At 37.2% G+C, this 144,179-nt stretch overlaps 11 protein-coding genes across 18 annotated transcripts in view; 3 read left to right on the forward strand and 8 right to left on the reverse strand.

Moving 5' to 3' along the window:
• Window positions 1-28,662: 28,662 nt before the first annotated feature.
• LOC104239361 (kunitz trypsin inhibitor 5) lies at window positions 28,663-29,687 on the reverse strand. Its single transcript, XM_009793983.2, has one exon. The coding sequence runs from the start codon at window positions 29,611-29,613 to the stop codon at window positions 28,981-28,983; it is 633 nt and encodes a 210-aa protein (XP_009792285.1). The 5' UTR covers window positions 29,614-29,687; the 3' UTR covers window positions 28,663-28,980.
• A 1,636-nt stretch (window positions 29,688-31,323) lies between these two features.
• Window positions 31,324-33,398, reverse strand: LOC104239362 (pentatricopeptide repeat-containing protein At2g22410, mitochondrial-like). Its single transcript, XM_009793984.2, has 2 exons — window positions 33,351-33,398; window positions 31,324-33,198 (listed from the first exon to the last, which is right to left on the reverse strand). The coding sequence occupies exon 2, from the start codon at window positions 32,862-32,864 to the stop codon at window positions 31,689-31,691; it is 1,176 nt and encodes a 391-aa protein (XP_009792286.1). The 5' UTR covers window positions 32,865-33,198; window positions 33,351-33,398; the 3' UTR covers window positions 31,324-31,688.
• Window positions 33,399-33,633: 235 nt separating this feature from the next.
• LOC104239363 (CDT1-like protein a, chloroplastic) lies at window positions 33,634-39,383 on the reverse strand. 3 transcript variants are annotated; one of them, XM_009793987.2, is made up of 9 exons: window positions 39,176-39,383; window positions 38,325-38,578; window positions 38,123-38,242; window positions 37,293-37,518; window positions 36,127-36,792; window positions 35,607-35,802; window positions 35,421-35,511; window positions 34,104-34,173; window positions 33,634-33,933 (listed from the first exon to the last, which is right to left on the reverse strand). In XM_009793987.2, the coding sequence occupies exons 2-8, from the start codon at window positions 38,552-38,554 to the stop codon at window positions 34,119-34,121; spliced, it is 1,584 nt and encodes a 527-aa protein (XP_009792289.1). In that variant the 5' UTR covers window positions 38,555-38,578; window positions 39,176-39,383; the 3' UTR covers window positions 33,634-33,933; window positions 34,104-34,118. The 3 variants fall into 3 exon arrangements, with proteins under 3 accessions (XP_009792289.1, XP_009792287.1, XP_009792288.1); XM_009793985.2 differs by having other exon boundaries at window positions 35,607-35,808; window positions 39,176-39,379; XM_009793986.2 differs by having other exon boundaries at window positions 35,607-35,808; window positions 36,127-36,789; window positions 39,176-39,373.
• A 19,209-nt stretch (window positions 39,384-58,592) lies between these two features.
• LOC138888300 (uncharacterized) lies at window positions 58,593-60,496 on the forward strand. The gene is made up of 3 exons (XM_070170146.1): window positions 58,593-58,706; window positions 58,825-59,051; window positions 59,560-60,496. The coding sequence occupies exons 1-3, from the start codon at window positions 58,593-58,595 to the stop codon at window positions 60,494-60,496; spliced, it is 1,278 nt and encodes a 425-aa protein (XP_070026247.1).
• A 7,493-nt stretch (window positions 60,497-67,989) lies between these two features.
• LOC104239364 (uncharacterized) lies at window positions 67,990-75,772 on the forward strand. 4 transcript variants are annotated; one of them, XM_009793988.2, is made up of 13 exons: window positions 67,990-68,343; window positions 68,846-68,897; window positions 69,242-69,514; window positions 69,615-69,689; window positions 69,772-69,830; window positions 69,946-70,081; window positions 70,267-70,363; window positions 70,451-70,517; window positions 71,595-71,693; window positions 72,056-72,145; window positions 73,538-73,692; window positions 74,495-74,596; window positions 75,108-75,772. In XM_009793988.2, exons 3-13 carry the CDS (start codon window positions 69,262-69,264, stop codon window positions 75,247-75,249), a joined length of 1,275 nt encoding a protein of 424 aa, XP_009792290.1. In that variant the 5' UTR covers window positions 67,990-68,343; window positions 68,846-68,897; window positions 69,242-69,261; the 3' UTR covers window positions 75,250-75,772. The 4 variants fall into 4 exon arrangements, with proteins under 4 accessions (XP_009792290.1, XP_009792292.1, XP_009792293.1 ...); XM_009793990.2 differs by having other exon boundaries at window positions 68,006-68,152; XM_009793991.2 differs by having other exon boundaries at window positions 68,039-68,152; window positions 69,231-69,514.
• Window positions 75,773-76,856: 1,084 nt separating this feature from the next.
• On the reverse strand, window positions 76,857-87,324 carry LOC104239365 (asparagine--tRNA ligase, chloroplastic/mitochondrial). Its single transcript, XM_009793992.2, has 15 exons — window positions 86,828-87,324; window positions 86,650-86,718; window positions 85,037-85,147; window positions 84,542-84,646; window positions 83,310-83,447; window positions 82,760-82,840; window positions 81,033-81,110; window positions 80,815-80,883; window positions 80,623-80,697; window positions 80,445-80,528; window positions 80,245-80,331; window positions 80,050-80,145; window positions 79,894-79,968; window positions 77,433-77,559; window positions 76,857-77,167 (listed from the first exon to the last, which is right to left on the reverse strand). Exons 1-15 carry the CDS (start codon window positions 87,227-87,229, stop codon window positions 77,052-77,054), a joined length of 1,713 nt encoding a protein of 570 aa, XP_009792294.1. The 5' UTR covers window positions 87,230-87,324; the 3' UTR covers window positions 76,857-77,051.
• Window positions 87,325-88,812: 1,488 nt separating this feature from the next.
• On the forward strand, window positions 88,813-92,025 carry LOC104239366 (uncharacterized). Its single transcript, XM_009793993.2, has 3 exons — window positions 88,813-89,839; window positions 90,759-90,925; window positions 91,566-92,025. Exons 1-3 carry the CDS (start codon window positions 88,859-88,861, stop codon window positions 91,771-91,773), a joined length of 1,356 nt encoding a protein of 451 aa, XP_009792295.1. The 5' UTR covers window positions 88,813-88,858; the 3' UTR covers window positions 91,774-92,025.
• A 422-nt stretch (window positions 92,026-92,447) lies between these two features.
• LOC104239368 (NDR1/HIN1-like protein 6) lies at window positions 92,448-93,476 on the reverse strand. Its single transcript, XM_009793995.2, has one exon. The coding sequence runs from the start codon at window positions 93,386-93,388 to the stop codon at window positions 92,600-92,602; it is 789 nt and encodes a 262-aa protein (XP_009792297.1). The 5' UTR covers window positions 93,389-93,476; the 3' UTR covers window positions 92,448-92,599.
• A 672-nt stretch (window positions 93,477-94,148) lies between these two features.
• Window positions 94,149-98,503, reverse strand: LOC104239369 (uncharacterized). Its single transcript, XM_009793996.2, has 7 exons — window positions 98,398-98,503; window positions 96,744-96,866; window positions 95,774-96,112; window positions 95,635-95,681; window positions 95,346-95,408; window positions 94,662-94,794; window positions 94,149-94,463 (listed from the first exon to the last, which is right to left on the reverse strand). The coding sequence occupies exons 2-7, from the start codon at window positions 96,847-96,849 to the stop codon at window positions 94,432-94,434; spliced, it is 720 nt and encodes a 239-aa protein (XP_009792298.1). The 5' UTR covers window positions 96,850-96,866; window positions 98,398-98,503; the 3' UTR covers window positions 94,149-94,431.
• Window positions 98,504-99,705: 1,202 nt separating this feature from the next.
• Window positions 99,706-106,037, reverse strand: LOC104239370 (phytochrome-associated serine/threonine-protein phosphatase 3). The gene is made up of 10 exons (XM_009793997.2): window positions 105,681-106,037; window positions 103,437-103,583; window positions 103,268-103,335; window positions 102,695-102,752; window positions 101,905-102,015; window positions 101,773-101,823; window positions 101,200-101,343; window positions 101,032-101,127; window positions 100,876-100,947; window positions 99,706-100,180 (listed from the first exon to the last, which is right to left on the reverse strand). Exons 1-10 carry the CDS (start codon window positions 105,759-105,761, stop codon window positions 100,097-100,099), a joined length of 912 nt encoding a protein of 303 aa, XP_009792299.1. The 5' UTR covers window positions 105,762-106,037; the 3' UTR covers window positions 99,706-100,096.
• A 33,093-nt stretch (window positions 106,038-139,130) lies between these two features.
• LOC104218303 (beta-galactosidase 10) overlaps window positions 139,131-144,179 on the reverse strand; it is a 10,931-nt gene continuing 5,882 nt past the window's right edge. For 2 of the 3 annotated variants that reach the window (XM_070171146.1, XM_009768759.2), the window contains exons 13-19: window positions 144,130-144,179; window positions 143,853-143,962; window positions 143,007-143,114; window positions 140,986-141,096; window positions 140,665-140,876; window positions 139,851-140,187; window positions 139,131-139,640 (exon numbers count right to left, since the gene is read on the reverse strand). The exon at window positions 144,130-144,179 is cut by the window's right edge and continues 60 nt beyond it. In XM_070171146.1, coding sequence (XP_070027247.1) covers window positions 139,530-139,640; window positions 139,851-140,187; window positions 140,665-140,876; window positions 140,986-141,096; window positions 143,007-143,114; window positions 143,853-143,962; window positions 144,130-144,179 — 1,039 coding nt within the window. In that variant the 3' untranslated portion in view covers window positions 139,131-139,529. The remainder of the gene's footprint in view (window positions 139,641-139,850; window positions 140,188-140,664; window positions 140,877-140,985; window positions 141,097-143,006; window positions 143,115-143,852; window positions 143,963-144,129) is intronic. The other variant, XM_009768767.2, reaches the window with a different exon arrangement.

The raw sequence follows: 144,179 nt of genomic DNA on the forward strand, positions 1-144,179 counted from the left end.
GAGCTCCTGGATGGGATTTTTCAAGTGCCAGCACTTCTCTGTATCATGCCCTGGAGTACCACAACAATATGCACAGCTTAAGGAGTAATCCAAATTCTTTGGAGGAGGGTTTGGCAATTTTGACTCAATTGGCCTCAGCATATCCAACTGCCTCAATCTCTGGAATAAACTGGTATAAGACTCCCCCAACTTCTTCTGCTACAACCTCTCATTTATGAATACTAGTTTGGGCCGGAAACCTGGACCGGCATGGTTTCTGTAGGCTCGTGGGGTGTGTAAGCATTTTGTGGAGCTGGGTAGGTGTTTTGTGGGGCCAAGGCATGCCATTATGAGAATGAAGGAGGTTGAGTATATGACTGGGCGTGGTGGACAAAAATTTGAGGGTCCGGTGATGGTAAGTAATGTTGGGGTATATTATATGAGGTTTAGGTGTAGGTCTGGTGATGGGGTCGAGGCTGGGTATAGTGGTGTGATGGGCCCCTCGGTCCAAACCATGATCCTGAATCAACTGTTGCCACATCTTCTTTCTTCTTCTTTCCGATCACTCCTCCAGTACCATTCTTAATGGCTTGGGTAGTTGCTTTGATGGCCGAGTAGCTCTTGATTTTGCTTGATTTAAGCCCTTCTTCAACCATGCCACCCATCTTCACTACCTCGTTGAAATACTTGCCTATGGTCGATATCAAATGGCCAAAGTAAGTAGGCTCTAGAGCCTACAGAAAGTACTCCACCATTTCGTTCTCCTCCATCGGGGGGTTAAATCTTGCCGCTTGTTCTCTCTAGCGAAAATCATATTCCTTGAAACTTTCACTGGGCTTCTTCTCAATCTTAGTCAGAGACAAATGATCTGGAACAATCTCGATGTTGTATTGGAAATGACGAGCGAATGCTTAGGCCATATCATCCCAGGTATACCATTTGTTGTGATCCTGATGAGTGTACCACTCCAATACCGTGCCACTCGGACTTTGGCTAAAGTGTGCCATCAACAGCTCATCTTTCCCACCGGCTCCTCTCATTTTACTATAGAATCCCCTCAAGTGGGCCACCGGGTCTCCATGCCCGTCATATAGGTCGAATTTAGGCATCTTAAATCCCACGGGCAACTGAACATCGGGAAATAGACACAAATCTTTATAGGCTACGCTCACTTGGCCTCCCAATCCTTGTATGTTTCTGAATGATTATTCCAAGCTTCTTACCTTCCTGAATGAACATCTCCTCCTTCTCTGGGTTTTTAGGTGGTTTCTCAGTCTCAACAAGGAGGTCAAAACAAGGAGTGTAGGAGTAATGATCTGGGGCCTTGAAAGTAGGCTCCGGGGGATAGTATTGATTATTTTGGGTCTAGAATAATGGCTCACTGGAAGATCGATGGAGTGTAGATGGCGGTGGTGCTACAAAAACAGGGATGGCTGGTGGAAGGGGGTACGGGATTGGTTTGGCTGGTGGTGCTTGTGTGGTCTGGGAAGTGGTGCTTTGATAGTGGTAGTAATGGGGAAAGCCTGGTACATGTTGCGGAGATGAATCAATAGTGGGAAGTTCTTGGAATTGAGCTAGTGGTGGAATGAAAGCAGGGTTGGCGGGGTATGATGGCGGGGGATGCCCTTTCATCCATGCCTGGTACATCTCTACCATTTGGTGTTTCAACTTATGTAACTCCTCTTTCATATTAACATCAGACTCTTCTCCCTCCCTTGACGGATCAATAACACTTGCATCCAGCTCTTGGCCAACCATGATCAACTTGTTTTTAGACCTGGTGTTGTACGGGTGGGTTGCCAGAATGCGAACAAACTAACCACTTGCCTTTACTTGATGACAACAAGCAAACATTGTTAGCGATTAAGAGCTTAGCATATACGCGACCGCATGTTGGGGATGCAATGCACCTAAGCAGTTAACCATTTCTATTATGCATTTGAATGGCTGCTTGCATCATCCCGGCTTTCACTAATTTTCATTTTGCAATTTCTTTCTCTCCTTCCTTTCATTCCTATTTTTCTTTGATTTATTCTTGTCTCTATTCTTTTATTCTCTCATTTTCCTCTATTGTTTTGTCATTATTTCTTTTCCCGCAATTTTCTTGTTTTCTCTCCTCTTTTCCTTTCTATTTCATGGTTATGATCGAATCCTATGGGGATTGCCTACGTATCATGACGCCGCATAAATCAAACCAACCGTAGTTCTGGGAACATGTACAAAATAAAATAAAATAAAATAAAAACATTTTTGGGGTTTTCAAATTTTCATAGCATAAAATAAACAAACACCTTGATTACTCCGACTTCCCCTACAAATTTAAACATAAAAAATGACAGACTCGATGAGTGGACCAACAAACTTCAAAAGAAAACTAAAAATACAGACTCAAAAATGAACTAACAGACTCAAAAATGAACTAACAAAATACAGACTCGAACAAACAAAGCCAAGAATACATAAGTGCCTCAACTACTGCTCCAGTTGGCCTTGCTGTGGGCCTTTGTGCCATATCTTCTTGGAGGCGAAACAAGTCATCCATGATCTATCGGACAAAAATCATAACTGAAGTGAAGAACATGGACCTGGTCATGTCTTCACATTTGTTGCACTTCTTCACAATGTAGTCCGCAATTCTCCTAACCCTCTCCCTGATGATACCCTTCTCTTGTAGCAACCATCCAATCTGCTGAGATCTGGCATCCAAAACTTGTTCGGCTGTATGATTTTGCTCTTGAAGCTGCTGCATGTCTTTTTCTAACTGCGACATTAGGGCATAGTAGTGTTCTCTTTCTGCTTTGAAATCTCTTGCCTGCATAGACATTTCGTTTTCAAGGATAGTGATCTTTTTCTTCAACCCCATGATTCCATTGTCATATTTTCCTTTTAACTGTTGAACCAAGCGTGCTCGTTCCTCCGCATTCTTGGCCAATTTTGTTTGAGCCTTTGCCAGTACGCTCTTGGTCTTTTTAAGATCAAAACCATATTCACCCACTTTCCATCTAAGGTTATCTATAAATTTTTCATCTTTTGCACTTTTGGCGGGATTCTCGGCTGCTATTTTCATTTCCCGAATTTGGGCTCGGAGGGCGTCATTTTCTTTGGCTAACTTTTTCTTTTCACCCTCATCTGCGGCAACTTGCAAGCCATTCTCAAACTGAAGATCCCTAATTTGTTTTTCCAATTTGCCTATTGTGGCTCTGTACTCATTCTCCTTGGCCAACCAAGCCCACTATTCCTGCGATACTTCAACAAATTTCTGGATGTGAGGCCTTTTGGTTGGTCTTTCAGTTTCGGCCCTTACGGTGTTCTTCTTTCTATACCATGCAAGATAGGCTGGTGAGACCTTGCCTCTAGATAGGTCACGCACTCGAGTGTTGGCTGTCAAATACTGGCACTCATTCCAAATATGAAGAACTATTTCTTCATGAAATTGGCCGTCGGAGTTGACTTCGACCGCATAAACACTAAGATCTTCATCTGGGTGCGTCACCTGGCATCTTCCCAACTGTCTCATCACCCGGTATAGAGCGTAAGGCTATATACCTCTAAGACCAATTAGGAGGAGGTAAGGACCAGTGGCAGACATATATACAATTTCTTCAACAGGAAGCCAACCTAGTGTCCACTCTACTTGGCCTGCAGTGATGGAGCGAAGGCAGGATACCTAATCTCCAAACCCTTATAACAATTTGAACCCTGAGATCCTTGTGTCGAACTCTTCGATGCAGCTTTTTTCTGTGGATCCATAAGTCATATATTGAGCGCGGTGACACAGATGCTCAATCATCCACATTTGTAATAGCAAATTGCACACCTCGAAAAAGTCTACCCTAGCTTTACAAGTTGTGAAAGATCGGTATATCTCAGACACTATCATAGGGGCGAGGGTGCTCTTGGCATTGGTAATCAAGACATTGACGACTCCAGCTACCCGTAGATCGATATTCCCATCCTTCCGGAGAAACACCACCAATCCTAAGAAAGCTATCATGAAAGCGAAGCGCCTATGCTCATCCCATTTTGCTCGGTTCCCTTTGCTAAAAGTCCTACTTTCCGGGTTGTCAAATCCTCCTACATGCCCGTACCTCTAGTATATGAAGCGTAGAGTGGAAAAACCAATTGCCAAATCTGCGTATTGGACCCCTACTTATTTTTAGCAAATCCAGGAACTTGTGAGGGGTAACAGCCCTTGGAGCGATCAGGTACTTATGCCTTAGACCTTCAGTACTTCCCATATAAGTCGTTATCTCTTCCAAGGTGGGTGTGAGTTCAAAATCTGAGAAATGTAGGATGTTGTGAGCTGGGTCCCAAAATATTACAAGTGCCCTTATTATGTCTTCTCTATGCCTGATCTTTATCAATCCGGTGAGCCCTCCCAAATAAAGGTTGACCACATCTCGTACTTCTTTACCCAAATCTTCCCACCACATGAGTAGATCCAACAGAATCTTGGACATGACCTTCATTGGTAAATTTTGACTCATGCTCATTCTGCACATTTAGATTAAGGCGATTGGTTAAAGACAAAGTGAATCTTATTTGAAAACTGACAAAAGGCTTTTTTTGCAAAAAAATAAAATAAATCAGGGCTACTTTTGCGAATACGGCCTTTCATCACTTCCAAATGGAAGTTCTTAGGGCTGTGTTCGCTAATGGCCAAAACAAAGAAACCGTCAGTGGCTATTTTTGCAAAGCAGCCTTCCGGCGTCCCACTGGGACATTCAGCTATTTAGATAAAATAGCACCACCCACTTATTTACGACAAGAATGATGACACTTCATATGTTTTTTTTCAAAAAGCGGGGCTGGACCCGATGAGGATTGCCTACGTATCCCACGTCCGGGGAGAATCAAACCCGCATAGTTCGGCCAGTTTTAACATGAAAAGGAAAAAAAATTACTTTGGACTAACTCCTCTCTTTTCAAGAAACTCTTTTTTTTCAAGGAATCTCTTTCTTCTCTTTTTTTTCAAAAATTTCGACAGAGTTTCGGGACATTTTGGGCACCATTTTTGGGAAACGGGTGAAATCCTCTCTCATACCTCAAACTCAATTTTTTCTTTTGATTTTCCTCACTTAATCTAGAAGTCGGTCAACATGCAATCCGAAACAAATTAAATGCACAGGTAGCACATAAAAATGCATCAGGTTGGTCTTTTATTTTAGGGTACGCCTGTCCTAGACGGACCCAACCGCTTTGTTGAGTCCCCAAAGTCAAATGCATATGATGCAAATAAACGTTCATACTAGGGATCTGACATGAGGCTGAGTTATTCTAGGTTTAAAATCTGGGTATATTATTCAAGACCTGGCTTACCCAAGCGGACAACTCGAGCCGAAGGAGGTGATAACTAAGGATTTTGACGCATTTTATACTCCTTCTTGCTTATGCTTTGATTAGAAATTCACACAAAATAGCCCCAAAAGGCTCACAAGTTGTGCTTAATTGCAGGTTTGCTCAACAAAGTGACAAATGTCAAAGATCAGCTCAAAAGGAGTGAAACTTGCACAAGTGCCAAAGACAAGACAAGCTCAGGCAAAACAGGCCCAGTGTGGTCGCACACCACTTTGTACGGTCCGCACTAGGAGATTTAGAGAGCATGATTTCCAGGCTAAGAGGCAGTGCGGCCGCACTAGGTTTTATGCGGTCCACACTGAAGGCAATGCAGCTGCACTACCATTTTGTGCGGTCCGCAGAGCTGATAATCAGAGAAGTGTCAAGTTGGAGCTTTCAAGCCAAGATGGTTTGCAGTCCATTTTGTGCAGACCGCACTAGAAGCCTCCGCGACCGCAGTCCATTCTATGCAGTCCGCGGAGCCCGAGTTCAGAGAACTAGATCTTCAAGTTCAGAGCCCTAGTGCGGCCGCACACCATTTTGTGCGGTCCGTACTAACCCCGCAGGGGAATTTTTTTCCAGATTTTTCAGCTTAGTATAAATAGATTCTTTTTCCATTTTTAGGGCATCAGATAGTTTTTAGAAGCAGCTGCGCTCGTGGGAATGACTGTTGTAGCCATTTTGAGCAATTTTATCTACTTTGCAACATTTAATCTTTATTTTTATCTTAGTAATTAATTAATATGAGTTTATCTTCATCTATTTCTTATTTTTCTTTTTTGAATATGAGTAGCTAGACCTCATAGCTAGGGTTGTGGTTCAACCCTAGTGTGGGTAATTGATGGGTCTTGTATTTTAGGGTTAAATTGACTATGGGTGTTTGATATTTGGGTCAATTTCATGGTTAATTTCTGAATTAGTGGTTGCAAACACTAGTTTGTGTTTAGTTGACTAGGGCTCTTCTTGAAAAAGAGAGCCTAAGTCTCTGAAATTGATCCAACAAGGAATTAGGGCGTACTCAAGAGATTGATAGCTCCAATTAAAGGGTTAAACCTTGAGAGGGTAATACCCGACTTGAACCCTAAGTTACTTGTGTAAATGTGCATACCCAGTTGATTTTGAGAAAGTTAATTGGGCAAAATCACTTGAACCACCGAGAGGTGTAGAGTGGGTAAAGTAGTGCAACGGTTATATAATACTACCCAATCATGTCAATTGTGCCTTAGACTCAAGTACCCGTCAATTAACCACCTAGGCGGATGTCACTACCCTAGTTCCCTTTAAACCATTTGAATTACCCTTTTAGCTTATCTCTTAGCTTAATCTAGTTGCAATTATAATTTGTAGTTTGATAAAAATAGAATTATAAAGAAAACCCCCAAAATGATTAGAAGTGTAATTTGAAACACTTATGCAATCCTAAGCTAAATAGACACTCAATTTCAATTCTAGCTCTTTGTGGATATCGATCCCGACCCAAAATCGGGTAAAAGCTGCCCCGACCCTCTCTCGCTACATAATTAGTAGTGCGGAGTAGACCGCGATCACTTTTTGTCGCTGTTGCCGGGGATCTAATAGTTTTGGCTATCTATTTAGTTAGTTTTGATTATTGTTCTTCTTTGTTTCTAATTTGTTTAAGCCACTACTCAGGTACCAAAATGGCAGCGAACAATGCTAATGACCCTCTTGGAAATGTGATTGCAGGGGAGGAGGTAGATGATGTAGGAGAAGATGACGTTCCTCTTGTACCTCAAGGACAACATAGAGGCCACAATGCCAATGCTAATCTGAATGGTGATATTCCAGACCCTCCTCTGCCACCTCCAAGAGTGGCTCCCAGAGTGCTTCCGAACCAGGGCTATGCGAGTGCTATTGTCCCACCCCGAATACGGGCGGGCAATTTTCAAATAACCAACGTGATGTTGACCTTACTTGAGCAGCGTAGGTATTTCATGGGCGCTGCGGATCAAAATACCTACAAACATCTCAAGGGGTTCGTGGATACATGTTGGGGGAGCAAGCAAACGAATGTGTCCGAGGATGCTCTTAGGTTGAGGCCTTTCCCATTCTCACTTCAGGGGAAGGCATTATTTTGGCTAGAGAGACTCCCCAACCATTCTATCACAACTTGGAATGAGTTGGCGGATAAGTTCATTGCTAAATTTTTCTCGTCGGGGCATATGGCGGCATTGCGTGATGAGATATTGGCTTTCAAGTAAGAGCCCACGGAACCTTTGCATGAGATTTGGGAGAGGTATAGAATGATGGTGAAAGAATTACCCAACAATGATATGACCGAGTCTATGGTCCAACAAACTTTCTACCGGGGCATCAATACAACAAATCAATGCATAGTGAACCAACTTGCCGGGGGAAACTTTATGAAGTTGTCGTATGATAAGGCATGTGATGTACTTAATGAGATGGCTAACACTTCTTCTGCATGGCAAAGTAGAGCCAATGTGCCTCAAGGTGACCGTACGGTTATTCATTTGCATAAGGAATTACATGACCATGGGAAAGCTATAGCGGAGTTGACAACTACTATGAATCAATTGGCTAAGACACAGTTGCAACAATTTCAAAATCTTCGCCAAGTGAATGCCATGGAGGGTGTTAATATGCTTGTCAACAAGAGAAGGCAAAGAAGGCAAAGAAGGTAACAAAATCAAGGGAATCCTGAGCAATTTGATGATGGATGTGATGGGTTTCAAAATGATGGATATGATGACCAAAGTGAAGAGGTTCAATATGTAAACAACTATCAAGGCCAACAGGGAAACTCTTCCAACCAACAACAGTGAAGACCTCAAAGCAATTAGGGCAATCAACACAAAACAGTGGCAATTGGGGCAATCAACAACAAAACAGTGGTAATTGGGGGAACAACAACCAAAACAACAACAGGGGCAATCAGAACAACAATCCAGGCAACCAAGGAAATTGGAATGGTAATAACAACAATTGGGGTGGCAACAATAATCAAGTAGGATGGAACAATAGAAACCAAGAAAATCGGGGGCAAAGCTTTCAAAGGCCCCCAATGTACCAACAACCGAACAATCCACCCCCATTTCCATCTAAAGGTCTTAGTTCTTCGGGTAATGATATGGGTAGAATTTAAATGATGTTCGAGCAGATGATGAAGAAGAATGAGGATTTTGATGCACAGTTAGCTTCTCACAATACGTTTATCCGAAACTTGGAGGTGCAATTAGGCCAAATCTCTCAGTAATTGAATACTCGCCCGAAGGGTGCTCTACCAAGTGATATGGTAGTGAACCCGAAGGGTGGGAACAATTATGTTATGGCGGTTACAACAAGAAGTGGGAGAGGCGGTGATGTGAATGCCTATAAGCAAATGCAAGTCATGGATGATGATGTTGAGTTGCAAGATGACAAAGTCTCTTTGGTAGTTGAAGATGTGGTTGATGAAAATGTGAACAATGAAGAGAGGATTGATATTCAAGAAGTCGAGGTGGAAACTCAAAATAATGTGAATCCGTCTAGGGAACACATAATTGACATGCCGGAACCGGTTGTGCCAAAAGCCAAGGCTCCTTTGCCAAGGCCACCTCCACCTTATCCTCTAAGGCTCGCGAAGCAGAAGAATGATAATCATTTTAAAAAGTTCATTAATATGATGAAGAGCTTGTCCATTAATGTGCCTTTGGTGGAGGCTCTTGAACAAATGTCGGGCTATGCGAAGTTTATGAAAGACATGGTCACAAAGAAGCGTTCTATGGATTTTGAAACTATAAAGATGACTCATCAAGTTAGTGCTATAGTGCACTCAATGGCCCCAAAGCTTGAAGATCCCGGTGCTTTCACCATTCCTTGCACCATTGGGAGTACGGATTTTGCCAAGGCTCTATGTGATTTGGGATCTAGTATCAGCTTGATGCCTTACTCAGTTTTTAAAACCTTGGGTATTGGGAAACCTAGACCGACTTCCATGAGGTTACAAATGGCGGATAGATCGATGAAGAGACCATTGGGTATTATTGATGATGTGCTTGTCCGGGTGGACAAACTTATCTTTCCAGCTGACTTTGTGATCTTGGATTGCGAGGTGGACTATGAGGTTCCTATCATATTGGGTAGACCTTTCCTAGCTACGGGGAAGGCATTAGTAGATGTGGAAGCATGGGAACTCACCTTCCGAGTGGGAGATGAAAATGTTGTCTTTCATGTGTGTAAGTCTATGAAGGAGCCCAATAGTACCGAGGTGTGCTCATTTGTTGACCTTATCACAGCAGTGATAATTGATGACACTAGTGCCATAATCAATATGGAGGACCCATTGGAGGTTTTTTTGTTGAATCTTGATGTCAATGAGGATGCAAGCCGAGTGGAGTGCGTGAATGATTTACATGGAATGGGCTCTTATTCTTATGAGCCTAGGAAATTGTCTTTGGATCTCGAGAATAGAAAGACTCCACCAACCAAACCTTCAATTGAGGAGCCTCCGGTGTTGGAGTTGAAACCACTTCCTCCACACCTCAGGTATGAGTTCTTAGGCTCAAATTCTACTTTGTCAGTTATTCTTTCTTCTTACCTTACTAACATGCAGGTTGATGCCACATTTGCGGTGCTTCAAAAGCGGAAAAAGGCAATGGATGGACTTTAGCTGATATTCGGGGAATAAGCCCTGCATTTTGTATGCACAAGATTATTCTAGAAGATAATGCAAAGTTGTCCTTGGAGCACCAAAAGAGGCTAAACGAGGCAATGCAAGAGGTTGTAAAAAAGGAGGTGATCAAGTGGTTGGATGTCGGGGTTGTGTAACCCATCTTTGATAGCTCTTGGACTTCGTCGTTGCAATGTGTACCAAAGAAGGGTGGCATGATTGTGGTGACAAATTCTAAAAATGAGTTGATTCTGACAAGAACCATCATAGGTTGGAGGGTATGCATGGACTACCGCAAGTTGAATAAAGTGACCCGCAAGGATCACTTTCCTTTGCCAATTCTAGATCAGATGCTAGACTGACTTGCTAGGCGTGCCTTCTATTGCTTCTTGGATGGGTATTCTGGGTACAACCAAAGCTTGATTGCTCCGGAAGATCAGGAAAAGACCACATTCACTTGTCCGTATGACACATTTGCTTTCTCTAGGATGCCTTTTGGGTTGTGTAATGCACCGGCTACATTTCAGCGGTGCATGATGGCCATTTTCACCGATATGGTGGAAGACATTTTGGAGGTGTTCATGGACGATTTTCACCGGCCACGTTCGCTGGAAGACGATTTCAGCAGTGTTCAAGAACCGATATGGTGGAAGACATTTGATGAATGCTTGAAGAATCTTGATAGGGTGTTGGCCCATTGTGAAAAAAACCAATCTTGTCCTCAATTGGGAGAAATGCCACTTTATGGTGAAAGAAGGAATCATTCTCGGGCATAAAATTTCGAAGCATGGCATTGAGTTGGATAAAGCAAAGATAGATGTGATTTCAAGGCTCCCTCCCCCTACATCCTTCAAGGGAGTCCGAAGTTTTCTTGGGCATGCGGGGTTCTACCGGAGATTCATCAAAGACTTTTCAAAGGTAGTGAACCCCTTGTGCAGGATGTTGGAAAAAGATGCTAAGTTCGTATTTGATGACAAGTGTATGCAAGCCTTTGAACTTATCAAGCATAAGTTGACCACCACTCCTATCATTACCGCGCCTAATTAGAGTTTGCCCTTTAAGATCATGTGTGATGCTAGAGATGTTGTGGTTAGGGAAGTTTTGGGTCAACGAGTGAACAATATGTTTCATTCGGTATACTATGCGAGCAAGACAATGAATGATGCTCAAGTGAACTACATGGTGACCGAGAAGGAACTTTTGGATATTGTGTTTGCTATGGAAAAATTTCGGCCGTATCTTATGGGTGCTAAGGTTAATGTTCATACCGACCATGCTTCTCTCCGGTACTTGATGACTAAGAAGGACTCCAAAGCTAGACTGATGCGATGGGTCTTATTACTTCAAGAGTTTGATTTGGAGATTGTGGACTGGAAAGGTAGTGAGAACCAAGTGGTGGACCACTTTGTCCCGCTTGGAGGAGGAGGGCAGGCCTTGTGATGGCCTAGAGATCAATGATGTATTTACCGACAAACAGCTCCTTTCGGTGTCGATGAATGATATGTCATGGTTTGCCGATGTTGCTAATTTCATGTTGCTAATTTCCTTGTGACTGGTATAATCTCGTGTAAGCTCTCTTCTAACCAAAGGAAGAAGCTCAAGCGGGATAGTTTGGATTTCTATTGGGATGAGTCGTACTTGTTCAAGATTTGCACAGATGGTATGATCCGAAGGTGTGTCCCGGAGGAAGAGCAATTGAGTATTTTAGAGGCTTGTCATTCCTCTCCCTATGGTGGTCATCATGGAGGGGTGAGGACGGCTTCTAAAGTTCTTAGTTGTGGGTTTTATTGGCCAACTTTGTTCAAAGATGCGGATGACTTTGTGAAGAGATGCGACGAATGCCAAAGAGCGGGTGCAATTTCAAAGAAAGATGATATGTCTCTCAATACCATCATTGAGGTTGATATTTTTGATGTATGGGGCATTGATTTCATGGGCCCATTTGTTAGCTCTTGTGGGAACAATTACATCCTTGTGGCGGTGGACTATGTTTCAAAGTGGGTTGAAGTCGTGGCTTTGACCAATAATGAGGCTCGGAGTGTTGTTTCATTTCTCAAAAAAAGCATTTTTACAAGGTTTGGTACTCCTCGTACTATCATAAGTGATGGGGGGTCTCATTTTTGCAATAGAGCTTTCGACATGTTGCTTTCTAAGTACGGTGTCAATCACAAAGTTTCTACCCCCTATCATCCTCAAGCAAGTGGTCAAGTGGAAGTCTCCAACAAGGAAATCAAAAGTATATTGTCAAAGACGGTCAATGCTAATAGGACTGATTGGTCGAAGAAGTTGGATGACGCTCTATGGGCTTATAGGACGGCTTTCAATATGTCGATTGGTATGTCTCCGTATCGGTTGGTGTTTGGGAAAGCTTGCCATCTACAGGTTGAGTTAGAGCACAAGGCCATGTGAGCTTTGAGGAAGCTAAATCTTGAGTGGGATGTTGTAGCCAATCTTCATGTGGAGTAGCTCAATGAACTTGATGAATTCTGATTCCATGCCTACTCTAGTTCGTCCTTGTATAAGGACAAGATGAAGTACCTTCATGATAAATATGCTCGTGGAAAGGAGTTCAAAGTAGGTGATTTGGTTCTCTTGCTCAACTGTCGGTTACGTCTGTTTCCCGAAAAGCTTAAATCAAAATGGAGTGGACCTTTTGAAGTGGTGTGTGTGATCCCGTTTGGTGCTCTTGATTTAAAGAACAAAAATGGTGAAGTTTTCAGAGTTAATGGGCACCGGGTAAAGCATTATCTTGGAAAAATTGATGACAGCCACGTGGTGGCACTTCTTTATTTCAAATGATGTAATGGTAACTTGCGTCGTACCGCGACGTTAAATCAGGCGCTTCTTGGGAGGCAACCCATGTGTTTTTCTTCTTGTTTTCCTTGATTTTCTTTGTAATATAGGATTGATTTTTGAGCTAACTGGTTGTAAGATATTACAGGGTTGTGTTGATGCAGTGTAAGACATAGTGGAAAAATGCAAAGGTCTCTGAAGTTGCCAGTGCGGCCGCACTACATTCTGTGCGGACCGCACTGGTGTGGGTAAAATGCAGCCTCTCTAAAGTTTGCCATTGAGGCTGCACTACATTTTGTGCGGTCCGCAGTGGACCTCTGCGGCCGTAGTCCATTTTGTGCGGACTGCAAAGCAGTGCGTCCTCAAGCTTTGAAACTAATGTTCAGTACAGACCGCGGTCCATTTTGTGCAGTCTGCACTGGGGTAGGTGAGTTGGGCCCCAGGGCTTTTCTATAAATAGTCCCTGAGGCCCTCCTGTTCAAACTTTTCGACCCTCTAATTCTCAGACATCTAAAAAACACTATTCATCATAATTTCTGCTCGTAAATAGCTGCTAAAGTTCTCTTATCATTTGTAAATCTCATAGCTGGTAACTTTTCTTCTTTTAATTACTTTAATTTCGTTATTTCCATTTACTTTTTTATTTTCCTTATTTTTATTTTCTTCTTCCCGTAGTTTCTTCAAATTGTTTAGGCTATGGTAGTTAAATTCTTGATTAATGTATATTTAGGTAGTTAATTACATTGGGTAAACATGTAGGGATACTACTTAGGTGAACAATTAGACTTAAAATCAAAATTTATGAAACCCTAAGTTGTGTTGCTTCTGGGCACTCAGTGCGGACCGCAGTCGATTCTGTGTGGTCCGCGGTGCCCTTGTGTGATCCGCGGTGCCATTTTATGTGGACCGCATTGATGAAAGACCTGAATGTTGAACCTTAGGGAATGCGGCCGCACTACATTTTGTGTGGACCGCGTTGCCCCAGTGCGGCCACACTACCATTTTGTGCGATCCGCACTGCCTAGATATAGAGGATGGGTAGTCTGATCCCTATCCTTGTGCGGACCGCATGGCCATTTTGTGCGGTCCTCACTGACCCTTGTGCGGCCGCACTACATTTTGTGTAGCCCGCACTGGGCTATTTTCTGCAACATGTCTGCAACATTTTGATTCTGTTCTGCAACATGTTTTTAACTGAGGCTACTGATACTAACAAGTTCACTTGATTGTGTTTGCAAACAATGGTTAAACAACGAGGCAAAGGATCTAAACAACTCGGCAGAGGTGAATCTTCCCGGGGAGGGAAACAGAAAATAGTTAAACTCACTCCCCAAGCTAGGCAAAACATCAAAAACATGATAAAGGCCATAAAAGCTGCTGACAGAGCCATTGACATGTCGGGGAGTGAGTACGAGACCTCCCGGGAGATCTCTTCGGACTCAATCCTAGAATACATCCCTTATCCGGAAAGGCATACACTGAGCGGCACTCTTCCCACTTCCCCCGCTGCCCAAGCATCAATGAATATTTCTTCTGGGTCGTCTGAAGGCTCAGCAGCAGGTAGTGGGGATGAATACTCCACCTCTCCCACAGCTTCATTATCTGGAGAGGGTGCCGTAAGAGATAAGTAGGAAATAGGGGGGAGAGGAAGAAATAGGAGAAGGAGGTGAACCGCAAGTGGGGGCATTGCTAGAACTAGAAAGCGGGAGGTTTGGCAAGATAGATTCGTGAGTGAGGTGGCTTACCATAAATTTCGGGAGTGGTGGCCGGTGAGAAAGTTGATCCTAGAGCGGAGTTTCATTGATAGAGACTTGTTACCTCACAACCCCAACGTTAGGAGGCAGTTTAGGATGAGAGTTGGATAGGAGCATTTTTTGGATGACTATGTGGACGCCAACGAACACTTGGTCAAAGAATTCTACTACAACGTAGCTCACATCAAAAAGGGCTCCAAAGTGATAAAGGTTTGGAATCTGAAAGTGTTATTCGACGGAAAGTCGATAAATGAATACCTTGGCTTCAATGAGGAGACGAGACCCTGTACATGGTGAAGATGGAAATAAGCGAGATGGTCCGTCCATGGTTGGCACAATACCTGGTAATCCCAGGTACCACCCCAGACTGGTTGACTACTAGAGTTAAGATCTTAAAAAGGAGTTTGAACTTTGAGGCACGGGAGACCTTTGTATGTAGCCGGTTTGATCCCACGGCACATGATAACTCTCTTCCTCTCCATCGGGAAGTGTTAGTGGCTTCTATAATGGCAGGGTATCCCATCAACGTGGAGAATGTGATGACGCGGATTATTACAATTGTGGGCGCGGAGTATGACAGAAACTATCCATTCTCCAATTTCCTCACAATGTATTTCTGGTACTTGAAAGTGTACAAGAGGCCTTTCCACATCAAAGTCAAAGCGAAGGCCCCCTTCTCTTGGTATAGCATGTAGGGGGATGACAACCCCAAGAGCAAGAACTTTAAAGGTATTGCTACTGCTCCAACTGGCCAGTCTGAAGAGCTAGTTATGGTAGTGGCTCCTGCTGAGCCTACCTCCACTTCCACAGACATCCCTCGCGGTCCTTCCACATCCACAACCATTCTTGCTGGCCCATCCACCTCAGTAGGCCCAGAGATTCCATCTTCCCGGGCACATCCTATTATTACTCACCGACTGAGCCAGGCGCTTCTTAGTATAAACAATTGGATGCAGACTGCCTCATCCAAGTTGTTCATACCCACTACCGTGGTTGAGGCTCAGTTGGAACCTCCAGCCCCACAGGTTCCCCAGTCAATCGAGGATGCTCTTAGAGAGATTTTAGACAATCAGAAGAAAATCCTCGACACTCAGGTAGTGCTCTCAAAGGCAGTTGATTCACATAGCAAGGCTCTCAAGGAGCTTGCTCGGGAGCACAAGAAGCTGAGAAAGACACGGGCCTCCAGAGTCCGTGAAGGAGCTGAGAGTATATGTAGACAGACTGAAGGCGGATCACCTGCCTTTAGATTTATTGCTCCAGGACCCAGCCCCAGCAGTTCATCCAGAAGTAACAGAGGACTCCTAAGAGGAAGAGGATGATACCTTGAGTTGATGATGCAGTCATCCAGCTAGCTGACCCATAGGAGACCTCTTCCAGTCAGCCACAGGGTGCACTACCTACAGAGCCTGTCCAGGTCCAGGCCTAGGTCCCAGTAGCAGAGCAGCAGGCCACAGGGGACCAGTTTGAGGTCCCCGAGCACATAGAGGACCCAGGGACCACACATGACCCTATGCAGACAGACAGGCCATATGGAGTTTCTTATATCATTTTTCCTATTATCTTTTTGGTGCTTTATTTAGACTAGTTGGCATTGGGGATAATGTCAGCTTTCATTTGATCGGGTAGGCCCTACCTATTATTCATTCGGATGATTGTACATATATTTGATACATTTTTATGCTTTCATGATTTTTCATCTTTGGTCTGTATATAATTTTGACATTTCGTTACATTTATCGTACTTTTATTTTACTTTGGGTCTGTATATAAAGTTATGTTTCATTGTACATATTCATCACATCTATTGTATATTCAAATCCCCTTTTGTATATATTCATTATATTTTCCGCAAATTTTTCATTCTTAGCTTCTTGTTTGTGATTCGTAGCTTCTTGTTTTCAAAGTTTGCAATAAGCCTTGGGTTTTCTTAATGCCACGGTTCTTTCCAAAGGTGGAGTATTGTGTGAACCGGGTGGCTCTTCCCAATGATGGATGGTGTGACAACCTTCTTAAGGGTTTGAGTCAGTTTTTCTTTTTGTTTTTAGTAGTTAGTAGTTAAGGGTACCTCAAGCAAAGCTTCACTTGGGCCTAGCACATTTGCCTTTGATCTCATGGTCAAAAACAAATTATTGTGTTTAGGATGGTGAAAGTCGTGACCTTAAGACTCTTATGTTGACCGATAATCATCAAGTGGTTTTTCGGGACCATTGTGTACTCAAATCGTATCTAAGATCGTTGTGGGCCCCCGACTCTATGTCTTTAGCAATCCCTTAGCTTGTGCGGTGAGTAATTGAATTGCAAGTCCAAGTCCCGAGCCATTGGTCTAGAACTTGCCCTGAATATTTGTTGAGGCGAAATCCTAAGTAAATTTTGACTTGAGACATGATTATAGGCTCTCCTTGATCCAAATGATAGTTTGAACAATTCCATAGCCTACCAATGATAAGATCCCTAGTCAACCCTCTTGAGCCTTGGACCTTTTTATCTTTCAAGAATCATGATACAAGCCTATACCCGTTCAAAAAGATACCTTCTCTTGGCACCCGATCTTTTCTTTAACACATGGCAAAGGTATAAGTTTGGATTGCAACAAAGTGGTAAAAAGGCACAAAAATGAAGAAAAAGAAAGGCAATGAAAAAAAGAAAGAAAAGCAAAAATACAAAAAGAATGTCCAATGTGAAAAAGAATAAAAAGGATTCAAGAAAAGCAAGAATGAAAGGTGTGGAAAGTTGAAAAAGGAGACAAGGTTTGAAATGCATAAGAAAGAGTGACAGTGTGTCTCTCTAACCCCTTAGAAAGAAGTGAAATGACTCAAAGAGTCAAGTGAATGTGTGCCAAATGAATCAAAGAAGTGCTTAAGGGAAGATGAAACCTACTTAGACCAAAACATCCCTACCTTGAACCAAAAGCCTTCACAATGTTTTCACAAAGCCCCTATATGATCTTGAGTTGAATGAAGCTTACGTTAGTGGATACTCACATAAGGGGTAAGCATATAGTACTTAGAGCCGGACTTGTGAATTTTTCTTGAGAGATATGAGTGAATTTCCGCGTGCCACTATTCTAAAAGTGAGGTTTGCTTAGGGAGAGTTGAGGATGTGTGAGTTTGGGTTCCACAATGACCAAAGTAATTGAAAGAGTTCTTTGATGTGTTGAGTCAACCCTTGATGCTCTTGTGTCGCACTTAACCCATGGTGTTTCAATGAGTAAATATTGTTAATGTTCATTTGTATTGAGGGCAATTGTTAGTCCCAATTGATGCTAGTTGAGGTTGCTTTAGGATAGCTGAAAACTTCTTGGATTTTCCCTTAAGGGGTAGGTCTTATTTTGTTTGCTTGAGGACAAGCAAAAGCTTAAGTTTGGGGGAGTTGATAACTAGGGATTTTGACACATTTTATACTCCTTTTTGCTTATGCTTTGATTAGAAATTCACACAAAATAGTCCCGAAAGGCTCACAAGTTGTGCTTGATTGCAGGTTTGCTCAACAAAGTGACAAAATGTCAAAGATCAGCTCCAAAGGAGTGAAACTTGCACAAGTGCCAAAGACAAGACAAGCTCAGGCAAAACAGGCCCAGTGCAGCTGCACGCCACTTTGTGCGGTCCGCACTAGGAGATTTAGAGAGCATGATTTCCAGGCTAAGAGGCAGTGCGGTCCGCATTGAAGGCAATGCGGCTGCACTACCATTTTGTGCGGTCCGCAGAACTGAGAATCAGAGAAGTGTCAAGTTGGAGCTTTCAAGCCAATGCGGTCCGTAGTCCATTTTGTGCGGACCGTACTAGAAGCCTCCATGGCCGCAGTCCATTCTGTGCGGTCTGTGGAGCCCGAGTTCAGAGAACTAGATCTTCAAGTTCAGAGCCCTAGTGTGGCCGCACACCATTTTGTACGATCCGCACTAACCCCGCAAGGGCATTTTTATCCAGATTTTTCAACTTAGTATAAATAGATTCTTTTTCCATTTTTAGGGCATCAGATAGTTTTTAGAAGCAGTTGCGCTCATGGGAACGACTCTTGTAGCAATTTTGGGCAATTTTATCTACTTTGCAACATTGAATCTTTTTTTGTATCTTAGTAATTAATTAATATGAGTTTATCTTCATCTATTTCTTGTTTTTCTTCTTTGACTATGAGTAGCTAGACCCCATAGACAGGGTTGTGGCTCAACCCTATTATGGGTAATTGATGGGTCTTGTATTTTAGGGTTAAATTGACTATGAGTGTTTGATATTTGGGTCAATTTCATGGTTAATTTTTGAATTAGTGGTTGCAAACACTAGTTTGTGTTTAGTTGACTAGGGCTCTTCTTGAGAAAGAGAGCCTAAGTCTCTGAAATTGATCCAACAAGGAATTGGGGCGTACTCAAGAGATTGATAACCCCAATTAAAGGGTTAAACCTCGAGAGAGTAATACCCGACTTGAACCCTAAGTTGCTTGTGTAAATTTGCATACCCAGTTGTTCTTGAGAAAGTCAATTGGGCAAAATCACTTGAACCACCGAGAGGTGTAGAATGGGTAAAGTAGTGCAACAGTTATATCATACTCCCAAATCATGCCAATTGTGCCTTAGACTCAAGTACCTGTCAATTGACCACCTAGGCGGATGTCACTACCCTAGTTCCCTTTAAACCATTTGGATTACCCTTTTACTTATCTCCTAGCTTAATCTAGTTGCAATTATAATTTGTAGTTTGATAAAAGTAGAATTATAAAGAAAACCCCCAAAAATGATTAGAAGTGTAATTTGGAACACTTATGCAATCCTAAGCTAAATAGACACTCAATTCCAATTCTAGCTCTCTGTGGATATCGATCTCGACCCAAAATCGGGTAAAAGTTTCTCCGACCCTCTCTCGCTACATAATTAGTAGTGCGGAGTAGGCCGCGATCAGGGGGCCAGCGTACCGGTAACCAAAAGATCATCCGGCTTTTCAACTTGTCTAAACCTCGTTCTAAATTGGGATATGACACTAACAGAAAGAAGTCACGCTAGTGTGCACTCCTCAGAAGATAGAAGATAGAGGTTTCGTAACAGTTTATATACAGTTCGGACAATATCAAAGCGATAAAAAGCAACATTTAGCACATTAGGCCCAAACATATAAATAAAATCAAATAATAAATAAAACCAAATATAACAATTATTCTAAGCTCGAATTCTTGAACCCTGAACCAGAGATTCTGGGTTCGATCCCCAGCAGAGTCTCCAAAGCTATCACACCTCCTGTTTCCTACACCCCCCGAAAAGGGTATAAGGGAGTTTTTCCAATTAAAGTAACGGTCAAGACGAGATTATTTTATTTAGAAATCAGAGTTGCCACTTGGGATAATTTATGGTGTCCCAAGTCACTGGTTAAATCCTGAATCGAGGAAAGATTGACTCTATTTTACAGTCCGCAAAATACAGAAAATCCGGGTAAGGAATTCTGTTAATCCAGAAGAAGGTGTTAGGCATTCCCGGGTTCCGTGGTTTTAGCACGGTCGCTCAACTGTTAATATTGGCCGATTTATTTGATTTTTATAACATTCTTGAAACCTATGTGCATTTTTTATTCCTTTTAAAACGCTTTTAGAAATCCACGATTGTCATACAATTAATTATTGATTACACGTTTGCAAATCATGTCACGGGAATCGTACTCACAATCCACATCTTGTTTATTTTATTAAAATTAAATTGTGGCCGGGTCACATAAATGTACCCTCGGATTTTAGTAGTTAAGCGTCACAACTACGTCATGGGAATCGTACTCGTAGTTGTAATAATTTAATTGTGTGCCTAAAGCAAACTACAAGATTCATTTTTTAATATCTAAGTTACAATATTTGTGAGGGTCATAAGTGATTCAATTAGGATGGCACACCTCACTTTATCTAAAGAAAACAAACGTGACTATTAAGGTCCTTGTTTAATCTAAACCAAAATTCATTCTACATTCAAGGATTGTGACTGTGCATCGAGAAGAATTAATGGGCTCGAATACTTTGAGGAGGGTCGAACCAGCCACAGACCAACTGATAAACTCATGAACACGCATTGGGCTGGGCTTGAAGTTGAGCCCATCTCTCAGAACGAAAGCCAAATACGCTTAGCATTGAGGTCTGGCCAGATACAGGTCCAGCGAAACACTGGACTTCACATTACAAACTAGTTCCTTAAACATAAAATGCAAGGAAATGAAGAAGGGGTGGGGGTGAATATTCTTGGGTCTGAAATTGAGCCCAACATGGCAAAACAAAATAGAGGCACAATCCAGAAACCAACAATACATAAATCATCATGCAACTACTTTGGATTTCCAGCAGGTCTAATACATCAAAATAAAACTACCAGAGGCATTCATTTCTGAACCTCACAACTTCTTTATACATCACATTTACTTACATGTAGGCTCAGTGTTTATTTAACAAGAGTTTGAGCCATTGAAGAACAATAAACTAGTAAATAAAGATTAAACAAGACTTGTCCTACGAAATAGCAAACAGAATTAACCTAAACTATTAAAATCGTAATCCTCCATAAAGCTTCCAGCTCTTCCCACACATGAGTAATATTGATTTCAGCTTCTAACTCTCATGGATCTGATCATGTTGAGATTAGATCTACCAAGAGCCATGCTACACACATGCTGACTACTGGCTAACACACAAAACTCAGCCCATGAAGCAAAGTATTAGGCGTGAATGATCAATAAAGTAGTGTACATATAACTCAGGCCCAACAGATATCAAATAATGCATTTGAAACACAATAAAGCATGTTTTTAAGCATAAGAAACATAGAATTAACAGAGATATACATCTTATTACTCAAACAGCATTTCTAGCATTCATGTTAGATCAAGATTACTTTCGATTTGGAATAAGTCCATGGTGTGTACCTTGATGCCTGAAATTTTGCTCCAAAATACCAAATACAAAACAGAAAATTCAGCAGTAGAGAGAAAGGCAGCAATAACCAATAAACTGCTTCAGTATCAAGTCAAAAAGAGCTCCAAAAACTCGGAGATACCAAGCAGGATTGTTCAGTTTTTTTTCAACTGGAAGAAAAAGAAGAGCCTACCATTTGAGATTTCTTTGAAAGATTTTTAGGGTCTGTCTTTCGTGTGTAGAGAGTAAGGATAGTGCCTTATTTATCCCCAAAATCTGTTGTGTGCCTACCAAGCCAAGGAATAAGAATTTTTCCAAAATACCCCTCACAAAGCATCTTTTTCTAATAGCAATTGGACAGCTGGCCAATTCTAATTGGCTTCAGCAGCTTGTACTGGCAGAATAACACCCACTGTCCATGCCACAGAACATTCTAGATACCTTATCCCATTTCTAAATTTCCAAATTACCCCCCTTAAGTTTTTTATTGTTCCATTAACCCCTCCTAAGTTTTTTTATTCACAAATCAAGTCTAACGCATTCAAGCAAAAAAACAAATCGAAATACAGATTGAACAAACAAAAATCATTAAGCCTTTGGACCTTTTAAGCAAACCTTAAATATATTTAACCAAAAACCAATTCAGAAAATAGAAACACTCACATCTAAAACCCAACGAATCTCAAACGAAAATTGTTCAAACTTATTGAAGCTATCTATTGGGATGAAAGACTTAACAGAAATTTAATGACATAAAATTACTCTAAACTAAAACATGCAAACTAAGTAAGGAAACAAATATGAAAGGAAAAATTAATCAGGGAACGAACAGAAATCACAAAGGAACAAATCCAGATTCAGAAGATTTTCCATCAATTAATCCTGAATTAAATTAAAAACAAAATTAAACTTCTAACAATTTTAGAAAAGAGAGAAGAAGATACCTTCTGAAAACGGAAAACTCTAGACTTCGGATGCATTCTGTCCAGTCAAAGGCAAATTGACTGGGTCTTGACAAATCCGAAATGAGTCGAAACTCACATTAATCAATGGCTCTTGACAAAAACCATTAACAATGTTAGTTTTGACTCAAAGCATGCTAAAATTACCCGAAAATTTGAGAAAAAGGGAGCTTGATGTTTCAGACCACTTTTAGATCTAAAACCCAAGTAATTTAAGGGTGTTTTGGGGGAACTCAACAAGGGATTTGGGTTTAGGAGAGTGGGGAGTTTATAGGGTGCGAATTTGGGTGGGTTTGGAGACCTAGGTTTTTTGGGCATGAATCTCGGATTTGAAATTTGAGATTTTTGGTAAAGATTTGAAAGAAACTAATGGGAGATTTGGAATGAGGAGGTGAGAAAGATTCTGGGGTGTAAATTTGGGGTGGATTGGAGCGCCGGAACCGCCGTGAGGCGATTCCCGGCGGGTGGTTGATGGCAGAGCGACAGAGAGAAACCTAGGGCGGCTAGGGTTTGGGCTTGAGAGAGATAAGAATGAAATGGGGGGTTCCGAAGTGGGGGTGATTTCGGACATATATATATTAAACGAGCAATTAGTTTTGAGCCGTTGGATTATCAAAATCCAACGGTTGTGATCAAATCATTACAAAACGGGGGCATTTGGCATGGGGGAAACCTGGACCGGGTATTTTGGTGACTGGGCTTGGGTTTGGGGCGGGTTTGGGGCAAAAATGTTTGGGCTTCAGCACTTTGACCCAATAAAGTTAAAACAACCCCCCCCCCCTCTTTCCAATTCTCTTTTATTTCCCTTTTTTCCTTTTTATTTTTAAAAATCCTAAATTAATCTAAGTTGTAAAATCAAACTAATTATCAAATTATGAAATTTATAAAACTTAATTGATCCTAAATTAAAAAAGAGAAGAACTGTTGATCTAGAATTAAAAGCTAAAAAAAATGTAAAAGTAAGCCAATTTTTGTGATTTGCAATTTAATAAAGCAACTAATTTACTAATTATCCTTAAAAATGTAAAAATGAAACCTAAATGCAATGCATGGAATTTTTAGCATTTTCATAATTTTAACAGGAATAAACATGCACAGAAATGCAAACAATTAGCACAAATTCCCATAAAATCCTATAAGATTGTAAAAAAATGGAAAAAAATTGTTTTCTTGTATTTTATGGGAGTGACTCCTATAGGGAAAAAATTACGTGGTCACAATCTCTTGTGGGATCCCTATCATATTGAGATGGGACCAAGCAAAACAATCTATATTAGCTGTAAGAAATTGAATGAGTTTTTTCCTGAGCTAGGGAGTTAACCCCGTGCTCAGGTATACCTTTCAATCGAGCATATGTTCGATCAGCACGAACTGCTCCAGCTCTTTGACCATAGATTTGGTGGCATAAAAATCATCGAGAGCTATAAAGGATCGAGGAACCCCGTAATCGTCGTCTTCGTCAATCCCTTGCTTGTCCGATTGGGTCAAGGCTGGCATCGATGATTGCTATTTGGCTTCCTGTTTCGCTCTTGAACCTGAGTCCTTTTTCGATAAGAGTATTGATATTGGAATTACTTCATCGACGGCAAACATCTCCTTTGCGGAGGGTTGCTCCCCATAAACCGTCTTTATCCCTTTTGGTGTTGGAAATTTTAATACTTGGTGAAGGGTCGAGGGCACAAACCTCATGTTGTGGATCCACGGTCTCCCGAACAGGGTATTGTATCTCATGTCCCCCTTGATTACATAAAACTTGGTCCTCTGGGTGGTACCAGCTATGTTTACCGGCAACGTTATTTTTTCCTTAGTGGTTTCGCAAGCCATGTTGAATTTGTTTAGCACTCGGGTCGCAGGTACGATCTGATTCTGTAGGCCGAGTTGTTCTACGACCCTCGAATGAATGTTGTTGGACGAGCTACCTGGATCAATTGGCACACATTTAACTCGAGTTTTATTCATAAGTACAGAAATTACCAGTGCATCATCATGGGGTTGCAAGATTCCTTCTGTATCCTCGTCGTTGAAAGATAGAGTCCCTTCTGGTAGGTAATCTCGACTCTATTTTTCCCTTGTAATTGATACTTTGGTGCGTTTTATCATCAGACCTTGAGGAACATCGACCCCTCCGATGATCATATGGATGACATGCTGGGGTTCGTCTTGTTCATTTTATTTATTGGAGTCTCTGTTTATGAAATGATTCTTAGCTCGGTCACTTAGAAATTCTCGAAGGTGACCGTTGTTGAACAAGCGGGCTACTTCTTCCCTCAATTGTCAACAATCCTCCGTCCTGTGGCCATGTGTGCCATGATATTTACATATTTGATTGAGATCCCTTTGTGTTGGATCAGTTTGCAAAGGTCGGGGCCACTTGGCTTCTTTGATGCGCCCGATAGCCGATACGATGGCAACCGCATCAACATTAAAGTTATACACTGACAATCGTGGTGCCTCTTGGGGTCCAATAGGTCTTTCGAAGCCGTTCTTGCTCATGAGTCCTCAATAGCTTTGACCTAGATCATTTCTCCTTTCATTTCGTGCAGAATTTCGCCCAGATCCGTTGCTCATACGATCTCCATTATACGGTCGATATCGATCTCTGTTCGACCTTGGTTCTTAGTCAATATCTCTCTTGATTCTATCGACAGGTCTGATAGGATAAACGAATCCAGAAGGAGCCCCAAGTTTATCGTCCTCAACCCTCATCTTTGATTGATATCGATTATATACATCGGCCCAAGTAACAGCTGGGTATTCTATCAAGTTCTACTTCAATTGATATGAAGCCACTAAGCTTCGAACGTTGATCCCTTGAGTGAAAGCTTGAACGGCCCAATCAGCAGTGACCGGTAGCAAGTCCATCCATTCCATTTGGAATCGAGACACGAATTCTATAAGCATTTCATTGTCCTTCTGCCTTACCTTGAAATGTTTTGACCTTGATGGACCCGGCGTGTGCCTTTACGAAAGAATCTGCAAGCATAGCAAATGAGTCAATAGAATTAGGTAGTAAATTATGGTACCATATCATAGCTCTCTTTGACAGGGTCTCCCCGAAATTCTTTAGCAAGATGGGTTCGATCTCGTCATCCTCTAGATCATTCCCTTTGATAGCACACGTGTAAGAGGTGACGTGCTCGTTCGGATCAGTCATTCCATTATACTTAGGAATCTCGGGCATGTAGAACTTCTTGGGGATTAGCTTCGCAGCCGTTCTCGGGGGAGGGGGGAAGGTTTTTGTATGAACTTTTTGGAATCTAGTCCTTTCAATATTGGTGGTTCCCCCGGGATTTGATCGACCCTAGAGTTACAAGTTTCCACCTTCTTGTCGTTTGCCTCGATCTTCTTTTTCCCTGACTCAATTCGCTTCGTCAGTTCTTCGAGCATCTTTATGATTGCTGGGTTGATCTCCGACTCTTTCTTGCTCGATTTTCTTGAAACTGATTCGACCATGTGTACAACTTCCTGGGATGGCTCAAGCTCAACCCTGCTAGGGGTATGATTCTAGTTTTGGAGCTGGGCTATTGCTGCCCGCTGAGACTGCAACATTTCGAAGATCACCTGCAGGCTTATCCTACCATCTTCACCGACACATGCGCTTTGAGCGGCTGATCAAGCATACCCACAGATGGTGCCTTCGGGATCGACGGCCAAAGTCCCGTTGATGGTTATATGTGAACTGACGTCCACTGGATCCGCAGCCGAAAATTCATCGAGGCCAATACTGGTACATCGTTCCCTGCTACTATGTTATCATTTTCGTCGTGGCGGCCGAAATCATTGTCAATGTGTAGAGGTGCTGACTTAGAGTTTGATATTTTTTAGTCCTGTAATCAAAGACACTTCAAAGAACAAGTGTAAAATAGTGTGTGTCATGAAAGTTTGTACCAGGTAATCACCATTATTCGTAGCCCCACGGTGAGCGCCAAACTGTTTACCCTAAAATCGGATAACAGTTGAATTTATACGCGGTTTTAAGGATACGTAATATAACTTGGTACAAATTAAGAAGAATAATTAATATTGAAATTGATCATAAAAGAATAAATGCAAACCACACAAATTAAATAGCCTTGGCCCTCGAGTTCAGTCACCCTTGAACTAAAAGATGTTTCAACTGACTTATGAACAGAATTACAAGATAGTGAAAGCTAGAAAATGATAGTATATTGCTTTGTATTGCATAGAAATGATGAATATTACAAGTAATCAGACCCCCTTTATATAGTAAGGGAGTCCTACTCTTGGTACAGTTCTATATGAGGTAAGAAATCTCATGATTAGCTAATTAATAGGCCTCTTCTTAATACGTGTCGGGATTTTCACCGTGATCCTCGCCCAATTACGGATATTTCAGCTTTCCGTTATTTGGCTCGGTAGGTTTTCTTCGATCTTGCTCGATCTCGAGCTTGATCGGCCTCCGGGTCACGAGCTCGACAATCTATCTTTGCACCATGGTTCGATATAACACGAGAACGAACTTTGACCTATCATATTTCGATCTCGATTAGTCATACAAAGGGCAAGCCCGATTTTGACCGTGTACATATACCATCATAGACATGTTGCTTCGAAGCTTCGGCAACAAATTCATGTAGAATTCCATTGATTTCTACCCAACTACAACCAGGTTTTTTCTTGATTCTTTGATCTCTCATCATCTTCACAATCGTGGAAGCATCTTCCAACATATTACCAGAGCTATACAAATTCCAAAGAAGTACATACACCCCGTCATCATGAGGTTCTAGTTCAAGTGCTTTCTCTGCAGCCATTTCAGCTAATTCCAAATTTCTATTCGCGACACAAGCAGTCAAAAGTGATCTCCATATGACAGCATCAGGTTTCATTGGCATTTGATGAATCAATCTCACTGCTTCATCTATATGACCTGCTCGACCAAGGAGGTCCACCATACATCCATAATGCTCTATCTTAGTTGCACAACTACTGTCCTACTTCAATCTGTTGAATAATTCTTTCCCCTCGTTAACTAATCCAGCATGGCTGCAAGCAGAGAGAACGGAAACATCTCATCAAAAACCTCAAGGCATTTGTTCCTTTTCCATCATGAAGTGCCAAACCTAAAACTATGCTAGTCCACGTGAAAGCATGCATCCTTTTTTATCATTCCTCTAAAAATCTTTGTAGCAAAATCAAGATTCCCACTTTTACCGTACATATCAATCAGCGCATTGTTCGCACCAACATGGATAGCAAAACCGGCTACCTTGTTAACACACCCATGAATACTAGACTTCCCAAAATCCAGAGCTCCAATATCAGCACAGCAACTATATTGTGATTGTGGTCGGGCTGTCATCACCTCCATTCCTCATTCTCTTAAACAGTTCCAACGCCCTAACTGGTTCTTTGCCACGTACACACCCCACAATCATCACAGTCCACGAGATGGCATTCTTGTGGGACATTTCCTCAAACAACTTCCAAGCAGACCCAATTGCCCCGGAAACTACGACCATTGAGCAAACTAGTCCAAGTAGCAATGTCCTTAACGTGCATACTGTCGAATACACGTAGAGCCAAGTGGATTCTCTCTGTTCGACTATACATATCGATCAGTAAAATTGGATTTTCTTATTAAATCTTCTTTTTTTAGATTAAGATATCATCTGGCCAGTATATTTAAGAAGGAATGCGTTGTTTCTGTGGTTCTTTCTTTCCACTCCTAGCTTAGCTACTAATATAGTTCCAACTAATATGTATAGCTTATAGAGATATCTCTTAGCTTAGCTACTAACTAAAATATAGTCCCAACTAATATGTATAGCTTATAGAGATCATATCTCTTACATTGCGATCAATTTTTGCCAAGTCTGCATGGATGCTTGTAGTTGTTTCAATACGGTTTTGTTTTCGTGTGATTTTAGGTTCACTTTGTGCCCTTTTAACATTATCATGTCAAGCGACCTAATCGCATTTTATCCTTGATCTGTACTGTTACTTGCACCTTTTGTTGGATGTGATGATCATTCAAAAACTTTCCTTTTTTCTCCAAGTTTGTTCGTGAAAACAGCAGTTACTTTAAGAACCCCCCACCCCACCAAAAATCCCCATTCCACACCTAAAAAGAAAAAGGAAATTTAGAAAATGCTGGTGATACTACATAGAAATCTAAAATACATGCCGATTAACACGGCAATTTAGCGTTTCAAACAGTAAGATGAACGAGATATGATGATAATTGTGTGATGGTGCTGTTAAGTGTTAGTACTATTTTTGTTTCATGTGTTACTGTTATATCTTCGCTTATAAGGGATCGGAGTAAGAAATGCGCAGAAAGAACGCTCTTTGCATGGGAAATAATAGACGACATTAATTCACAATACAAGGTGTAGTACATTCAGCATAACCAACAAATGCAAATAGATCAAATATCAATAATGTCTAAGGCCTGACGAATCGAGCCTATAAGCCAAGAAACAAACATTCATCAAAAGAGTACACGACATGAAATGCACACTTGTTTTTTTTAATTACTTTTGAAGCTCATGCTTCTCTTATTAGATGAAATACATATTTCTTGAGTTTGGAAGCTCATGCTTCTCTTATTACTAGTAGTTCATTTCAGCAAATCAGAAATATTCGAATAAATGCAAATTATTAAGCGACTAGTTTGTTACTTCATTTTTCTTCTTCAATCCTTGACGACTTGAGCCTTCTTAAACATAACCTTAAATGGGACATCACTTAAAGCCAAACGTCTAATTCCATCCTGAATGAAGATGCCAACATCTTTGCAAATGACCTTGCAGAAATTGCATACTGTAGGACAATATACCAGCTTATAATCACGTTCAAATTTCTCAATCTTGAACCAGTTACTTATAGTTTCCCTACCAGGATTTCCTTCATTTCCACCAATCGTGATAAAGTATTTCCCTGTCGTTTCATCAAAGTCATCTAGCTTCCACAGGGTTGTCTGAACACAGATTGAGGCAGCAGAGAACTTGATGTTTAAATCAGTGGATTCGCGAATCACGCCTTTTTTTGGATTAACGGGTGTAAAGGTCAAAGGAAGGCCATTTTTGATCTCTTGTTGTTCTTGGACAACAGCGTCAAGTGGACAAGATTCATTGCCGGTACTATCTAGGGTGAGTCCACCACCTCGTCCACGGACCACTGGCAAGATGTAGTAATCGATGCCTGTCCGGAGTTTCTTTCCAGCAATGTCGACTACTGCTGGAGGAGCTTCGGCAGCTGAGGAGAGGAAAGAGTTAAAAGAGATGGTAAAGATGAGGAAGGGGAGGAAAAGTTGATTGGTCTTCATTTTGAGCTGTGTTTGGTATATATGTGAAGTTAATGTAGTGTTAGCAAATGGATTTAAGGCTTTTGGGGTTTTTATAGCTGTGGCCTGTGGGAATTCAAGAAAATGCACATGGCCACCGGATTAAATAATTGTGAAGGCCGGGAGATATGATCTCAAAGAAAATTCGTTTTCTTTTTGGGTGGTGTTTGACTCACATAATTCAAGAATTTCTAATTCTAGATCGCTCTCACCGGTCTACTCTAATTGATTTTTTTGTCTTTTTGTTGTGATTCACAATATATAATTTTTTCACATATTTAGGAAGAATTAACTTTTTTTTTTCAAAGTTGCCCTTAGAATAAAGAGCCTAGGAGTAATTATTATATTTCCAATGAACAAAGTAAGGTTAATATGGTCAAACTTATTATTAATTAATGTTAAAAAGTGAATTTATTAATATATGTGAAAACAACCAAAAAAATTAATTAAAATAGATCGGGGGAGTATTAGCTTACTACTTCGGACGGAGAAATTTTACTATGTGAGTCACATAACCAACATTACTTATATGAGTCTAGTTCATTTCTTGACAGGTGGACTCATATTCCTAGATTGTTTTTACTTCATTTTATTGAACTAATTTACGGCTACTCTAATCTGAGAAAAATCGACACCGCAAGCTTAGAGGATAAACTGGAAGTTGGTGAATAACGCGTTAAGATTTTTAAAATATAACTTTGACTAAGTTTCTTGGTGAAATTACAAGTTTTATTATTTAAACTGTGATCAACTAATGAGAACTTTTTAATTGAATATTACCAGTTTACATTTCTAATTTTCTACTTTCTCTCACCTATCATATAAAATATTTATCAATATTCTCTTTGGTTGAATAGCTCAAGATACGATATGTTAAATTTTGCAGATATATAGATTTCTCGTGCCTTTAATTTTTACTTGGATCCTAAAATGAAATATTATCAATAAAAAAGTTTTTTTTATGAAACAGTATATCTAATAATATAATGAAAGAGATCTTTTCTTATTTTATTTTTTTTATTGTCCATCATTTAAGCCTCTAATTAGGGAAAAGAATAGACTTAAATATTGCCTTTTTTAGTTTATGCTTTAAAATAAGTAAGTAGGGGATATGAGTCCACTTATCAAAAAAAATGAATTAGACTCACATAAGTAATATTGGTTATGTGACTCACATAGTAATCAGACGAATTGATAAGAAATTGAGAAAATGATGAGCATGTATAACGCATTAAACAATGCGCTTTAGTCGCTTCTATTTTGCTTTGCGGCATGTTACAAGTTTGTGGTTGCCAAATCGTTCAAGACTTCAAGTACTTTTCCTCTATCTTCATTTTACTTATAATATGCAGTACCGTGTGATATTATTTTCCCTTCAAAAGGTCAAACTTAATAATGGTCAACATTATTTATTGTAGTTACATGCTGATCCCTAGTCTGCGCAAAGGTGAACATATTCTACTTATTGACAATATTTTATTGAGGTTAGATCATAAATTAGCTAAGCAAGAAAATAAAATGTGGATAGTTTGGATAAGATGATCTGGATGCACCTCACATGATGTGTCAATCAACATCTCTAAACTTGTGATTAGGGGCTGCTGTGGACTCTAATCTTCCTTTTCCAGCTAACCCAAACACACACAAAAAAAAAAAAAAAAAAACAATGATCAGAATCTACTCCTGCCAAGATTATAACACAAAAGGAGAACTTACTATTCCAGATCGAGGATACTAATCCAAAAATGCAATGTTGAATAGATGAATAACAACACAAGTGCAATAGTGCACAGATGCATTTGCACATAGTCAAAGATAATTAACCGAGGAGCACTTCCTGCATTGCGTTTATCTACCACCAATTAAGTAGTGTCTTCCATAGTTAAAAGAACTAGGACTGGAATCTTTTCTAGGACTCTTTGTCCTAGTCCCAAATATCACCCCTAAATCCAGGGCAGAAAATTTTATAGCTGCCAAAACACTACATTTCTGCAGTAATAGTAAAAAGATCCACGTTTGATTGCTTTAAAATTGTATCTAGTACCCTGTATATACCATCATAGACACGTTGCTTCGGCAACAAATTCATGTAGAATTCCATTTATTTCAACCCAACTACAACCAGGTTTTTTCTTGATTCTTTGATCTCTCATCATCTTCACTGTCCTGGAAGCATCTTCCAACATATTACCAGAGCTATACAAATTCCAAAGAAGTACATACACCCCGTCATCATGAGGTTCTAATTCAAGCGCTTTTTCTGCAGCCATTTCAGCTAATTCCAAATTTCTATTCGCGACACAAGCAGTCAAAAGTGATCTCCATATGACAGCATCAGGTTTCATTGGCATTTGATGAATCAATCTCACTGCTTCATCTATATGACCCGCTCGACCAAGGAGGTCCACCATACATCCATAATGCTCTATCTTAGTTGCACAACTACTGTCATTCTTCAATCTGTTGAATAATTCTTTCCCCTCGTTAACTAATCCAGCATGGCTACAAGCAGATAGAACAGAAAGATACGTAATCTCATTTGTAGTTATTCCAGATTCCAACATCTCATAAAAAGCCTCAAGTGCATTTCTTCCTCTACCATGAAGTGCCAAACCTAAAATTATGCTAGTCCACGTGAAAGCATCCTTTTTTATCATTCCCCTAAAAAGCTTCGTAGCTAAATCAAGATTCCCACTTTTAGCGTACATATCAATCAGTGCATTATTTACACCAATGTCGACAGCAAAACCAGCTACTTTATTTACATACCCATGAATCGATGTCCCAAGGTCCAGAGCTCCGATGTCAGCACAACCAGATAGCACAGCAACTATTGTGATTGTGGTCGGGCTGTCATCACCTTCCTTCCTCATTCTCTTAAACAGTTCCAACGCCCTAACCGGTTCTTTGCCACGTACACATCCCACAATCATGATAGTCCATGAGATGGCATTCCTGTGAGACATTTCCTCAAACAACTTCCAAGCAGACTCAATTGCCCCGGAAATTACAAACCCATTGAGCAAACTAGTCCAACTAGCAACATCCTTAACGTGCATACTATCGAATACATGCTGAGCCAAGTGGATTCTCTCTGTTCGGCTATACATATCGATCAGAGCATTACCCACAATGGGTTCAGGTCGACTAAGAAATTTATAGACCATAGCGTGCACTGTTTTGCCATTAATCAGGTCTTGCGTGCGAGCACAAGCTGAGAGAGCTGCAACCATGGAATGGGAATCAGGTTTAAGAGAAGTTGAAACCAGTAAACGGGTGAATAGAGAGAAGGCTTTAGTAGGTTGTTGTAATTGCAAATGAAGAGACAGAAGACAAGTCCAGGAGACAATATCAGGTTGGGGAATTTGATCGAACACCTTGTGGGCAGCAAATGGTTTGTTCAGCTTGGCATATGCATTGAGCAATTTGCACGCAAAAGATTGATGAGATTGCACAAAGACACCACAGGTGATGGATTGAGCGTGAATTTGCTTAATCAAATGCTCATGGCTTACGCATTTGTCAAGTAGACGTTTCAGGGTTGTAGCTGTCGCTGCCAGTATCTCACTGTTTTGGATGACATGAAAACTCATTAGAATTCAAATAGTCCTAATAGAAAAAGAAAAAAAAAAGATTTACAAGGCAGAGAGTTCTCTGAATTTACTTGGAAAAAAATTAATCACAACAATAAATTGTTAAAGAAAAGTGATTGTGAGTACCAAACAGTAATAATACAAGTGACACTGAAACCAAGGAAATTGGATAGTTTTTACTCTTTAACTTCCAAAAGTTGTAGATTTCTTAAGTTTCAGGTGTCTCATAATTTTTTATGCGTTCCCTCCCAGAAATATACAGAATCCTAAAAACATTTGATTCGTTTTCACAAATATTAGTGATGAATGAAGTATATGCGAGTGTTAAAGGAAATACATGTAAATGTAGGGAAGGAGGGAGAGGAATAGTAATGACTAGTAGGGGAGGAAATGCCAACACCAAGGTAAATGCCAGTTAAATATCCGATCAACTGCATAAGCAAATAAATACTCCATCAATCAATTAGGTGAGTTATTCAAACGGATTACAACTGCAATGCAATTTTTGCGCCAACAAGCTGCTCAGACTTCATTTACACTAATCTACTTCAGAACAAATTACAAGGCTATAGCATGCCTTCACTACATTTTTGGACAACAACCGCCTGTCCCAAATACTCCATAAATGCACCAAGTTCTTGTATACGATGCGCAAGGACCAGACTGAGTTTGTGAGTTACTATCTTGAGCATCTCCAACAACATGCGCCCTGGAAAAGAGCAATAAATATCAGAAGCTCACAGAGAAGAGGGTACACAGAGCCTTAACGGCACATTTCAAAAACATGTAAGGTCAGGATATTGTCCCCTTATATTTTTAAGTGAGTTTAACCATGTATTTTTCTTTTTAAGAGTACATGTGCAAGAAAAGGACACTTACCTTGTACAAAATCGATCATACACCTATAACCCTTTCGCAGACAGAGCTCAAGTCAGGAACTTTCTTGATACTGCATCCAAAAAGAGTATTAAACACATTAATAACTTCAAACCATAAATAACCAAACCTAGTACAGGCAAAACTTAATAAGAAACAGAAAACAACCAACCATATACTCTTCATCAAAAGAAGCCACGCAAATTGACATTATTGTCCAAAAGTTTTTTGCAACCATATTCTCTATGCCATAACAAGTCATTCAAATGAACATTCTCTAAAGGTTATGGGTTTAAAGCCATTCTAATGATGGCTTACATGACAACCAAGAAGTGTTAAAACCCAAGCCATAAAAATGAGATTTATAGAATATTCTTAATGATTTTGTCATTGTTGAAATAATGATTAGGAATCTCAACAAGTAGGAAATTTTCCTTATTTCATCTCAAACATAAGGAGCCCATCTGTACATTGTTAACCAACCACTTCACTTAGAGCAATTCTCTCTTTCTCTATTCGTAGTAAGCAATAACTAAAAAGGTTTGTGTAAAACAGGTGTCAAGAAACAGCAGTGAGTATGCCGGTACCCCAAGCCAATAGAGCAAACTAAGCATTGGCAAGTTATATTCACCTTTATCACCTAAGTTGCTCCGACATGGCAGTTTAGGTGTCGCACCCGTGTCGACACGACACTAGTGTGGGTGTGGGTATGGGATCCATACCGGATCTGGTCATACGTTTGGGTACTCTGACCACGATGAACAGAAAAATTCTAGACGAGATAACTAGAGTGAATTTGAAGAAAATAGAATAGCCTATCTAGGAAATCACTGCTTTACTTATATACAACTTGAGAATAAAAAATAAATCCACACTTTACAAGCCATACGTAAGTATTCCACAAAATTTCTCATAATTTTGAGATATTTCCATATTTCTATTTTTTTGAATTATTTTTAGCCGGAACCCAACACCTGTATCCATACTAGGATCCGTATCCTCAAATCTTAGAATTTACATCTCGAAGGATCCGACGTCTAGATCCCACCCGTGTCCGAGCAACTTAGTTTATCACTATCAGATGCAAAAATGTTGACATAGCCTTTAAGAATCAAATTTCAAGTATATAAAATGGATAAAGGTTTTAAAGGAAACAGTCCGAGTCCACAAGTCACCTACATAGCAGTGGATAATAGATTAAGGGAAGATGCCTTTGGAGACTGAGCCTGTGACCTCTAACACAGAACAGATCCTACCACACCATGCTCTCACATAGTAAACCAAACCAACATTCAGTATAATGTTTTACATGACAGATACCTGTACAAAAGGTCTCCAGTGGGGGCAGACTTCTTGCATAGCCACTCTGGAACTAGTCTCTCAAGATGTTCTATCTGCCCTTCCACATCAGCTACATTAAGACAAAATGGCTTTAGATCTATCAAAAAGTTGTAAAACATGAACCAGCAAAAGTAAGAAAAGAAAGGATATAGCTTTTGAGCATACTGTTCTCATCAATATCATAGTCATTCACTATGATCTTGTGAACAAGTTCCACTTTAGTCATTGAACGACAGCCAACAGACTGGAAAATGCGGTGAATTAGACGAACAAGATCGGATAAACCAAGAGATTCCTTCCGGGCCGCAGTCAAATGACTTTGATAATTCTTCTCTTCCTTGCTAAAGGAGCAACGCCTTTCCTGAACCTACCAGAAGATTCACAATCAATTTCATGGTAAATCATATTAACAAAGCAAGTCAAACTATAGAGCAATAGTCCAAGTTGCCTTTAGCTCTGAACATGCTTAGTAGACAGAAAGCAATCCAACCACACACTTGGATAACTGCAAGTTTAACAATAAATTATCATTGTGTGAAAAATCATTTATCCACCATGTAATAGTGTTTTCACTTGTCATTTTGTATTTCACTTCCAAATGAGCTTATTCACATTGATAACAGAAACAGCTCTATGGCTTCTAGTTGTAAAATCATCTAAGAACTTGCCCAGGTAATAATGGTACCTCATGAGGGTATACATCAGCATTAACTTGATCTTCCTTTGAAATCGACTTCCTTTCCATTATAAGGGCATTATCTGCATCTTCATGATGCTCTATACTGCCAGAACTCAAATCTGAAGACATTTCTTCACCACCCAAGGTGGAGAAATCCAATGACCTTTTGACAATTAGATTGGAAACAAGAGAGTTTTGGCCTGTCATACTCTTGTACTTATCTTCGGTAATTGGCACCGATCTCTTTGGTGTGGGCTGAGCAGGTGTTTCAAGCGTTACTTCACTTTCAGACAGGAGCTTCATAGGAGTTCTTTCATTTGCAAACAAACTACAACCTGGTAGAGTTTGGCTCTCTTCAACATTGTTCAGGTTGATGGAGGATTTGGGTGACTTAGGAGATCTCCTTTTAGAATCAAGTTCCTCATTCAATGTACATTCAGATACACAAGGTAAGCATGCCGGCGAAGGTACTGAGAGATGATCTATCTTTGCTTCTGTAGAAACAGCCTGCCGAGAAAAGCGTGAACTGAAGGATGGACAGAGATGGGATGATGATAACAATTCAGACTCAAGTGGACTTGGTAAATCCATAGGCAACCGGTCTGCATCGCTAGTGAGGCAGCTTTGGTTAAACGGATCTGGAAGTATGGCTTCGGGTATGTCACAATCCTGCTTTACAGTTAGCAAAATGAAAATCTCTGAGTGTATATATGACAGAAATAACTTAGTTAGACAAATAAAGATGCATAAGCAGTGTTTTGACCTCCAAATAGCGGATATCACACATTCTAAGCTTCAAATAGCAATTTATAGAACAAAATTACTTCAAGAAAAGAGTTAATAGGTTACAACAAGAAATCTAATGCACAAAATTATAATACAGTATTCGGGGTTAAGATGATTTTATCAGAAAAGGAAGTTATGTTATTGCAAGAAATATTCTTGAACAATTAGCTCTTTCTGGTCATGCTATAGCAATTTTTGTTTCATGCATTAGAGGAGGAAAGGTCTATGCACGGAAAAATAAATTAAAAAAACAAAGAGGGTATCTTTCAATTAGATATTTCTGTTTACTGAAGCATCAGATTCTGTATATCCAATTCTACTTGTATAAAGACCAGTTTGAAGAATTCCTCCGAAGCTGTTAAATACCAAACTTTAAGGATTATTACCTGAGCATGTTTATGGAGAAAATCCACAAGCCTGGATGCAAAAAGATTACTGAGGGTCATAAACATTGAGTGTTCTTTGTGATCTTCGACAGCATCTAAATGCAAGGTAATTTTAACATCTGGCTTCATGCACATGGTCTTCTCATCGTGCACAAGTAATTTATCTATCTGAATGGCTTCAGGAACTATATATTTTATCTGTGCGAGATGCCTGTGTGAAAATTTTCTGACAAAAGAAAATAGAGGATTAAACACTTAATTGCTGAACCATGGTCCAACTAAGGACTGAAAATGAAAATGATACTACTCTACGCTTGTATGATACATTTTGTGGCTGCAGTTGGTCAACAGTAGAATACTAGTGAACTAAAACTGATAGAGTAAACAAAGTCATAATACTTCAGTTTATACAAACTCTTCTTACACATGGTAGAGTTTAAGTACAACAACAACAACGAACCCAGTGCATTCCCATAAATGGGGTCTGGGGAGGTTAGTGTGTACGCAGACCTTACCCCTACCTTATAAAGATAGGGAGGTTGTTTCCTATAGACCCTCGACTCAAGGCACGGTGGAGATAAGGCAACAAGTAGCAAACAGTAGTAACCACAATACATTAAGGTAACGTGCATGAATGATACAACATGTAATAGTAAAGAATCATGAATAAGATCACACAAAAATAGTCCTAGTACTACTGGTAAGCCTAGGAGGAACACACTACTAATTGTCAACAAAGAAGAGAACAGATATAAAAGAAAATTCGGACTGACAAGATAGTTAAGAAAAAAGAGTAATGAGATAGATGAGATCGGCAACCACCCAGCTACCTTCCTGTAAGTACTTCGACTTGACTGGACACGTTCTTAAAAGTAGGTGACCTTTTTCGCAGACCGAGCAACCTCAAGGAACAAAGCATACGATCAAAGAACTCTGACAATTTTCTGTATCTGAAGACCAATACATACTCACTGTTAGAGTTAGACACAATTACATGGATAATGGAATAATCTAGTTTAATGAGGAACAGACCTTTCAGGAAGCTCAGCAATGTGTATTTCATGTTTAGTGTGTGATTGCTCATTCTTTTTCTCTGGTGTCCAAGATGAAAAATCTGTTCCAATAGAGTTGCCTACAGCGATCCCCCTCTTCTGCAAAGGTAAAGGAGATAGCACACTTGACTTCTCTGCCTCGAGCAGACAGCTTTGATTTTTCACATCCAAAACTCCTTCTTTGGTTACTTCATGGTCTGTTTTCTCCATGTTTTAATATAAAGCAGTACAAACCTGGAAGAAGAAAGCTCGCATTAGAAGAACAATTTAATAGGACAAAAATAATTCAATAAAATAATATAGGAGCCTGGAGCCTTAAGATATTGCAAGGACGTCAAACAAAACAATTACTACAAGGAAAGATGGATGCATCCACTTAACTGAACTAATAACAGAACATAATTAAAAGAAACGTTCAGTAAGGAAATTGATTGTCCAAAGACCAACTCCTGCAATAAAATATGAAAGCCTACTGATGACTAATTTTATTTGGAGGACTACCTACATGAAGCTGAGAGGCTCCTTCGCATGGACGGAATAAAGTATAATTCAAATCACAATTTACTTTAACAAGATTGAAAGAAAAACAACAAAAACAACCATAATTAGGAAGCAAAAGAGTAGATGTCAGCTACAATTTCATAAATTTCCAATTACAACCACAATTTCACATCACTTGACTAGTATTCCCAGGAATACAACCAATTGATCTTCGAATAGGCAAGTAAAACACGTTTGCTGTAAACTGTATTGTCCAGTAATCACCAAAAAGAAAATTAACCTAAAACGTTCCGAGTATAGTTTAAATGTAAGAAATGGAAAAAATGTTACCTTTAAATCTACCTTCAGAAATTTGAACTCACTCTTTCAGCAATTGATTTTGAAGAATAGTAAAGCGATAAGAACAAACAACAATCAATTGGAAACCCTAGTCAAAAATTTCCGTTGTAAGAGGAGGGAAAGAGCTGTTGGATCTTCATTCAAAAATCCATTGGTCGGAGAGTTTGCCTTTTTCAAAAGCTTTGGGCCACAAGGCCCAGATCACGCTAGCTTCTGGCAGATGGGCCTTCCCATGTACAGGTTTGGGAAGTGCTATCCAACAGCTTTTTTCCTTTGTTTGAAATGTTTACCTACATGTACTACATTAAAAATTTATTTACCCTCACTGTTTATAATTTAATTTAATTGAAATCCTTGATTATAGCCTTTGAATATTTTCTTTTTCTTTTTTCTCTTCATAGAATTAAATAATAGATTTGATGTCGTCGCTTATCACCGTCGAACCAGTCGTTATCCATTGCCCCGCCAGTCATTGGAAGCCATCAAAAGCTTCGAAACTATGATTTTGAATTTAATTTTTTTAATTATTATTTATTTTGATTGGGTATTGTTGCGAACTATCGAGAATATTCTTTGGAACTTATATCTCAATTTTGAAGGTGCTTGGTGAAAATTAGAATTAATTTTGGATGAATTTTCAAATTGAAACTCAATGATGAAGAAGAAGTATTAAAGTTGTATTATAATTATATGTAAATTATATTTAAGTTGTGTTCCGTTGTGATTATTTTTTTATTTGAATGTTGTATGAAAGTTGCAAAATCGTTGTATAATGTATGAATCTTTGTATGAAATTTGTATTTAAGTTATAAATACTTTCTTTTTAGATAAGGTTGTTGATATATATCAAAATTATATTGAGAGATTAAGTTTTGATTGGAATTTCAGAGAAGAAGAACACACCACATACAAATATATACAATCATATACAAAATACATACAAATTAAAAGATACATTTGTATAAAATTTATATGAAAATTGTATTTAAGTTGTATGACATGTAGTTATTACATTTAACTGAGTAAAAATAATGTATTAAAATTGTAAATAAGAGTATATATAGGTGATATACTATATGATTAGTTGTATAAAATTTATTTTTAGTTTATATGTTGTTGTAAATGTATCAACTTAGTCTGATTTTGATGATGTCTATCGTCACTGATTGAATTGCTTTGGTTTGGCGTAACTTTATGGTTCAAGCTATTAAAACGATTTTATAAGATTTGGCTCTCAATTAAGTTTTGAACTATGTTACGTCACTGTGGTTCGACATTATTGGAATTGTTATACTACAGTTAAGGCACTATTGGGAAGAAGAGAGGAGATGAGAGAAAAAAGAATAATGGTGTAATTGAATCTCGTAATTCAAGTCATTAATAATGGATTGTATATGGTGAGGAGCGACAAAGAATAGGGAAAAAGAAGAACAAAGAAAAAAGAAAAAGGGTATAATTAAATCCCCTAAGTTAAGATATTAATAATTAATTATATATAATTTATAAACAATTCTTATTTAGGACGTATACTGCTTAAATTTAAAATAATTTTGATAAGTAAATTTCAAATATTGTATAAGAACGAAAAAAATTGTTTTGGTTTCAAGACCGTATCGTGGCCCGTGGACCCGTCTGAAGCAGAGTCCTCTCATCTCCGGATTTGTGTTAGTTTGGCTCTCTTAAACGAAACAAAAATTTCCTTTTCTTTTTTTGTCAAACAAATGAGTATCTTGACGGATTTTCAAAAAACTTCAACAAAAGAGAAGGCAATTTTAGAAAATATTTTGAATTTTCTTTTTCTCAAAAGCAGATTCCACGTAAACTTTTGCGCTACTTGAAAAAAAAAAAAAAAAAAAACATTTTTGTCAATTGTCCTATGTGGTCCTCTTTATCCTTAATGATTTCATTAATAAATCGGCTCACCCCAAGAATGGGAATGAACCAATGTAAGTTTTTGCTTCTTTTAGGTACACGTTTGATTGTTATGTTATATATCAGTAGCCATTATTATAAATCTACAACGTAGTTCAATTGTCAAAGTGTTGTCTCCTTGATATTATTTTATGATTGGCCTTTTTAATTAAACAACACCGGTATCAATCATCATACATAAATATGTCTTTATGGACAAATTATTAAAGGCGTAACAAATCATTCGAAACAAACTGAGGCTATTGTATTTACGAAGTATTAATTCATACCTCTAATATTGTTTTATCCTGGAAATTGCGAAGAAGACTGTATAAGTGAAACAAGATTTAGCATTTCTTTTTGGTAGGGTGGGCTAATCGAATCGAAAAATCGTATCAAATTGAAAAGTCAAATCAAACCGATTAAAAAACCCGACTATATTTGGTTTGGTTTGATTTGGTTTGGTATTGAGTAAAAAAATTCGAACTAAACCAACATATAAATATATAATTTTTATATATAATTTTAAGATTTTATATAGAATTTTCTTTAAAAATGTCTAGAAATATTTGAGATTCTCTTATGTGATATAATATGTAATAGAATATGAAGAGCTCCATATTTATTAACCTTAAATAATGGGTTGTATGATCACTTTCTTATCAAGTGTTATTGAAATACGTCAATCTCTTTGTTATTCCATATTCATATGTCAAGATCTATTAAATTTTTATATCTTTTTCGAATTTGAAGTGATTATTATTATTTAGGTATCGTTTGAATTGATTTGGTATTGAGTACAAACCAATATTTGATTTTGATAAAAACCGAAATAACCCGGTCCATATACACCCCTACTTTTTGGGATCGGAAAATTCCTAATACATAGCGATTTCTGTTTTAGTGATAAACATATATTTAGCCACTCTATTTGAGAATTGAGCAACTTGCGTAAATCTTAACTAATTACGAGTCAAACTAACCCAATTCGCATGGCGCATAACCTATTAAGAGAAAAATATTTTCTACCAATAATTTTTCTATTGGCATGGATCAAACCGAGTTCTCGTTCTCGGTTAAAAATAAAACAATTCTATCCATCTCATCCTAGGTCCCTAATACAACTAGCTAGATCTAAGATTTTGCTACATTGCTTATTGCCCACGTTATATAATCAAATCAATCAACTTACAAAAATCTGAATCATGACATCAAAGAAGGGGTAGTATCATTTTCTATCTATTTTTTATTTTATTTTTTTGAATCAATCCCACATATCGAACACGGCCTTCTTTTCAGAAATATTGTAGTGTCCCTTCAAATCTTTATTGATAGTGGCAAACTCATAAGGGCCCACCTAACAAATCACAGTGGGTCCCTAGCCGTCCAGTCTCCATATTCCTTCCACGTATACCCATACACGTGGCGAGACACCAGCATGACGTAAGCAACGTAGACAAAGAGACTTTTAACCAGAGACGTTGATTGGTTCGTAAAAAAAAGATCTACTTTACTAGATTACATAATTGCAAAGAATATGTTTTGAGTTATTTATCTTATATTTCTTAAATGAGAACCCAATTTATTATGAACAATTATTTACTGTTACGTATAATTTTATAATGTAATTTTTCTTCTTATAATAGTATCTTACACTCCATAAAAGATACAGTATGATAATAGAATCTATAGAACAAAGTTCTAATAATGGAGAAGGGAAGGTGAACTGGAACACGTGTCAACAGATCAAAAAGGCAGCTTGGCTTAGACAGCACGTGACGTTGCCTTTTATGGGCAAATAGAGAAACGGTTGTTACTTTCCGCTGCCGCCCCTGCCTCACATGATATTTCTTCATATCTGTCTCTGCATTTATATTATCACAGTCAAACCATGACACGTAGCTGCTGTTTTTTATTTTTTATTTTTATGTAATGTGAGGTTTGCATCGTACCCTTTTTTCAGTCCATTTCAAACTTCCAATTCATTGAAATTCTGTATTCATCATTAGATATTTATATTCACCTTAATTTGAACTCTTTTCTTTTCTATAGATACAGAAATTTTGTGTAAGATCCAAAATTGAAAGAATTTGTCGTGTATAAATGACGTTATTGTAAGGGAAGGGGAAATTTGGGAAAAAATACTACATGGAATATCGAATCTCGACTATATGATAGATAGAGGCGGAGTCACAGTATCGGCAATGGGTTCGATCGTATCCAATAGCTTTGGTGCACTAAGTTTCCATTATGCGTGGAGTTCAGGGAAGGACCAGACCTCAAGAGTTTATCGTATGCGGTCTTACCCAATATATGAAGAAAAAACAGATAGTGTATTATTATTAGAAATTAAAGTGATACATGCACGTACTTGTTAAGATTGATATACAATTTGTTGTTCAGTTTGTAGTGATACCACCAGGTCACAACTTGACACATGTATTGATTAGTTGCTTGGTTGATACATTGAACAACCATGACTAAAAGTTTGGACCACATAAGAATACAATAATTTCTTCTCTTATTATTTTTCGCATTTTCTTGACCAACATGAAGATGATTATGGTCTTATGAATCTAAAAGCTAGAGTTGGAAGAACAAAATGTTTAAAATAAAGGACCACCTCTTCCTCACATGATGATATTTCTAAATTCGTCTTTGCATTTAGTCATTACAACAGCCGACCCATGACACGTAGCGACTGCATTTTATGTTAGGTTTCCTACCTTCCCTTTTCTCTGTCCATTTCAATTTTTTCCATTCATTGAATTCTCAATCATTAGATATTTAGGAGTCGTTTCACTTAAAATTAAACTCCTTTCTCTCTATAGAACATTTGTTTTGTTTATAGGGATCTAGAATTGAGATAAATTAAGGAATTTTACCTCTGATAACAAAGGTTAACATCTTAATTATTTTAAATAAATATCATTTAAAAAAATATATTTTGTAGATATTTTTTAATATTTATAGTAAAATATCTAATTTTAGTTACCTCCTACCCCTAAGCCACTAAATACGTTATTCAGTTACACTCTTTTCTTTCTCTCTCTATTTTGATACATGTCATTCTCTTCCTCATTCCTTAAAAACACAACTGAGGGCTTCGTCAGAAGCAACTTGATTCTCTATTACGAAGGGCTCCCTTATTGGATTTCGTGAAAATTTCTCTTACAAAGGGCACTGACGGAGGGCACTTGATTCATGTAAATTTTTGGCGGGGCTGTTACAAAGAGCTTGTCATTAAGGGATATTGGCTAGAAAAATGTGATGTACCAAATAACAAATTGCAGCATGAGTAATCCATAAAACCAGACACATGCATCACTATCCTTTGAGAGAGTATAGCCAATTTATCAAAATGCCTGTTATTCTGCTTTTTCTTATTGATTTTCTGTTACGAAGGCCAATTGGGTTTCCTAAAATACGAAGGGCACTTGATTGAATACGAAGGGCATTTTTGGTGAGATTAAGGGTTTTTACACAACGGTGGATTCGCCGGAAATTAGGGTTTGTTCTTGAACAAAGACGACGGGGTTTGGGGCTGAGCAACTTGATTTTCTGTTAATATATTTCAATATATTTTCATGTATCCATTGTCTTTTTTTTCATTGTAATTCAATGTATCTCGTTGTATTCCATGTATTTCATTATATCCACTGTCTTTTTTTTCATTGTATTTCAATGTATCCCGTTGTATTCTATGTATTTCATTATATTCATTGTCTCGCTATATGCCATGAATGTATTCATATGTTTTTTTTTAATTAATATAATTTATGTATTCAGATGTATTATATCATTTCTCTGAAGATTGATATGTTTTTGGTGTATTTTTTGGTTGAAAATCTTTTTTTATAACTGAAAATACAAAATTTGTGTGTTATAATTGAGTTTGTTGAGTTATATTAGGAGTATATTATGTTAATTGATTCACTTTCTGTTTTAAAACAGTGTAATCCCATATTTCACGCCGTGAATACAGTCGAATACAATAATCTGTCCAGTTGTAATCTCATGTTTCACTCCATGAATACAGTCGAATACAATAACTGATTAGTTGTACTTCCCTAATTCACGCCTATTTTTGCTACTGTATTCATGAATGCAATAGCTTAAATACATCAAATACATCTTATAACCACAGAAAAGGTATTTATAATCCGTAATATAGCAAATAGTATTTATAAATGGCTAACTACTACTAAAAGATAGTGATTTATGAAAATTTCTCATAAATTAAAGTTTGCTCATGCAACACTCATATAGAATGAACTTACAATAACATAGTAATCTATTTTTTTTTTTCAGAAAAATTCACACGATTTTATGAATAACTCAAATCATAATAAATCACATGCATAATTCTGATAGTCGAGATACGCATAATTTGATCCAGACGTGAACACCATTGTTATTATATATAACTATTTCATAATTGTTGTTCGATTTGTAGTGTGAACGAACTACAAACTAAAGGTGACAACTTCGGACATGTATTGCAGTACTGATTCATTACTTAAAAAAACAAGCTATCGAAAATTTTGTAGCTAAACAAAAAAATTTGCCACTAATTTTATATAGCGACAATTAGCGAAAGATTTTCAAGAAACTCTATTAGTTACGAGCGATTTTGCGACAGGTTAGTGACGAAGTTCATAACTAATTTCAGTTTTTCGAGTGATTATTGCTTGATCATTGAACAACTATAATTAAAAGTTTGGACTAACAAAAGAGTTCCACTATTGTTCTTCTCCTTTAATGAAGCTGCATGAAATGATTAGTCTATGAATCTAAAAGAAGAGTTGGAAGTCAAAAATAAAATAACTAGGTGACCAAAAAAATTGACATTATTGCCCGAAAGAAAGGACAATCTACCTTCATATAGTTTAGAAATAATGGACGGCGTAGCCTTTTAGAGTTGTTGATTGGTCATGCCTCCGTCATAAATTCATGCACTGGCTCATTGTTACCTTCTCAGGCTAGCGTAAGATTACAAAGTCTTCTAAGGTTTTTCTTGTTCTATTCTTTGTTTTCATTTTTGTTCTCGCTTGTACTAAAATATTAAGTTGTATTCGAAGTTGCATTATCAATAAGAGTTGTGGTGGAAAATATACAATACCTTTATTTTTTTCGAGAAGTTATGGATTCGAGTACTAAGAATAAAGAAAGCAAGAAGCGTTTATACCTTAAATGAGCACTATGCAATACGAATTTAGATTAATCGGGGCCAATAAATTGCGAAAATCATATTTATAAAAGAAATATTGCATCACTAAAAACATCATGCATGGCCTATATATTCCGTTTGTTGTGGCAATTGTAGGTTTTATATTATATAATTAATGAGCACGTTTTGTCTTCTTACTAAAAGAAGTATACTTGTTATTATTTAATTAATGCGCCATGACGAGATGTTCACTCTACATCTTGTTTAATTTTTCCTTTTTCCTTTTATATTATTCTCAAGGGGAGTGTACAATAAAAGCAAAAAAGCAATTCCGAATTGGACACTCTTAAAATCGCTATGAAGGTATGAATGGACGTTTTAGCCCAGAAGTGAATAAATTGCCAATGATTACTTGTTAGATAAACTACTAAGTAAAGCGAGGGACATTATGCGATCATAATCGGATCCAGGATTTTAACTTTATGGGTTCAAATTTACAATTTTACCATAACTCATCGATCTAATTTAATGGGTTCAAAATTTATTATTTGTATATATTTAATAATTTTTGAGCAAAAATATAGGATATGAGCAAAAGCCACTGGATCGATACGCCTCTGTATGCGGTACTCTAGCCTATTCTTTATCATTGCATTATTTGATACTTTTTCAGATATACCAACTAGCAAAGGATAATCGAACTGACCAAAAAAATTACTTGCCACATGTTTGCCAATTCAATAAATATATAATCGTGTGTTTTACATGCACTATTATTATTTAACCATAAATTTAATACATGTTTTATCTCTATTTTATCACTTCATTTGATATAGATATTGTGTTCTGTGTGAGTAATTTTTTTTCTTCAAATTGCACGGCGTAAATTACTATAGAATCTAGAGTAATTTGCTGAAGTAGATATACATGGCAAACTAACGTGCACTCCACCATTCACACGTGGTTTATACATATATATGGTCCATCTACATGGTTTTTCTAACTACTTTATTTATGTTTAAGATCAATCCTTTGCTCGTGTAACTATAGATGTACAAACAATCACACCATTCTCAAATCACTTTATGCTTTAGAATTCTTTGCTCGTATAACCAAAGATCCCTATTAGATTTCACTATGATCAATATTCTAACTAATGGGACCTGAAAACTATAATATTGGCCCCTTGGAAGTCAGAGCCTGTGCAATACCAAGTTAAATATTGTAATGTACTTGTCATTTTACTGTCATCAATAAAAGTGATAACAATAACAATTGTTTTGGTGATAGTTAAATGATTGACTAATCCATAGTTTAAGACTTTAAGAGGACCTTAAAGGGTCAATTTGCAGTTTAATCTAGTACCAAGAATATAAAACCAAACTCTACCAATTAGGTTTCAACTATGGCAAATTGCTGACCTTTTTCATTATATAGAATGTTAAGAAAATACTACATTGACAATGACCATGTCTAAGAAATATTCAATATTAAAAGATATTGGAATCCGACGGTTTAATTATTACTACTATTTCACGAGATATCCAACAAAAACGAAAGAATATATATATTTTCATTTAAATATTTGTTTCTGTAAGTTTAGTTTGTAGGTAATACAAGAAGCTTCAATATTAAATTTACGACAAAGGGCCAAATATATCCCTGGACTATAAGAAAATGTTTAAATATACTTTTCGTTATATTTTGGGTTTAAATATACCCCTTGTCGTAATATTATTCGTGTAAATATACCCTTCTTCTGTTAAGTTTGTCCAAGGTGGACATCTAATCCTACGTGGCACTGACAATTGATGAAGTGGATGCCACGTGGCATGTCACCTGATCAATGCCCCTAATCTATATATAAAAAACTAAAATTTGAAATATTTTTTATGGAAGCGATAATGGTGGCATATAGTAGTGTAGAGGAAGAAAATTTTAGTGGTACAAAAAAAAATAGAAGGGAGGGGTAAAATGGGTAAAATAGGGGTACTGAGGTGGCAAGCTATGTGACATCTACCTCATCAAATATCAGCGTCACGTAAGATGTGATGTCCATATTGTACAAACTTAACAGAAGAGGACATATTTGAACCAATAGTATTACGACAAAGGTATATTTAGATGGTGTTTGGATTGGCTTATAAAAAGTAGCTTTTAAGTTAAAAGCCAAAAGGCATAAGTTGATAATACCCAACTTTTGGCTTTTTGCTTATTTTCGTACTTTCTATGCCTAAAAATAGTGCTTTTAAGCACTTTTTATAATTGTCAAACATCACACAAATTAAAAAAAGTATTTAAAAGCCAATAAACACTTAAAATAAAACAATCCAAACACCAGTATAACGAATAGTATATTAAAACCTTTTCTAATAGTACATAGGTATATTTGGCATTTTCCGTTTAATTTAATCATCTTCTGTAGAGATATAATATAAGTTTGGTGAAACTGTCCTCGGATTTTTCTTTAAAATAATACGCGTTTTGATTACGCTTTGGGTTGTAACACATGATTAATAAAATTGATGGAGTAAGAACAACTCCTCTTTCGACTTTATGTTTTGTTTTTCTTCGGGAATAACTATGTCGTTGCGGCAAGGGTTATAGATAGGATTATTTAATTTATTACTCCAGGACTCGCGTGAAGAAAAGAAAGGACAACATTTGGATGAGCGCAATAAAAAGTTTATTTTGGTTAAAAGAAATAAAAGGATTATTTTTCAGATTATAAAACATCAGTATTCGACAAGACATTTTTTATTTATTTATTGTATCTTTTTATTTTACCCTATGCATACCAGAGAGACGCCTCTTTTACAATATGATTTGATACTCTTAAACCAGGCCAAGAGGCAAAAGAGATATGCAATAATAAAAGAACTATTAAACCAAAATAACATATTCCTGTCCACCTACCAGCGGCTGCCAATGCAGACATTAGCACCAGTCTTTCTTACTTTGCCCATACCAATTTCAAGAACTTAGATTCATCGTGCCATTTCACTGTAGACGCTCATTTTCTAAGCAGGATAAGTGTTAAAATAATATATATTGATATTGTAAAAAAAGAAAATTGCACTATCATATTATCTTTATCTATTGCAGTCGGTAATTTATTTTATTTTAAAAATTATAAAATTTTATTTTATAAAAGAATTTCATGTAATTTTTTTAATAATAACCTCACTATATAAAAATTATTTATACTTCCGATGTATTGAAGTTAAAATATCAGAGTCACTAGCTTTGATGTGAATACAATTTATTGTGTATATGTATATACACTCACATTTTTCAAAATTTCTCACGTACTTAAAACATATAGTTCCATAATGCTAGATAAGTCCCTTTTCAAGCGGGACTAACCTAGAATTAATATGAGTATTAAGTTAATTTGTCGTGGACCCATTGTTTTCAACTTTAACCTTAAATATATGTGTAAAAATTCACTAGACTTGATATATATCAAGAGAACTAACTCTTATTATACATGTCACTGCATGTAGCAGTCCAACAGAGTACGTAGTGGGTGCACTGATTATCTCAATCTTGTCACAATTCGAAACCACACTTTGCCTCTTAAATATGCTCCAAACTCATTGATTTAAATATGTGAAAGTCAGTTGTCGTAAATTTATACTCATGTAAACTCAAAGGAGAGTCAACTAACTTGATGCATTCCATAATCCATTTGATTATTTCATATGTAAATATACGCGTTAAATTGTGCACCTTTGTACGATGTTTATTTAGTGCTCTAACTCGTCTACAAGAATATCGTAGCTAATACACATTAACAAGCTTCAAGGATTTATTTGTTATTGTCATGAAAATATTATTGTAGATGTCCGTTTATTACTCGATGTAGATAATCTTTCTGAAGAAGATTATCCATTTAGTACTCCGTTGAAGTTTATCTCAAAAGAGCTGATGCAAGTAGGTTGTAAGTAACTCGGTGAAATGACTTGCAGCAGTTTCTGGCAGGTTGCGAGCAGCTCATGCAGACAGCTTACAAGCAGCTCAAGAAAAGTCTCGCAGCTGCTTCCTGAAAAAACCTTGCAGGTGCTTCCTTTCTTTTATAAATAGAGGAGATTTCAGTTCATTATAAACATCAGTTTGAAGTTGAATAATATATCAATCTCTCTCTATACTTGTCTTCGGTTTATGTACTTTACAGTCTTTATTTTATAACACGTTATCAGTACGAGACTCTACCATCTCGAGCAAATACTTTGAAAGTATCAAAGGTACGAACTTTTTTTCTTCTAAATAATGTCAATCTTTTATAGCCCAGGATATATCGGGCAAAAGTTACATGTCTTGGATAACATTGTTTAGATCCAATTTAAACTCCAGCAGAGTTTGCAAGAAATATATAACCACCGACAATGACAATATTTCCTAAGTCTTGTTATAACTTAACTTCATGGTTCACTTGATCTCTAGTTGAGTACAATCACCAGAAGTGGTTATGTCTTGTAAATAAATTTATTTAACCACTATAAGATGTGGTTTATGCCTATGACCACCAGAAGTGGTAATTTAGGCTTGCTATGGTTTCAATTGAAGATAAATTGGAGAAAATCCTCTATATTATATGCATACCTCGATTTGCTCCTGAAATAGTAAATATCTTAAAAGAAGTTCGAAGCATCAAAATTTGATGTGATTATACACGTTCAGATAATCATGTTCCATCACTGAAGGATGAGAACTTTCGATGAATATTGATCTATTCTCTGAAATGAATGTGGTAATATTAATAATGTTTATAAATATGAATGTGCTCTTGATTGTGCAGATTTTATAACTCGCCTTCAGAAGTGGTAACACAATTAAGAGAAGATATCCTCAAAATCTCATACTTCAAATTTTACTCCTGAGGTAGTAAACAATTGAAATTTCCTCCTTGAGCAGAAAAATATTATGAAGTGGTGTCTTCTTGTGCTTAAACAAAATAATTAGCTATTCAAAGCTATGTATAAAGCACATTCAAATGATTAGGTTTCATTCCCCGAAGTGAATAAAGAAATACCACAACTCACCTTCTAAAGGGGCGGAACAACAAAGGATATATCTATCATAAAGTTTATAGTAGAAATACTGAAATTCTTAATTTTCATCATTTATGAATTTAGAATTGTTTTATATTATTTATTTGATTATGATTTTCTCTCATGATACTAGAAGTGTCTGAGCAATATTTGATAGTACAAAATGTATTAAAAACTGATGATGAGCTAACTATTTGTCTAGAAGACATATGACACCAGTAGTGTTCGAATAATATTAGATTGTGGTTAATAAATGAAGGCTCTCGAAGAGCTTATATACAAATATGTCATTCATGTTATATGATTATGGCAAAAACATATATTGTAGTAAACCCGATGTTTAGTAATACAAATAGATATCATATTGAGACTATAAATGATTAAAAGATTGAGAATCTTCATGTGTCCACAATCATAGGTGGTAAAATAATATGCATCTAAGAAATTACCCGTCTTATTCTTCAATTTGTACTACATCATGTATAATAGTAAAATCAGAAATTTGCTAATGCAAAAGTAGTTACAGTAAACCTGAAGCAAAAGTTCATGCCATTGTAAATTAGAAGTTTAGTGAAAGATAGCACATGTCATGGTAAACTTCAAATTTTCAAGTGCAAATAAGTTATCAGTCAATATAACTGGTATTGCCATCCCAGTTTAAATATGATGAGCTAATTGAGAACTCAGATAAGCATATACTGAAGAACTCGAAGATTCTTCAAGAATTCTCTTGTGTTGCTTGTTCTCATAATAAATTGATTATACCAGTTAAAATTGAGACTAAGTGTTGATACCCAATTTTTCCTATATATTTTTAATATATGTATATACTTTCAAAATAGCATTATGCATATATAAGCACGCATAAGCGTTTTTATAATTTTTTATATTTTTAAAGGCTTCAAATTGATTTATTTCTCCCCTTTTTACGCATAAAATTTTCAATAATTATTCTTTAAATTATTTTTGCAGTGATTTAGCCATATAAATTCTATATTTATGCTAAAATATTGTTGAAATATTTTTAGTGCATTTTTATAATTGTATTTATATTTTTTAAATAAATTTGCGTATATTTGCAATACTAGCCCTATTAAAGCATAATTACGTTTTTAATACATAAAATAGTCTTTTATATTTTAAAAATATTAAACAACTATTTTAAATAATTTTAATACATGAAATTATTTTTTCAGAAATCATTTAATTTCTTATAAATTATATAGTGTTAAAATGGCTATTTAAAATCAAGCCTAATTCCATTTTAATTTCAGCCCCAATAGGCCCAAACCACTGCCTACCCGACCAATCCCGGCCAAATCCTGGCCGTCGATTGTTTTGATCAACGGCCCAGATTTTCCCTTTCCTAATTAAACTAGCCTATATCCCTCCCCCCCCAAACCTAATTCATTTCGCCACCAACCCCACTGCCCTAAAATCCTCTTTGCTCTCAAACACTCTCAACCCTAATCCTAATCTCCAAATGCCGACCTCCATCTATGGCCATCTTCGGTGACCTTTCACCCCCTTTCAAGCCTCCAATGGCTTCTCTCGTGTCATCCCTACCATCTCTAAGGCCCTCAAGGGACCAGGGCCATGTCTCGCCTGTTCCTGGCCGTTCTAGTGTGATTTCGAGTGAAATCGTTCTATATTAGCTACGATCTAAGAGTTTTTCAGTATGTTTCTTCATCTCTGTATGGTTCTCTTCGAAACCTTAATTTCGTTTCTAAAACTCCTAGATCTGTACAGATCTAAGACGATTTGAGTTTGTTCCTTGTGTGTTTTACAATAGCCTTGAGTTTCTTTACAAGAATCGTATGATTTCAAGTGATTTTTCATCTTTTTCTAAAATTAGGGTTTCCGGAATTTCTTTTAAAACTTTGTTTAATGATTTTTTGTGTTTAAACTTCTGTTTTTCACATATCTTGACTGATTCTATGAGTCTACTACAATCTTAACTCGCCTGTGTTGAAAGCCCTAATTTTTTTAGGGGTTCTTCGTTGGGTTTCTGAGTATTAGCATATCTGATTGGTTCTCGCTTTGACTTCTTGTGATTTCTCGTAACTGTCTTGCCTTAATATGCATCTACTGAGTTTCTTAGTCTAAGGTTTCACTGATTCTATGTGCCTGTGTTCATCTTGACTATTCACATCAAGACCTGTATCTTTCTCACTGAATCAGTATTGTTTAACTTTTGTTTTGTTAAAGTTATATATCGATTCCTGACTATCCATGTCTTACCTTATTTATATGTTAAACATGCTGACTCTTTTCATGACTTTCTATTTGATTGAGCCATTGAATATTCTGAATTCCTTATTTCTTAGGTTGATTTGAACACTTTCCCTTAAACTTTCGATTCTTACCTTTCTATTCGATTTGATTGATTTGCTTCCCTTAATTAATTTTTCTTTACCTTGTCTGCATTATTATTTGATTCTTATTGATTATTTCCCTAATTAGAACTTTATGTACCTAGACCTAATTACATGTTCTATACTTGCACTGTTTGACGTCTTTCCTTATTTGTTATACTCCAGCTATGTATGATTTCTTTCCTTACTTGTTACCTGCTCTTTACCGTTTGAACTAATTCTCTTAATAAAGGAAAAACTTGGACTGATTTTACTTTAATTGATTCCGAGATTCTCCAATCACTGAACAATTTGATTCTTACCTTATTTACCTAGCTTTCAAACTACTATTTATATGCTTTCTTCTACTCGCATCAGACAGAACATTGAGTTCACAAAAAAGCACACTTACACGTTAAAAGTTATCTTTCTCTTCTGCTATTTGTGATACTTGCTGATCCAGCCGGCTGAAAGCCAAGGCTAGACATTGGAACTTTATTTGCTTCATATTCTCCACCTTTCTTCAATTGGTATGTCTCTAATTAAGTTTTGAGATTCAAACCCTATGTGTTTTCATTCTTGCACTAGTTCATCAGTTATGAGTTCAATTTCCTGCCTACTTCTTTACTCAGCATGTTTAAAATCTTCCTATTCAATGTATTCTTTACATTCTGCACTCTTTCTTGCTTACTTCCTTGCCTAACATGTCTAAATTTCTGTCCTGTTTAATGTATGCACTCTGGCCTGTTTATTTCTTTGCCTAGCATGACCAATCTGTTAAAGTCCCCAAGGTCCTAAGTGTTGTATGCAATTTGTGAGTATATGTTTCCTTTATTCCTATCCATGTACCCTAATGTGATTCTTATGTGCCACCATTCTCATATGAGATCTGTTTTTTAAGTGTTCCTTTCCTGAGTTTGAATGTCTCTTATGACCAACCAATTGTCTGCTATTTTAGTACTCTTCTCAAACTGTCTTTTACCACTAAGTTGTTCCTGTTTCTGAAAAAACCTTTCTACTTCTGAAGCCATCCTTGTACTATTTTCAAAACAAAACTATGTCAAGCACTCTCCACTGCTCCTAGAAAATTTAGGTCTTGCCCCTCTGGCATGTGTACTGCCTTGAGATCCATGAGATTTTTCTGAACTCTGGCATGTCAGAGCTGGCCTTTCCACACTGCACTTAAATCAGTTATTGTTGAGAAAGGGTCTAGGTGTGAGCACTACCCTGGATCCTTGAGGTCCTTAGGGAACTTTGACACACCTAGACATGATATTGTCTATGGAACTTTAGTATTGAGGCTATCGGAGGCTTGGGAAGTCATTTGGGCCTGCTTCAGGCTTCCTATAGTTAACTTCTTCTTTTTCTTCTTTATTTGTTTATGTAATTTATTTTAGTTGGTTTGTAATAATTATTTGTAAATAACATTGGGGTGATTAGTGAAAATGGTGGGTAGCTATATCTGTTGGGTAATTTGGGTAGAGACCATGCCTATAGGATTGTATTAATGCACTTGCTATATTTAATTTCACAACATTAGAGATCATGTCTGTAGGATTTAAATGGATTCAATAATAGAAACCATGTCTATAGGTTCAAAATCAACTTCATAATTAGATATCATGCCTAGAGAATGTAAAGTGATTGAGTTCAATTCTGCTACTGCATGTATTTACATTTGTCTCACTAAAATCATGTCTATAAGTTCTAACATCAGCTCTTAATAATTAGATACCATGCCTATAGGAATAAAAATCAGAAATCCTGCCTATAGAGCCTAAAATCAATTTAGTTAAACAAATCAGTCTAATTCATGTTAGTTCCTTTTGAATTGGCTTAAATCAACTGTATGTTTCTTTGAATGAATTTTCGAACACTGCCTTAATCTACTATCACTAGAAAGCATGCCTATAGGATCTCAAATATCCGTTTTAAAATTGTTCATTGTTTTACTACATCAATATAGATACCATGCTCTTAGTACATCATTGTTCTGCGTTTAGGCAAGCCTATAGGACGATTTAAATTCTGCAACTCTGAAACTGTGTTTTGCTACTTAAAATTGTCCAGATTTAATAGAGTTAAATCAGTAGGCGAGTTAAATAGGATCTCTCGCACATTGTCCTAATTCAACACTGTATAACCCCTGCTCATCTAGATGTCATGTTCTAGGATTTTCTCTCTAAGTACATGAATGTTGTTTGAAGACGTGCACTTACTTGTTATATTTGAGGAGGCAACTGTGAGCCTATAACTTGTTTCTTTAAATGCAGTCCTAACTATTCTTGATTGGCACCTAGAATTTTATCCTTTTAAAACCTTAGGAAAGTCTAGAACTGTCCAAAGAATAGGGGTCCTAAAATACCTCCAGATAGGGCTGTGCATTTGGATCGGATATCCGAAATCCGATCCGATCCACTCTATTTCGGATTTTCGAATTTCAAATTTCGGATTTTCGGATTGGATACGGATTGTGTTTTATGAAATTTCGGATTTTCGGATTGGATTCGGATTGGTATGATTTTAATCCGATCCGATCCGATATCCGAAATTATATGTACCTATATAAATACACACTAAAATTTTAGGGTTATGCTTATTCATTTTTCACACACCCCCTCACTCACTTAGATTTTTCCGCCTCTCTTGCACCTCTCTTCTCTTCAGTGAAGACTAAAAGAGTCTCAATGACTCAAACTTCCGATTTTACTTTGATTTTATGTCTCTTTCTTCCGCCTCTCTTCTCTTCTCTTCTGTCTTTTATGTCTATTTCATGTTCTATTCTTCAACTTTTGATTTTATTTTGATTTTTTTGTTTGTTTTGGTAGATGGAAGATGAGATAGAGACACCGAATGAACTTTAAATTGTTGAAAAATTTTGTGACAATCCGATCCGACAATCCGAAAAATTATCCGATCCAAAGTTTAAAATCCGATCCAATCCAATGTTAATTCGGATCGGATTCGGATTGCCCTTTTCAGAATCCGAAATCCGAAATCCGAATTCGAAATATGCTAAATCCGATCCAATCCGATCCGTGCATAGCCCTACCTCCAGAGCCACGAGGAAGGGACGGGTAGTGCACGCATATGACATTGGCAAGGTTGCTAGAATGCTTTAGGCTATGACCAAGGGGAGGACTTGGGTAGAAAGGGATATGATGACTACGCGCTAATGTCACGTGTAGCCCCTCATTGAGGAGGGTTTACCGGGCATTGCGTGGGGTGATCTTGTAGGCTAACCAACCTAGGACCCCTCCTTCCCAAATTCTTTTTGCTTAAACTTTACTTTTCTATATGAACACAGTTTGTTCAAGTATTTCCTATGTCTCATTATTTGAGTCATGTAATGTCCAAAAACCTACTCTTATTTGCAATTATGTGTTTAAACTATTTATTTGTTAAAGGACTAATTCATAAGTATATGTTTGGTCGGGACCCATTATTGTGGACCAAGAGAGGTGCCTAACACCTTCCCCTCAAGGTTATTTCGAGCCCTTACCCTAAATCTCTGGTAATACAAACCAGTCTGAGAGTTAATTACTCTAGGTGCCCTAATGCACCATAATCCGTTAGGTGGCGACTCTTCAAATACCCAAATCCCAAAAGGAAACGAGTTATTACCCTCATGAACGTCGGAACCCGGACTTTCTCTGCAAAGGGAAAAAAGGGGGTGCGACACTAAGGCCTTTGAATTACGGATTATACAAAAGGTGAGTATAGGCTCATTTACCTATCATGTGAACCACTTAGATGCATATATGAGATAGTTGCGCGTGTGTTTATTGTCAGCTTGCAGTTTGGCATTTGAAATTGCTTTTATCAATTAAGAGCATAATTTTCAAATTATGCAATCAAGATAGTTCATTTTGATAATGTCGGTTTATATTCAAGTTAGTTTAACATTGAATACCTCCTATTAATGGCTAAACTATTGCTTATGAGAACAAAGTTTCCTGTGTTGGTCTAAGATTTCTAAAAGTGCATACAACAGCATTTGTATGCATTAGACCAAAATATATGATAAGTCCTCCCCTCGCAATTGGTTTAGGATCAGAAACCAAATATTTTTAGTATCTAATAACTTTTGATGTATGGTATATGAGTAATTTCTCTACCACAATGCACAAAGATACACTTTCCGAAAAAGATTGGAGATATATGTTAGTTTTCTAATATTTGGGGAATGTAATAAGTAGCTGAAAAATGTCTACATGAATCGAATTACTATTTGTATGATCCTCAATCAGAAGATAATTTAAGTCAAATGCCAGAAGCATTTGCTGATCCAAAATTAAATATCAGATTTCAGCTGCAAATGCTCATATTAAAATTAAAGTCCCTAAATGATAAAGCTTACTGTACGTATGAAGCATAGTAAACCGATCGGTTCCAAAGGTAACAATCCTTAAAAAATTATAGGAGCAAATGATCAACATGATCATCATGAGGAGGAAATGAGCTCTGGAAGATCTCACGACATAAATGTTTCATAAAACTCTAGAAGAAGTTCAGGTACCTGAAAATAAAGAAAGTGATGAAATCTCAACAAGTTATGTCATTTGGGAAACTATATAAAATGATCATCGATGATATATTTGATACAATATACTGCACAATATTGTAAAATATTGTGAGGATCATACTAGTAGTCCAGACACCTGAAGATGTCATGCCATTTAAAAGCAAGTCATAACCGATATAGCTCATTTGATTAAATATATATAAAGATCCCTGAAGGATCTAAAATGCTTGAAGCTTATAATTCAAACTCTCGAAAAATGTACTCGATCGAATTACAAAGATTTTTGTACAGTTCAAATCAATCTGGACACATGTGGTATAATCACCTCAGTAAATTTTTGCTGAAAGAAGGTTACATATATGGTGTCATTTGTCCATATGTTTTAATAAAGAAAATGGCATCAGAATTTCATATACTTGCTGTTTATGTTGATGACATAAATCTTGTTGCAACTCCAGAAGAGCTCCAAAAGGCAATTGAATATTTTAAGAAAGAATTTGAGATGAAAGTTCTTGAAAAGACAAAACTTTATCTTGATTTGTAAATTGAACATTTAGCAGACGGGATCTTTATCCATCAATCTGCCTATACAGTAAGGGTCTTAAAATGCTTTTATATGGACAAAGCGCACTGGCGCATTGAGTATACCAATAGTTGTTCGATCATTTGAAGTGAATAATGATACGTTCCGACCTCCAGAAGAGGATGAAGAACTCCTTGGTCCTGAAATGCCCTATCTCTATGAAATTGATGCACTTGTGTATCTTGCTAAAGTTATATGGCCTGATGTAGCATTTTCTGTTAATTTACTAGCAAGCATAGTTCTTCTCGTACACAGAGACATTGAAACAAGGTTAAGCATATATTGCGATATTTAAAGGGAAGTCTTGATATGGGTTTGTTCTATGTTAACAAAGGTAGTGCAAATCTTGTTGGTTGTACATATGCAGGTTATTTATCTAATCTCCATAAAGCTCAATCTCAAATCGGATATGTGTTTACATGTGGAGGTACTGTCATATCATGGCGCTCCACAAAGCAATTTATTATCGCTAATTCTTCCTCGGAGGGTTGCGGGGGGTGGGTCTGGAGGTAGGGAGGAGGTTAGGGGGTGTGCTGGGAGGCAAGGGAGGTAAAGGGAACAAGGGTGTTTATCGGTTGCGAATTGGGTCATGGAACGTAGGTACATTGACAGGTAAATATATAGAGTTAACGAAGATCCTCCAGAAGAGAAGGGTCAATATAGCGTGTGTTCAGGAGACAAGGTGGGCAGGGTCGAATGCGAGGGACACAGACGGGTATAAACTTTGGTACTCAGGAACCCAGAAGGGTAAGAATGGAGTGGGTATTTTGGTGGATAGGGAACTTAGAGAGTTTGTGTTTAAGGTTAGACGAGTGAATGATAGGTTGATGATTATTAAGTTGGTGTTATGTAAGTGCACCCTAAACGTCGTTAGCGCCTATGCGCCTTATGCGGGCCTAGATGAGGAGGTTAAACAATGCTTTTGGGAAGGGTTAGATGAGATTGTCCGTCAGGTACCACATGCTGAGAAGTTATTTATAAGAGGAGATTTCAATGGTCAAATTGGGTCAATCGCAGGTGGGTATGACGAAGTGCATGGAGGCTTCGGTTTCGGGGAGAGAAATGGAGGAGGAACCTCGTTACTGGACTTTGCTAAGGCTTTAGGGTTGGTGATTGTGAACTCTAGCTTTCCGAAAAGGGAGAAGCATTTGGTTACTTTTCAGAACGCGGTGGCACAAACTCAAATTGACTATGTCCTCTTTAGGAGGTGTGACAGAGGGTTGTGCAAGGATTGCAAGGCGATTCCAGGTGAGATACTCGTGACGCGACAAAGGCTCTTGGTGCTAGACATTGGTGTTATGGTGAAGAGAAGGAAAATATTTGCTCGAGAAAGACCGATAATCAGGTGGGGAGCCTTAACTAAGGATAAAGCCCAAGAGTTGGAGGGGCGGTTGTCGGCCATGGGAGCTTGGAAGAGTAGTGGTGATGCGAGCACTATGTGGTCAACTACAACAAACTGTATAAGTGAGGCTGCAAGAGAGGTGTTAGGGGTCTCGACGGGCGTGTTTGGTAAGCACAAAGGTGACTGGTGGTGGAATAAAGTGGTACAAGGTAAAGTGGAAGCAAAGAAGGAGGCGTACCAGACATTAGTGGGGAGCATAGGGGAGGAGGAGAGGCGAGCGTGCATGGAGAGTTATAAGGTAGCTAGGAAGGAAGCGGAGCTGGCAGTCATAGAGGCTAAGACTGCGGCTTATAGTCGTATGTACGAGGACTAGGGGAAAAAGGGGGGAGAAAAAGTTATTTAGGCTGGCCAAGCTGAGAGAGAGAAAAGCTCGAGATTTAGACCGAGCTGTAAGCACGTGATTTTTGCCCTATATGAGAATTACTCCCAAAAAATTCAAAAATAAAATGATTTTCCTTGCTGTGCAATTTTAGAATTTTTGTGACATATTGGATAATTATTTGTGTTTGTCTGTGCATGTTTATTTGTTAAATTAATAAAAATACAAAAAATATGTCTCATTTTGCATGTAGGATTTAATTCTACAATTTTTAGTAATTAAGTTTGTTTTACAAAAATTAAAAATTACAAAAATAGGCATCTTTTGCATTTTTAGCATTTAATGTCCAAATATACAATTTTATGCTTAATTATTACTTAATTGTGCGTTAATTGTTATTGGGAGTTAATTGCGCTTTTATAACTTAATTTAGTTCTTAATAATAATTTAAGTATTTTTATAATTTAGTTTTAGAAAAATAAAAGAAGAAAAGAGAGCGAAAATATAAAGAAAATCGGAATTGGGCCTCTTCTTCAATTTCAAACCACAAGCCCAAAATATTGTCCAAAATTCCCCACGACCCGGTCCATTTCAAACCGGGTCGACCCGGTCCATAACCCCAAAGACCCAACACCACTTATCTTGCATTTAAAAAAAACAAAATGAAAACAAAACCCTAAACCTAAACTAACCATCCGTCCCCCCTTCCTTATCTTCTTCTTCTCCATCACCTTCCCCAAGCGAGCAACCATGGCTTCCCCCCCCCCCTTGCTGCTACCCTGCTGCCCAACGTCGACCACTCCCTCACACCCGAGCCTCCATGTCCAGCCATAAAAACGAACCTTACTGCTGCGTCGTCTTCACGTTGTTCGTCACCACCATGACCGTCTTTCTCGTCGTTGTCTCCTCCATGGCGAGCTCAATCTCGTCCATGGATGCTTCACCATCTCCAGTAGCTCCCCCCGCCTCCAACTAGCCAGCCTTCTCCGTCGACACAGCCGGACGACCACCAGTCTTTCGTCGACGTCAGCTCCACAGTCGACGACCAGCAGCTCCAACGATCCTCCATCTCCATCCACCAACAACCCAGCCCCATCGTTCATGGCTGAACGTCCACCATGACAGCCCAGCAACCCACGACAACCCAAGCCATGGCTACCCCATCACAGTCATCATTCACCCCCAGTTCCGCCTCGTCGTCGTAGCCCGTCGTTTGTTTGATCTATTGGTCTGCGGAGTGTTAAAGGCTATTAAGGTCCGTCTCATCTCCCTTTCTCATTTTTAGGATCTATATGCGAGTAAGATAAGAGCCGCTAAAATCTGTTTAAATGTTATGGTTTAAGGAATTCGAATTTCTTCTTAGTTGAATCTAGGTTGTAAAAAAATAGATTTTTGTTTAATCGAATTTGAGTTTGATTGGTTTGTCATTTGTGATTATTAGTTGTAAAATGTATAATATCTTTGCTAATATTGAGTTGGTTCGGATGATTTCATTTTGTGTGATGTTTGGTTTCATTTCTTGTCGATTGTTCATCATTTTCTTGCATATGAAGTTAGTTTGTTTTCATTCAGTATGTTGTCAGTGTTCATTTGTTCTTGTTTAGGCTTAATCTAGAAGTGTGTTAGTTTAGTCACGCAATATTTATTTTGATGATATTTGGTCTGAATCGAGTTTCATAGTTTAAGTTGTGATTTGAGTTTGTTGAATCTTTTCATTTATGTTCATACTTTGTTTGATTGATCTTGAATCCGAAATTAGTATAGTTTGATCTTCTTGATTGTTGATTATCATTTTTGATTATTTCTTCAGTTTGCTTCATGATTTTGTTTAGTTTTAATATAGGAATTGTTGGTTGTAAAGTTGTTAGATTTTAAGTTCAAATGATTATTGAATTTAGAAATCTGAATATATTTGTTTGTTGTTGTTGTTGTTGAATCTGAAAGTAGGTTTGTTTGTTGTTAAAGATGTTGTTCAATCAAGATAATTTTAGTTGTTTCTTTGTTGTTCATCATTTAGTTTGAATTTGTTGTTGAACATTGTTAGAAATTGATCATATTGGCTATATTTTGTTTTAGATTGTTTAGGTGAATTGGTTATAGCTGATGGGGTAGTTTGGTAATTTGCAGCACGTTCAGGGGACAAATTGGTAATTTTAGTAAGGTCGGAGGGGTAGTTTGGTAATTGAACATTTTTGAATAATTCTTTATATTAAGCATGAGGGACAAAATGTAATGGGATGCGGGTGATATAATTGTTTAATATAAATGGGGGACAAGACATAATGTAGTGGAGGGGAATATGGTAATTGTTTATGTTAGGCACGGGGGACAAGATGTAATGGGGTGGGGTTGATATATTTGTTTAATATAGTGGGGGATGAGTAGGAAGATAATGGGTTTGGTAGGAGAAAGTGTGGTTTTATTAATGGATTAAAGGGTTTGGGATGGGAAATAAATAGAAAAACTTGATCAGATTTTGAGGGGAGTTTTTAGACGGACAGAATACAGAAGAAAATTTTAAGAGAGAGGAAATTCCGAAAAATACTAAGACTTCAGAAAATAAAAAGAAAAACATTCTGGAAATTCAAAAGAAGAATAGTATACACCTGATTACAATCCAAATATTCTGATATACGGATTCAGAAATTAAGGGTTAAAACACTAACTAGTCTTTCAAAATCTGAAAAGATTCCATTTGCTTATGTCCGTTGATTGTTGTTGGTGTTTCTGGATTTTTGTCTTGATTTTAAAATCTGTCACTAAGTTTCTCGTTGCTGGTTGTTACTGGTTGCTGGGGTTGCTGTTGTTGTATGCTACTGAATTTCTGCTGATCTCCCTTTTCTTTTGCTTCCAATATCAGGTACACAACTGACACACTGATTATTGTAAACTGAAATAGGAAGCATGAATACGAAAATGAAGAGTTGAAGTTCTAAATTTATTTTAGTTATATTCTGAATTTTATTTGTATATATAAATTATTTAGCTTACAAAAATCAGAATCATGTAGCTATTTACTATATATAGTGGAACATCTGACGATAGCTTAACGGATGAACGATCTATATATATTGCTTAAAAATAAATAAATGGTATAGTAACTCCGTCTAGTTAAAAATCAAACGAATAGACCATTTCGGAACTTGTAGGAATATTGTTTAGTTAAATAATATTGGTTAATTTCAGCATGTAAATGGTTTAGGATTAAAATTAGATTGCTAAGTTTTTTTTTTAATTTGACAAACTGAGAACATGCCTAGTATAATGTAACTGGGTAGTAACATGTGAATAAGACGGCCCATGTCTAGTTTTATGTCATACACGTTGGGCATGGGCCCGCAATGGCAACAGACTGTTTTAGTGAATTCCACGGTCTTACCCAGAAATAATAATACGCTAATCGCTTTAGGCACGATTTTAATAATAATACATTCCTAAACACGGGTGTGCATTTCATGCGACCCAAATCCAAATCCCAAAACATCAAATAAAATGTGTTCCGGATTGTGGGTGCATTTCATGTGACGCAGTCCAAAGACGTGTTTTAAGCGATGTTCACATTCTTTTAAAAATAATAATAATAAAGTGGTAAAAAGTTAAAATTGGCACATCGGTTCATAATTGTATTAAAATCAGATAAATAAGCCGAATATGACAGTTGAGCGACCGTGCTAGAACCACGGAACTCGGGAATGCCTAACACCTTCTCCCGGGTTAACAGAATTCCTTATCCGGATTTCTGGTTCGCAGACTGTAATACAGAGTCATTCTTTTCCTCGATTCGGGATTAAAATTGGTGACTTGGGACACCCTAAATCTCCCAAGTGGCGACTCTGAAATAAATAAATAAATCCAGTTTCGATTGTCCTTTAATTGGAAAAACTCATTCACCCCTCGCGGGGGCGGAAAAAGGAGGTGTGACAGAGCGAGATGCATCAAGGACGACGATGGTAGAGTATTGATGGAAGATTCCCAGATTAAGAGGAGATGGCAGACTTACTTTCAAAAACTTCTTAACAAAGTAGGGGATAGGGATATTATGCTCGGAGAATTGGAGCATTCCGAGAGTCACAGTGACTCTGGGTACTGCAGGCATATCAAGGTTGAGAAGGTCGCGGGAGCTATGAGTAAGATGAGTAGGGGCAAAGCGACCGGGCCTGACGAGATTCCAGTAAAATTTTGGATGTGTGTGGGGAAAGCAGGTTTGGAGTGGTTGACTAGGTTGTTGAATGTTATTTTTAAGGCGAAGAGGATGCCGAAAGAGTAGAGGTGGAGTATGGTGGTCCCACTGTATAAGAACAATGGTGATATCCAGAGCTGTAATAATTATAGGGGTATCAAATTACTAAGTCATACTATGAAAGTATGTGAGAGGGTGGTTGAAGCAAGGTTGAGGATGACAGTGTCCATTTCCGACAACCAGTTTGGTTTCATACCAGGTCGTTCTACTACAGAAGCTATACACCTTGTTAGGAGGTTGATTGAATAGTACAGGGATAAGAAGAAAGACCTGCACATGATGTTTATTGACCTAGAAAAAGCGTATGATAAGGTTTCTAGAGAAGTTCTTTGGAGAAACTTGAAGGAAAAAGGTGTGTCGGTTCCCTACATTATGGCGATCATGTATGATGGGGCGAAGACTCGTGTTAGGACAGTAGGAGGCGACTCTGAGGATTTTCTGGTTGTTATGGGGTTACACCAAGGTTTTGCGCTCAGTCCGTTCCTATTTGCCCTGGTGATGGACGCGTTAGCACGTCACATTCAAGGGGATGTGCCATGGTGCATACTATTCGCCGATGACATAGTTCTGATTGATAAGTCGCGAACCGGCATTAATGAGAGGCTGGAGGCTTTGAGATAGGCTCTTGAATCTAAGGGTTTCAATCTTAGCAGTACAAAGACGGAATATCTGGAGTGTAAGTTCAGTGCTGAGTAGAGGGAAGTGAGCGTGGATGTGAGGCTTGAATCACAGGTCATCCCGAGTAGAGGCAGCTTCAAGTACCTTGGGTCGAATATCCATGGGGAGGGGAGATCAACGAGGATGTTACATACCGTATTGGAGTAGGATGAATGAAGTGGAGATTAGCATCTGAAGTATTGTGTGACAAGAGAGTGTCACTGATACTCAAAAGTAAGTTCTATAAAGCTGTGGTTAGGCCGGCCATGATGTATAGGGCTGAGTGTTGGCCGGTCAAGAAATTACATACCCAGAGGATGAAGGTAGCAGAAATGAGGATGTTGAGGTGGATGTGCGGGCATATTATGATGGATAAGATTAGGAATGATGATATTCGGGAGAAGGTATGCGTGGCTCCCATTGATGACAAGATGCGGGAAGCAAGGCTCAGATGGTTTGGGCATGTTCAGAGGAGAAACCCAGATGCTCCGGTAAGGAGGTGCGAACGATTGGTTTTGGAGGGCACAAGAAGAGGTAGAGGACGGCCTAAGAAGTATTGGGGGGAGATGATTAGGCAGGATATGGCGAGGCTTCAAATTGCGGAGGACATGGCACTTGATAGGAACATGTGGAGGTCGAGTATTAGGGTTGTAGGTTAGGAGGTAGTTGAGTCTTGTCTTATACCATAACTTTGTGAGACTAGTTTGATAGGGATACTATTTTGCTTTTGCAATGCTTTGTATCATTCTTCTTGATTTCATGTTGTTCCTATTTGTCATATTTGTTCCATATTATTTCGGTGGCGTTACTAATATTGTTTTTTTTTGTCCTTTTGTCTTCTTGAACCGAGGGTCTTTCGGAAATAGTCTTTCTACTCCTTCGAGGTAGGGGTAAGGTCTGCGTATACACTACCCTCCTCAGACTCCACTAGTGGGATTTTACTGGGTCGTCGTTGTTGTTGTTGTTGTTGTTGTTGTTGTTGTACTTCTTCAAATCATGCTTAGATAATAGTTATTCATGAAGCAAACAGGGAACGCGTATGATTTAGATCAGTGATTCATTTTATTCGAGAAAAATGTGATTTGGAATGTGATAAAAGATCCACAATTTATACGAAGACAATGTTGCATGCACAGTCCAATTGAAGGGAGGATTTATAGAAGGAGATAGAGCGAAGCACATTTCACCAAAATTATTCTACACGCATGATCTAGTGACATTGATGTGGAACAAATCTATTCAAGTAACAGACCGATAGATTTATTCACTAAATCTCTGCCAACTTCAACTTTTGAGAAGATGGGATACAAGATTGGAATGCGGAGACTCAAATATTTGAAACAACGTCTTTATCAGGGAGAGTAAAGTATGCATTGTACTATTTTTTCCTTACATAGTTTTTTTTTCACTGAATTATCCTGACAAGATTTTTAATGAGACAACTTGCAATGTATATTATTAGTGCACTCTTTTTCCTTGACTAGGATATTTTTTCCCACGGAATTTTTCTTATTAAGGTTTTAACGTGGCACCTAATAATGAACATCCAATGGGGAGTGTTATGAAAATATTATTGTGGATGTCTATTTATTACTCCGTTGTAGATAATCTTCCTGAAGAAGATTATCCATTTAACTCCGTTGAAGTTTATCTCCAAGCAGCTGATGCACGTAGGTTTCAAGCAACTCAATGAAATGACTTGCAACAGCTTCTTATTTAACAGCCAGGTTGCGAGCAACTCATGTAGACAGCTTACAAGCAACTCAAGAAAAGCCTCGCAGTTGCTTCCTGAAAAGCCTTGCAGCTGCTTCTTTTCTTCTATAAATAGAAGAGATTTCAGTTTTTATGAACATCATTTTGAAGTTGAGTAATGTATCAATCTCTCTCTATATTTGTCTTCGCTTTATTTACTTTACAGTCTTTGTTTTATAACAATTATCTAAATTTGAAAAACATTAGAACATCAAAATCCTAGCACGGACTCAAAAAAGACCATTTGACAAATTTCCTGTTTGGCAAAGCTTCTAAAATTAGCTTATTTTGAAAAATATTTTTTCTCAAAACTACTTTTAGAAAAGTACTTTTAGTGAAACAGTTTGCGTTTGGCTAATTAGTTTAAAAAGTACTTTTGAATAACAATTAATGTTGGACAAAGCTTTTAAAAAAATGCATTTGAATATATTTTTCTTAAAAATACTTTTCAATTTTTTTTTGATTTCTAAAAAAATACGTTAATAAAAAAAAAAAAATGGCCAAAACATGTTAAAAAGTCACATTGCTTTGTGGCATATATAAGCGTAAGTGCATAAGTCATAACAACCCAAAAATTCTTTTAAAAGGGAAAAGGGTAAAGAAGCGGACAACTAAACACCGAAAAAGGTGGCATTCGGCTCCATATAAAAAGCAAACATCTACGAATAATTGTCGTTACATTGCCACTAACTACCACATTACTATGACAAAAAAACGCAACTTCACCAGTAATAATAATAGTAGTAATAAATTACTCTAATCCCTGTAATTTTAAATAATTTAGGGTTTAATTTTCTCTCTCTATATTTTGGGACGATTACTTATCAAGATTTCAACTCTACGTTGATGATTGAAGAAGCTTCCTCCTTTTTTTTTCTCAACCCTTTTTAAGACCGCTTTTTCTATCTGTATTCCTCTCCCTTTATTGACTTCCTTAGCTTTTCTTTTTCCAAACAAATGTCGAAATTGAAATTCTCAGCTGATTCTACTCCCAACTTGAGGTTGAGCTGATTCCCTTTTTTTTTTTGCCCTTTCAGAGAGAATTTGGGGTTTTCCTCAATTCAGCTACATAGTTTCTATAATAGGGTTTAATTATTTGTTTCATTTAGAATCTATCTCCCTAACTATACGACCTTTCATCTTCTTGCTTCCTTTTTTTATGGAAAATTTTGGTTCCTCTGTTTCATACCAGGTATAATTTTCTGTAATACTAATTGGGTCTATGATTTCCCTGTTTTACGATCATATTTATTGGTGTCTTCGTATAAAATTGGAGCTAAGTTGGTACATAATCCAATTCATTTGATTGATTCTGGAAGATGTAATACAAAGAACTGAATTCGATTTGTTTAAATTCTCATGTTTATGGTAATTGGGTTTGGTTGTTTAGCTGCTCCACTTGGTTCAAATTATTTGCACAACTTGGCTTACTTGCTTAAATAGTTAATTGTTCCTTTATTGCTTTCTTAAATGCGGTTTACAATTCTTTACTCCAAATGTTACGTCAATCACAAGTTTCTGTTTCTCTTTCTCCTTTCAAGAGAAGAAATGTACTTTTCTGTGACTTTATTGTAACTGGATTCAAAGCCGCCATCTTTTTTGACAATTCTGTCCAAGTTCATTATGGAAGGAGGAATTTTAAGTTTTGTGTTTGCACTTATACTTACATAAATAATTCTTTTTATATGATGCAGAAATTACTAGAGAAATCGACTGATCGTTTTATCTGCTGATTATAGCACCAGGGTAAGATGGTTTGTTTTCTTACAGCTAAGGCTGGTATCTATTCAGTTTAGACACATTTGGTAATCACAAAAGAGACTGCTGACTTGACAGGTGGTTCTAGTAGCAGTATATGGGATAGTACTCGTGAGCAGCCAACTGTTTTGTTGGTTGCTCATTTATTGTGATTTTCACTTTATGAGTAGTTTCCAGCTCAGCCTTCCAATTTCTCTTGTGGTGATTTTATTCTACACGATTATTCATGTTACAATTTTTTTTTGAAATGCATTCATGAAAGAGGTCATTATTTTTCTTGACGTAATTTTTGTTTTATGACCATTCTGTAATTTATGGTAGTGTGCTGGCAGATACGAGAAAATTTTAGGATATGGGATGCTTTGTTTCGACGCCGCAAGATACTGGTGGGAATAGAAGACGGCCGGGAAACATTGGCGATGTGTCTGTATTTGTTCCTGGATTACGTATCCCTAAGCCGGTTGATTTCTCTCTTGCATTTGGTGATAACTTGTCGAAAACCCTGGTGGAGCGCCTTTCTGCTCTCAGAACCAGAATAGTTGTTATGGCAGGGCAGGAAGCTCCCACAATTACAAGGACAAGAAGGAAAACTGCTACTCAGCATGGTGAGTTGCAGAGCTTCGCAAACACATTTTTTGGAATTTGGCCATGTTCGTGTCTCTTTCGTTATGTGTGGATATAATGCTTAGCACCTATTTCTTGCAGGAGGTTCAACCCTTGGAGATCTTTTGCAGGCTCTCGAAGACTATTTGCCTGTTCTTTTGGGGCTAGTTAAAGATGGTAAATACATTGGTTGCTATCTCATTAGCATTCGTGCTTTGTTGATTTTAGTTGTGAGATGTTGCTTTCTTGGCCATTTCAGGGAGTCCATTACAACATAAAGTGCAGTTTATTTGGGTCAATCAAGAGGATGATGCAGAGGTCAGACTAGAAATTCAATTTTCTTTTCTTTTCTTTTCATTTCTGTTCATGTTTAGTCTTCTATTTGGTTTTGCCACCATGAGGGAGAACTGTCTTATTTGTCAGAATATTTCAGGAAACTGCAATGTTTAGTGCTTGGTATGAAGTACTGTCCATTTTGCACTTGATGGCAACACTGTCGCTATCGCAAGCTAACTTGCTGCTTCTTCCTAGAACATCTCTCGATGGTTATTCACCAAAGGTATCTGAAGGTGGGTATTGTTCCCATGTTTAACATTGGAGATTCAGTAACCGCAAGTAAATGTCTTGATGTATTCTTTATATTTATAACACTTGATTTCTTGGTGAAGCCTCTGAAACTTCTCTCAGGACACATTCATCTTGTGGCTTCAAATTGATCTTTTGTTTTCCTCATTTTGTCTTTAATATCTGACAGAGAGCAGGCGATCTTCTGTTGATGTTTTTCTAAAGGCTGCTGGATATCTCGATTGTGCGGTTCGAAACGTTCTTCCCCAGTTGCCTGCTGAACAAAGGTTTTTATACCAATACAATGCAAATCCATGATTTCTATTTAAATCTATCAGGGATTAGATTTTCACTATTATTTGCATTGTATTTAGGAGAAATTTGCCAGTTGACCTAGCTGAAGGAGTTCTGCGAGCATTGTGCCTCCAAGCATTAGGGCAGGTAATAGCTCATTCAGAGCCTATATTATTTTTTTTGGTTGCATTATTTTATAATTTTAAACGTGCAATACCCATAACTTCTCAATGCCTTACTGGATACTCTTTCTCTTCAATGAGTGTCCAATGATATCTAAAATTGTTATGGATGAATTTGGACAATGTAATTATATAAGCAAATACATATCATGCCTATAGTGATAATCTTTCAGCTTCTCTTTTCTTGACTATCATTTTGTTAACATCCCAAAAAGGTCAGTGACATTCAAATAGTGCACCAAAGACTCTGCAATTACTGTACGAGGGCTCAGTCAGGAATTCCTATGTTAATAAATAAGATTTGTGGAAATAGTCTATGACAATATGATTCTGATTTGCTGAAGAAGGAAATGACTTTTTTCATGGATTGGCTTAGTGAATATGCACAGGGGCTGAAACATGAAATCTTCATGCAAGGATAATGCTATTTGTGCTGTCTTTTCAATTTCAATATCTAATCCGTGTAGAGTCTCTCTCCTAGTGTGTATTTTACTTTTGCCCTGGTTTTTAATGGAGCTTGAGTTCTTCATACCTGTTACCTCTGCTTTCAGTGAATAGAACATACTCTAGTGCACACTAATTAACAAAGTGCAAGATATGTGTTTAGTATCCCAGCGACAGCAAAAGCAATCTATTTTTCAAAGATTGCTGTTATAACTGTGTACAATAGCGAAGGGGATCATCTGGGTACATGCTTAATATCTAAACGCAGCAAAACCACTCTACTTAGCAAATTTTCTGCTATAAAAATGTGCACAGTAGTGGAGGTGGTCATCTGAATTTGAGTTACCTAAAAATTCAGCAGACTTTCGTGCATTTAGCCATTTTGAATATGTTTGGTTAGTTCTCATATCATCCTATCCCTGAGCATTAGATGCATGTTTGTTATTTTGGCTGTATTATGGTGCTGTCCATATGCTTTCTTGCGCTAATAATTCTCGTTGAATAAAGATGTTAGCTGTTGCTTAATACTAGTTAAGAAAATGTACCATATGGATTAAATTGTCTTCCCCATCTGATGTATCTGTCACCATGATCTTAGGCCGTTGATATTCAGCTTGGACTTGCAATTGACAGTACTAAAGCAACACTGGCTGTCAAAAGAAGGCTTGCATGCGAGATGGTAAAATACTGGCAGCAGGTACTGAATCCTTTTGCCAATGCATACTCGACTGCTTTAATTTAACAAAGGGTTATATGAATCCTCTATAGAATTTGGCTATATTCTAGTCCATTTCATTCCAGTGCTAATCAAATCAGGGGTTCTTTGAGTCTCGCACTTATTCCTATACAGGTAACTAGTTTAGTCCCAACTAGTTGGCATTGCCTGTATATTTCATTTGCTTCAATTGGAGTAATTGGTCCTTTTAAACTCCTTCCCCTAACATAACCATGGAGAGGGGAAAAGAAAGCTCTGTGTTATTCCATTTTATGGAACATTTCCTTTTTGTTGCCAGATAGTGTCTGAGATATCAACTACTTTGCTTTTTTGTTACCTTGCAGGCTCAAGATAACATCATGAACCTTCCATTATCAAATGGTTGGGGAGAAAAGCATAGGCTTTTCGTGAAGTGGAAATATATTGAAGCCAAGGTATCTTGTGATTCTCTTTCTTTTGTTTACTTCTTTAAATCCTACTAGATTTTAGTATCTATGTCAACAACAAGAGGTAATAAAATTATAGACCGAACTGTTCCTTGATTTTACTTACTGATGAGTGAAAGACTTCCTTGACACAAGCTTGTCCTCTATAACGTACAACATTTTTTGAGTAGTTCATGCAAGGATGACATCTGAGCACACTTTATTCTGGTTTGATGACATATGTAACTTAGTCCAAGCAACACGCAGTTGGATTTGGCAATTGGTGTGCAGAGCATAAAGATTAGAATGCTTAGTCTAGCATTATCATTCAGGGATATGGGATAGCTTTCTGTCCTATGTATGTTAACAAGCAGGTGCCAATATAGAATAAGGAACTCTCACAGCACCTTATTTTATCTGAGTGTCATTAGCTTATGAATTATCCCAACTAGTTTGGGACTGAAGTGTAGTTAACTGACTTTACCAACCGTTATGGCGTCATTAACATATGAATTTATATCAAAATGTTTGCCTTTGTCTGTTCATTAGACAATGTGCTATATTTGTTACGGATAAAGCACGCAGGACCCGTAAAAATAAACGCCGGAAAATGACCTACAGCTGAATTGTGGTTGGATGGGATTGTGAAAATAGTGGTGCAGATGTCGTGCAATCCATCCAACATTCATGCCATAAATTCATTTGTCGTTCCTTTTCGTTCAATCAATGTTGGCCTGGGTCCTTTGAGTGCTTATCTAACCAGCGTGTCCAAATACTACACTCTGGTCCATGTTTTTCATTCTATGTTGAAAAATGGACTTTTCTGTAGTTGTATTTCTCTCTCACTATCCAGATGCTTCGGAAGTGGCTGATTTTATAACCTTGCTGAATGCTCTTAGAATTTCACATGTGGTGTTAGGGATCTGAAACTCATATTTTATTGTTCTTCTTGTGAATAACCCGATAGATAATTGGTAGTGTACGTCTTGCTGGCTACCTCGATTTGTAAGTGAGAGTCTCCTTTAAACTGACGATTTTTGCTCTTCGAAGACTAAATGCTTATAACTTTCTTCAGTTTAAGCAACCTAAAAATCCCTCTTAATTATTTCATGGAATGAGTTATAGCATAAAACAACTGTTTTGTTGTACTGGACACCCTGCATCTTCCATCAGCAAAATTCTTTCTTCAATAAGAGAAGGTGATAGCTTTCAATACTTACCGTTGGTGATACAAGAAAAGCTGTCTAAGTGAAAACTCCGCATACTGTAACTTCATAGTCCATGTACTTAAGGACCTTCATGCTGGTCTTTGGAAAGCTTCTGCAGCTTCTTTGCCATCTTTTATATCTATTGCATTTTTCTCCCCTCAAACTTATGCATGACACACAAAATTCTGTGTAGGCTTCAGCATACTATTATCATGGTCTAATCCTCGATGAAGGAAACACAGAAAAATCTCATGGAATGGCTGTAGCTGCCCTGCAAGCAGCAGATGAATATCTAAAAGAAAGTAAGAAGGCGTGCGAAGGTTTCAATGCAGCCATTCCTCTCTCCAGGTAAACTTCGCACGATCCGTTATTCATTTTCTCCCCTTCATTACTCTTTAACTCCCTGTACTTCCTATATTTCCTTATTTTTCTTGCTATGCAGTGAAAAAACTTATTTTGGAAAAAAAGTGGAAAAACTACGTGTAGCTTTGGTAAAATTGATTATGAAACCAAATCTATTCAGAGACCTGAGCAATTAAGAACATTGTGAAACTATTTATACGTTTAATTCTTTAGCTATCAAATTTGATTATAAAATAACCCTTTCAATTAGATAGCTTAGTGCAGCGTTTCAGTTATGGCTTTCATCTAGTGACTCTCAGAAGATAGAAGAAATCTTTAGTTTAGCTTCAACTTTAGGACTTCCAACAGGTGTCCTGCATTTGGTCTTGTTATTCATTGGTTTTTTGACTGGTTATATCTCTTTCTTATCCTTTAGTGTTTCCAAATCCATCTACATCTTTGAGCTACACCGTTTTCAACAAACCTCTGAAATATTACTTCAGATGGTATTCGGATGTCCTTGAATGTGGTTTCTCAAGATAATACTGTATCTGAAGCTAGTGCTAAATTTTGCTGTGTGCATGAAGCACTGTAATGAAGAGTTCGCTTTTAGCCCTAATTTTAAGATTTTACCATTTAATGAGCATACTAACTTGTAGAACTGTGTCTAGTGCTTAAAATTCATCAGACTGGGAAACGTCATATTTTCATTTGGAGCCTCTTTTGTGGTTGTAGTACACAACATATTTTTTTTCATCCCACCTTATCCCGTCTCTTCTGCCTGCCTGACTTCCATTTGTCAATCCAGAAATCCTCCACTCTGGGGAACGATGAAGTATCTTGCAGAGAAAATTCCAAAGGACACTTCGAGCAAAGTGCGAATCAACAGGGACTTGTACTCTTATGAAAAGTAAGTTTTCTTTTTTTGTTTTTGACTTCGAAGATATGATGATACTTGGCTGCAGAATTGCGTATCTGAAGTAGATTGCTAAATTTTGATATTGGGTTTGAGAGATGGCATGCATTCCTTATATAGGAGTATATTTTTTGAATTTGGCTTGACATATTAGAAGATAGCTTCTTGACTTTGATGAGGTATAAAATTGTAATAGTACAGGAAAGCTTTGTTCTGCACCACCAACTAAACCAACCCCTGTAAAGAGTAAGAATTTAAAAAAAATAAAAGATAGACTAAACCCCCCACCCCCCCCCCCAACCAACCAACCAACCAACCAAAAAAAATAAATAATGCACAGTAATGACAACCAATTACAAAAATGAGGAGAAATTGTAAGTGTTAGAGACTGTTGTCTCCGTGGAAGTTGCAAATGAATAGTTTATGCATGTTTTAAGCTTAATCAATGAGCAAGATACAGTTTCCCTGCTGGAAAAATACTTATACATGAAGAGGATTGCTGTAGGATCATGGAGACAGCCCCAACACTGCCAGATTTTGCATTGGCTCTCAAACCAGATGAATATCAGCTTCCTCATGTGGATGCATCGTGGGATGAGGAAACTACAGGCAGGGGACAGTTTAACGCAAACAAGCTCAAAGGGTGACTTATTTGATTCATCAGATTTCAGATTCTGGAAAATCCTGGTTGGTCGAAAGTGCAGGATGATGGTAGTCACATCCCCAAGGTATCGGACTCTGCTGTTCACTGAAGGCCCCTCCTTGCTCCACCTCTTGTTGAATCCGATCTCTATTTCTCCAGTAAATTGAATCTTTATTTCTTTTCTCCTATCAGATGTATAGTCAACCCTGTGAGTGAGTTCTGTACAAGTTGCATTTGTTTGTAATCTTTAATCTACAGGAAAAGGAATGTATTTCTTAGCCAGCCTACCAAATAATTTGTAGTGCCTCTTGTCCAGCAACCTGAACACAGAAGAAGCTTTTCTAGAAGTGCTGATTGTTTGTAAGATGGACAAATCTCAGGGAAGAATGTTATAAGTTCTACAATTTGTGTCTGAAGCTTATTTGTCGAAGAACCAATCTGTATCTGTATTTTTCGTTCAGTTTCAGTTGCTGACTTTTAAGTGTATAAAATGCAATACTATTCAAATGTTAAGACTTCTTTGCCAACGACTCTTCCATGAAGAAAACTTGAGCTCTTGCAGAATTGGAAATTTTCATCTTGTGCTTGAAACTAATGAAAGCAAGAGATGCGAATGGAAAATAAAAAGAGGGGAAAGGAAGGGACGGTTAAAAAGTCATTTTCTTCCCTGTTAGATTTCTTTGGCTACGGGTTTTACGGAACAATACTCGATTACTTGAAGAAATTAGAAAATTTCATCGTCTGTTTAAAACTCGTGAAAATATGGAGATGGATAAGGGAAATAGAAAGAGGAAAAAGAAACGGAGAGTTGCCTTTGTAACTTTGTTTGGTGCGAGTGGTCGGGTGGAAAGGGAAAGTAAAACTTGTGACTACATTTTATCTTATATAAAACACAACAGGAGGAGAGCATTTATGGCTCTACCTTCCTTTTTCTAGTATTTAAAGCAGTTTTTACTGCAAGTGTATGACAAATTAAAGTGGTGGTTGCTCTGAGAGCTTTCTCTTCGAGCTGCTGCTGCGCCTTATTGTGTGGGTGGGTGGGTTTGGGAGGGGGGGGGGTTCTAGTAGGTTGTCATTTTGGAAAACTTTATTGTATCACGTTCCAAACTGTTGGTCGTCTACACTAAGGAAGGAGGAGGGCCGAAAGATTTCTGGCTCTTACTGAAACCAAAGGTTTTTTGTATTTTTGAGCAGAGAAAAACAAAGTCCTCAAGTATATTTTCAGAACCTTTTCCCCTCACATCTTTGGTGCGAGTGAACCCCAATAGGGGGAGCAAAACTATCCACATTGAAATGTTGCAGTTGAGTGATGCTGAGTTGAATTACACTTAAATATGAACACCAATGAACTTTAACTAAGAGTAAACTTACTAAAAAAAGTCTTTGCTCAAAGGCTGAAGATTTGACACTAACACCATAGTTTGATTAGTTTCTTTATTTCTCACAAGTCACAAGTTTTAGAGCCACTTAACCAACGTTAATTACACAAATTGCTTTCTTTAAATTTTGTTTTTCTCTGGTTGAGGAAGGGGGGAGGGGTTGCGTGTGCATGGTAAGGTGTTGCTTCAAGGGCAAAAAGAAGACAGAGAAAAAGAAAGTAAGTAAAAGACATGGAGAAAAAAGGTCTAAATTTCCTTTAAAGGCAACGGTGCGTTAGACCGAGCAACTTGTCAGGTCTTTATGATCACAAAAAATTGGTATGGTACAATGACTAACTTCCACGCCTAGTATTGGTGAAATTGCACCTTTCTGACTGATCCAGCTTTTTTCCAAGATATATTACGAGTACAGTGGGAGTGTCACAAATCAAAATTCAGCAGAGCCGGGTGTCCGAGGAAAAGGTATTGCATCTCTTATGTTGTCTATTCCAGTCGCAAATTGCACAAGTCTTTCGAAGCCTAATCCAAATCCAGCATGAGGAACTACAACATAAGAAAAGGAGATGTCCAATCAAAATCTGTTTCGTGAAAATGTAAACTAGGAGGTGATGAACATTGGGCGTGCAAATTTACTGTTGTCTTTTCTCATAAAGGACTTGCAGGAAAGTATTATGAAGACAAGTTGCAGTAAAAGGATTTAAGGTAGCAATATTAGCATGTAGGATCCAAAATAAAGTGACATGCATCACTATGCACATAACTATGTACAACAAGTAAAAAATGTGAAATTCATCACAAATTCACACACCTGAACCATAACGACGCAGATCAAGATACCACCAAAAGCTTTCTTTGTTGAGATTCAAGTTATCCAAGCGTTCTTCTAGGTATTCAAGGCGTTCTTCCCTTTGACTTCCACCAATAAGTTCCCCGACCTGACATTTAAAAAAAAAAAGAAATCCATCATAAGTTCACTAATGACATTTAGAACAAAATTGTACATCATGATTTTAACTGGTTCAACTTAATTAATAATGAAATCCACAGCTCTAAGTCAACCACAAACAATATAACCAGCCAAGCAGACACAGTAAAAGAAAAAGCATTAGTGAGTTTCTGGCAATCCAAAACTGTAATAGTGCATTGGCTATGCTCAGAGTTCACATTCATACATGAGTAGTATACTATAAATAGTATACTGTGTTTCTACTGTGAATGCCCCATCTCAAAAAGGAAAAAAGGAAAACAGAGACCACTTGATTATTGTACAGACACAACTACTAATTAAACCGTAGTCAGACAAATCATTATAGGGATTAACTTATTGACAGGTTATAATGTACTATCAATATGGATGGAGAATGTATACATGCGACAAATTTTCGAAATGCTTGTTTCAGTAAAAGTTGTTTTTAGGACGGAGAGGATGCCGGAGGAGTGGAGGTCGAGTACAGTGGTACCGTTGTTCAAAAACAAAGGTGATATCCAGTGTTGTAACAATTATAGGGGTATCAAGTTACTTAGCCATACCATGAAAGCCTGGGAGAGGGTGGTGGAGGCGAGGGTGAGGAAGACGACGTCTATATCCGACAACCCGTTTGGGTTTATGCTGGGTCACTCCACTACGGAAGCTATCCACCTTATTAGGAGGTTTTTGGAACAGTACAGGGATAAGAAGAAGGATCTGCACATAGTGTTTATTGACTTGGAGAAAGCATATGACAAGGTCCCTAGGGAGGTGCTCTGGAGATGTCTTGAGGCAAAAGGCATGCCGGTAGCCTACATAAGAGCGATCAAGGACATGTATGATGGTGCTAAGACTAAGGTTAGGACTGTGGGAGGCGACTCGGAGCATTTCCCGGTTGTTATGGGATTACTCCAAGGCTCTGCGCTTAGCCCGTTCTTATTTGCCTTGGTGATGGATGCACTGACACACCATATTCAAGGGGATGTGCCATGGTGTATGTTATTTGCTGATGACATAGTCCTAATTGATGAAACGAGGGTCGGTGTTAACGAGAGGTTGGAGGTTTGGAGACAGACCCTCGAGTCTAAGGGTTTCAAATTGAGCAGGTCTAAGATGGAGTATCTAGAGTGCAAGTTTAGCGTTGAGTCGAGGGAAGTAGGCAGGGACGTGATGCTTGGATCACAGGTCATCCCAAAGAGAGATAGCTTCAAGTACCTTGGGTCGATGATTCAGGGGGACGGAGAGATCGACGAAGACGTCACTCACCGTATAAGAGCGGGCTGGAGGAAATGGAGGCTTGCATTTGGAGTCTTGCGTGACAAGAAAGTGCAACCGATACTCAAAGGTAAGTTTTATAGAACTGTGGTTAGACCGGTCATGTTGTATGGGGTAGAGTGTTGGCCGGTTAAGAACTCTCATATCCAGAGGATGAAGGTAGCAGAGATGAGGATGCTGAGGTGGATGTCCGGGCACACTAGGATAGACAAGATTAGGAATGAAGATATTCGGAAAAGGTGGGCGTGGCACCTGTGGATGATAAGATGCGGGAAGCGAGGCTCAAATGGTTCGAGCACATGCGGAGGAGAAGCCTTGATGCTCCGGTGAGGTGTGAGCGGTTGGCCGTGGTGGGTACGATAAGAGGTAGAGGGAGGCCTAAGAAGTATTGGGGAGAGGTGATTAGGCAGGACATAGTACGACTGCAGATTTCCGAGGACATGGCCCTTGATAGGAAGGTCTGGAGGTCAAGCATTAGGGTTGTAGGTTAGGGGGTAGTAGAGCTTTCCTTCATACCGGGGGTGAGGCGGGGTTGGATTAGGGTTGATCTTAGATGGCTTACAGTTTATGTTGAGTTCACACTATCCTTGCTCTTTCTCTTAGCCCCGGGCCTTGGATGTTGGCTATTGTTATTGCATGTCATTTATCTTTTGGTTGTTATGCTTCTGTTACTATTACGGTTTCTATTGGAGTTACTAATGAATTGTCTTTTCTTGTTTTTATTGTCGTTTTTCTGAGCCGAGGGTCTATCGGAAACAGCCTCTCTGCCCTATCGGGGTAGGGGTAAGGTCTGCGTACCCCTTTGTGGGATTTTACTGGGTAGTTGTTGCTGTTGCTTGTTTCAGTAAAAAAAATAAGCCTTTAAAAATGGGATTTTATGTCTCATCAGATCCTTGATGCTGCAAGCAGTGTATGTCAGTGCAAATGTATAACAGCTAATGAAAAAAACTGATTTGTTTTACGTTGTACAACTTGTCAAAGCAAACTGAAAACAAACTAAAGTATTAATTAAGTTTCTAGACTCTACCCGAGGTACCAACATATCCATGGCTGCAACAGTCTTTCCATCATCATTCTGTCGCATGTAAAATGCTTTGATGTCCTGAAATTTAAGGAACACCATCAACTATCTGAAATCCCCATAGAGTTTGCACAATAAATGCAACTTGATAGGAAATTAAACCTTCGGATAGTCTCTGATAATTATAGGGCATCCACCAAAAGCCTCCTCGGTGATATATCGTTCATGCTCACTTTGCAAATCACATCCCCATTTCACCTACCAAATGCAGAAGCAGCCATTACTTTTCTAGGCAAGGTAACAGGAGTGTGTACGGGGAGCTGTAAGTGAGAAAGCATGCAAATAAAGCAGACATACCGGGAAATCGAACTTCTTTTTTGCTTTTAATAGAAGCTCAACAGCGTCAGTGTACGTCAACTGCACAAAGTTCTTTTCAACAACATCCTGCAGGGAGCCTATGATTACAACGGGACCAACTATTTGGTGCACACTGTAGAGCACCAAGGTTGTGGAAAATATTTTGTGAAGAAAACGCATGAGTTCGTAGAAATCCGTACACTTAGTCTATTGATGATCCCTTTCTCAATCCAAGTATTGAAAAAATCCATATCTTCTTTGCAATTCTCCAACACATATTGCACCTTCCAAGCAGAGTTACGTCAATACAAAAGTCTAATGGTGAGACCAAGTTATGAATATGCACCAAGGGACAGCAAGATGTGAAAAGTAACATACTACATACTGGAGATAGGCAGTAGCACAGGCCATGTCATCATCCAAGTCCGCAAAAGCTAGTTCTGGTTCAATCATCTTATACAATATAAATTAGTGTCAACATTTTAGTGTGCCCGCATCTGAAATATCCGCATACAAGGAAAGAAATAAAAGAGAAGTTCCACCACATTTTATCAGTTCGAATGTAATTACCCAAAATTCTGCTAAGTGTCTGGAAGTGTTGGAATTTTCTGCTCTAAATGTGGGGCCAAAAGTATAGATCTGGAGACAGATATACGACATTGTTAGACTTTGAGAGCAAAGAAGACAAGCATGAAACGATTTTGTGATGGAGAGATCAAGCTGGATAAGTGGTTATCAGCCAGAGAAAGCAGTAGCATATGAAATTGAAAAGTGAGAGCAGACTCTACATCGGAGAGAGCAGTAGCATATGTTTCACCATTGAGTTGCCCAGACACTGTTAAAAATGCTTGTTTCCCAAAGAAGTCCTGTAACAAAAAGATGTAATTTACAAGAAGAAGAAAAAGACAATTTCATGACAAAATCCAACATCAAGTGCATAACTGCATATACCTATTAAATTTCAGAACTTAAAAAGTTTCCTACAAAATATCTGGGGTTACCTTTAGGAGCCAAATACAAATCAGTGTCAATTTGGAATGAGGTCCTTGAGAAGATGGAAAAAAGGTTGGCGAATTGGAAGAGACAATATCTCTCCCTGGGTGGTAGAATAACTTTAATCAACAGTGTGCTTGACGCACTACCCACTTACACCATGTCTCTATTTCTGACTCCTTCTTCAGTGTTGAAACGCATGGACAAATTAAGGAGAGATTTTCTTTGGAATGGCAATAAACTATCAAAGCCTATTTGCCTTGTAAATTGGAAAACAGTCATCAAAGGCAAAAGGAAGGGGGGTCTGGGAATTAAAAACCTTAAGAATCATTCTGATGAAGTGGCATTGGAGATTCAACATGGAGGAAAATGCACTTTGGAGGAGAACTTTGGTGGAAAAGTTTTCTTTGGACAATCCATGGCGCACCAAAGAGCCTAGAGTGCCTCATGGCATCGGTTTATAGAAACATATTAGAGGGCATTGGAACAAGTTTGAGTCACACATGGGTTTTATTCTTGGCAATGGAAGGAAAATCAGGTTTTGGGAAGATGCATGGTTGGGTCATATGCCACTAAAAGACCAATTTTCAGATTTTTATAATCTATCCTAGCGTCACAATGGGGCAATTGCAGATTTCTATACATTGCAAGGCTGGAATTTGAGTCTTAGAAGGAATTTTAATGATTGGGAAATGGAGAGCGTAGGCCTCTTGCTACAAATGCTAAGCAACACTGTTTTGGATCACAACAAAATGGACTCTATCAGTTGGAAGGGTCACCCCAAGGGCATTTTTTCAATTAAAAGCTGTTACAGTATGCTGGGTTTTAGCAACAGTGAGTTATGGCCTTGGAAAAAAATATGGTACAACATGGCACCTTTAAAGGTTTCTTGCTTCTCTTGGATTGTGGCTAAGGAGGCATGCCTCACAGAAAACAATCTCCGAAAGAGGGGTTTCAAGCTGTGCAGCAGATGTCCTTTATGTGAAGAACAATCTGAAGATGCTACCCATCTTTTTTTGCATTGCAAGGTTACAAACCAGTTATGGAACATGTTCTTTTCAATATTTGGTATGTCTTGGACCATGCCTAACTCCATTTCAGAAATGCTGAAGTGCTGGACCAGGGAGGGTCTATGCAAGAAAGCTCAAAAGACCTGGAACACTGTTCCTCAAGTTATCTGGTGGTCCGTCTGGCTTGAAAGAAACAATAGAATTTTTGAAGGCAAAAGAAGAAATTTACAAAGCCTTAAACTTAATTGCATTTTGTTGATCGCTTTTTGGTGCAAACTGGCTTTTGCACCAGATGTAGATGATATTTTAGACGCAATTGCTGATTTGCACAACATGTAATTACGCATGTTGCACTGGCTTAGTGCAAATATTTATATAATATATTATTTACCCATCAAAAAAAAAAAGTTTATTTTGCTTGTAATGATATCGACTAGCAAAAGACTTTAATTAGCTACCTAATAAATTTCACTCTGAAATGAACAAAGACCCCTAGTTGTTGATTTACTTACTTGCGACCAGTCGACAGAACCAGATTCAGTAGTAGGGATAGCATTAACTGGTGAATCTCCACCTTCTTTGGTGGTCGGAATCTGTTAGGTAAACAAACATCTTACTCAGCACAAGAGATATTTCATAAGAAAGATTATAAGCAAAGTTCTGTTTCATTATTTGAACTGAACATAAGTATTGTTGGCATTTGGATGAATTAAAAAGAAATAATCATGTAAGAAAGGAGTATATCTTACAAAGCATATGCACAGGGGCAAGAAAAAAAATTAATGATGAAGAAAGAGTTCAAGATAAAGTTAAGTCATAGGAAACAATCTATGTCCAACAGAAGGCAAATTAAAACAGGATTTCTGCAAGACTAACAAGACTTCGACAGCGCAAAATTCAGTTAAATAGAATTATAAACTTCAAATACATCATCCTTCTAGCCCTCAACCAAGGTCAGTGTTTAGCTTTTAGTTTTTCTTTCCCTCTCTTTCTTAGTTCTAGGGAAGAGGTTTGAAGGGAGCTGGGCCGCTGCAGATGCACATTAAATCAACATAGACATACCAAGGTGGTCACACGGAATTGCTCACCAGCTCCTTCACAGTCAGAAGCAGTGATTATTGGACTCGAGACCCAAACAAAGCCATTTTCTTGGAAAAACTTGTGTGTAGCATAGGCCAGAGCATTTCTCACCCTTGAAACCTGAAAGAAGCTGACATAAAATTAGGGATCGACAAAAAACAACATACAATAAAAGTTTGCATATCCAGAGAAACAGAGAAATCGATCATATATACAGGAAACATAATGGCTTCTAAGCTTGCCGGATTTAACTCCCAAGGTAATACACCCCAAGAGTGATTTCACTAATCAAGCCAATCACCCCTTTATATTAATCTAAGGCTGTTAATAGAAGATAATTTATCCTTCAAAAATGTCAAGCCTATTGGTTTTATTGCCAACATCAATTGTATCCAGCTACCAGCTACTCTTAATAGTAATCAAATTATTTATCATTTCTAGGAAAATCAACCAAAAGGGGAAATAGCACTCCTTGATTCGGGCAATGTAACTTATAGGTGTTTAAAGAATCAGCATTACTTGCCTTGGAAAAGGACAAGAACCTTGAATTTAAGAACTAGCTGAGAAGAATTGCTGTCCAGTGTGATTTACTTGCATATAGGTCTCATGTAACTATTTTATAATTCCATTCCAATCACCAGTTATATCTGTGTTCTTATCGGATCGGCGACCCAAAGAACTTTTTTCATTTTTGGTATGTAGGGAAAAGGAAAGGATTTTTTTTTCTTTTTTTTTTGGGGTTTGGGGGTGGAGTTGTGGGGGGCATGAAACTGACTGATTCTATACAGAAAGGATGAAGGCTCAATGCAAGGGCAGTTCGGCTCTAGTACCCTCTGATCAGAGGCTGCTAGGGACTGCCGTAAGTTTAGATATGAGTGGAGATAATTTTATGAAAAAAGATGTCATGCTAAGAAAAGGAGTAAGTATTATTTTATTTCAATTACAGGGCAACTAGCTAAATTCCCTTAGCGTAAGGAGGATATTCACAAGTATCTCAAACAGAAAGGGAAAACTGAGTACTGCATGTAAGCAGGTAAAAAAACAAACCTATAGCATGGATCACGAAATAGCATAGGGCATAATTACATACAATTAGCACCATTTCCCTACCAAACTACATGGATATTCCATAACCTCCTCAGAGTATCTGGGTAAAATAAAACGAGAAATTCGAAAACTACAAATAATAACACTGCAACAGTCCCAACTCATACCGCACCAAAGGTATTAGTTCGAGGGCGAAGGTGAGCTTTCGTCCTCAAAAATTCTCTGCTGACCCTTTTCTTCTGGATAGGGAAAGAAGGATCGCTTTTACCAACCTGTGAGGAAACAAGTACGAGCAAGCATAGTGATTAAATGACCAGTACATAATGTACAAATACAACAGCAATGCTGATTAGATTAGTTATAGCAAAAATCGATAAGCTTATTCGTAACAGAGAATATTTGTAATTACGTGCATCATTCCTGTTGGCATTTACTCAGTTTTCAGTTGGTCTTGTGCTTCTCATTTCCTCTCTTTACAAATCACTAAGTCAAGAATCCTGAGTCGAAGGTAGTTGCTCTTAGGTTCAAGGCTAATTTTTTGGATAAAGGCATTCAAGGCTAGTTATCAAAAGAAGAAAAATATAACTTCAGTGTTAAGGATGTGTAAGCATGCTCGTAAATTAAGCAATAGAAAATTGATGAAATAGGTTAAAATCAATTACCACTACAAGCTTCTGAACCTTCAACTCTATTTTCTGCTTTGATCCTTGACTGCCGACCACAGTACCTTCTATCCATACTGATGCACCAGTTGAAATTGAGCCATTGTCTACCTGTAAGAAAAGCATCAGACAAAGTTAACGTAGATAAGAGACGAGAGGCCAAACAACTCAAATAACCCATGAAATTAAAGTCTATAAGTTTTCTTACATCAGAGGGACATTGTTCGAAATTGGAGCCTTAAAAAAACTATCAATAATGTTGGAGCCTTAAAAGATATATTCTCATGTAAGAAGCATCTTCCAAAGAAAGAAGAAAGAGAAAGAAAGGATCTTAAGAAAAGAAGAAAAAAGTTACATCCATGTTTTTTTTTCATGAATCTCAAAGTTTTACTATCCCCTAGGTGCAATCTGGAGCTTTTTAGAAATATTTTTTTCCTTGGATTACTAAATCACTATGAACAAGTTTTGATACATGATCTGACATGTAAATCAACTTCTGCTGATCCATTGCTTCCCACGAAATTAGTCATTGAACTTTATGTGAAGATGAAATACAATATGTCCTCTTAATTGAGGGAGGCGATTGCTGTAACTCAACCGGTGAAGCTAGTCATAGTTTTATTCGTAAAATAGCACTCTAAACACCCAATACAAGAAAAAGCAAAAGGTAGTAAAAGTCACTCTATTGGATGGTGATAACTTCCTTTTGAATCCCACCTCCAACTTTTTTCTGCTTTTCTCTTTTAATCTTTGTTTACTGAGATCACATTTGTATTCGTTATATAGCAATGGTATCCTGACCCCATTGTGCGCACCTCAAAGTCACCTTTATATTTTACTTATTATCAGCAATCCAAGTCAAGTGCACACAACCTATATTGCTCGGACTCTCTGAAAATGTCGATGGGTGCATGCCGGGTCGTCCAAAAATAATGCATTTTTTAAGGACCCAACACGGGTACGGCAGCTGTTTTGGAGAGTCTGCGCAACATAGCGCACAACTATGTACCGCATTATCTAGTACCTATTGAACCACATGAAGGAAATAGCAAAGAGCAGACACATGCATGACACCTTCATAACCTACTTCAGATTACACAAGAACTAAGCATTTCCAAGAATAGTTATCCAAGTGGCATAGCATGTTGTTTGACACCTAGGTAATGCAATACAAAAGCGGCCCTCTAAGTGAATGCTTGGCCATGTCCAATGTCTGAGTGTGAGGTAGCTAAATTATACAATTCTTCAGAAGATCTTTCCTTCAACATTGAACTCCTCAAGCTTCGAAAACCAAATTCACAAGGACCAGTGAAAGAAATCATCTTTCCTGAGAACCTACCTATAAATTTTTTAATTTCTTTCTTCACAATTATAAATATAAACCACATAAATGCAACTCGGCAAATGTCAAACTGAACATTTCAAAAGTTACGCGCTTGAGCATATGATTATAAGTGATCAGCTCAAAATAAAGACCAATGTAATTTCTAACATTATTAAGCTGGCCAGTCTCTTACTCAGTACAGCTAAAAACAGTTAGAGGAATATCCACATAAGCCTCCTCACTTACCTGCATAAAGTACTTTTTGGTAGCTCTATATATAATAAAGTACCTGATCATAACCCTCAGCATCAGAGCCCATAACACATTGCATATTTGAAAGACAAGAACCATCATTAACCTGCACATAAACAAAACAGCCAAAAAAATTACAATCTTAAACAAACACATATGCTAAAACCAAAATAAAACAAAACACCAACTCCACGAGTTTCAAGTTATGACATTACATCAATAAACGTAACGCTGCTCTGAGCCCTAACCGTGCGAACCCAACCTCTAACCACCAAAGTCTCCCCCAGGCGGCCCAAACCTTCGTCAGGCCCTCCTTTTATGTCAACAATACTCAACCTTTTTTTAAATTCCCTAACTTGCTCAGTTTTTACACCATCTTTTTGCTCAAATTTGGGTTTTTCAACTGCTTCTCCGGAGGAAATAGCGGCGGAGACTACAGAGCAAAAGCTCCGTCGACGGTAGGGTGCTGGAATTGAGATGGTGCGTAGCTTTAGAGGAAAGGATGAGTAGTAATTGGGGGTTAAGAGTTTAATGGGTTTGCGATAATGAGTGAAGAACCGTACGGTGCAGAAGGGTTTAAGGCGGAGAGTGGTGGCTGGAGACAGAGCACCAGCCATTTTTTCAGCAAGTCTTGTGTATTGCTACATCTGCCACTGGTTTTTTACTAACCCATATCCGGCTATCCGCAAACCCGGGGCGTCTCGGTTATGGGATCCACCCATTTTTATTTTTATTTTTATTTTTTTGTTATTTCATTACAAAGGAAAATTGTGCTTTTAATCCCGTAAACATTGACAAATTTCGATTCTAGTCCTTGTAATTACTGGTTCAGTACATTTTACTTCCACTTAATTAATATGTGTACTTTTGATTCTTGTGAATTTTTATAAATTTTGGCGAATTATTAAACTAAACAAGTTAATGTGTTGTGTTAAATTTTACAATTTTAGTTTATTAAAGATTTGTTACAAGCTTTTTCTTTAATTGCATGGTTATTATAGTTTAGTCCTATTAAACAACTTTGTTGTCAAGATTATGCAGTGTAATATTTTAGGAACTCATAGTCGAGTGACAAAGTCTTGTCATCAGCACGACGATAACTTCAGTAATTATTAGTTGATAAATTTCATCATCATATTTGATTAAATTCAATCGATTCCAAAATTTACTATAAAAGGTTATTATAATAAAATAAAAAAGAGTAGTTGTAATGTATGATCCAAGTAATTTAAAATTAAAATTTGATATTGCATTATCACATTTTGATAAGTTGCATTTCTAGATATTTAAATTATTATAGAAAAAATTATTAGACTGAACAGGTACAATTTAAAAGGACTTAGGATGAAAATAGTTCTCAAAGAGTTGTAGGTCTTAAAAGAAATATGAGAAAATAACAAAAATACCCACTCATGTTCGAGGAATGGTCTAATGTTAAATATGCACCTAACTTAAGCACTTTAGGCTCAATTGTTACTAGAATATACATCATGATCATCTTTGACAAAAATTGTCTTATGAATAGCATGTTAGTTATTTAAATTGGAAAAATATGTTGGTACAAACTTTTATGAATGTGTTTTGCACGATTTGTATGTTAATACTTAAGCCATTTGAATACACCATTCGTTTTATTTTCTATCAATTATATGAACTTGCAAATAAATTAATATTTGTATCTCATTCGAATCCTCGACAATACCCTTAATTATTTAATTTGTAAATTTCATTACTATTAAGGGGAGGGGATGAGAGATCATTTGTTATTATAATCTCATAGTTATGAATATTTCAAGGGTACAAAAATGGAGAAATGAATAATGAGAAGCATGTTCAGATAACTTTTCTTAGCCGTTCATATTTCTCTCGAGTCAATTTTCGTTAAAAATAACTATAGCCATGTATTATACATAAAACAGTAGCACATTTTTCTTTTATTCATAATTATAAAAGATAGTGCTGTAAACATAAAAACTAAAAAATTTCAGGTTGCTTTTGCCTTGTTTTGGTATTGTAGCTTAAAAGCATTTGGTTTAGAAGCACTTTTATGATGTATCCAAACACTCAAAGAAGGCCAAAAGTATTTTTAAGTTGATTTGAGCAGTTTTTAAGCTAATCCAAACACTGTCTTACATTTAGAGGACTATATTGAACCAACTCTCAAAGATGAAGGACTAGTTCTATAATTTTCTGAAAAAATAGCATAGACTCAATTTGAGGAAAGAAAGAGAAGACCGAGCACGACAATGGAAAGCGGCGAAGTGGTAGTGGAAGAGGCCAAGAGGAGATGTAAGGCCCTCAAACATCGAATTTCAACCTTGTCAACTACTACTCAATCCTCATGGAAAACTACCCTTTTAAGGCTAATCAATTCTGAGCTATCTTTCCTCAACCGCGTTAACAGCTCACCTCTCAAACTCAGCACCAACATTGGATATCTCGAATCCGTCGTTCACGTTTTCCAACACCCACTAATAACATCCGTTTCACGAGTCTGCAAACCCATTTCGATTTCATCCAAAGTTCCACAGCAAAGCATTTACGTCGACATAATTTGTTCTTTTAATGGAAACCCAGTTTGGTTCATAGTATCCGACAGAAATCCCAGGTACATTTCTTGGCAAGATTCGGAGAAAACGAAGAATAACAAAGGGTTAAGAAACAGAATTGTTCACCTCATGGTTGCTGCCGAAGAGTCGTGCGTTACAGTGAGGCCTTGTTCTATTATACTTTTCTTCTCAAATGGGCTTCAAAGTTGCATTATTGAGAAGCTGAAATATGAATTTGGAGCTACTACTGATCTGGGGTTTGGATTTTCTGATTTTGATTGTGAGTTTTATGATGATTTAGAGGATGGGGATTGGGTAAGTGTACTAGGAAAGTCTTTTGAAAAGGCATGTGTTTTAGAAATAAAGATTGGTTCTTTTTCTCCTATTAATAAAGATGGACAAATATTAGCAGACCAATCTGGGAATTTAGAGAAGGTGCATATTAAGGATGTTAGCTATGACGTAAATTTGGGTGAATCTTTTATTGCTCTTGTGTCAGCATTGAGGAGTTGGTCCCCTTTTGATGTTGAAGAAGCTGAATTGGTTAATTTTGATACGACAGCACTGGTTGCTATAGTGTCCGGGATTAGTAATGGAGGTATTGATCGGATTCTTGCTACACCAGAGAGTGAGTTGAGGAATCGGTTCAAGGGCAATTATGAGTTCATGATTGGACAGGTGAAATCTCTTTGTTAAAAGTTGGAACCCTTCTGTTGTTCAAGTTTGGAGAGGTTATTTAGTATTTCTCTGTTCGTTTCGATTTTGTTAATAACCAATTGAGTCCTTTATAGAACTAATGTACCCTGGAGACTCCTATGAAAGAGCTAGTGGCTTTACAGCCAGAGATGACATTGGTTGATTCAAAAATTTTATCATGAGGAATGTGCACATCAGTTGCCTCTATAGTGATCGATAGCAAATCCATGTCCCATGCCATTTTTTATTGTTTGCGTTTTCACAAAAATGTACTATCGGATTGGTGGAGTAGCTAGATTTGATCGCGAAGCAAAAGGTCTTTTAAAGTTACATTTTGCAGGAACTGGCAGATTTAAGCTATTGTAAATTGGATATGATTTTAACAGATTTCTACTTCAACTGATGGTTCACATATTTATACAACCTGGAATATATAAGTTTAACAAATTGCTAGTTTTAGCATTCCTTATTTTGGGGAAGTTAATAGTGTGATTCAATCGTTAGGCACTAAACTCGGTACTGAGTTGGAAATGACCAACTGCTTATATTTGAAGTCCTCTTTGTCTTCTGTGAAGAGGAGCCTTGGCGTAACTGGTAAAGTTGCTGCCATGTGACGAAGAGGTCACGGGTTCAAGCTGTGGAAACAACCTCTTGCAGAAATGCAGGGTAAGGCTGTGTACAATATCCTTGCGGTCCGGCCCTTCCCCGGACCCACGCATAGCGGGAGCTTAGTGCATCGGGCTGCCTTTTTTTCTTTCCTCTTTGTTTTCTGTCCTAAAGAAATCACCTTATTATATGAACCATGAACACTCATATATTATTAGCTTACCCACTGTACTTTTGCATTTGGCAACCATTGTAACAACATTTTTTGGTTTATGTTGTACTCGGTTTCCACCAGGTGAATTCTGAAATGGAAAAGCCAATCCACAAGGAGCTGATGCCTGTAATATTGCAAAAGAGAGGCATAATTTGTGAAAGTGTTTGTTCAGAATTTCAGGAGCTTGTTTCAATGTGTGGTGGGCCTAATGAGAAGTCTAGAGCCAAGCACTTTCTGAATCATCTTAGGTGAATTTTTGATAATTTCAGTATGTTTCTTACAACAAGTTTTCTTTGCCTACAACTTTATTGCAAAAATCCTAACATTCAACAGTACATGCTCTGTGGATCCCCACCCCTTTTACCTCCAGAATTAAAAAAAGGAAGAAAGATATGAAGTGCTTGACATCCTCTAAGCTGACATTTTTGTTTTTCTTTCTATGTGAGTTCAAACTTTAGGTAAATTTTGCTAGCTACTTCTCTGCATGATAAACATCATTAGTATAATCCATTATAGAATTTCCTGGCATAGTCCTCTGATCAGTCTGTTACAATTGCGAACCTGAATCTCATGATGGTACATTAGTAAGTTAGTAACACTTGTACCTCAATGAAGGAAAGGGGTACTATTCATTGCAAATACACAATTTAGTATAAAATCTATGTGGATAAGTATATTAAATTTCATGTTTATCCAGACAGCAAGGATATTAATTTGCGGGCATAAATTATGTCACATATTTGTGCGTGGCATAGATTTGATGAGCTTGTCAAGACTTGCACTTGAATTGTTTTCTTCCTCCCCGCTTCTCTTTTTTCTTAAATTTCATTTTACATTTTTATTTGCACCTTGAATTCCATATGCTAATCATTTGATTAACTCAAACAGGGTTGTACCAGATTGCCCGTCAGAACGGCTGATGAGCCTTCCAACAACCAGAAAACTGGCGTTAAAAAACAAGGTTGTTTTTGGGACCGGTGATTACTGGCATGCTCCTACTATAACTGCAAACATGGCATTTGTTAGAGCTGTTTCACAGACAGGAATGTCCCTGTTTACTATAGAGCATAGACCACGAGCCTTGGTTGGCGATTAGTCACCTTGACAATGACATTTTGATCCCAAGCCTGAGGCTCCATATTGGCTTAGTGAAACTTAGCCTAGAATTTCGTCATCTGATAATTTTCTGTTGAAAGAGATGTTGAGATACCCAAGCTTGGCGCTTCGTTTGGACTAAGAAGTTGTGAAACTTGCTTAGCTACTACACTTGTATATATCAGAGTAGTTGATGTTTTATGGGCTTTTGTACAATTCATGCCTTGTATATTGCAGCTGCTTTTGTTAGCTATGATGCTTCTTAAGATAATATGACCCCTCAATTATCTTAATCATTTGCCATCGACATTTAGTTCTTTGCTTCGAAAGTGTCAAGTAGGAGCAAAGGCAGACCTAGGATTTGAAGATCAGGGGTGAACTTTTGGATTCAACTAAAATCTGCTTTGTATATGGGGTACCCACTATTAATATATCACTAATATACATGTATATATGGAACTTTTGCCGAATTTTACGGGTGACAGTGACCCCCTCTCTGTATAGCATAGGTCTGTCTCTGAGTAGGAGCACAACATCAATCCTTAATCTACTCTGGAAGAACAAAACCTAAGCACTAATGAGGGATTTTTTGACATAAATTGCGTCGAGCCAAGTATTAAGCAACATCCAGTGTTTGGTTATGAATATGAATAATAGTGAAACAAACATAAATGATAGTGTGCAGATGAATGTGATAGAATTCTCCAAATGTCCATGGACAAAATCTTCTCACAGACATGTATAGAGATCCCAAAAAATAATAAAATACAAAAAAAACAGAACTAAAAATCTAAGTAAATAACATGTAGAATACAAAGCAGAAGTTTTTAGAGCTTCAATCCAAACTTACAAGTACTGGCCTTAATTCGGACCAAACTATTAGCAGAGAGGCTGTCAACAATCAGCAAGCAATCTCCCAATATCTTCACCTTTCTTAACTTAAGCTTCCCAAGTTTAACACTAACTGGAACTTTAATCTTAAGATCTAATGGTATTCTTCCAGTTTGTGCTGCCTCTTGAATTGCAGACATCAATGTATTACCATACTGTGATTGCCCAGTTAAGGCCACATCGAGTACTGTTTTATTCTGATGACCTTGATAGAACTTTGGAATAGACCCTTGACATAGCTGTGTATTCTTGTACCACACGCTCAAACGACTTCCTTTCTCATAGTAGATACCAATTTTCTTGTTGGGATTGACAGCGGTGATTCTTACATTAAATCTAGCATATAAGCTCATGTCAAAATTGAGCCTTAAGTCTGATATTCTGAGGTTATCCACAGAGTACTGAGGTATCTTTGGTTTGAAAACAAGGTAAAGAATGCCACCAATTGCTGCAATAATGATAAGTAGGAGTATGATAAGGCTAATTGTCCAGCAAATGCATTTGCAAAAGCAACTTCTCTTCTTATTATGTGGTCTTGGATACATTACAGGAACAGTACGTGTAAATGGCTGGTTAGTTATTGGCTGTTGAAGCTGCGATGGATCGCCTTTTTCTGATTTAAACGAGACTCGTGGCACTAATGGACGTGTTGGTGCTGGTGCTGGTGCTGGTGCTGGTGGTGCTTCCATGTCCACAACTGGATGTATCCTCTGATTTTCTGTCATTGTTGTTACTAACTCAGTACGCTATTTTTTCTGATCAACAACTTATTACAAACTTCTCTGCCTATACAAGTAAGAATCTCTTTCACGTATTGTGCTATATATGCTGTATATATATAAGTTAGAATGCCAATTGTTTCTCCTTTTTTATATAGTTTATTTTAAAGTTTAGTTAATTAAATCGGCCTCTTTCACCTAATAGCAAGAAAATGTAAAGGTAGGTAAGCTATATAACGAGTTTTGACGACAGTGCATTAATGACTCATCTGAATTTTAAGTGGAGAATCAACTCTAACGAATATAACTTCTCGGTTTTAGTTTACCTACAAGTAAGCTAGTCAGCCACGTCAAACTATATCAAGTCGAAACGTATTAATATTGTTACATACTTAAACGTTCATCTATTCACAGAAAAGGGGTTTAAGTGAAATGATTAACTTTGATATCCTTATTTTGTAAGTAGTTAATTCCTAGTTGAAATTATTTGCATTGTGATGGTTAATATCGACTGGGGAAGTTGACATTGCTTTAGTTGACCTAACTTTTTTTTTATAAGGGATCTTTGGTTATGTCTTTCTCCTGCTGTCTAACAAGTTCCTCATCAAGTTTCAACTAGTTAAACTCCTCTTCTTGCTTAAATCATGCTCATTTGCAACTTGTACATCCTATATCATTCATAGTCCATCCTAAGGAAGACTGGTTTTCAAGAAAGATTTATAAAAAAGGACAGTCAAATTATGCAGATAAACTAGAGCTAACACTAAAAACACAAAGTATTTAAGAACTTGACCATCTATAATCTAAAGATCTTGTCTGCTCTAACAAAATTATATACAAAAAGAACACCTTTTCCAGCTGCATAGCTACCCAAAAGTAGTCAGACGAACCCTGCCAACCTCTTGCCGAGTCAGAGGGAAGGGGAAAAGAGAATACAGAAAAAGGAAGTGAACAAGTTAAAAGGAGGCTGACAAAGAGCTTTATGAACACTCTCAATAACACTAAGAGCACGGGTCAGTCTTGATGAAAAGTTTCAGAAATTACAAAGATTACGCAGAGTCATTTCCTCCATCTTCCGACTCTGCAGCACCAAGTAACACTTTATTAGGGAAAAGGGGAAAAAAACCATGATTACATACAATGAAGCAGTCCAGATATGTCACAGCAGGAAATTTGACACTCCAAATAATTAAAAGGAGAGGCAGATTTGGCAAGTGAAACAGAGTACTTCCACATGAACTTCCTAATGAACAAATTCATCTCTCATACAGGCACATACCATGTATTGCTTCCATGTTGTCTTCTTTGTAAACACCAAGAGGAGAGCCGTGGACAGATAGAAGCATTTCCCCAGGCTTAGGCAGCCTTAAAGTTTTGGGAGTCATCCCAACAGACAATCTGTTACTATATGCCTGTAGTCAAAAGAATTATTACTCTATCAATATGGCCTCTAGCACACAACACTGGCGAAGACATCGATAGAAAATTGCGTGCAACTTTGGAACAAAATTAGCTTCATTGAACCATCACACACTTACATAAGAAATGAAACAACAACAACAACCACCCAGTAAAATCCCACTAGTGGGGTCTGGGGAGGGCAGTGTGTACGCAGACCTTACCCCTACTCCGAAGGAGTAGAGAGGCTGTTTCCGGGGAAAAAAAGAAGAAGGAAATCGCAAGAGAGTACCTAGAGGTTTAGTCATCTAGTAATGCCACTAGTTCATAACATTGTTCCTAAAGCATAATAAACTAAGTAAAGATGAAGCTTAGTGGTATATCGCAAGAGAGTACCTAGAGGTTTAGTCATCCAGATAGAGAAATAAGAAAGGAAGGAAATATAATGCTTCATACATCCCATTATTTAGATGTTTCTTTAGAATGAAACGAACAAAATCAACCGGTAAGTTGAGAAAATGATATCACAAACAAGTAATAACAACAAAGTGCACAGAAATCATACACCAGGTGTCTGAATAGTATCCGCCAGCTCAAGCATTTGGGTATCAGATGGCTCTTCCAAGACCTTCACAGAAAAAAAAAAGATAGCAAATAAGGAACAAAGAAGAATAAGCAAGTGTTGAAATCATCTCGAGGGCACATCAACTTCCAAATCTTAAATGCAAGAGTTTAGCCAGCCCAAAATAGGAACATCAGTGCAACCTAAGTTACTCGAAATGTGGTAGTGCAAAATGAATTGCACAATGACATAAACCGCAGGAAATAGTGGAATGAACTGCAATAGAACATACAAATCCCTTGATCTGCAGGTTTTCGGCACCACAAAAGGCTGTTTTAACTGCCAAAATGTAGTTGAATTAAGTCAGAAGAAATAAACTAGAGTGTCTAGATATATCATATAAGGATGGCCAAAAAGAGATTTAAAGATACCAGATTTATTTGAGAATTCAAATCCACCAAATAATGGCATGGCACTGGAGCAATCAGGATACACTGTGGACAGTTTATGAAGAAGAGAAGTATGTAGATTCCTTCCATCAAACTGGTCCATGCTTAAATTACCATCATCGTCTTTCCATTGCACTTCATATTGGTCATGTTTCTCCTTCCTTACAATAGCCAGGTTTGGAAAATTTTCCTCAAAAAATTGCATTACTGGAAGTTGAAGTTGTTCATTACTAAAATTTGATCGTAGCAATCGCATCATAGTTCGTAACTGTTCAATCTCCACATCACGAATAGCCCTGATAGCAGCACTTTGACGTTCAGCTGAAAAATAGATAGTGATTCAGTAACAATAAGGTGAATGATATTTGCTGAGATACAATCATGATGGTAATGAGAAAATTAAAATTCATTAGGGACAAAACAGAACCATGTTTAAGCACTTCGTAGTTACATTCTTTCAAATATCATCTGATATCCACTTTTTTCACTTCAAAAATTCCAACTCAAACACAGACTAGAAATATTTTCCTTCTACATTTAGCTTTTCTTAATTCATCTTCAGTTTTCATAACCTTCTCTTACGTTCAAAAAGCATCACATAAATGGCAGGTATTAGACCAAGCAAATTGATATATTTTACCTCTTTCTTCAGCTTGCAGGAAAAGAAATAACAGAACCAATTAGTCACACAGAGCACTTATTTGATGAAATCAACCAAAATAATACGAAAATGGATAAAAGATGTGTATTTTGTGATATAGCTTCACTCATACGACTTGCAACCAAGCAAAATAATATTTCCTGCTTCAGGATTTCTGCAGCCCAATTAATAATTGCAGCTGTTGTTCTTGCCTTGTTTCCTCTCACAAAATTTCCTTTTTCAAAAAACAACCAACATACTTTTTCTTCCAAATGTTAAAACAAACAAACATTTGCACAATAAAAATGATACCTTCCTGCTTGAATATATCATCTTCCTTTTCCACTTGATGTTCCTCTTGATTAGCATCCTTTTCAACCTCCCTTTTTGCGCGAGGTTTTCCTCTCCGCCTTGGCATGGAGATATACAAATTCTCTGAAAACATAATAATTTACTAGATAATCATGCATACACTTGTATGAGTAGTTTTCGTAATTAGCAAAAACATGTTTAAACTAAGGCAGTCTGGCAAAGAGAATGATCAAATTAACCCTATGCTTGAGTTATTAGCCAATGAGTTTATCATTTCTTTGTCCTTGCTAGTAGATTAAATATAAAGTACTTCCTACCAGTTTTCCTGGCACAATGTCACTCCCAAGGATCAATTTGTTCTTACTGACTAAGAAGAAAATGATACATGTACCCTATTTGTCGCAATAAAATAAATAGAAAACATAAAAATATATCTCATCAATAATTCATTCAAAGCTTTGCCTTTTTCATTGGTATGAGGAAATATCTCACGCTTGTACTTGGTTCACTCCATTCTCTGAAATTCATACTCTTCGTGAAGTAACATTAATTTATTTAGAGATATATACTATCAAGTGGCGGAAATGAAAGTAGCAGAAACGAGGATGCTGAGATGGATGTGCAGGCATACCAGGTGGGATAAGATTAGGAAGGAAAATATTCGGGTAAAGGTGTGCGTGGCCTCCATGAGGATAAGATGCAGGAAGCGAGGTTTAGATGGTTCGGACATCTGAAGAGGAGAAACTCAGATACCCCAATAAGGAGGTGTGAGCGGTTGGCTTTGGTGAGCATGAGAAGAAGTAGAGGGAGGCCAAGGAAGTATTGGGGAGAGGTGATCCGACAGGACATGGTGCAGCTGCATCTTACCGAGGACATGACCCTTGATAGGAGGGCGTGGAGGTCGAGAATTAGGGTCGAAGGTTAGTAGGTAATCGAACGTATTTATGATCAATACCAGGGTTATAGGGTTAGCCTGATAGTTTTTTTCTCCTGTTCTTAGATTGCTAATTTTACACGTTGTTTTCCTATTAATATCGTGTTGCGGTCCACGATTGTTGTTATTGCTTCCTTCCATCTATTTTCTGGCTATTAGTTTGTTGTTATTATCTTTCTGGCGTTTGTTGTTGATATTGCTTGTTTCTACTGTTTCTTTCCATCTTTCCTGAGCCGAAGACTTATCCGGGCTCTGTAGGTGTAAGGTTTGCGTATACATGACCTTCCCAGACCCCACTTGTAGGACTTCACTAGGTTTGTTGTTGTTGTATACTGTCAAGTGGGTGGTCTAATATTACCCTTACTCAACGGCCCATGTGAAAAGAATGATTTAGATATTTGACATTTTAAACTAATATTTTCCAAAAGTTCACACTTTTACATGCCTTAGAAACTTAAAACAGTTGCTGAGGAACTTAGAAGGATTTGGTAAAATGAGTCGAAGATAATTGACCTACAACTCCCAATAACGATAGATTTTCATCTTTTATGGTTTTTTACTCAAAATTCTTTTCCTAAAAGAGAAAATTTTCAGAAAAATTGATGACTAATACTCAAATGCATATCATATCAGCACAACCCTACAAAATAGAGCCAAAAATAAAGCAAGCAAGAGAAGATGTTACCATGTAAAGATTACTAAAGAGGAAGGAGAACTTACATCTCAAATTTTCTCAAAGCCGAGGGAGAGAGGGAAAGTGGTGGTCAACTGTCAAAAACTTGGCGGAAGAAGATTCATTTCAAAATTGGGTTTGCCTACCAAGTTGGGTTTTCAAATTAGATTGGGAAATTTTAATTTTGGTCCTCATATAGTTATCCAGTTTCAAATATGATCTTGAAATTTTACCTTTTGGTCCCTACACTATGTATATCTCCGGATTTGGTCCAATAGTACAAACAAACCTGATCCAGTAATACTCCAACCTTTTCGATTTTGCTAATTTAGCTGGTTTACTCTGGGAAAGGAGAAAAGACCAAAAAGAATTTGTATTTCCCATTAAGACCATATTATTAATGTAATTTTTCCCTGGAAGCCACGATAATAGGTTAAACGATTTGTTCAATTCTTGCTAAGTATATACAAACACATGGAAATTTATATCTTTAACTTTAATAGATTGATGAATTCAATTTGTATTTCACGTGAAAAAAAAAACTAGAACAGAAAACTGATTTTATTGCTTTGGTTGGATTTGTATATTTAACAACGTGAATTTAGTATTGGTCTAGATAAACAAAAATTAAAAATTAAACCCTTACCTACAAGTATGCAACGTAAATAGCGGTCCATTTTGCAAAGAATTGATAAAGCGTGAATCAGTTTGCAATTGATAATTAGTTTCAAATTCAATGTTAAGCTTTCTAATAGTAATTGAATAGCGAGCGATGTAAACTCTTGCGGCTTCACTTCAGAATAAGAGAATAACGATCAAGTTCCAAGTACATACTAGGTACTTGTACAAGGAAACAGAACCTCATGGACAAGCATCTTTGCATAGATTGATACTGTTCTAGGCCCCAGAAAAGGAGTAAATGGCTAAAAACAGCTAGGCATTGATAGGCATCTTTGCATAGATTGATTATGTTCAATCGCATACTGCTTAGTGGATTATCTAAAAAAGAAAAATGATAGGCAGCTAACCGAAAAGAATAAGAAAGAAACATAGGCAGCTAACTGGCTCTTACATACCAATTAACCAGTCAACCATAGCTCAATCCAAGCTGAGAAATACAGGTAATTACGATGTCAAAGAACTTAGGATAGTGCAAGGAGTTCAATTCAAACAGCGGTTAATAGGTTGCCGGAAAATGCAACTGCAAAGGTGTTCCAACTATCTTACTTCAAGGATAATGTCCCTTTTCAGAACCAAAAGAAAGAAACAAATATATTTAACCACTTGATTATGGAAACACATCCTCAGTAGCTGCAACTTCTCATATTTCTAAGTTACACGAAATATCACACTGATTAGCCCCATAATATACCCAGCTTTTATCCGATTTTGAATTGTAAATGAACAATAATTTTCAAGTTAAAGTTGACGAGAAAATAAAATGTACATCTAGCCAAACGCAAGTAAGAAATCTAAAGAATGTAATCCGGTCAAGGTACAAATCACCAATATGACACAGGTAAAATAATTATGGAACAAATGGGGAGCAACATTCAAGGCCATTGTAAATCATAGCACAAACTATTCAGAGCCAGCAGGTCACCCAGACAAGCTAGGACATGTACCACCTTGTGAAACGACATATTCAGTCCCCTCCGGGTAGACAGTTTCCCTTAAATTTTCCAGTAATAAGGAGGGCTCGATGAAGTGCAGAAATAACATCAGAAGAAAGTGCGGACGTTCCACTCATAAGAAATAGGGTACTCCAGTCCTGGGACCTCTCATCTGGTTGTTTTCTTCTGTTTCAGAGAAGAACTTTACCTCTCTCTCCTGATAAAAACCATGCAAAAATTAGAAAAGAAAGCTCAAGGTAAATGAAGAGAGATAAAGCACCAGTATTATAAATGCCAAGTAAACGGGGATTAGATAAAGAGAGACAACAGTAACAATACATTCCAAAATGTTGGAGACTTAGACCATAGGACAAGTTGACATAACAATTGCCTAATATGCTTCATTTCTTCTCCATTTTTTCTATCACCTACCTTACTATTCCAACATCACATGCATTTCCAGTTTCTTCATCTTAGAAGTTTCATTTCCATCCCTAATGAAACCAAAATGCTTCAGGCATCAAAAGTGGGCCATAAACTCTTATATGTGTGTACAAGTCCTATGATTCATCTCATCTACACTTCAAGAACATTGTGCCTAATCAAACTAAGACAAAATGAAACGGAGGGAGTAATAGGTTTCTCCTAATATCAGGGTGACATTATGTCCTAGAAGAAAATTCTCCTGTGCTCACAATATAATTGGCACTTGGCAGACTTACTGTAACATATATCACGTCGACTTGAATAGGTCAAATTGAATGAGATAAATAACATTAGACGGATACAATTGTGACAGCTCAATGATAGCAGGGTATCAAGCAACAGAAAGGTCACTGCTAAGTAATCTTGAAAGTCAAAGGGGCTAACTAGTAGAAGGTAAATAATGCGTGAAAATGGTAGCAATACTACCATATTCTCATTGAAGCTCAATATTGAAGCTACATTTCCACATCGGTAACAATAGTTGGGAGCAGACCAGACCTGCAGGTACAAAAGGCAATGGTGACACAGTTTCATTATATGCTACACATCAGATCACCACGCAATAAAGAATAAGTTACTCACTGTCACCAGTCCTTTATCCTGAAACATGTACTTCAAACCTTCCTGGACGAGTTGGTGAGCTCGGCAAACTAGATCCAGTTTATTAATGTGATTAAACTGCAAAGCATGCATGATATTATTATTTGATACAATATTCAAAACTATAATTAATATTTTAAACTTACATACCTCAGTGGTAACCCTGGATCCAAAAAGCCAACCTGCTCCTCGAGGACTTACTGCCCATGTTTCAATATCTTCGGGGTCACTCCACATAAGGTCGCAGAAAGGCCCTTCATGGGGAATTTCGCAATTACGTTCAATGACTCTGATCTGCCAGATCATTAGAAAAGAAAACAGAATCATTAGCTCTAGATGCGCCCACATATTGAATACAAAAGAAAGATGATGCTATTTGAAGGGAAAAAACATACAATTAGAAACAAATTTATTAAAAGCATTGATATCAGCACAATCAATACCCTAAGTACCAAGTAGAAGCGGATAACGAGCTCATAGAATCTCCAGACACGCAACATCTCGTGAGACATTCAATTACATAACATAAGCAACTTGCAACATTTTCACCATTTTTTCCTTCATTTATACACACGACTGCATACGAGCCCATTTGGGGGTAAAAAAGGGTTGATTTCTTTCTAGTACAGTGAAGATATATCAAATCCATGCACTTGAATAATTTGAAACTTGTTTAAAAAAGAAACAGAACCATAAAAACATCAAACGTCCAAGTCAACAGACCTGATCAATAGTTCTAACATCAGGAGAAAGTCCACCGTGGACACATAATACCTGTATGGAAAGAAAGGCAAACATTAATAGGATTAGAAAATATGGCAAGCGGTAAATGTTAACTAGAGTGCTAGAGCATACTGTTCCGTCTATGATTGCCGAGAGAGTAAGATAGTCAAAAACATCGGTGCAGTACCGCCAAGCATTTGCATTTCCATACTTCCTTTGGCATTCATCATAGAATCCATAGACCTATTATAACACGTAAAATGCAAAGCTGATAAGAAAATAGCATTTCTAGGATGCTTCTTTCGCATAGGTATGCATCTTCACTACGAGGGAAAAACATTCCTGCAGTTGAATTGGGGAAGGGAACAAAGCCATAGGCAGCAGCATTAAGCGGCAGTAAGACCACCGATAGCAACAGTAAAGAAATCTTGAACTAAAATTCAAAATATTGAATGTCCTCTTAATAACAAAGGTAGCCAGAAATCCGAGTTGAGAAATCTTTTTTGAAGCACAAAAAGAAACACCAGTTGCTCTTTGCAATTAACCATCCTCAACGACCTTACCATAACTTCAAAGGTAGGATTCAAAATAGCACAAAAACTAGCTAATAATGTGGCGACAAGTATTCACTAGAAGAACACAAATAAGAAAAATTCAGACCACTTGTCCAGACACCATTTATACGAGGAGAAAAACCCTCATGACGCACGATTTATAGCCCAAGATCTCTCAAATGGTTAATCAAGCACCACAATGACAGCAAAAACAATTGCCTTTTCAAGAAAAAAGATTGAGAGAGAGAGAGAGAGAGAGAGAGAAAAAGGGCAAGTATGAGGTAAAAATCTTGACCACATCTATGAGACCTAGTATCTATCGCCTACACTTCACATGTAGGCATTTTTTAACGGATATTATCCATTACCTGTGTTAGTTGCCTGCTCTCGTGATTTCCACGTAACAGAGTAATGTTGGCTGGGTACCTGATACAAGTAAAAATCCAGTAAAGAAAGATAATGAAGAATGAATGACATTTCACCTTTTAACAAAGAAAATCCGACAGTAAGCAACATGAGCATTTGCCATTTGATTAAATGAAGCAGCACAGATTATGTGAATGTGAATCTATCTCGAAAATGAGGTAACAACTTTATATAAAGTGGAAAGGTAAAGGGAACTATAAGAACATTTGGGCAAAACACGATACCCAGCCAAATGGTGCTCTCTTTTTTTCTTTTTCTTTTTGTGTGTGTGTGTGTGTGTGGTGGGGGGAGGGTTGCGCAAGTGAAAGAAACATGAATGTTACAAACTACCCAGGTCATAGCATTATTTTCATGCCAAAGCTCCAAACTGAAAGCAACAGAATCATGCCTTTTCTAATTTAGCTTTTCTAAGAAATACCAGTCAACAAAAGAGCCCATTGATTGGTGCAGAAAACAAACATGAACCAACTATGGACAAGTAATATCAAATTGCATTCAAATGTTCCGCTCCATACCTTGCTTTAAGGAGCAACAAAATTGTAAAAACTTCTAGACTATTGTATCCACGATCAACAAAATCTCCCTGGCCAAAAACAAAACAAAAAAATCTTACATCAGAATGACTTCACAAGAGTAGTGGCTGGAAGTTCATGAAAAACTAATCCGTATCTAGTGTAAGTTTACCATGAAAATGTAATTCGTCTCAGGTACATGACCTCCAGTCTGAAAGAGTTTCATTAGATCATGAAACTGGCCATGGATGTCTCCACAAACAGTAACAGGACTATTAACGGGTTGCACATTTGACTCCTCTATCAGGATTTCCTTAACCTGGATAAGATTCACATGTTTTAGAAGCAAATAAAGGAGTAATAATGGGTTCTCAAGGAAAACAACATCTGATGCTCAACTAGAACATTATTGTCACAAATGCTAAAAAGATTGACCACAACACCTGCTTAGGTACCCTTATAAAAATAAATAAAAACATCTGCCTTCATTAATACAAATTATTAAGCAAGTAGAAGACATCAAACTAATATATCTCAAGTTATTGATCACAAATGCGATCAGAATATTTTCCAGTGAACAATGCCCATATAAGCGAAAATTTAGAAATCTTTTTTCCGCAGTGCAATGTTGTCAAAGGTGCGCTTAAAGCGCGCTTAAGCCCGAAAGCGAGGCTCAAAACATGTCGAGCGCTTCGCCTCGCTTTGTGGGCGCTTCAATGTCGCATTAAGGCTCTAAGGCATACTTTTCCTTGCCAATGAGTGTAATCCTAATAATGTGACACTGAACAGTGATATTTCACTTCATAGTAATTTTTTTTTCAATTTTTTGTCTATATATTTGTTATTCATGCTTATAATTATTGGTCTTGGACTGCATATACATATTTTTACTTTTTCTCCAATTGCGCCTTCTTTCATTAAAGGCCACGCTTTATTTGCGCTTAAAGCCCCAACAGGCCTTGGAGCTTTTTTGCGCTTTTCGCTTTTGATAACACTACTGCAGTGAACCATACATTAGAATATACCTCCATTATTTTACATTCTAGCAGCACCGAATAGCCACATATCCAAAAAAAACAGAATTACAATTCTGAACGTTATCAGAATATGCAAGAGAAGAAACCAAATAACTTGCAAATCAAACATCATATGATGTTAAAACATAATCTAAATTCCTTTGCGAATAAAGAACAGCTGAATCAAAATCTTGGCGGCGTAACCTATTTAATACAACCAATCACCTGCACTCCGACCACAAATATAAGCAAATAACTTCCATATAATCCAATACAACAACTTTATCTTAATCCTTAAGCCCTTGGTAAAGCTAATTTTTCTTTTCCATGGCAGAGCCGCAGAGGAAAATCAAATCGTGAAACTAAACGCGGCAAACATAAACCACCTTTTAGATTTGATTGTCGTATTAACTTCTTTAGGTCACGGGATTACATGGTATTGTACTAAAGAAAAGCTCCCGATCAATAAAGTTACTTAAACGAGGGAGACAAACCCATGTCCCTACAAGACACCACTGAGTCAATAAGCTAGACATAATTCAGTTGAGGAAGAAGGGAAAAATGGTGTGGAATTGAGCAGAGAGAAACAACGAACATAATAACCCAGGCTATGCAAAACGCGATCCACTCTGACTTCCCTTTACTGGCTTAGGGCCAACTGCTAGCCACTATGATCATCACAGCGCCACAAACTTTAGCCACTATCATTGACCACCCACGTTAATCACAGCTTGAATTTCAATCAAATGCACGTATACAAGAAAAGGAGAAATAATCGGTCACTCCAAAGTTTGTACCAATAACCTAAATAGACTATGTGTGCTTAAAAAAGCATCGGTCTTTAGAAATTAATGGAGCCCATTTGGTTAAAGTACAGCCACACAATTAAAACCTTATGCAGCAACTCCAATATAATGCACACAAGTAAACAAAATTATAAATAACATTTTCCTGAAATAGCACAAGCTACAAATCCAAGATTCTTTAAAATGGGAATGTAACTAAACCTGAAACTCCCCTGAGGTACCTATCCAAAAAGCATATACATCACTTTCTTAAATTGAAACTAGAGACGAGCGAAATGTAAAAGTAATAAACCAAGGCCACACCCATAGTAACATCAATTCATATTTTCTTTATCTCGCGCGCACCTCAACTAATTTGACAGGTACCTGCTACCTCCCACCAACCAGGTACTAACTCTGTCCACCAAGGCTTAGACACATCAATTCGTAAACATATGCCCGTATGATCCCCCTAAACTTAGTTTTCTATTGACTAGTAAACTAAGTGGCAAGAATTAATTCGAAAAACCCAATATTGTATGAAGAAAACAAACCCTAGCCAATCAAACAACTTTCATTAAGGGAAAAAGTGTTTTTGAAGTACAAAAGGCATACATATTCACAAAGGAGCTGAAGCTCGTCTTCTGCCAAGTGCTGCCCCTCTTTCACCTTCGTTATCCACTGATCCAAATCCATCGCCCCCTTTTCTAAATCTACAGCTCTGCCAATTAACTAATTATATGTTTCTGTAATTATTTTCCCAAATGCAGAGTCGACTGATGGAGCAGGTCTTTACAACGAAGTGAATCTCTCGGAATCTGCCCCAAAACCCAACAGGAGAATACAGAGAGTAGAGAGAGAGAGAGAGAGAGAATGGGGGTATCTCTGTTCAGATTCAACGGATTTTGAAACCCTGGCAAAACTCGAGATTTTACTGGGACCCTTTTGCCCTTTCAGTCATAACCCATTTTTTAAGCTGCACATATTTTCTTTTTTGATTTCCATATATACAAATTTCATTCACATGACACGAACGCATAATTTTTTATTAAGGATTTAGAGTTACATCTTTAGTGTGAGACGATTACCAAAATATCTTTTTTCTACTAAATATTTAAAATAAAAAAGCAGTACAAGTTCCACAACACTAGTATACAGAAAATTCTACTACGTTAAATAGAAAATTCTACTAGTTGAATAAACAATTTTTGCTAATCAAATTGGTATTAGACAATTATAAGACATGTCTCATGAAATATTTAAGTATTCAAATACATTATCGTTGTGTAACTGTAAGAAGAAGAAAAAACTATGTACATAGTACATGTGTGAAAGCTCATCGTCGGATTTGAATTTTCATGGTGACTTCAAGCTGTTTTTATCTTTTTTATGTCCGTCGATATTGTTTTATCTAATTTATAATTGAGCATGAGATGCTTTAATAGAGTGGGGAACCATACTATTGTTAATTTTTACTAAATAGACTAAAATAAGTGTAAAAAAAAAAATTACCAAAGTATATATAACGCCACTAATAGTGGCGCTATACAGTAACGTTAACTGAACCGTTACTGTATAGCGCCACTATTAGTGGCGTTATACTGAGAAACTTACATAGCGCCATTAATAGTGGCGTTATATGTCTTATATCTGAAGACATAGCGCCACTAATATTGGCGCTATACCCCTTAATACAAATCCCCCATCTTCTTCTTCTTCGTTCCATCTCCGTCTTCCACCTCTTTTCACTTCTGGTCCCCCCCCCACACACACACACACACACCACCGATCTGGCCCAATTTTTTTAAAAAAAAATAAAAAAATTGGGTCCCCCGTCACATAAAAGTTTAATATTTGAGGTCCCACTGTCGAGTAGAGCTTCGTGTTTTAGTGGATTCATTCTTCCGGAGTCAAAATTTCGATCTATCTACATTTCAAAAATTCTAAATCGAGGTATTTCGATTTATTTTAAGTTGAAACTTTTATAACAATGCATATTACTTGATTTGTATGTGTTCTATTTCGGTTTGTGTTTATTTTTTCCGAAACTAGCATGTTAAATTTTATCCGGATTTAATTTTAGTGTTGTATAAAAATATGTAAATTAGTCTAAAAATGTGTTTGTTAATATCCTCATGTATATTTATGTGTTTTTATGCCGTTTAGTTTAGATTATTTTTTAGCGTAGTAAAATGTATACTTTATTAGCGTAGTAAAACGTAGACCCTTTTAGCGTAGTAAAACGTAGACTCCTTTAGCGTAGTAAAATGTAGAGCCTTGTAGCATAGTATTGTGTAGTAATTGTTTAATTATATTATATTCTAGCACGAAACCCATATATATCTAATTATGGTGCAACTGGGCCACAGAAAATCTAGCACGAAACCCATAATTATAAATATATATATATATATATATTACAATTTAGTTATTAAATAAATATGAATAAAAATTATTTAAAAAACATAAAATTATGAATGATAGTTGGTACCACTGAGTTTTAGAAAATCTAGCACGAAACCCATAATTATAAAAATTATATATATATATATATATATATATATATATATATATATATATAATTGTTACAATTAAGTTATTAAAAAAATATGAATTTAAATTATTAAAAAAACATAAGATTATTAATGATAGTTTTGTACCACTGGGCACGAAACCCATAAGTTTATATATAATTTTATACAATTAAGTTGTTAAAAAATATGAATTTAAATTATAAAAAACACACTTAAATTTTAATGATAGTTATTAAAAATTGTGGATTTTCAGTTGACGACATGGATGCACCTATACATCCCGGCCCTCGGACGTCGGAGCTACTACCCCTACAGCCCCAGCATAGATCCGAGCATATATGGGGGGAGAGTTGCTTACGCAGACTTTTCGGGGGAGGAGAGTGGATTTATTGTGGGATTTTTTGACTCCTCCCCGCGTTCTACATCCCCGTGTGGTCCATCACTTGGAGGAAATGGGATTATATAGGATCATTAGCATTGGGCGGATACAGCTCGACTATGCTTTGATCACGGCGTTGATTGAGCGGTGGCGACCGGAGACGCACACTTTCCATCTGCCCATCGGCGAAGCCACCATCACACTCCAGGACGTCGAGATTTTATATGGCCTGTCCACCGATGGCTTGCCAGTTTTACTGCCTGGGAACATGAGATTTTTTAACCGGGCTGCATATATGGAGTTGCTGCACAGGCTCACGGGCTTCAGGTCCGAGGACCCAGATGTAGCAATTGGGAGTAGTCGTATGCAGGTGGTCCCTATTAGAGACCACTTGGTGCAGATCCACGATACTATCACCGACGACTCAGCGGAGGTGGATGTGGAGCAATATACGAGGCTGTTGTTGCTCCTTCTATTTGGGGGGTCTTGTTCCCGAACACTTCGGGGAACCTAGTGAGCCTTCGTTTTCTGCATCATATTGCGGACTTTGATGATACAGTCAGCTACAGCTGGGGTGGTGTTGTCCTATCTTTTTTGTACAGGCAGATGTGTCGGGCATCCATGGGCACACAGAGAGACGTTTGTGGCTTTCTGCCACTTCTACAGGTGACAACTTATTCAAATAATTTGTCGTTTAGTTCCAATTCTACCTAGTTAGAGTTAATTTTTACGTCAACTTTCTGTTTTAGGTTTGGGTGTGGGAGCGATTTCTGCAACTTCGGCCACTTCTACCACAGCTACCGGATAATGTACATATTCCTGATCTCCCTCTAGCTTGTAGGTGGGTATTGCGTCGTAGACTTGCACGAGAGTATCATGGCCATCATAATCTCCCGTTCTGTAGGGATGTGTTGGATTTTCTGGAGGATGCACAGGTGAATATCTAACTAAACTTACCAATTTATTTTTAACTAGGTGTTGCGCAAACTAACAGTTTGTGTTATTTTTTTATAGTTCATCTGGACGCCGTACAGCGAAGAGCTGATAGGTACCCTGCCAGCGTATTGCACGCACGGTCGCCATATTTGGAGGGCTTCCGTCCCTCTCACGTGCCTCGATATTGTTGAGCATCATGCCTCAGAGCGAGTATTTCGTCAGTTTGGATTTCCGCAGTCTATACCGACTCAGCCTGCATGGGATCCTTTACATTATGAGAGGGATGATAGGATGAGAGTGGACGACACATTTATTGAGTGGCTGACAGCGCAGTTGGGTATTTGGGACAGCCGAGGGGACTTGACCCCAGCTCCGCAACACTTTCCTATCGAAGTTTATATGGCATGGTACCGCACTGTTTCCCGACTTTTTATCGGGAACCCAGTTCATCAGGTAGATGGTCGATACGTCTCATACGCCGGGAGACATGAGGCTCTGGTATGTTTTCTGTTATTATCAATTACTTTAATAGTAATTTCTAGTCAAATACGTAGTTTATATTAAAAACTTTTGTGCAGGCGATTGGATTGCATACCGTATATCGTATGGGGTAGCAGATGCAGAGTTATGTCCACGACCCTGTGATCATGCAGGACTATAGTCGTCGCATAATGGATGTGGCTGCCCAGACACTGCAGCGAGGCCGATCGGATCAGCGTTTGGCACACCAGCCAGATTATGTTGACCCAGCCACATACCAGCGAGGTCGTGGTATGCCACGGGGTGGTGGCCGACGAGCTGCTGTTGCTCCACGACGACCTGCTGGTGTTGGACGACGCGGTCGTGGGCGGAGAGGAGGTCCCCAGCAAGGGGGCTTTGAGGTTCCTGATATGGGAGGTGGCATGCACGAGACCGACATGCCGTCTTACAGCCTTGGCATTTATGACACTCCAGAAACGTCGCAGGTGACCCCATCGGGTCAATTCTTGATGATGGGCTCGGATTTTCAAGGAGTGGAGTTGGGTAGATATTTTCCTGGACCGTCTACTACTGATGAGTCTCGACCGATCCGAGATTTTGATAGTGGGCACCGACTGAGTTATGGCAGCTCATCACATGCGCATGTATGAGTTTATTAGTATTAATTTTATTACTGTTTTTACTATAACTTATTTATTTTGTTTTAACTTTATTAATTTACTTTTTAGGCTTCATGCGATGCTGCGACAAATGACTACATTCAGGATCCAGACACGTTTATGGTAAGACAATATATATTTTTGTGAATTGTTATGTAGTTTTCTATACTAAGTTTGATATTATTATGTAGCCTTCTACTGGACCTGACAGCACCACCGATACATGTCATCCTGTGCCGCATCCAACCATAAGGAGACGACTTGATGATGATGATCCTGATAGCGTACCCGGGCGGCAGGGGATGCGCCTCAGGCCAACGGCTACTTTGAGACACACCGGATGCGGGACACATTGATTCGGTCTTCCATATTTTTGTTTTTTTGGTGTAAATAATATTTTTTTGTACATTAACAACAATATTTAGTCGAATATGACAGTTGCTTTTTTTAGTTCAAATTTCGTTTTATAGTTTTTGGTATAGTAACACAACAACTTAAACTTAACTTCCACTTAAATTAAAATAAAATTAAGTACAACAAACAAGGAAAAACATTAGTACAATACAAACACAAACATAACAGGCCAACATAATAAAAAGACATGACATATGAAAATGACACTAAACACATACACGTAAATGTTCAGATACTCAGTTGTCATTTATTCTTCGCTCCAACCACTTAAATCGTTCTTCCATTTGTTCTTTTTCTTCTTCTAACTCTTTCACTCTCGCATTCACCTCCGCAAGTTCCCGTTTATATTTTTTGTTGCGTTCCTTGTGTGCTTCACAATTCCATTCAGCTCTCCATTTTTTATCTTCCACCTCCTTTAGTTTCTCCCTCATATCTGTAATAATTCTATCTGCCTCCTTTTGTATTCTATGCTGGTATAACAACATATTATGAAATTCATGTAATTTATCCCTGTAGCTTTCCTGATAACATGGTTCCTCAGCCCATTCATCAAATTCACAAGTAGGTTCGTCGGGTTGCTTGTACAACTTGTTCATACAACACCAATAGCGGCGTCCAACGTTAGCACCTTCCCACCCACAATCCATCATGCATGGTTTTCCACAAGAGCAAATTGGTGGACGACCATGTTGAGCCATTTGTGAACTATTTGCTTATAATAAAAACCTTACTTACTTTTAATGAAATATTTCTTGGGGGAAATTTTTAGCACACTAAATAAATACAATGACCCCGTTATTTATAGGCTAAACAATACACATATAACGCCATATCTAATGGCGCTATATTAGATAGTGTCATATCTAATAGCGCTATATTCCAAAAAAAACCATATCTAATGGCGCTATATTACATAGCGCCATATGTAATGGCGCCATATCATGATGTTGACGAGACGACTTTATGTCAGCCGGTCACACATATCTAATGGCGCCATATCATTATATTTTCAGCTTTTTCAGTTCGACAAGACAAGACACACATAACGCCATATATATAATTTGTGTATTAAATATCGTGATAGCGACAAGACAACACACATAATAAATATACCGATAATTAAGTATAAATTATTATTTAAATAGGTAAAAAGGGAAAGTACAAATCATAATTAACAAACAAAAAAATATTTTTTCATAAATACTTAAATCGTATAAATAACAACTAATTATTACAACATGAACTCATGGGTAGTTAGGTACAATAGAAGAACACCCGCCCTGAGCTTGATTATTGTTTCCACCCAAAGGACATTTTCTACGGTCGTGGCCTGTTTGCGAGCATATACCACATTTGCGTGCATATACGATATCACTAACATCCATTTGGTTCCGTATACGCGTTCTCTTCTGCACCTGTCTTTTACGCAAATAGGACTTGTTACACACCATTTTAAATGGTTCTGGGGGCCAGTAATGCTCAGAACCCACTGGTTGCAGCTGACCACTATATGTGTTTACGTATTTGGAAACACTATATTGTTGATCAATATAGTTGGTCTCCGCATAACCAACACGTTGAAAACACTTGATGGCATGTGAACAAGGCATGTGGTAGATTGACCATTTCCCACATGAGCATAACCTTGTGGATTCATTTACAGTATGTACATTATTACCCCGATTATTATGGATAGCGGTGCGAACTTCAAAAATACCTCGTTCGTTATCATATTGCAAAAAGGAATGCCAATGTGCTCGCCGTCTGTATTTCTCTAATCTCTTCATAGGCACTGGCATAAATTCAACACCCCTTTCCATCAATTCCGTTGCAGCTGCAGACCGTTGTACAAACCTCTCCGCCATCTGCTTGAACGACATACGCACCATGGCTGTGACGGGCAATCCTCTTGCCGACTTTAATAACCCGTTGAAGGATTCTGACACGTTTGTAGTAAGAATTCCCCAGCGTCTGCCACCATCTGCATGCAACGTCCACTTTTCAGGATCATGTCGCATTAACCAACGATATGCTGCATCGTCTTCTTGCCTGATAGAATCCATATGCCTCCGGAATTTATGTTGTTGGTGGTCTGTTGCTGCCATCCACATCAAATCATGTAGATCTTTTTTGGGATGTGCCTTCTTGAAATTGGCCTTAAAGTGCCTCACACAGTAACGGTGGTATGCATAAGGTTCTTGCCAGGCAGGAAGGTTCTCCACAGAACTTAATATACCCCCGTGCCGATCAGATATTAGACAAATACCTGAACGATGTTTGACAACGTGCTCTTTCAAGTGGTTCAAAAACATTGTCCACGTCTCTGTGCTTTCATTTGCACAAATAGCAAAGGCTAGAGGAAATATCTGTCCATTTGCATCCACAGCCACGGCTATCAATAGCTTGATATCGTACTTTCCATAGACATGAGTTCCGTCTATGGATATTACGGGCCGGCAATACGGAAAAACCATCAATTGCTGGCTTAAACGCCCAAAACACGTAATTGAATATATATTCTGGTTTACCCGGACTCCGCTCAAGCTTCCATTCAATAACTGTTCCGGGGTTAAAGTGCTGCAGTGCAGCCATGTAGCTAGGCAGATCTGCAAATGACTTATCCCAGTTACCATAGACTATTTCAAACGCTCTTTTGCGCCCAAGATATGCCTTTCTTTTAGTAATTGTGTGGCCATATTCCTGGTAGACTGCTGTAATGCACTCTTTGATTTTATACCTGATGGACGCTTCGATGTGCGGAATAAGTACAAGAGATATCAAGTCAATATCCAAGTTGAAGTGATTCCCGTTGAAAGTGTCCATTTCGCATGTGTGGGTGGGAATGTATTTACCCACTTTCCACATACCTGTTTTCTTCTTCGACGCACGCAACATCCAATTACATGGCCAAAACCACCTGCGGCAAATAGCCTTGTATACCGTCGGACTTGACTCCGATACCTGCATCTCACGACACTCTTTAACATTGTGCATTTTACAAGCCCTGCTTACGCGTGCTTTATCAGGAAAAAGCATCCCCTTTGCAAGCACCGTTGGTCTAGACTCATCCCACATTGCTGTCCGGATTTCATCAAAATCCCGTGTGAGAGCTTCCACATCCGGCACGGCTGACAAGATATCAATATAAGGAATCTCCCTTAAATGAAACGGCACTTCAGACCCGTTCACTTTTTGTCTATGAGGGGCTCTCTTCAAATCCGGTTCTTCCTCCTCGTCCTCTTCATCACCATTCTCACGAGCAAATGGTGTCTCATCTCCCGATTCATCGTCATTGTTATCGTAATCGCTGTTCTCTTCCTCACTCTGTTCATCTGCCAGATCCTGATGTAATACGTCGTTTTCGGGCAATTGAGTGAGTACGGGTAGTTCAACTTGCTCGTTTTCACTGCACATTTCAACAAAAATATAAGTTGCTAAATTAATAAATGCTTTATATATGGTTGTAGTTTTTCACTTACAAGTTGTAATGTGATGACATTCCATGATGGACGTTTTTAGTTAGGTGATGACTACCGGATGGTTCACTTGTAAAATTCATATCCGGCCGGTACCCCCTATTAAATAAATGAGCGTTAAAATTTATTCAATCCGCAAAAATATACATATTAACACAAATGAAAATTGTAGTTTACCTCTCTTCTCGCTGCTCATTCGCCGACGGTGATAAATTTAAATCAAGAAAAATTCTTTCATATGGAACATGTCCAGCAAAAACTGATCCAGAATAACCACCCGATGACTGGGGGTTATCTCTACTACGCACAACCTCATTTTTTGGAACGTCTTTGACCTTCACGTACATCTCCAACATTGTGATTACAAGAAATTCCCGGCATTCATAGGGAGTCCTCAAGAAATCACTCAAAGTGTCATCATCGTCGATGTTAAACTCTGAGTAAAAAGCAACCCCATGCGGCGTAACGGAATACGGATATCTTCCGGTTACTTTGAGTATCACTGAACGTTTTCTCACACTCATTTTTTTGCATAACAACGATATCAATGTTTCGTACTCAATTGAAAGTGGCAATTTAACATTACACTTAGCAGGTAAACTGTAGCCCACAGAGTTATTCTCCATCACAACCTCACCCCCCCAATATAATGATACTCTTATTCTACGTTCTTCAGACATAAGGAAAAAATGCTGGAGAATTTAACAACAATAGAAAGCAAGAAGAGTTAAAAAATAAATTTACCCGGATGATGTTGGAGCGATTATAAGATGTTTATATAGAAAATGGCTAGCCCGGTTTTTTTTTTTTTGGAATATAGCGCCACAAAAAGTGGCGTTATACACATTTAAATTATTGAACCCGGACATTATTGGTGGGGTCAGGATAAAAGACATATAGCGCCACTATTAATGGCGCTATGTAAGTTTCTCATTATAACGCCACTAATAGTGGCGCTATACAGTAACGGTACAGTTAACGCTACTATATAGCGCCACTATTAGTGGCGTTATATATACTTTGATAACTTTTTTTTTTACACTTATTTTAGTCTATTTAGTAAAAATTAACAATAGTATGGTTCCCCACTCTGCTTTAATAAGTATTGTCACCTGTTAGCTATGGAACAAATAACAAGTGAATTTTATTGAATGTGAACATATAAGGGCATTTTCATATATACCACTTTTGGGGCCATTAGTGAAATTAAACCCGCATTTCATATAATATTGCAAAGTGTACCCGCTCCGATTTGAAGTAGTTTAATCTCTTTAATGCAACTTCAGAAATTAAATATGAAGTTGTTATATCTTTCAAATGCAACTTCAAAATTTGAATATGAAGTAGTTCAATTTCTTCAATGCAATTTCAAAAATCAAATGTGAAGTTCTTATATCTTTCAAATGCAACTTCAGAAATTCGAATCTTAAGTAGTTCAATCTATTAAATGCAGCTTCAGATTTCGAATCTTAAGTTCTGAAACATAAACTTGTTCTTCGAATTTCAACAATTCAATAAACGATTCAATGCCCAAATTTACTCCAAATGAGTCAAATTTAAAATATAACTTTCAAATATCATAATAAAAAAATAAATTTCAATCATCAAATTGTCAAAACAACAATAAATTTAATAAACTTATTTTGCAACTAAGAAAAACTCTAAGTATAAAAAAGAATAAAATATTACAATAAAGAAGAAGAGAAAGGTGTATTTATCTGAAGTTATCTAAAAATTGGGTATTAGTTAAACTTTTTTTAAATAGTAAGTACAAATTCAATGTGTGGCGCAAAAGTGGGCGCCACGTGAAAATTTTAAAGAAAATATAGATTTTGATACGTTAAAATTTTACTTGTATAATTTTTTATCCATAGGGTAAATTGTCATAATAATAACTATATTCTTCTACTTTCTTTTGCACATATTTTTTGATAACTAAATCTATATCTATATATCTATATCTATATCTATATTATTATAAAAACATGAATACAATGTCGGTTTATAAAAATAACCTTTTAATATTAAGCATAATAACTCATAATAAAATGATATAACCGAAATTCTAAATATTAGTCTTATAATCCTATTAGTTTTAGGGAATAATAATACACGTGATTACCTTTAAGAATCCTATTAATATAATTACGTTCGTGCTGTCTAATTCATATAAAAGTGAACAAGTAAATATCTTTAATCATGTAATTCTATTACTTTCAGGATATACTTCTTAAAAATTCCTATTACTAATTTAATTTGAAAATGTAGTATAATGTCATATTACTAATATAATTTGAGAATGTATTATATTATCCAAATTCATTTAGAAAAAAGGAGAGCAAATAAATAAAATATTAACATACCAAAATAGCCCTAAATTATTAAACGGAAGAATTCATAGGAAGGGGACATAACTGCAATAACCTATTGTTTGGACTATAATACCTTATGTGCTAATTTTTAATATTTAAATTTTTAAAATTGGTAAAATTTTATCTATTAAATTCTTATTAAAAATATGTAGGAAGGTTTAATAAAATCAATTTCATAAGAATTCTCCGTATTGGCAATACATTATTGTCGCACCTCCTTTTTCCGCCCCCGCGAGGGTACAAGGAGTTTTTTCCAATTAAAGGACAGTCGAAACGGGATTGGTTTAATTATTTCAGAGTCGCCACTTGGGAGATTTAGGGTGTCCCAAGTCACCAATTTTAATCCCGAATCGAGGAAAAGAATGACTCTATATTACAGTCTGCGTACCAGAAATCCGGATAAGGAATTCTGTTAACCCGGGAGAAGGTGTTAGGCATTCCCGAGTTCCGTGGTTCTAGCACGGTCGCTCAACTGTTATATTCGGCTTATTTATCTGATTTTTAATACAATTATGAACCATGTGCAAATTTTATCTTTTACCGCTTTATTATCATTTTTTTAGGAATGTGAACATCGCTTAAAACATATCTTTGGACTGTGTCACATGAAATGCACCCACAATCCGAAACATATTTTATTTGATGTTTTAGGATTTAGATTTGGGTCGCATGAAATGCGCATCCGAGTTTAAGAAGGTAAAATTAATTAAATCGCGCCTAAAGAGTCTAGCGCGTCATTATCTTTGGGGAAGGAAGTGAAATTCACTAAACAATCCATCCCAAATTCTAAGTAATTTTTTTTTTTTAAATAATTAAATAAATAAATGAGATTGGAGAATCCTGTAAATTTGTATTATTTACATCTATTTATTTTTAGCGAAATCCTTCCTTATTTTAAGAATATCCCTTAATGACTACCTTTTTATTATTACTAAGTTTATCTATAAATATAAAATCAATATCTACATTCTTGAAAATAACATATTAAATAGAAGAGAAAAACAAATATTAACAGAAAGTAATAAAAATTATAATCATAAATACAACATGGAATTGTCGAAAAATAAAATAAAAAAATTATCCCATAGTTGGATTAAAATTCAAATTGTTAGTAAGACTTAAGCTTATTGAAACTAATTATTTACAAATACTGAAAATTGAAAGAAAGAAAAATAAAAACTTGATTACTAAACCATATTTCTAACTTTGTTTTAATTCACATCATGTCCTAACACTTGTTCGCAAACTAATTCATGTTATAAATGAAATTGACTACATGATTCTGATTAACTTATCGTTGACGAAAAACCTTATGAATAAGGAACTTAGTTAATTTTTGCCAAACTGATTCAATAACGCCATTTTTACGTTATTTCTTCTATTTTTTTTTATTAAACAGTTTTAATTAATAATCAGGCTTAAATATATTTCCTAATAATCTGGTTAAGGCGTTATTTAATATGTCGCTATAATATGCCTAGTTATGCCAATGACAGTGATTTACAGAATAATAATACATGAATAACCTAAATACAATACAAAAAATTAAATTAAACTAAATTAAAAATTTAACACTCCATTCTTCATTTCAGCTTACAAAATGCCAAAATTACAGTTGTGTACCTGATATTGTCAATATAAGAAGAAGAAAGTCAGCAACGTAATACGTAACACAGCAACAGCAACAATAACCAGCAATAACCAGTCAACGAAAATCCCAGTGACAGCTTTGAAAAATTCAAAATAAAATCCAGGAATGCCGAAAATAACGGACAGAAACCAAGGGAAATTTTCAGATTTTTGAAAGGCTAGTTAATCTTCAACCCTTAATTTCTACACCTGTATACCAGAATATTTATCAGGTGTGTACTACTTTCTCTTCTAATTTTCAACTTTTTTTTATTCTTTCTTTGTATGTTTTTCTTTTCGTGAGAGTTTCAATGTTTTTTTCGGAATAAATGTTCAGCTCTTTTTTTTTTTTAATCTCTCTTTTTTTTTCTGTCCGTGTATTTCTCTTCCCCTCCCTTTTTATTCTGATTTCAAGACTTCTTATAACCCATCCCATAAATCTTTTAATCAATTAAAATCAACCCATTTTCTCTACCAAACCCATTATCTTCCCACTCATCCCCATTATATTAAATAAACATATCACACCACCCCATTTCATTTTGTCCCCCATGCTTCATTTAAAATAATGCAAGATTCCCCTTTAAATTAAATCTTGTCCCCCCTTTATATTAAATAATCATATCACAACCCACCCCATTTCATTTTGTCCCCCATGCTTCAAATAAACAATTACAAAATGTACAATTCCTAAACTACCCCTTCCGACCTTACTGAAATTACCAAACTACCCCTGAACGTATTACAAATTTACCAAACTACCCATCAGCTATAACACATCAATTAATCAAACTTAACCAAAATATAGACAATATGATCAATTTCTAACAATGTTCAAACAACAATATGAACACGGATGAACATCATAACAACAATATCACATGAACATGATTTTAACAACATTTCAACAACAAATCACATGAACACAAATTGAACAACCAAGAACAACTAAAATTTGATTGAACAATATTTTTAGCAACAACAAACCTATTTTTCGGATTTAAACAACAACAACAATCAAACAAGTATATTTAGATTCTTAAATTCAATAATATTGAACTTAAAATCAACTCTAACAACATTACAACAAACAATTCTTATATTAAACTTTAAACAAGATTATGAGACCAATTCAAGAAATAATCACAAATGATAAACAAGAAATCAAACTATACAAAATTCGGATTCAAGATCATCCAAACAAAGTATGAACATGAATGAATCTATTTTAACACAACAAACATGACGGATTAAACGATTAAATCAATATATTCCTTTAACACAACTAAATTCTTTAAACAAATAACAAGATCGACGAAGAAACAATTATGAACTTAAACTTGAACTTAACAATACTAACAATTTCTAACAATACATAAACACATGAAACAAATTGAAGAAATAGTTAATTAAATTTCAATTTGAATCTAACAAACAACAAACTAACAAATATTCACTTAAACAATAATACAAACATGAAATGAATATGAAAACAACTAATTAAACTTCTATTTTGAAATCTGAAAATTAATTTAACAAACAACATGAACACACTAGAAAATTATTTCAATGATGAACAACGAACAAAACAAGGATTAAATCGTTTAACGATTTTGGATCCGGAGAATATCAAACAAAAATATGGACAAATATAAAACTCAAAAACAACTAACCGGAGGTGAATCAACGACGAACTTTGATTGTAAACAAATCTGTCCGAGCCTCGACCAAAGCTCGAACGAAAGACGACGAAGACGAAGAAGAAGTAGAAGCAGCGGCGGAGGAAGGAGGAGCAGCGGCAGCGTCGCGGACAGCCATGGCTGCTCGTCGCAGCTGGACACGGGCAGCAGTTGACGCGGCAGAACAGGAGCAGCTGGTCGACCATGGCAGCATGAAGCAGAAGCTCGCAGCTAGCAACAATGGCGAGGAGCTGGAGCCGCAGCCTTGCGCAATTTCGAGCAGCAGCAACGCAGCTGGACACGGGCAGCAGCTGGTCGTCTACTGCTGCTGCGTTCAGCAGCTTATGGAGAAAATGGAGCAGCAGTTCGGGAAGCCATGGACGACGCAGAGGCAGCAAGAAAAAGCAACAAACATGGCGATGGGTTGACGACGAAGACGCAGCCATGGACGAGCCTTTTGAGCTTGACATGGAGAAGATGGGCTTCTTGGTGGTGTGTGCGCTTGTGTCGAAGGAGATTAAGCTGCTGGAGCTTAGCCATGGCAGCCATGGATGTGTGTTTTAGAGTTTGGAGAAGAAAGAAGAAAAGAAGAAGAAGAATGATAGGGTGGGGGCGGATTGGTTTAGTGTTAGGGTTTCTTGTCTTTTAATTTTTGTTTTGTTTTGTAAAATGTAAGACAAAGGGGTTTGGGTCTTTTGGGTTATGGACTGGGTCGACCCAGTTCGAAATGGACTGGGTCGTAGGGAAGATTGGGCCATTTTTTGGGCCTATGGCTTGAAATCGAAGAAGAGGCCCAATTCCGACTTTCTTTATATTTTCGCTCTCTTTTCTTCTTTTATTTCTCTAAAACTAAATTATAAAAATACTTAAACTATTATTAAGAACTAAATTAAGTTATAAAAGCGCAAATTAACTCTCCATAACAATTAACGCACGATTAAGTATTAATTAAGCATAAAATTATATATTTGGACATTAAATGCTAAAAATGCAAACGATGCCTATTTTTGTAATTTTTAATTTTTGTAAAACAAATTTAATCACTAACAATTGTAGAATTAAATCCTACATGCAAAATGCGACATATTTTTGTATTTTTTATTAATTTAGCAAATAAACATGCACAGACAAATGCAAATAATTATTCAAAATATCACAAAATTGCACACCAAAGAAAAATCATTTTATTTTTGAATTTTTTGGGAGTAATTCTCATATTGGGCAAAAATCACGTGCTTACAGCTGCCCCTCTTTGCCCGAAGACACGAAGGGTTTTCGTGCAAAGATAAAGCGAGCGATTTTTGCCCATCCGAGTACTCCGTGTGAAGCATTTTTTGAAAAAGATTTGACCGAACCTTTGCTTCAAAGGTTTCCTACATATCCTGGGCTAAACAGGAATCAGGTCAATGTAGTTCGGGAAGTTTTTGGTAGCTGGGACTACCGTGGGACTGCGATGTTACTGCTGTTGCATGCTGTTATCACTGCTTACCGATCTCCTTGTTACACCGTGCTTAAAAGAAAACAAGAAGCTAGGCTAGACTAAAATTTGTTCTTGTTGCCTTGCTTTCTTGTCGGCTTGTGTTTCCTCCGGTGCTTTTCTTCCGATGCTTTTCTTCCTTTTGACACATGGACTTGAGTTTATGCTGGGACCTCTTGTTGCAACCTTCTGCTTCCCGGTGCTGGGGATTTTATTGTTTACTGCTGGGGATTCCTGTTGTAACCTTCCGCCTTCTGGTGGGGTTACTGATTCCAAAATCTGTAATACAAGACTAAAAAGTTGCTTCAATGCAAAATTATGAAATGTATGCCCGCATTATACTGGTGGGCGACCTAGAGCTGAAAGTATTCCCGCATTTTACTGGTGGGCGACCTAGAACATGAATGTATTCCCGCATTTTACTGGTGGGCGACCTAGAACTGAAATGTATTCCCGCATTTTACTGGTGGGCGACCTAGAACTGAAATGTATTCCCGCATTTTACTGGTGGGCGACCTAGAACATAAAGTATTCCCGCATTTTACTGGTGGGCGACCTAGAACTGAAATGTATTCCCGCATTTTACTGGTGGGCGACCTAGAACAGAAAGTATTCCCGCATTTTACTGGTGGGCGACCTAGAACATAAAGTATTCCCGCATTTTACTGGTGGGCGACCTAGAACTGAAATGTATTCCCGCATTTTACTGGTGGGCGACCTAGAACATAAAGTATTCCCGCATTCTACTGGTGGGCGACCTAGAACTGAAATGTATTCCCGCATTTTACTGGTGGGCGACCTAGAACATAAATGTATTCCCGCATTTTACTGGTGGGCGACCTAGAACATAAAGTATTCCCGCATTTTACTGGTGGGCGACCTAGAACAGAAAGTATTCCCGCATTTTACTGGTGGGCGACCTAGAACATGAAATGTATTCCCGCATTTTACTGGTGGGCGACCTAGAACATGAATGTATTCCCGCATTATACTGGTGGGCGACCTAGAACTTAAAAGTATTCCCGCATTCTACTGGTGGGCGACCTAGAACTGAAATGTATTCCCGCATTTTACTGGTGGGCGACCTAGAACATAAATGTATTCCCGCATTTTACTGGTGGGCGACCTAGAACATAAAGTATTCCCGCATTTTACTGGTGGGCGACCTAGAACATAAAGTATTCCCGCATTTTACTGGTGGGCGACCTAGAACATAAAGTATTCCCGCATTTTACTGGTGGGCGACCTAGAACTGAAATGTATTCCCGCATTTTACTGGTGGGCGACCTAGAACTTAAAAGTATTCCCGCATTCTACTGGTGGGCGACCTAGAACTGAAATGTATTCCCGCATTTTACTTGGTGGGCGACCTAGAACATAAATGTATTCCCGCATTTTACTGGTGGGCGACCTAGAACATAAAGTATTCCCGCATTTTACTGGTGGGCGACCTAGAACAGAAAGTATTCCCGCATTTTACTGGTGGGCGACCTAGAACATGAAATGTATTCCCGCATTTTACTGGTGGGCGACCTAGAACTGAAATGTATTCCCGCATTATACTGGTGGGCGACCTAGAACTTAAAAGAATTCCCGCATTTTACTGGTGGGCGACCTAGAACTGAAATGTATTCCCGCATTTTACTGGTGGGCGACCTAGAACATAAATGTATTCCCGCATTTTACTGGTGGGCGACCTAGAACATAAAGTATTCCCGCATTTTACTGGTGGGCGACCTAGAACAGAAAGTATTCCCGCATTTTACTGGTGGGCGACCTAGAACAGAAAGTAAAAGGACAGAAATGTATGCCTCTGTTATATGGGCGGGCTCCCAACTTCAATGCTAACTTAGGAGGAAATGCGTCTCCTATGGGTAAACTAAACTTAGGAGGAAATGCGTCTCCTATGGGTAAAAGTAAATTTAGGAGGAAATACGTCTCCTATGGGTAAACTAAACTTAGGAGGAAATGCGTCTCCTATGGGTAAACTAAACTTAGGAGGAAATGCGTCTCCTATGGGTAAAACTAAACTTAGGAGGAAATGCGTCTCCTGTGGGTAAAACTAAACTTAGGAGGAAATGCGTCTCCTGTGGGTAAAAGTAAATTTAGGAGGAAATGCGTCTCCTATGGGTAAACTAAACTTAGGAGGAAATGCGTCTCCTATGGGTAAAACTAAACTTAGGAGGAAATGCGTCTCCTATGGGTGAAACTAACTTAGGAAGTGCGTCTCCTATTGGCGGAACTAGACTTAGGAAGTGCGTCTCCTATTGGCAAAGGCGTGGAATGTATTCCCTTGTTATACAGGTGGGCGCCTAAAATATGCAATGGACAGACAAGAAAAGTATTCCTCTCGTTATTCAGGTGGGCGCCTGGCTTCAACAACAACTTTGAAAATAAAATCCTATTCGAGGGCGGATGAACCCAAAATATCCTTGTTCGAGGGCGGATGAACCCAAAATATCCTGTTCGAGGGCGGATGAACCCAAAATATCCTGTTCGAGGGCGGATGAACCCAAAATATCCTGTTCGAGGGCGGATGAACCCAAAATATCCTATTCGAGGGCGGATGGACCCAAAATATCCTATTCGAGGGCGGATGGACCCAAAATATCCTATTCGAGGGCGGATGAACCCAAAATATCCTATTCGAGGGCGGATGAACCCAAAATATCCTATTCGAGGGCGGATGAACCCAAAATATCCTATTCGAGGGCGGATGAACCCACAATATCCTATTCGAGGGCGGATGAACCCACAATATCCTATTCGAGGGCGGATGAACCCAAAATATCCTATTCGAGGGCGGATGAACCCAAAATATCCTATTCGAGGGCGGATGAACCCAAAATATCCTATTCGAGGGCGGATGAACCCAAAATATCCTTAAGACTTGAAAATGTCTTACCTCGAATACTTGCTGGGGATAACACTGTTGGGGAATTATTTACTTACCTGTTGGGGGGTAAAATGTTATCAGCTGGGGATAACGCTGTCGAGGATAACACTGTTGGGGGATTCTGATTCTTTCAGAACTAGTGCTTCACTGAGCTCAAGTTTCATCCCTTTGCTGGGGAACAACTTCCTCCATAGAACTTATTATGTTGGGGGCAACACTGGTTCTAAGACCACTTCCCTTGAGACTGGCGTTATCTTTATTCTTTCCCGCATGGGTACCTGACTTCCAGAAAATTTTCTAAGCGGAAGGAAAATTTTCTGCCCCAGTTTGATAATATCCCTTGCGGCATGCATTTCTGGCATCAATGCCATTTCCTTTACCTGTTTCAAATCAAACAAAATTTGTTAGTTTAAAACATGGTGGTTGGTTGTGATACCCCTACTGGGATGGCTTTTCCCTTTCTCCTTCCTTGCTCTGCGTTCCACAGCTTGTTGGGGATGATATTATGTGCTGGGGATAATCCCTTCCTGCTGGGGATATCCGTCTTCTTTTGTGACATAACTCGGAAGCTGGCATTTCCCCGACCTTTTAGTCCTAGTATGAATTTCCCAAATCATGCTCATTGCTCTCCTTGATTTGCCCACTGGCTTTGGCCTTGAGGTTTATAACTTTGGTTTTGGCAAGGATATCCCTTTTGACACTCGTCAATCCTTTTGTCAATTCCCTTTTGCTGGGGATATTTTCTTGACACTGGCCTCGCGCTTGTTCCTCGCTGACTACACCATTTGGATGCACTAGTCAGATCTCATTTTGTATAATTGGGAAGCTGATGACATATTTTGAAGTCATTTCATACTTGTTCTGACCGGACAGACTCTATTGGGGAAAATTTTTTATGAAAGGAGAAAGATAAAAGATACAAAACAAAAGACAAAGGAAACGATGACTCTTTTACAAAAGAAACTATAAATAAAAATCTATCAAACGCAGATACCGACTCTAATGGCCATGACATGCGTATGTGGCCTATCCTCTACCGTCAATCATCTTTCAAGATCTTCAATTGGCGATTCCCCATTGGATTCTTAATCTTATTCGACTTGTAGTGCCCAAAGGGTTTTCACTATCAAGTCTCTCTCATTTTTTGTTCTTCTCTCAGCTTTCATCGCCTTATGGTGCCTGTGAAGGTTTTCACCGATATGACTCTCTCATTTGTATCACTTTCCAGCTGGGGATTTGGAGTGTTGCCGGTATGACTCTCTCTGCTGGAGATTAGAGTCCTTTCTGCTGTGGAACAGAATGTTATGTTCGCCGGTAAGACTCTCATTTGTCTGACTTGGCATCTTTTGAAGACTGGTCAGAAGGTCTTTCTTTGGACCGTAATGTGGGTTTTGGATAGGGCTAGAAAAAAAAGGGTATTAAAGGCTCAAAAATGCATTAATTCTGGGTTATTAGTTACAACTTTCGGAACTAGATTTATTTACCACAAACGCAACTTTTGCCCCAGTTTCTTGCTTGGGGATATTTTACTTGATTGATTTATATTTTTTCAAAACTATGACCGAGCCGTGAAGCGCCTACGTATCCTCTTTGAGGAATCAGGTCAAACGTAGTTCCCAATTCCTCTTTTTTCATTTGACTTTCTTTTGTTTTTTTTTTGTTACCATTTTTCTTTTCTTTTCTTTTTCGTTTTGTTGTTTTCTTTTCTTCTTTTTTTTTTCATGTTTTCATGCCATGCTCGCGTTTTCTAGTCGTTTTTACTGATTCCGAACGAGGGGTATGAAAGAAAAATAAGTAAGGCTCAAAAAGGGGTAACGAAGGATAAAGTGTTTAGGTAGCAGAACAAAATGCCTTCGTCATTCCAGTCTTCAAAACATGCCAAATGCAAACAACACAACAAACAATAGATTTATAGTCTCTTCCGACGGTGCTGGGCTTGACAATTATGTTAAACATATGTTTGTTCATTTGTCACTTCTAAAGCACCGTTGGGCGACACTCTCATTCTCTTTTATTATGAACGACCCTCATGCCAATTTAGGCGAATCTTTATTTAACGGTTTTCTTTGTGTTTGCCCCAGTTCCACATGACTCGGGCTCCAAATAATCTCAAACCGTTCTTATTTCCTTTAAATGCTTTGATCACCTTCTCAGGGTTTTATGATTAACTTTTAAGACTAGGCCCAAACTGGGTGCGCATGTCATGTCCCTAGAATCGGCATTGAACAAAAATGATAAAAGGACTAAACAAAAAGATGACTGGAAATAATAAAAGACCGGATTTTGTATTAGACTACCGGTGAAATGGTTTAAATAACAAAACAAACAAAACAATCCAGAACAAAATCCTAAAACAAACTGGACAAGACAACATCCGACTTATAACCCTAATAATCCGAACAACAGAAATGACAACAAAATGAGCCACCACAAGCTTCTCTCTTGCTGACCAAGGAACGAAACGTCCTCCCACTTTATCAAAATTGGCATTTTAGCCACTGAGCTTTGCATCAATACTGCCGAGACCATTACCAGCTTCAATCTCATCAACCTCCGTCGGCAAGTTCTCGAGGGGGTTCGAGTGCTCCATGTCACTGTTATTAATCACAACCCGCCCTTCTCGGATCATTTTCTCTACTTCCCTTCTCCAACTATGACAGCTCTCAATGTTGTGCCCTATGACATTGGAGTGGTAGGCGCATCGCGCTGCCGGATCAAAGCTCCTTGCAAGTGGATTTGGAGTACATGCGGGGAGTGGTTCAATCGAGCCAGCATGCCTTAGCCTTTCAAACAGACTGGCATAAGATACCCCGATAGGGGTGAGAGCCTTTTCTCGTTTCAGCAACCTCTTCATTCTTGCATGTTGACAGGGCCGGAAACCTGATCCAGATGGCTTTTGGTAGGCTTGTATGGGTGGGTAAGCATTTCGTGGAGTCGGGTACCTGGGAAGTGAGGTATGGCTTTTGAGGTCACGGGGAAAGAAGTGGTGTTGGGGAGCGGAGAAACATTGAAGAGTGATGGAGCTACTCGGATAGCTGGGAAAGCTGCCATAAATGGGTTGGGATGGAGAGTATGGAGAATCTTCCATTATGGTGTTGGGTGCTTGGGAAATGACCGAGTTCAAGAGGCTTGGCGGTGGAGGGGGTGGTGCTTTTCCCGTTATCCATGCCTGATACATGTCTGCCACATGCTGTCTCAGCATTTTCACTTCTTCTACCAACCTGTTGTTCTGTTCGACCAATTGTTGTCGGTCATCAGTACCGATCCACTCGGTTCTGCGGTTCTGAGCCATTGTCCTTTGATTTTGCTTTGCAGGGAGGAGTTACCACAACCAACCACTTTCTATATATGGACACATCAAAGGGAAGCCATCACGTTAGTGTTAGGGCATTGGACAGACAATCATGTATCAGAGATACAATGTACCTAAGCAGTTAGACAATTGTGCCCCCCTGAAAATCTTCCACACTCTCTTTTATTTATTTATTATTATATTTTTTTATATTTTTTTTATTTTGGTGGTGGTCGAATCTTATGGAGATTGCCTACGTATCATGACCCCGCATGAATCAGACCGAGCGTAGTTCGGACCCAATAAAAGATAAACAATGCTAAACATTTTTTTTTCAATTTTCATGTTAAAACAAACTGAGTTTCAAAGGTTTGAAGATGACCTACAAGCTGGAAAATCAAACAACCCACATATTCTAATTAAAAGATTTACAAACGGCCAATTTCTTTCCCCGTTTGACAAATGCAACCAAACGGTTATTTTTGCAAATGTGGCCCCTTCCAACTTTCACATGAATTTGAGGCCGGGGAGGATTATTTTATGACACTTTACACACTTGTCCATTCTTTTACGAAAATAACCTTTCGACAACTGACAGATACTCTAAGGTTATTTCGGCAAGAACGGTTCAAGACGCGGCCGAAGTTGGCTCGGGTTATTTTGACTAAAAAAAATCCAAACGGTATTCACCTGACCGCTGACTCTTTTTTTTTTCTTTTCAAATTATACTAAAAACCTGATGTTGCAAACACGGCCCTTCAGCGCCTCGGGGACGAAGATTTATAGGGCTGTGTGGGTCAACTAGACCAAAATCCTAAACAGGACCCAAAAAAAGTGGCTGTTTATGCAAAGTCAGCCTTCCGGCGTCCCTCTCGGGAACATTCGGCTATTTTTGACAAAACAGCATCACCCGACTTATTTATGACTCTTTTTATCATTTTTCGAATTAGAAAAGTCAATATTGCAAACACGGCCTTTCAACGCCTCGGGGACGAAGATTTTTAAGGCTGTGTGGGTCAACTGGTCAAAATCTTAAAAATGACCCAAAGGTGGCTGTTTATGCAAAGTCAGCCTCCCGGCGTCCCTTTCGGGAACATTCGGCTATGTCTTCATAAAACAGCGTCACCCGACTTCTCTATGACAAAATTAAAATTTTGACATGTTTTTTTTTTTGGCTATTTTAGCAAAAGGGAAGGTTGGACACCACCCGACTTATTCATGACAAGATTAAAATTTTTGATTTTTGGCTATTTTAGCAAAAGGTGAAGTTGGACCCGATGAGGGTTGCCTACGTATCTCACATCCGGTGAGAATCAAACCCGCGTAGTTCGAGCCTCGCGAATAAGTAAATGAACTAATATTTTTTTTAATTGGAACTGTGAAAGAACTGCTTCAAAAGAAGAAAGGAAGTATATATATATATATATATATATATATATATATATATATATATATATATATATATATATATATATATATATATATATATATATATATTTTGATTGATTTCTTTTTGAAAGAAAGACTTGTAAAAATTCCTTTTCTTTTGATTTGAACTTTGAGAATTTCAAAAGTAAAAGGAAGTTTTTTTTTTTTGAATTTCCATTTGTTTTTTTTTCTTATTCTAAAGAAAAAAAAAGAAAATATTTTTGGAATTTTACTTTTGATAAAAGAAATGCTTCTAAAAAATATTTTTTGAATTTTGAATTTTCTTTTCAATTTTGAAAGAAGTATCAAAATATTTTCGGATTTTTTTTTTAAAAAAAAAACATTTTTATTATTTTTTGTTTTATCAACAATGGAAAATAAAGATATATATATTATTTTTTGCAAGACATATTTTTTTGGAATTTTACTTTGAATTTTCTTGGCAAGACAAATATTATTTGCAACAAATAATGATATATATATTTTGGAAATAAAAAAAAAACTTTTCAGATTTATATATATATTTGCGACAAATAATGAAAGTCTTTTTTTTTTTTTTTTTTGCATTTTCATAATCAAATAAATAATAAAAAAAATCATTTTAAAAATCTTTTTCATTTTCATTTTCATTTTCATGGCAAGACAAACTATATATTTTTTTCTATTTTTATTTTTTGAAAAACAAAACAGAACAACGACTCTTTTTTTTTCTTTTCTTAGCTTTTAATAAAACAAACTAATAAGACATTTTTTTTTCATTTTCTCAAAATTTCGGCAGAGTTTTGACAGTATTTGGGCATTTGTTTTCTTTTCAAAATAAACAATCAATTCCCTAACCGCTATTTTTTTTTTCAATTTCAAAATATTATTCTTGATATTCACAAGTCAGTCAACACACAAGTCCGAATCAAATTAATGCGCAAGTAGTAACAAGTAAGATGCATCAGGATGGTCATTTTCATTTTTGGTGCACCTGTCCTAGACAGACTCAACCCCTGTGTTGAGCCTCCAAAGTCAGATGCACGTGATGCAAACAAACGTTCCTACTAGGGATCCGGCATGTGGCTTTGTTATACTAGGTTCAGAACCTGGGTGTTTGTTCTAGACCTGGCTTACCCGAGCGGACAGCTCGAGCCGAGGGGGGTAGCGTACCGGGAATACAGAAGCTTCACCGGCTTAGCAACTTGTCCGAACCTCGTTCTAAATTGGGATTTGACACTATACAGAAAAGAAGTCGTACGAAGTACACCCTTCTTCATGATTTAGAAGACTCAGAGAGGAGATGGGTTTCGGCACAGTTTATACACAGTTCACGTAATATCAAAGCGGTAAAAGCAGCATTTAGCACATTAGGCTCAATCATGTAAAAATCAGATAAAACCAAATATAACAATTTATATGAGCTCGAATTTCTAACCCTGAACCACTGGTTCTGGGTTAAGTCCCCAGCAGAGTCGCCAGAGCTGTCACACCTCCTTTTTCCGCCCCCGCGAGGGTACAAGGAGTTTTTTCCAATTAAAGGACAGTCGAAACGGGATTGGTTTAATTATTTCAGAGTCGCCACTTGGGAGATTTAGGGTGTCCCAAGTCACCAATTTTAATCTCGAATCGAGGAAAAGAATGACTCTATATTACAGTCTGCGTACCAGAAATCCGGATAAGGAATTCTGTTAACCCGGGAGAAGGTGTTAGGCATTCCCGAGTTCCGTGGTTCTAGCACGGTCACTCAACTGTTATATTCGGCTTATTTATCTGATTTTTAATACAATTATGAACCATGTGCAAATTTTATCTTTTACCGCTTTATTATCATTTTTTTTAGGAATGTGAACATCGCTTAAAACATATCTTTTAACTGTGTCACATGAAATGCACCCACAATCTGAAACATATTTTATTTGATGTTTTAGGATTTAGATTTGGGTCGCATGAAATGCGCATCCGAGTTTAAGAAGGTAAAATTAATTAAATCGCGCCTAAAGAGTCTAGCGCGTCATTATCTTTGGGGAAGGAAGTGAAATTCACTAAACAATCCATCCCAAATTCTAAGTAATTTTTTTTTTTTAAATAATTAAATAAATAAATGAGATTGGAGAATCCTGTAAATTTGTATTATTTACATCTATTTATTTTTAGCGAAATCCTTCCTTATTTTAAGAATATCCCTTAATGACTACCTTTTTATTATTACTAAGTTTATCTATAAATATAAAATCAATATCTACATTCTTGAAAATAACATATTAAATAGAAGAGAAAAACAAATATTAACAGAAAGTAATAAAAATTATAATCATAAATACAACATGGAATTGTCGAAAAATAAAATAAAAAAATAAAATAAAAAAATTATCCCATAGTTGGATTAAAATTCAAATTGTTAGTAAGACTTAAGCTTATTGAAACTAATTATTTACAAATACTGAAAATTGAAAGAAAGAAAAATAAAAACTTGATTACTAAACCATATTTCTAACTTTGTTTTAATTCACATCATATCCTAACACTTGTTCGCAAACTAATTTATGTTATAAATGAAATTGACTACATGATTCTGATTAACTTATCGTTGACGAAAAACCTTATGAATAAGGAACTTAGTTAACTTTTGCCAAACTGATTCAATAACGCCATTTTTACGTTATTTCTTCTATTTTTTTTATTAAAAAGTTTAATTAATAATCAGGCTTAAATATATTTCCTAATAATCTGGTTAAGGCGTTATTTAATATGTCGCTATAATATGCCTAGTTATGCCAATGACAGTGATTTACAGAATAATAATACATGAATAACCTAAATACAATACAAAAAATTAAATTAAACTAAATTAAAAATTTAACACTCCATTCTTCATTTCAGCTTACAAAATGCCAAAATTACAGTTGTGTACCTGATATTGTCAATATAAGAAGAAGAAAGTCAGCAACGTAATACGTAACACAGCAACAACAACAATAACCAGCAATAACCAGTCAACGAAAATCCCAGTGACAGCTTTGAAAAATTCAAAATAAAATCCAGGAATGCCAAAAATAACGGACAGAAACCAAGGGAAATTTTCAGATTTTTGAAAGGCTAGTTAATCTTCAACCCTTAATTTCTACACCTGTATACCAGAATATTTATCAGGTGTGTACTACTTTCTCTTCTAATTTTCAACTTTTTTTTATTCTTTCTTTGTATGTTTTTCTTTTCTTGAGAGTTTCAATGTTTTTTTCGGAATAAATATTCAGCTTTTTTTTTTCTTCTAATCTCTCTTTTTTTTCTGTCCGTGTATTTCTCTTCCCCTCCCTTTTTATTCTGATTTCAAGACTTCTTATAACCCATCCCATAAATCATTTAATCAATTAAAATCAACCCATTTTCTCTACCAAACCCATTATCTTCCCACTCATCCCCATTATATTAAATAAACATATCACACCACCCCATTTCATTTTGTCCCCCATGCTTCATTTAAAATAATGCAAGATTCCCCTTTAAATTAAATCTTGTCCCCCCTTTATATTAAATAATCATATCACAACCCACCCCATTTCATTTTGTCCCCCATGCTTCAAATAAACAATTACAAAATGTACAATTCCTAAACTACCCCTTCCGACCTTACTGAAATTACCAAACTACCCCTGAACGTATTACAAATTTACCAAACTACCCATCAGCTATAACACATCAATTAATCAAACTTAACCAAAATATAGACAATATGATCAATTTCTAACAATGTTCAAACAACAATATGAACACGGATGAACATCATAACAACAATATCACATGAACATGATTTTAACAACATTTCAACAACAAATCACATGAACACAAATTGAACAACCAAGAACAACTAAAATTTGATTGAACAATATTTTTAGCAACAACAAACCTATTTTTCGGATTTAAACAACAACAACAATCAAACAAGTATATTTAGATTCTTAAATTCAATAATATTGAACTTAAAATCAACTCTAACAACATTACAACAAACAATTCTTATATTAAACTTTAAACAAGATTATGAGACCAATTCAAGAAATAATCACAAATGATAAACAAGAAATCAAACTATACAAAATTCGGATTCAAGATCATCCAAACAAAGTATGAACATGAATGAATCTATTTTAACACAACAAACATGACGGATTAAACGATTAAATCAATATATTCCTTTAACACAACTAAATTCTTTAAACAAATAACAAGATCGACGAAGAAACAATTATGAACTTAAACTTGAACTTAACAATACTAACAATTTCTAACAATACATAAACACATGAAACAAATTGAAGAAATAGTTAATTAAATTTCAATTTGAATCTAACAAACAACAAACTAACAAATATTCACTTAAACAATAATACAAACATGAAATGAATATGAAAACAACTAATTAAACTTCTATTTTGAAATCTGAAAATTAATTTAACAAACAACATGAACACACTAGAAAATTATTTCAATGATGAACAACGAACAAAACAAGGATTAAATCGTTTAACGATTTTGGATCCGGAGAATATCAAACAAAAATATGGACAAAAATAAAACTCAAAAACAACTAACCGGAGGTGAATCAACGACGAACTTTGATTGTAAACAAATCTGTCCGAGCCTCGACCAAAGCTCGAACGAAAGACGACGAAGACGAAGAAGAAGTAGAAGCAGCGGCGGAGGAAGGAGGAGCAGCGGCAGCGTCGCGGACAGCCATGGCTGCTCGTCGCAGCTGGACACGGGCAGCAGTTGACGCGGCAGAACAGGAGCAGCTGGTCGACCATGGCAGCATGAAGCAGAAGCTCGCAGCTAGCAATAATGGCGAGGAGCTGGAGCCGCAGCCTTGCGCAAATTCGAGCAGTAGCAACGCAGCTGGACACGGGCAGCAGCTGGTCGTCTACTGCTGCTGCGTTCAGCAGCTTATGGAGAAAATGGAGCAGCAGTTCGGGAAGCCATGGACGACGCAGAGGCAGCAAGAAAAAGCAACAAACATGGCGATGGGTTGACGACGAAGACGCAGCCATGGACGAGCCTTTTGAGCTTGACATGGAGAAGATGGGCTTCTTGGTGGTGTGTGCGCTTGTGTCGAAGGAGATTAAGCTGCTGGAGCTTAGCCATGGCAGCCATGGATGTGTGTTTTAGAGTTTGGAGAAGAAAGAAGAAAAGAAGAAGAAGAATGATAGGGGGGGGGGGATTGGTTAGGTCTTTTTAGGTTTTTTTTTTCTCTTTTTGTTTTTTTGTTTTGTGTTGTTTGTAAGATAATAGGATGTTGGGTTATGGACTGGGTCGACCCAGTTCGAAATGGACTGGGTCGTAGGGAAGATTGGGCCATTTTTTGGGCCTATGGCTTGAAATCGAAGAAGAGGCCCAATTCCGACTTTCTTTATATTTTCGCTCTCTTTTCTTCTTTTATTTCTCTAAAACTAAATTATAAAAATACTTAAACAACTAAATTAAGTTATAAAAGCGCAAATTAACTCTCCATAACAATTAACGCACGATTAAGTATTAATTAAGCATAAAATTATATATTTGGACATTAAATGCTAAAAATGCAAACGATGCCTATTTTTGTAATTTTTAATTTTTGTAAAACAAATTTAATCACTAACAATTGTAGAATTAAATCCTACATGCAAAATGCAACATATTTTTGTATTTTTTATTAATTTAGCAAATAAACATGCACAGACAAATGCAAATAATTATTCAAAATATCACAAAATTGCACATCAAAGAAAAATCATTTTATTTTTGAATTTTTTGGGAGTAATTCTCATATTGGGCAAAAATCACGTGCTTACAATTATCACTCCATCATGTCCAATACCAAGAAAAAATAAAAGTAATATTAAATGGACTGCATAAAGAGTTGAAATTGAGAAAAAATACCCCCACGATAATATATTTTTACATTGTATTTGAACTATTTTTTTACTAAAATAATTTTTTTTAATCAATTTTTCGTGTAATATTGAAAAATACCCAATTATAAACAACAACTAAGAAAATATTTAAGAATATAAATGTGTGAGAAAGAGAAAAAATGATTGGTAGGAGTCAATACCACTAATGATTCTACGAACATAAAGATCTAAAAGCGAAATGTCATATCGATCTTTTACTCTTTGAAAATAAAATTTATGGTGGATAAAATTATATTTAAGATTAAATATTCAAAATAAGAGATGAACTAATATTAAGATCTGAATCGGCATAGAATAAATTATTTTTTTATATTAAAACTAAATAATTAAATCTTTTAATTAATTATTTAGCAAGAGAATACTATTCAATTATTTTTTTAAATTCATCATATGAGTAAAATTCTTATTCAAGTTAAAAAAAATCTTAGGGTACCTAAATTTATTACATAAACTGACAAAATTAAAAACAGTTGAAAAAAAGGTAGTAAAATCATTACAGAATACAGCCAAAAATCTAGACCCGTGAATAAATTTTTTGAAGGAATAACAAAATGATCATTTTCAATGCCTAAACTAAAGAGTGTTAGAACACAAAGTAAAAAGGTTAGCATATTATTAAGAACCAAAATGTCATACAAGTGCTTGAGGAATCACAATCAAAGATAAATCCTAAACAAGAACAAGCTTTCAAGACTATATTATAAAGAGCCGACTCTGCTATAACAGGATTATTCTTTGTAGGTTCCTCCGGCGAATTAAAATAATATTTCTATGACATGCATTTATTATCATATCAAGAGGCATGTCACTGTTAGCAATAATAGCAAGTGGCGTACCAGCAACGATTTTATTGTAAGGCCACCCACTTTAGATTTGATATACCTCTTCAAACAACTTAATTAACCATCACAACTATATCAAAGCAGAGCAATAGTGCTAAATTTATAAGGAAAGCAAAATTAATAATATGGGATGAAACACTTATGGCTAAGTGTCAAACGATCGAAATAATTGACCGGAGTTCTAGAGATATGTTGGATATTAATGAACCGTTTAGTAGAAAACTAATGGTTTGGGATGTGATTTATGTCAAATACTACCAGTAGTTCCAAAATCGTCAAAAGTAGAGACTGTAAAAGCTAGCTTGTTAAAGTTGTACTTATGGCCTCAAATAAAAAATATTCAACTAATAAGAAATATAAAGTAATAATATATCAGTATTGAGTGTCTTCTTGCTTTGTGTCGAAAACGAAGAAGAGCATCAAATAAAAGATGATTTGGTTCTTCCTAAATACTTGATTGTCAATCCCAATGGTAATAGTAGTGCATTTAATAAGAAAAATATTTCTATCATTAGATTAAAATGCAATTTGTGCAAATCACGTGATAGAATTAAAAAGATATTTTAGCTAGCACAAATGAATATGTTGATCAACTAAACAAAATGTTGATTGCAAAATTTTATAGTAAAAACAAAATATTTTTCTGTTTTTGATTCAGCAGAAAATGATACCAATAATTACTACCAAGAAGAATATTTAAATACTTTAATACCAAATGGCCTTCTACCATACATGTTTGTTATCAAGTTTATTATTTCTTACGTATGTTAGTGTCATCGTGTATATAATAGACTACGTTAAAATTGATCTTCCATTATATATAAATTGATTTTGAAGAAAAATATGTTTGTCATATTACTGAAAAACTTAGAAACGTCGAATAGCTTATGTAATAGCACACATATGGTATATAGAAGTTTTGACAATAACGTCCTACGTGCAAAAATTATAATACTGGTCAATATGATTCTAAGTATATTCTTATCCCTGAATTCAACTTTCGTCTTCCGAAACTAAGGAATATCCTTTTAAATTTGTGTGAAAAATAATTTTTAGTATGTTTATGTTTTCCAAATATAATAAATAAAGTACAAGGACAAACATCCTAAATATTGGACTATATTTACCGCAATATATTTTCTTGCACGAACAACTATAAGTTGCACTTTCAAGAGAGATATCAAAATCGACAATAAGAGTTTTGGTTAAGGAAGAACAACCAAAGCATTAGGAGGAAACATACACACACAAAAAAAATATTGTCCACAAAGAATTATTCGTTAAGATATCATCACATTAAATACTTTTAAACTATAATACATAATTAACCAACAAACATAACAAAATTGATTATTTGTGTAAGTTTTGATAATGTCCTTTTATTTTAAATTCATGTATTATGCTAATGTAACAATAAGTTTCGCCATTTAGATGATTGTTGTATTATTATGCATAAAATTTCTCTCATTAATTAAATTTTATTATTCCTTCATATAAATAAATATTTAAATCATCATGTGTCATTATTAACGTACAACGCGTTCATAGATACTAGTATTTCATTAATCCCCAATGTAAACATTACAAGACACAGCCTTCGCAGACTCACTAAGCTAAAGCTGTCAGGCAACAAAAGCTCTAGATTTGAGTTGTTAAATTAAACACCAAAAGTTACTACTAGATTTGAGTTGTTAAATTATTTAGGCGCTGTTTGTTTCAGTTTTTGCAAAACCTGAGTTTGGAATAACTTAATTTTTATTTTTTCCAAAAAAATGGTTTGATGGTGCTTTTTCTTCTTTTTTTTTTTTGCACAAAGAAAATGTAATTTTAAAAAAAAATAAAAGTCTCCAAACTCAGTTTTTCAAATATTACAAAAAACTTAATTTCATGTTAAGAAAGACCTAGTCTAACTCAATCTCAAAAGTAAAGAAGTAAAAACTGTATATAATTACAACACATACCATCAACCTAAATGGGAAATTCCTACCCCCCCCCCCCCCCCGAAAAAAATAAAAAATGGGAAACAACTTTAGCTACAGACTTCACAAGATTATTTAAATACTTCCTCAGTTGATGTAAAACTCAATGATACGCAGTGAGCATTGTCAGTGTATAAACTTCAAACAGACATTTATTTTAACAGCAAAGTAATTTTCTGGCCACTTAAACTTGTCGGGTTTTTTAAAGCCGATACATAAACTTTGGATTTTCTCATTTGAACACTCAAATTCGTTTTTTCCGTAACTAATAAACACATTTGACCATTGACCATGTCTATGTGGCGTTAGTCGGTCCTAATCAGTAGCCCGCGTGAGTAACACGACGCACTGGAGCGTGAAAACCCCCTTCCCAACGCCCAACAGTACAAAATGGCTTATGTTTAATTGTGTTCTTATTCATTCCTTCTAAAATACCCCCTTCCTCCATTTTTAGAATTAAGAGACAAAACTTCAGCTTCTTTCTCCCTGATATTATCCTCTTTTGCCTGATAATCCTCTAACTTAAGCTTCATCTCATTGCAAAGATCATTTGACGCTTCTAGATCAGTCTCCAGTTGGGAGATCCTCTCTTGGTGAATCTCCTTTTCTTCCAGGACTTTCTCACAAGTATTATTGTTTTCTTCCAATTTAACCTGCAAACCTTTAATTGTACTAACCATCACATCCACCACAGTTTTGAACTGTTCAGTAAGATGTCGACTGTGTCTAGCCGCCAATAGCAATTTCTCAGCGGTCTTTGCGGGCTCACTGCTAACTCAAAATAATCATTTCGCCTTGTTTTTTCGTGAGTTGTTGCTAATTAAGCACCAGTAACTCAAAATAATCATTTTGCCTTGTTCAATTTTGGGTCGGAGATGGCATTCGCCTTGTTCATTTCGCTGCAACTCTCCGGCGGCTCGAGTTGGTCGAAGATGGCATTCCAGCGGTCCAAATCGCCCAAGAGCAATGCCAATCGATTCCTGCCGCTGACGAGGTCATACCAATCGACCATTACAACAAATTAATTGTCACAACTTTAAAGAAAACAAATTTTGCGACAGTGCTGATCGGAAAATTTCTCCGGCAATCTACCTAGCTAGAAAAAAAAATAGAGAGAGGAGAAGACGAAGGACCTAGGAAGGGAGTGCTGATATGGAAGTAAAAGAAAGAGTTGGGGGGGGGGGGGGGGGGGGGGGCGAGATGGGAAAGAACGGGGAAGAGGAAGCTGGAAGGGTTTAAGTGTTTTCTTTTTTATTGTATTTATTTTTATTTTAAAAATATAAATATAGGTGACAATTTTTATTTAAAAATTACACATGTCATTAGTTGGGTGGGGTCTTAGTTTTGGATCGGTCAATTGCTGACTGGATGGACACGTCTGTGTATGTGTAATACACGCGCATAGGCTCAAGGGTCAAATGTGTTTATTAGTTAAGGGAATCATGAGTTCGAGTGTTCAAATGGGAAAACCCAAAATTTATGTATCGGCTTTAAAAAATCCGATAAGTTTAAGTGGCCAGGAAGCCATTTCGCCGGTCTAATATGATTGTCACATTCAATTTATCCAAAGCGTTAATTTGAGTTTTGACCACTTTTTTTCCACGACATTGTAGAAAATTATAGTGTGTGATTTAAATCTGAACTATAGATTTCAAAGACGACCTACTGCATCTACTAAATGTCCTTCATGCGAATGTTTTAATACAAATTCGGGAGCGTCGTAATAGTTTAAAAGGTAAATCTTAGAAGAAAAATGGACTAATACTGGAATCAACAATTCCCTAAAGAAAACACATAATTTCTTCTCACAGCTGGTTTTTGCACGTTGACTGAATAAAGATGAATACTTTTTTCAAATATAAATAGCCAAAGCCTATCTTCATCTTCTGAGAAAATAGAGGTATGGTGGTGCTTAACGAGACGTCAGTAACCATATCTTCAACTCTAAATCATAGACAAAAACAAGGAATGTTAGATTTTTCTGCTATGTAAGAAAGGTTTAAGGATGAGCATTTTCGTGGCAAAAAAATGGACTATAATATGCCTTTCATGTTGGCAAAGGCGCTCAGCTGCAATTTACTTCAACAGCAAGTTTCTTTACTGTACTTGGACACAGTTGCATGTTAAAGTTCCCACTGGACATTTCTAATGCACATTCATTTTGGTTCAGGCAAACCTGCAAAACATAAATAAAAACTGTGAGGTTATTACAGAAGAGAAAAATGAGTTGTCACATGCTAGTTCATGATAAGAGCTTAGAATCGCTCGTCAGCTTAAGCTATCACTCATGTTACTTTCTGGTATAGTTTATTGCTCAAGGTCTTTGTTCCTTTTGTTCAACCTAGAAAAGTCATGATTCACGTCAAGGGGTTTATCAGATATTTACCTTTTCGACCAGTGCTGCAGAATTTGGATCATGGCAGTCTCCTTGCACGTAGGAGCCACATGTGCCAGTAGGATTTCCAAAGCTGGCAAATTTGACAGCAGACATGTGAGTATTTGTGGGACACTTCAACCTTAGAGTTGCCCTGTTTTCATCATTCTTTATTTCACTTCCTTGCAGATATTCAACATCAAAGGATGGGTGGTCCTCTGAAAGATGACCACAAGCTCCAGAGACCTTTCGCCTTGAGAATCTAATTTGAGAAGGATCTCCACCTGTCTCCTCAAAGATCACCAAGATATTTCCTGATGGCTTGAACCAAGATCGTGGCACATGATACCTAATTGACAAACGAAATCTGAGAATTTCTACTTAGAAAACATGGATGTACTTAAAAAGAGCAAAAACCAATGAACATTAAGGCATGCAAATTGATGGTTTACTACTTCGAACACTACTGGTTCTATCCAAGAGGTGCGGATCCAGGATTTAATGCTTATGGGTTCCTGCAACGATCTCGAGAAAATTTTCAATAGTAACTGGGTTCACATTCAAACTTATAGATATTTAGTAAATTTTTCGAACACATTTACACTGTTTGGACAAAATCTACTGGGTTCACGTGAACCCGTAGGTCAAGAGGTGGATCCGCTCCTGATTCTATCGACGGATGGAAACAAAGAAGTGCTCTTTTAGCAACTAAATAGGAGTTTTAAACTTTTTAGGAATTCATGCAAAAAGCATTATCGACAGAGTTCAAGATAATTAAAGTAACACTCATGCTACTCATACTGTTCAGGCATGCATCTGGTCTTACCATCTCTGTGTAGGTTCTCCACAGCCAGTGTCACATTTATCAGGGTTAAATTTGCCTCTGTAGTCACATTGAGTAACACACTTCTCAAGTTTAGAACTTTTCCTCGGCCAATATCTGCCAATTTCTTGTCCATTCAACCAAGCCAATCCTTTTCCCATATGAATCATATCAAGTGCAACAGGTTCGTCACCAGGAGGCGCATCTACTACTGCCTGGAATATAGCAGAAAAGTACCAGCTGTGATGAGAAAGTTGGAAGGGGCACAACAACTTCAGAAGCAACTAGATATAGGTTCAACGTAACACATTATTTCCTTCTTACCTTATACCATGTGAGGGGCTGCTGCTTTGGTGGCTCTGAAGTCAGAGCCCAGATTTTATTGTTCAAGCCACCTGACTCGTGTATCCTCAAATATTCTCCGTGCAATCCAACCTAAAAGTATATTATAACTGTTTAAATGAGCAATCAAGGTTCCCAATATTCCAAACAAAATATATTGTAGTAAATGAAGCCTGGGAACAACACGTATTGGTTTCGCGGTACTGAGCTGCACATGAGCAACACCAAGATATATTAAATGTGAATCACAATATGGAGAGAAGTTTGAGTTGAGGCAATGAAACGTCACATGGATCATGGACTGATAAGTAGTTGAGATACTTCAAGAGAAGATCTCTAGATAAGAACAATTATTGATAAGACATAAACAGAACTTGATATCAAGCCTTTTTTTTTGTACTAACTTGATATCAAACCATTGCAGACCCAATTGAGCTTGTCCAATTGATACTCAGTAAGTATTAACTGCATTACACAAGAGATATATTCCATCTTTCCCAAATTTTCATCACCTGCTTCTCATTTTACTTCAATATTTGTTGGGCTCCTTTCTCTTGATGGCAAAAGTTTCTTTCTTCATTTATTCAAATTATATGGCATAATACAAAGTCATATTACTTTTTCCCAGGTGATCTTTATTAACAGATGAGTCCTTGTTTTACAGCTCCAAAACAGTAATCTACTGAAAAAAAAATATTTATGCAGTAATCAAACAGGGTTAACTAAGGTCCTGTAAAGGGACTTCTGGATTTGTTATTTATTATGAGAAATACTTGAAAGTAGTAATCAGGAATGAATGTGTTATATTTCAAAATCGCCATTTCCTTCAATTAAGGCTATAAATCCATAGGTCCGTGTAAAACTTAGCTACCATATCATTTTTCATTTATTAGTATAGTGAATTCCCCAGGACACTATTGAGTTGTTGATTTGCAAGTTTTAGAATGAAGACATAATATGTTAACTAGAAATCGGAAAAACACAGAAACAATCAAAGAATCATCACTAAGACTAACAACACATGGGCCTTGTACAAATTAGAAGAAATCACACGCTTAAGGCCAGCGGCGGTGCTAGAATTTCAACTTTATGGGTTCTAAAGTTTAAAACAACACCTTCAAGTGGGGATCTAAATTCAATATTTTTATATATTTAATGAACTATTTAACGCAAATATACTGTTTGAGCAAAAGTTACTGGGTTCGGCCGAACCCGAATACAGGCTTCTACCTCTGCCCTTGCTTAAGGCCCCTGTAACTGAAGATTCACGTAGTCGCAGTGCGGAACTGACCTATTAACCATTTGAGTAGAAAGGAAACAAATGGTTCCTCTATACAGACAATGTGGGACAACCTCTCCAGAATTATTGCAAAACCAATGGACTTCAGACTTCTAGTCTAGCCATATATCAGGTCTCATCTCACTAAAAAACCTACCCTAAATTGTTGATAGGTAAGACCTAAGCATCGTGAAAAAAGATTTCTGCATATGTATCCATTATGAGATAAGGCTACATTAGTACAATGTCCTACAATCAAAGGTTTGACATTCTCATCACGCTCCATTACCAATAGAAGAGTCTAAGGTATGAGAAGATGGTGTTGGCTCCATTTATGACCATAATTGTTTGTTGAGGAGTGAGGTATTATAGTTGTAGAAAACCTCTTTGCTTACATTTTTCATTTGTTTCTTTTGTGCAGTGTTGCTGCCTTTAGGTTCATGCTATTAATACACAAAAGGAATACTACTACCGTGTCCTTTCTGCCAAACGCATTGCATGATCCTCATCCCACCCTCTCAAAAGACAAAACAGGTAATAGCACAAGCAACCATTTTGACAATGTCAATGCCCTGCCATGATTAATAGTGGCTTTCCCAAATACTGGAAGAGGGTGCATAATATTTTCAACTCTGTGCAGACCTTAAAAGGAGGAATACATGCTTCCTAGATTGACAATGATGGAAGCTGGAGTGCAAACTTAACTGAAGGGAAAAGGCAATACCTTATAGGTCCAAGTACTTGCAGACAAGTCCACAGTCCCACTCTTGAACCCTTCAACTTTGACACTTGTTGGACCAGCTCCAATCCATTCATAAAAAGACCCAGCAGTCTTCAAAGAAAAAAACCAAGTTACTAGGATTCTCAGACTAAGGAAAAACATTTAGAATAAATAAGAGTTATGCAATATTTGAAGTCCCCAGACCCCACTAGTGGGATTTTACTGGGTGTGTTGTTGTTGCAATATTTGAAGTGTATTGGTCTCTTTCAACAGCCCAATAACTGCAGCAAGATTACTATATGAGCGTTTGCAGAGTTCCAAAACGCACAAGTTATCATAACTCTTTTTTTGCAGAGAATTGCTGAACATTATCCATCATTATAGATAAAAATAAGTTCTTTCACAGTCTTTTATTTGGAAGAGTAAGGATGTTTCACTCCTCACCAAAGAAAATGTAGGAATTGTCTGATCTTGGCATAATGAATTCATGTTACGAATCATAACCCTAAGAATTGAAGCTATTATAACCATATATTCCTTGGAAATTGATTAAAAAGAAAAAATAAGAAAACATGCAAGCAAGACATTCAAATGGAGGCAATAAGTTGACATTGTATCATAATTTTATTGAAAGACTCTGCTAGAAATCTCATGTATAACATAGATGTAAGAAACTGATGGCCAAAAATAATCTATTTGATGTTTTTCTTTTTTACAAAAGCTGGAAAACCTAAAAAATTACACTTGTTCAATAAAATGATCACTCCCAATTATAATGCAACTTGGGCTCCCAGGGGATGCATCCAGTCACCACATTATGCAAAGATGAATGTAGTTGTAGCCACTTACTTGTAGGCCCACAGTCATGCTTAATAAGGCAATGTCATTCTTCCCTGCCTTGAGAACAATAGGAGTTCCAAACTTGAAATGTGGCACTGTGCCATTTCCAGATACACTGGCTAAAGAGCAATACGCACAAATGAACAAATTTGCTTAAGGTTCACATGCACTTTATACAAAAAGGAATATATTATTTCTAGACAAAAGAAATTTATATACAAAGGGGTTTCCTTTTTTCTTTTGGTGTAATTTCCCCAACGTGCAAGTAGGCATATAGCATACAGACCTTGAAGAACATGATTGATGAAGACATGCATAGCATGACCCTTTGATTCA

This window comes from Nicotiana sylvestris, chromosome 3 (assembly GCF_000393655.2).
Source record: "Nicotiana sylvestris chromosome 3, ASM39365v2, whole genome shotgun sequence".
Taxonomy (NCBI): domain Eukaryota; kingdom Viridiplantae; phylum Streptophyta; class Magnoliopsida; order Solanales; family Solanaceae; genus Nicotiana; species Nicotiana sylvestris.

Coding starts and splice junctions, on each gene's coding strand:
- LOC104239370 (XM_009793997.2), bottom strand. CDS start 105,761: ATGGATTTGGATCAGTGGATAACGAAGGTGAAAGAGGGGCAGCACTTG. Junction 103,336..103,436: donor AGACGAATTACATTTTCATG/GTAAACTTACAC, acceptor GTTTTTGGCCAG/GGAGATTTTGTTGATCGTGG. Junction 101,128..101,199: donor GATCCAGGGTTACCACTGAG/GTATGTAAGTTT, acceptor CATGCTTTGCAG/TTTAATCACATTAATAAACT.
- LOC138888300 (XM_070170146.1), top strand. CDS start 58,593: ATGGCATCAGAATTTCATATACTTGCTGTTTATGTTGATGACATAAAT. Junction 58,707..58,824: donor AGAAAGAATTTGAGATGAAA/GTTCTTGAAAAG, acceptor ATATGGACAAAG/CGCACTGGCGCATTGAGTAT. Junction 59,052..59,559: donor CACAGAGACATTGAAACAAG/GTTAAGCATATA, acceptor TTTGGTGGATAG/GGAACTTAGAGAGTTTGTGT.
- LOC104239368 (XM_009793995.2), bottom strand. CDS start 93,388: ATGACAGAAAATCAGAGGATACATCCAGTTGTGGACATGGAAGCACCA.
- LOC104239369 (XM_009793996.2), bottom strand. CDS start 96,849: ATGCCAAGGCGGAGAGGAAAACCTCGCGCAAAAAGGGAGGTTGAAAAG. Junction 95,682..95,773: donor TGAATTCTCAAATAAATCTG/GTATCTTTAAAT, acceptor ACATTTTGGCAG/TTAAAACAGCCTTTTGTGGT. Junction 95,409..95,634: donor ACCTGCAGATCAAGGGATTT/GTATGTTCTATT, acceptor TTTTCTGTGAAG/GTCTTGGAAGAGCCATCTGA.
- LOC104239366 (XM_009793993.2), top strand. CDS start 88,859: ATGGAAAGCGGCGAAGTGGTAGTGGAAGAGGCCAAGAGGAGATGTAAG. Junction 89,840..90,758: donor ATGAGTTCATGATTGGACAG/GTGAAATCTCTT, acceptor GGTTTCCACCAG/GTGAATTCTGAAATGGAAAA. Junction 90,926..91,565: donor CACTTTCTGAATCATCTTAG/GTGAATTTTTGA, acceptor TAACTCAAACAG/GGTTGTACCAGATTGCCCGT.
- LOC104239365 (XM_009793992.2), bottom strand. CDS start 87,229: ATGGCTGGTGCTCTGTCTCCAGCCACCACTCTCCGCCTTAAACCCTTC. Junction 84,647..85,036: donor AGGTTCAGAAGCTTGTAGTG/GTAATTGATTTT, acceptor GTTTCCTCACAG/GTTGGTAAAAGCGATCCTTC. Junction 81,111..82,759: donor GTTCTGTCGACTGGTCGCAA/GTAAGTAAATCA, acceptor TTTTTGTTACAG/GACTTCTTTGGGAAACAAGC.
- LOC104239363 (XM_009793985.2), bottom strand. CDS start 38,554: ATGGAGAAAACAGACCATGAAGTAACCAAAGAAGGAGTTTTGGATGTG. Junction 37,519..38,122: donor GTCGAAGTACTTACAGGAAG/GTAGCTGGGTGG, acceptor TTCTTTTGTCAG/AAAATTTTCACACAGGCATC. Junction 36,793..37,292: donor TTCTCCATAAACATGCTCAG/GTAATAATCCTT, acceptor CTAACTGTAAAG/CAGGATTGTGACATACCCGA.
- LOC104239361 (XM_009793983.2), bottom strand. CDS start 29,613: ATGAAGACCAATCAACTTTTCCTCCCCTTCCTCATCTTTACCATCTCT.
- LOC104239364 (XM_009793988.2), top strand. CDS start 69,262: ATGGGATGCTTTGTTTCGACGCCGCAAGATACTGGTGGGAATAGAAGA. Junction 71,694..72,055: donor TGGTAAAATACTGGCAGCAG/GTACTGAATCCT, acceptor GTTACCTTGCAG/GCTCAAGATAACATCATGAA. Junction 73,693..74,494: donor GCAGCCATTCCTCTCTCCAG/GTAAACTTCGCA, acceptor TTGTCAATCCAG/AAATCCTCCACTCTGGGGAA.
- LOC104239362 (XM_009793984.2), bottom strand. CDS start 32,864: ATGGTTGCAGCTCTCTCAGCTTGTGCTCGCACGCAAGACCTGATTAAT.